Genomic DNA, 111,974 nt, shown 5'->3' with positions numbered 1-111,974 from the left:
ACTAAGTCTTTTAACCAAATCCTGTAACTCCACCTAAATGTAAAAACTAAATATAACCGAAAAAGAAAACCTTGTAACTCCGTATCAGCTTTTTTTGCGTCTCCTGAACAATTTGTCATTTTGGAGTTACGAGTTTTGCTAATTAGGGTGACGTATAGCAAGAATGATCGCCAATATTCGAAACGAATAGGCACCAAAAGAAGAGGCTAAAATATATTAACAGATTTTGGAATGCATATTTTTCATTCCCCCTAGTCTATTCATGTATCCTCCGTTTACCTTGTAAATTATGGAAGGCGCGGATTTAGGTTGTCACCGAAATTTTAGTTCCAATGGTTAGACTTCTCGTTGTAGAAAAAAAAACACAATAATTAAGTTAAGTTGCGTAGTTTTTTTAGGTTTAAAACCAAAGTTGACATCACAAAAACAATAACATTTTTAATTAATTGGTTTCAAATCGGCAACCTCCACTTCGTAAATGTAAAAGTCTCCACCTCTTAAGGTCAAGGTAAGTACATGAAGCAATCTGTTGAGGGTTGTCATTCTTAGAATATACGCAACACCAGTTCCTTGCAGAAACATAGGACTACCTCGACAGCTCGAATCAAACATGAAATATTCCGATTCTCTTAGTTTGCCAAAAGCCACTTGTCTTTTACTTTGTTGTCTGGTCACAAATATTATACCGCAACGGTTGGTGAAGTTATTGAAGAAGTACCTGAAACAATAAAGAACATTTTTTTAGTTTCAAATGTTTGCCCGTCTGCAAAACTAGCATAGGTGCCCTTCGGTTTTTTTAAATTAGTATTTTGTATAACACCAGCAGAAAAATGCTCATTTTGACGCCCCCAAACAGGGGTGCCTGCCTGCAATGCATCCCTTGCAGGTCCAAGCGAAAAGGTATGAAGAATACCTTCATTCTCACTATAATTATATTTGAACTTCAACAGTGTTCGATTTACACATAACAACGGTTTATATGTAAACAATAACAATATCACGACTAGCGTATTATTTCTTCATCGCGTGACTAACGATTGATCTCAATGAGTCGTCAAACAGTGTTCAAAATTGAAGGAAACGTGATCGAAACTCCAAAAAAAAATAAATCTGAGAATGCCGAAATTAAGGGGTTTGTTTGTACTCCTCATGATGCACCTTCTCAGCAAAAATTGATTTTTTAAGTTTGTTAGGGCCAGATATGTACCTATTAATGATCAAAAGTACAAAATTCAATATAATTTTATACATAAAATTTAAATCCTCAGAATATGCCTTTTAGTTTGATTATTACTTCATTTATGTGGATAGCTAATAAAAAAGTAATTATTTGAGTAAAAATACATACTTTAAAGATTAAAATGATATAATTAGCTTCACGGTGATTATAATTTTGATATATTCGGTTGTATAAAAACCTATACATTTTTTGATAAAATTAATGTTCGACAGCGTATTACGTTTATTGCGCCATCTTGCGCCACGTTAAATCCTTCACTAAATGAAAGATTACAATGTAAGGATTACTCCCCTGACTTAGTGATAAGTTATACAATTACGTGGCTAAAGGTTCTAGTTCTAAACCAAAGCCAGAATCAGAGAAAAAAAAACAATGTAAGGAATAAAAAATATATTAAACAAACTGCGCAACTGAGTACATGGCGCATTGCATCGAGCGCTGCGCGCGTTTAGTCTGAATTAATTGCACTTGTACGTATTGTTTACATGTATGTCAAACACATTAGTATAAGAGCTGTGAGACATTTTTAAGTAGGTATTTTAGGCCACCTGAAAATTTTTCAGGTGACTCTTCCGTGATAGCCTAATACAAAAATGCCGATCTGGCTGGAGGGTAGCGGTTATTTTCCCCAAAAATCCCCCCCAAAATTAAAAAAAGGGTAAATATTGTTATTACAAAAAATATCATTGATATGACTTGAAAGTAAATTTAAATATTCAAATATAAAGAAAATAAACAGGCCAGGTGATTTTAGGGCGATGTTAACTATGCAAGATACTTACATGGGCGCCCCAGGATTATTTTCAGGGGGTGCATCTGAACTTTAGAAGATTTCATCTGAATCTGTACATACTATTAACAAGTATAAAATATACAACTACAGGGTGGTGCAATTGTTATTATGACAGGGTATTTTTTAATATTAAAAATAATATTCTAAAACAGACAGGTTTTTTTTGCTGAAATTTTGCCAACTGATATTTGATCAAACAAATTACGCGTGAATATAAATGAAAACCGCTATAGGTAAGGAGCAGTGTGAGAAAGAGCGTATACCGATAGCTGTTTGCGTGCTCTGTTGTAGCTGAGCGAGTCCATTCGCTCGAGAAAATCACGTGACCTGGTGATATCCATGTTGTTGTTCCTCGAATCGTTAGAGTAATTATTACATATACTATAGTTTTTTAAGTAATTTTTTTTATTAAAGGAAAATAATATGTATTATACAAGAGATTTTGCAAATATGATAGAAAAAGACAAATTTATTATTATAAATATACATATAGGTAGAAAAGTATAAAACTATAAACTAAATTAATTTTGTGTCCGAATCTTGTACTTCTTCTTCAAACCCCTCATCTGAGCTTAAATGTTCATTCTCTTCTTCTTCGTCAGACTCCCCTCGAGACTCAGATTCTTTTTCTACATGATCTGTAAATAGTTGTAATATGTATTTAGAATTAATTAAAAATGAATTAGTGATTAATTAATTGAGTTGCTACGTATTCTCTGTCCTTTTATACGGAGTCGAAGCCTGGACAAGCACGAGCGCATCTGAAGAAAGACTTGCCATTGTTGAGATGTGGTGTTATCGAATAATGTAAAAAATATCATGGACACAACACTTAACAAACACGGAAACATTAAGAAAGATGAAAAAGGCAAAAGAAATACTCAACACTACGAAGGAAAGAAAAATGAGCTAAAATAAATATGCATTCTCTTCTTCTTCGTCAGACTCCCCTTGAGGCTCAGATTCTTCTACCTGATCTGTAAATAGTTGTAATATGTATTTAGAATTAATGAAAAATTAATTAGTGATTAATTAATTTGGTACGTATTCTTACTTATATAACCAATGCTTAATACTTTTCCTTATATAACCAATCACATCACGTTTTTTATTTCTTAGTATATGACCAAAGTAGCTCATGTTTCTTTTCTTCATAGTGTTGAGTATTTCTTTTGCCTTTTTTATCTTTCTTAATGTTTCCGTGTTTGTTACGTGTGTCCATGATATATTTAATATTATTCGATAACTCCACATCTCAACAACGGCAAGTCTTTCTTTAGATGCGCCCGTGATTGTCCAGGCTTTTACTCCGTATAAAAGGACGGAGAATACGTAGCAACTTAACTAATTCTAAATACATATTATAACTATTTACAGATCATATAGAAGAGGAATCTGAGTCTCGAGGGGAGTCTGACGAAGAAGAAGAGAATGAATATTTAAGCTCAGATGAAGAGTTTGAAGAAGAAGAAGTATAAGATTCGGACACAGAATTAATGTAGTTTATAGTTTAATACTTTTCTACCTATATATTTATAATAATAAATTTGTATTTTTCTATCATATTTGCAAAATCTATTCTATAGTACGTATTATGTTTCTTTAATTAAGAAAAAGTTACCTTAAAAACTATAATATATAATAATTACTCTAACGTTTCGAGGACAACAACATGGTTATCGCCAGGTCACGTGATTTTTCTCGAGCGAACCACCGAGCGAACGGACTCGCTCAGCTATCGGTATACGCTCTTTCTCACACTGCTAGTTACCTATAGCGCTTTTCGTTTATATTCACGCGTAATTTGTTCGATCACCTATCAGTTGGAAAATTTCATCAAAAAAAACCTCTCTTTTTTAGAATATTTATTTTTAATATTAAAAAATACCCTGTCAAAATAACAATTGCACCTCCCTGTCCGGAAGGAATGTACCTAGCTATGCATGTATAGTTGTATATTTTATACTCGTTAATAGTATATACAGATTCAGATGAAATATTCTGAAGTTCAGATGCATCCCCTGAAAATAATCCTGGGGCACCCATGCAAATATCTTGCAGTATTAAAATCGCCCTAAAATCGCCTGGCCTGTTTATTTTTTTATATTTGAATATTTAAATTTAGTTTAAAGTCGCGTCAATGATATTTTTTGTAATAACAATTTTTACCCTTTTTTTTTAATTTGGGGAGGATTTTTGGGGAAAATAACCGCTACCCTCCAGCCAGACCGGCATTTTTGTATTAGGCTATTATAGAAGAGTCACCTGAAAAATTTTCAGGTTGACTAAAATACCTACTCAAAAATGTCTCACAGCTCTTGGACCACATGATATTTGTTGGGGTTGCGAAAAGAGATTTTAGTTTTAATGAAGTAGTATTTTTTCTTAATAGATAATATTGTACATTCTTTTTCTAAATAGCTATATTAACAATTTATTGAACCTACACTTCTTTAGACGCGATTGGGAAAAAGGTTGGGATTTTAAGTAAATGTAAATGTGCGCGAATTCATCAAAAATTGTTAGCTCTACGCGCAGATACGTTATAGGGTTTTTCAACGCATTTGTTTCGAGCTTCCGTCATAATATGTCGCCTAATCCGTGTATATTAAGACCCTAAGCAGCAAAATTATATATACGGAATGTTTCATTAAGAATGTCCAATGTCTGAGTTGTAGATTCTACACCGCAAAATATTAAGAGTGTTTTATTTAACAATTTAAAAACTGTGCTCAGTATTTTAAAACTATTCTACGTATCCTTCTCATACTTGACAGAAAGTGTAGGTACTATACACCCTATGAAATTATGTTAAATAACCGTTTCTAGTTAGTACCAGAGGCGTACGAGGTAGGCGACAGTGAGTGATTGACCCTTTCCAAATCCTACTCCACTGACGGAATTTCTATTTTAGCGCAAAACCAGTCTGGCTGCATTTTTTATTTTTGGAAGATAACTAGAAACCAAAAAATTAGTCAAAATGTTTTATTTCGAAATACTGTTGTTAAGAAAAAATTACAAAAGTTAGAAAAACCACTGGGAACTGGAAAGCAATGTGTTAAGTAATAGATATAAATTTAAATATTTTTATTGGCATGAGCTATTTTACTTACCAAAGTGCTTTATAAAGATTATACTGCGTGGGCCTAACCAAAAACATTGTACCCTCCACAATTGGATTGAAGGTAACTTTAAATGAGAAGGGAAAGATGGAACAATCGGCATTTAAATCATCTATCGTCAACTCATAGTCTTCTTCAGATATATTCTCCATACATTCACGGAAATAGTTGTCACCATTGACTAATACTGAATCTACCACAGCAGCATTCCACTCCTCTAACTCGTAGATCTTGGTCATACCGATGGCTGTCACTAAATTTGCTAAAGTTTGCTTTGCTCGAGTTTTCGAAGAAAATCTAAACATAATATGCACAATCAAAATGGTTTAGGGAACAAGAAATGAAAGTCGTTTATTTCAAGAAGCAATATTTTTCTGTTAAAATAAAATTTGTTGGTTATTGGTTAGACATATATTATCATGATCTTCTCACAATTTACTATATCGGTTTGTTTTTTGTTAATCTTAAAAAAAGGTAAATTTTTTTTAACTTTAATCTAGGTGTTCAACTTAAAAGTATTACAGTATAATTTTTGCTTCAAGTGTAGTTAGAATTTGTTGTTAATGTGGTTAAATAAATCATATTGATCGTGAAACATAGCTACGAGCTATTGGTATAAATATCCGCGACGTGGCAGAAGCTGCACATGCCTCTACTCTCTTTGCGCTAGAGCAAGACAAGAGAGGTTGCTGGGGGCAGAACGTAGAATCTTGCGTAGATGCAACTATGAGCACTGGCGATACCCCTCAAACGAAATCCATAACATCTCAAACATAAACTCTCTGAACAGGAACTTCACAATCAAAGTAATCAACGCCCCCCCCTCCGACACACAAGAATCTCTCAAATGTTCATGTTCATCTTCCGGCCACGTACTCTGCCGAACGCCCAAACGCAAAAAGATTCATTTACCGTCTGCTCTAATGCAAACATGCATTGACGAACTCCCGGCAGAGTACGAAAACATCCTCGAGGCTACTCCGTTAGCCTTCCGTACCCACCTATAACATATCCTCTTCCCTACCCCGAACAGGGAGAAGTTGGTTTTTTGCGGTTTCCCAACTTCATTGCACAATTATACCTGTTCGTCCCAAGAAAATAGCCGCAACTATTTTCTCCACTCGAACGCTCACTGTCCACGCTTCGCTCAAAAGCCACCTCCTGACCGCCCACGAGGGACGCAGGTTCGCCTGTCGTTGTACAATGGTTTCTAGGGAGACTGGTCGAGAGCGAAGCACGGACAGTACACGTAAATGTCTATGGAACCAACAACAATCCATCAAAACTTTCTTCTCTGTTGACTTCTGGCCTTCTGGACACCACCGTCCGGCATAACCAAGGAAAAACACCAGGACACGACACTTGCCCCAGTGGTTTTTCGGACTGTTTGCTTTTACTGCCACACAATACATTCACTACAAACCCTGAAGAGGACAAAATCCTAAACGGGGACACACATTGAACGCATTTCTTCTTAGCAATTATCTAGACAAGCAAATCAAACAATGTGGCATGGCAGAAGCTGCGCATTCTACCGAAAGTAATGTAAGATGGTTATCGGCAGCGTTTTCAAGAAACTGGTAATGTAAGGTAAAGAGAACCTGGTCCAACAAGAGTAACACAACCGGTACATAACAGGTTTGTTCGCCTTCAGGAATTAAGGAACCCCAATGTTACTGCTAGCCAGCTAAGAAGTGAGCTTCAAAACATTCATGGCATTAATGGATCTGCTTAAACTGTCAGGAATAGGTTGCTTGAGACTAATATTTACTCTATACGTCACATTTAAGTTCTAGTATTATTACGTGGATATCGCACATCGAAATTGAAATGGGCCGAAGAACATCAAATTTGGCAAGAACGAGAATGGACAAACATCCTTTTCGCCGATGAATCCAGGTTTGTTTTACAACCCGATTTACGAAAATCGAGGATGTGGCGAACACCTGGCAGCACAGCTCGCTTGCAAACCGTTCAAGAAGGTGGCAGATGTCAAGGAAGAACTTTTATTGTTTGGGTTGGAGTTTCAATAGGTTTTCGAACTGATCTCGTTTATGTTGAAGGATTTTTAACAGCGAATGAATATAGAGGTCATATTCTTGAACCTATTGTTTTGTTCGTCCTTATGCTGCACAATTTGGGGAAAATTTTGTGCTGATGCACTACAATGCACGTCCGCATGTTACAAGAATCGTGAGAAGTTTTTTGGAGCAGAACAATAAACATTTATTGTGTTGAACAAAGTAGATTTAGTTCAATTTTGTGTAAACCTAATTTATGTGCATCAGTGCATCACTTAATATAATGGACAGCAAAGTTAGAATTTATAAAACTTGCATCAGACCTGTTATGACCTATGATATTGAATTAAGAGAAGACACCAATAAAACCAAAAGCATGCTACAAATATCCGAAATGAAGAGACTAAGAGCAATTGCAGGGAAGATAAGAAGGGATAAAAAACGAAACCATCATCAGGGAACAATGTGGCGTGCAAGATGTATTAAGATGGGGTAGCAAAGACGAAGAGAATGGTTTAGTCATGTAAAAAGAATGGAAGAGCACGGACTAACAAGAATTGCGCTAGAAGGAAAACCAGCTGGCAAGAGTCCACCGGGAAGACCACCAAAAAGATGGAAAGATAGCTGGCAGTCTACAGCCTACCTCTCAAGAAATACTTCAACGTCGGGAATAACAGATCGACATATCTACGAGTATAAGAAGAAGTTAATGTATTAAATCACAAAATCACTATCATATTGCTAATTGAGTTTTTTTTTGATAACTTTTAGAATAAACAAATACCTTGTAGATAATTCATTGACATTTCCCATTAAAGAATATAAATCCTTTGGATATTCCTCATCCCAATTATGCCAAAGGTTCTCAGGAGTTCCTCTGGTTTTACCATTAGGAGCTTGAACGTTCTTTCTGGACCACGCGATGGGATCCACTTTTAACCATTCAACATCCTCATAAAATGGTACATTTTGCTTTTCTTTCCTTGCCTCTGTTATCATGTCGTACGTTTGTAGTTCGTGGCTTATTACCAAGTCTTTGGGAGCTTTGGTGATAGATGTGACTTCAAATGTATAAAAGTTGTAGGATTTTGCATCTAAACAGATATAAAATGTACATATTTATAAGCAGAAAAAAAAATAATGTGAAAAAATTTAAACCTGATCTATAAGTTGCAACAGAAAAAATATATTATTAATGCCTTGTTGCACCAACAGATCTTAAGCTTAGGACGTGCTTTAAGCTCAGCTTACGAAACATACGCGTTACACCATTGAGTCTTCAATCAATTTTCAGCTTGTCCCACTGAATTGCCAACTGGAGTGGATCGATAAGAATAGAAAATTAAGGTGCAAAGGAAGTTAGATTTAAAGCAGCGCTATCTATAAACTGAGCTGGGCTAAGCTGGAGCTTAAGATTTGTTGGTGCAACCAGGCATTAGATCAATGTTCAGCTTGCCACAATGGATTGACACGTGGTAGTGGTGTTGATTACAGTTACTTTCGAGTACTCGTTACAAATCGTTACTTTTGTATAAAGTAATTAATTACATTTACAGTATTCGTTACTTTGATTACTTTGATTACTTTTGTTACTTTTGTATTTGAGTACCGGTAATCCTATAGAGAATCGCATTTCTCAGTACATATTTTGTATTAGTAGGATATTTTGATTACTTTTGTATTTGAGTACCGGTAATCATATCGAGAATCGCATTTCTCAGTATTTCGTATAAGATCCGATATAACAACGACCTTCACCGATCTATTTATTGGATAGAAATTAAATGATATGTAATCTATTATGTTAAAATTTTTTAAAAACAACATTTGTTCCAGACTCATTTGGTCCAGACTAATTAATAATTAAAAATGATTTTCTTTATAAATTCTACTAATTTTTTGGCCCGGGTAGATAGTATTTTAGATTTTTGGATCACAACAATAAAATACACATAGACCAAGGCATTTAGGAAAAAATAAATGATTTATAGGGAAATAGTCAAACAGGAAAAAGTTTTCAATAGAAAAATGAGTGGAAATGCATAATTGCAGTATAAAATGCATCCAAAAGTACATAAACATTCATCCATGATTAAATTGAAGAGCATAGGACTCAATGAGTCTCCCTGTCTTATGTCTTATTCCGCTACCTATATCTGTAGATTCTGTAAGTTGTACATCTATTCTGACTTATATTTTGTTGTTATGGTAGATTTTTTCAATAGTTTTTATGATATCTAATGGATTTTCTATTATACAGAAGATGGATTACATCTGTGAGTCTTAACTCTACTCTGTCAAATGCTTTCTTCAAGTCAATCAGACATAGAAATTCTGGTCTATTATACTCTAGTGACTTTAAGGCAAGCCGCACACCAAAGAAACATGAAACGAAAAACATGAAACATGAAACGAAAAACATGTTTCATGAAAAGAAAACACTGCTAAACAAATCTCAAAGTCCGCCTACCAATGAAACGAGTGTGATTCATGCTCATGACACATTTTTATTTTCGGAGAGTTTCATAAATGGCCGGACATATATTTGTTTAGCAGTGGTTTATTTCCATGAAACGTAATTTACGTTACATGTTTCTTTGATGTGCGGCCTGCCCTAGAAGTAATTTGCTTTATGACGAATATTGCCTCGTTACACGATCTTCCAGTACGAAAACCCTGTTGTTCATCTGCTAAACTTATCCTCTTATTCATTAGGTCTAGTAAAAATTTAGTTGTAAATTTTAGGGTAGTATTTAACAAGTTGATACCTCTGTAGTTTTCTGGCTGCGTTTATCTCCTTTTTCAATAGTAGAATTAGTTCGCTTGTTCTCCATTCTTCCGGTATTTTATTGTGTTTTATGATTTTGTTAATTAATGTTGTTAATTGTTTTGTCATTGCTGCTCCACAATATCAATAATCTCGAGTAAACTGTTTGCATCAATTAAGTGCCAAAAACAAACCCTCGAAACTCTAGATGACGTACTTTAGCCGGTGACGTACTTTAGACGGAACCCAGGTACTTCGGAGGTCGGTTCTGACTGCATATTTGTGTTCAGTGACCCAAATACCCCGAAATAACAAAATCTGGCCCTTAATATACTGATTTTAACATGTTTATGCATTTTTCGATACGTTTTATACACTTTATGTTAAAATGTAATAATGCATTTACACCCATTTTTCTATTGTAGAGTTTTTTCCAGACGTCATCCTAATCCTAAATACAATGCAAACAGTTGCAAGTCTCTAGATACCTAGTACTTATATTTAAAAATAGATTTATTCCTGTGTTTTTTAGTGTTAAATGCCCAAGTCTAATAAAAACAATGCCATTACTACATGTAAAATTAAAGTTGATGATCACAGTATAGAAATATTATCATTTCTACATGTTTTCCGATCAATCTAAGCTAGGTATTTTTTTAGGCCTGATAAGAATAGTGTGTATTTATTATTAAAATCTAATGTGTTGCATTTTTATTTTCAAAGGAACAAACATCTGTGAATTATCTACCTCGACAAATCGTATGTTATCGTATAGACATTTGTTTCTGGGTGCATGCTTTGTTAAATGATTTACCTCCCTCTGTTTCAGCTACTTCTCAGCGTCCTGTAATCCTGTAAAACTCTTCATAACCTTTGCATTTCATAGATAAAATTGTAGTTAACTGTACTGATACCGAACGCTCGTGGAATACCGGTCCGATTCCGATATCAACCGATTGTAGATACAATATTCAAAATCAAAATAGGTACTCGCTCTGATACGATTGGTACGAAGTAACGAAGTAATCAGAGTAATCAGAGTAATCAGAGTAATCAAAGTAATCAAAGTAACGATTTGCCTCTCTGTATAGTAATCGTTACTTTCGGTATTCGTAAGTAACGAGTACTTTGTAACGAATAGTTACTTTTTCAACATCACTACCACGTGGATTGCATCTTAACTTCGTCTCGGTTAAGGTGTTTGGATAAGAGTCCAAAATGATGGTGCAACGTAAGTGAGACTTAAAACTGCCCTATCTGCTGAACTGTTCTAAGCTGGAGCTTAAGATTTGTTGGTGCAACCAGGCGTAAAATATATTTGTTGAATGTTCAATATCATACTGTATAACATAAAAAGATTGATGCAATACCTCGTAATATCTTCTTTTTTAATTGCCACTTGAGCTCCCTTATATCTCGACATTTTAGCCAGCCTGCTGGTTGATTCTTTGGTTGACCATATGGATCAAAGATGTGAAATTTCTCATCCTGTGTTTTGTGAATTACATAGCTGGCATTGGCAAACTGTACCATGAAATAAGAAAGTTTTTTAGCTAGGAGGTAATCTATCCCTGAAATAAAATAAAACTTATTAGAAGAATGATGAAACCGATACTCAGAAAATCAGAGAATAAGTGAAAATAAATGAAAAAAGAACAGATATCTACATTTGAAATCAGTTGGGGATGCGGCAAGGAAATCCCACTGCCATCACTGTTGTTAAGTATCTTTTTTGAAATTGTCGTTAACCTTTAACTACACGCGGTGGCGTATTTTGTACGCCAGATATAAGAATTCTACTGCAAATATATTTTTCTACGAGCGTGCAAAAATGTCTACTTTCGCGCACGCATTTTAGTTTAGAAAGTTTCACTTTTCCGCACGCGTGTTACTTTTTCGCACGCGTGTTACTTTTCCGTACGCGGTTTTTACTTTTCCGCACGCGTGTTAATTTAGATATGTTAATGTGGCCTTAAAGTAATTATAATACATGCAATAAACTAATATTTAGATATTATTTACTATTGTATTTCAAATATATCTTATTGTGTTCCTGTTTTAATGAAATTAACGCGACAATTCGATGAAATAAAATTATTTTGACATAATATTCGAAAGTCAAATCGGTAGACATAAAATAACAGTCGTTTTGAATCATCGTCATGGAAACCAAGATCGTCGTCATACTAACTAATTATATTGAAAGTTTGGTTTTGACAACCTTGTCAAAGAATTAATTTGTGTACGTATTTTCATATAAATTAAATTAATTGATTAATATTTGGTAATTTTTTAAAGACTTAGAAAAAATATTGTTCCTAACTCTTGCAGAAAGTCTCTTTTCCGCACTCGACTGCTTGCCGAACTCCCGCTTCGCGTTGTTCGGCAAACTGCAGTCGCGTGCGGAAAAGAATGACTTTCTGCACGTGTTAGGAAAATAACTATTAAAAATTTAATTTTTAACCTTGCTTATCTCTCTAACCTATCACTGGAATGTGCTTTACAATTTGGTTTTAGTTTCGTTATAATCGACGTTCTGGAAATATCGTAATTTACAGTTTATTATGTGTTGCTTCCGGTGGTGGACAATATACTCCACGATTATATTAATATAAGTAGTAATATAAGTACATATTTCAATTGTTTTTATAGTCATTATGGCACAAAATATATTTTTCTTTATAAACAATACTTTTCTCCTGTAAAAAATCACATTTCGAAAAATTTTTTATTAGTAATTTTATTTATCATGGAATCCAGTTATTCCATGATTCTAGTTATAAATCCCAATTGGTTTACTGAGAAGAAACTCCAAGTGTTCACTGATGTCGAATAAGGTTTATAACAAACAACTAAGCGTATTTTTTCAAAAAATAATAAACAAATCCGCTGTTTTTAAGTGTATTTTATTGTGGCGTATAAAGTACGCCACGCGTGTAGTTATGTTATAAATTGATGCGCGGGTAGTTAAAGGTTAAAGAAGCCAAAACAGGGTAGGACTTGTATATCAACGAAAACACCAATGCCCAGCATTCTCTGATGGTATCGTATTGATATCATATCCAGAACTAAACAAGAATTATTAAAAGAAGGAAGGTATATATGTATACGGGTTCATAGATGAAGAAAACATCTATATGGAATAGACAGAACGAAAATACATACAGGGCCATACCTGACAATAACCAAAGAGGGAAAAATATAAAAAAAGAATGTGTGTGTACTTTGTACGCACGTAAGAAGTTATACTTCTATTATATGATTATATGATTATAAACGAAATTAATATACTTTTTATTTATATTTTGTTTAAATATTAAACTAATTTATACTTACTACTTCTCAAACATTTTTATTAGAACAGTGCCAAAAATTAAAATAATAAAAGAATAAAACACACACAAACACATTAAACAAGCCACAAATGATGTCTGAACATTAATTGTTGAATTTTTTTTTAGCTAAATACGTATTTTCTGAAAATACGTATTTTTCTAATACTAATTATATAATAAATATACTTACAATCATAAAATGTATTAAAAAAAAACAAAAAAGAAAGTTTCTATTGGGACTCGAACCAGCGCTGATAAGAGCGGTTGGTATTGGAATTCATTCGCCTTCTCCGCTTAGCCACGGACACTATTGCCCGATTTCACCAACGATACCTAAATATTTAAGAATTACCTAAGTGGGTTTAAGTACTTCCTAACTCTAAAACCGGTTTCACCATACGATAAGAATTGCCTAAACCGCTTAAGCATTACCTTACGTTAGGATACGGATTTCGATCTCCCTAAACTTTAGGTATTACTTATCGTTGACAGTCAGGTTATGTTTTTACAATTTTGACTAATGTACTTGTGACGTTTGTCAATAATTTGATTCCTACCTTAATTTTTCTGTTATTCTGTAATATTAGGTATATTAGTAGTTGTAATTTTGTATTATCTTTTATATTAATAATATATGTGTTGGAAAATATAAAAAATCATTTGGAGTTTTTTACAGGTCTATTGACAAAATTATGGATGATAGTCTACCTACTACCTAACAAACTAGTGTTGTGTTTCAAATCCCATTCATGATAATCACTAAAAGTGTGTCATTAAAAATTAATAATAAAAGAAGCAATTTTCAACATATTTATTTTAAAATTATATCATTAACGACAATTCAACTAACTTTAATTTTTCGTCATAATACTTATGTGGAATTGACAACTCTTTTATTTTCCTCCATTTCACTATATTATACAAATAACATACAAAACTTAAACAAACTTAATTCACAAATAACTAGCTGCTAAATAAAATAACTATAACAGTACAAAACTGAATAAAACCAACTTGGCAAACAAACAATAATGACAAATAATAGAAAAAGTAAGGTAATGTCATCTTATTCTTCTTTTTATTTATCAAAAATAGTTCAAACGTACCCAAGGTAATACCTAGATAAGCATTGCTTTTAGTTGTGAAACGCAATTGTTTCTAAGTATTGACTTAGGCAGTTCCTATCGATAAGAATTACTTAATAAAGCAACTATTTAGGTATCGTTGGTGAAATCGGGTATATGTGTCATTATTTACGAAGATCGACTAACTAAACGAATTAAACTTGTGATATTTTGATATTTTGAAAATTGATCAAATTATTTTAATTTTGAATTGAAATGATTTAGAATTGAAAAAATACAACAAAACATAGAGTAAAAAAACAATATATTAGGTGAATATTGATAGAAATTTTGATGGTAATCAAATTATATAAATAAAAGTATTACATACTATATATTTTGGCAGATCAAATAGGTAGGTTTATACCCATGATACATTAACAATTATTACGTACCTGTTGCTTTTAAAAACTATTTAAAAGTCACTACAATATTATAAACTTTTTGTTTCTGTCCTCACAACAATAAAACTAATATTATACATTTGTTTACCTTTACCTTTACCTCCAAACCACAGCTGCCATATCGGATAATTTTTGACATGTCATTTGAACATCCAATCAGAACAAAGGTATAATGCGCATGCGCCGGGCTGATAGGTTTTAACATATAAAAAAATCACCCTCTATCGCCGGTAAAGAAGTATAACTTCAAAAATCGAAGATATACAAAGATTCCAATATCTAGGAGCATCATTTACCAGGAGATCAAATAAGCGACCCCTATTTCTACGCTCTGCAACTTTATTCGCACTTTTAATTATATTGTCCAATTATATTAGTCCTGGTTACTGGATAATTGTCAAGGCCATAGCCCAAAAAAATAATAAGAAGAAAAAATAAGATTCAGGTTATGTTATCAAAACGTAAACAATTTTATGTAGTAAATAAAATTAGTTATTGAAATGCAGTACTGCAAGCAAAATACAATTAATTTAATTTACCTTTATATAATAATTGCATATCATATCAATATTGTGGAGCAATATATAATTTTTCTGCTTCAATGACAGAAGGTATGAAATATACGTCAATTTAATTTAAGATAGTTGCAATATTTCTCCGCGACTCGCGCACGGTCGTTTCTCGTTTCCTTTCTAAGTACTTGCACACCGCGAATACAACGTAATAAGGCCTATAGCATTATAATTCCAATAAAATATGAACGATGAACAAATCCGAACAAGTCATACTCCAAGTGTTTGAAAAAGTCCTCAGAAAAATATGTATTTGGAAGAAAACTATGGAATGCGGATATAAAGACCAAATACTTAGAATCAGAGAAAATGAATGGGGAACCGAATATTGTAGGGATCCTAAAATCACAAAGACAGACATCCAAAGGATGCCACACACGATACTAGCCAAAAGAATACTAATAAAGAAATTGGAGGAAGGAAAGAAGAAGAAATGTAGGCAGAAAACCAGATAAAAGGTAGATGTTGAAAAAGGCATAGAAGAACTCAAATTCCCAAGTTAATTGGCAAACATGAAAGAATTGAAAATAATAGTGAATCAAGCCCTGGGTCTTGTCGAATCTAAAAAATTTATAAAATTTTTATTTTTTATAAAAAAAACTAAATTTTCAATCTAATAGCACATAAAACAACATCCAAAAATGTTATTCTACATCCTACCAGACTCAAAACAACGGGAACCTTCTATGGTAACACCTCCGAGGCTTCTACAATTTGCAAGCCCTAACGGATGCTGAGACTAACGAAGATAAGGGAATTTTACAATTTATAATTCACGTCCCATCTGCTCAGCGCGGTAAAATTCCAACGAGAATGATTCCCTTCGTACTCCAATCAGAGTAAACATGTAAATCCAAAATGAATAACCATTTTCAATTTCGTTGCAACACGAAACTACAGCCGCATCATTATCCCAGTTCAATCAGAGAGTGCAGCAAGCATCTCTACCGGTTTCGAAATTTATTAGTCTCTCATCAGGAGGCACATATGCTGCTCTCTCTGACCCAAGTAGGACAAACCTCGGCGTGCCGTCACGAATTGCAACGAACGAAATGGCATAGATGCCCTAGCGGCAACTGCTAGCAAAAAGACTAAGTTTTCACTCTAATGGCATATAAAACAACATAATGCTATTCTACATCTCACCAGAATGAAAACAATGGGAACCTTCTCTGGTAATCGGTAGAGGTGCTTGCTGTACTCTCTGATTGCACTGGAATAATGATGCGGCTGTAGTTTCGTGTTGTAACGGAATTGAAAATGGTTATTCATTTTTGATTTACATGTTTACTCTGATTGGAGTACGAATGGAACCATTCTCGTTGGAGCATTACCGCGCTGACCAGATGGGACGTGAATTATAAATTGTAAAATTCCCTCATCTTCCTTAGTCTCAGCATCCGTTATGGCTTGCAAATTGTAGAAGCCTCGGAGGTGTTACCAGAGAAGGTTCCCATTATTTTCAGTCTGATAGGATGTAGAATAACATTTTTGGATGTTGTTTTATGTACTATTAGATTGAAAACTTAGTTTTTTGCTAGCAGTTGCCGCTAGGGCATCCCTACCATTTCGTTCGTTGCAATCCGTGACTGCACGCCGGGGTTTGTCCTGGTTGGGTCAGAGAGAGCAGCATATGTGCCTCCTAATGAGAGATCGATAAGTTTCGAAACCGGTAGAGGTGCTTGCTGCACTCTCTGATTGAACTGGAATAATGATGCGGCTGTAGTTTCGTGTTGTAACGAAATTGAAAATGGTTATTCATTTTTGATTTATTGTTAATATTTTTTATAAATTGAGCTTACCTTTGCTTAGATTGCGGTTCTGCCTCCAATCTTCAATTTTAATCAACTTGATAATTATGTCGAAAAAGTGTTTACCTACCAAAATGTTCTTTATCGTTCGCTTTTCAGAAATCAATAAATCGTCAGCATGAGAGTATACGTGAACTCCATAATCAATGGCCAAATCCACTTTTCTAGTGTCCCATCTAGTGACGGGAGTCGTCAGTAGTAGAAGACAGGCACAAACACAAATAAAATGGTCTTCCTTAAGATCAGCGCTCACGGCTTTTCGATTGGGAAGAGCTTTGGTACCGAGGATTGTGCAATGTCCCGCTTGATAGTGATATCTGCAAAAAAAGTGCCAATAACAATTAATACTGTCGTGTAAACCTTAGATTTAAATTTCCCACACAGAAAAAAATTTAATGGTGTGAGGTCCGGTGACCGAGCCGGCCATTCTATCGAAGAAACTCATCGTCCAATCCATCTACCACGTGATTTCTTTTCTAGGTAACATCTTACTGCACCTTAATAGTGTGCGGGTGCACCATCTTGTTGAAACGTTATTTCCAAGTTGCTGAATTCATCGGGATTATCTTCCAGAATATCAAGATTGCCTTTATAAGATGAAAATTTTTGTAATATTTTCTGAAATATTTGTTAGAATTTGTATATTATATTCAACACTCACTGTTAAAAAAGTATTAAAAATAAAAATTAAAACTCACCCTACTTTGTTTTCTGGAAATTCTTCCTTTTCTTCTTTCTCCATTTCTTCTTCAGCCTCCTCCACATAATATTCGCTGATTTGACCCTCTCCTTCTTCATCTGACGATACAGTTTTGTGTTTATCTTTCTTCTTTTTTGGTTTACCTCTTTCGGCAAAGTTTATAATTTCTTTTACTTTCACAGAACTTAAAACGAACCTACTATAGGCAACTTCTTCTGCGCTTTCTCGTTTTCTCTTGTTATATAGAATTCTCATTGTTAGGGAATGAAGGTCTTTGAATCTCGCACAGCAAGTGACACCTTTTTGGCTAGGACCTAAATTTAAAGAAAGGTTGTATTAAGCTAAATTAATAATAGGTTTGCAAAATAATATATTATGGTCATTGTTGATGGTCAATGATGATTTTTAAGTATTTTACAAATGGAAAATTGGGTAAATCCGAAAGCAGGAGGGCCTTACACGGTGTTATACAGTCGACCGTCCTCTACTCGGCACCAGCACTACCAGCAGTCTAGAGTGGAGTGTGGAGTGGTAGACATGCACTGTTATCACAGCATAATAAACGAAACGTTTGTAATGCAAATGTAATAATGTAATAATGTAATAATGTAATGCAAATTACAAAAAATAATCGCTAATGTAAGAAACAATTTATTGTCGATTATTTTTATAATTTGCATTATGTTATAGAATCTTGTTTTACTACAATAATTAGCAACAAAGCTTATTTGAACGTTTAAAATTCCCGCCATTGTCCATTTAGTTCATGACTAAACCGGACAGAGGGCGCTTTGCCTATCTATTCTACTTATATATAACTTATCTATACCTTATCTATGGTGGTAGAGATCATTATGGAGTCTTTTACTGCAATTATAAATATAGTTCATACAATAGGAAAGGTAGAAAAACAAAATTCAAAAATTAAAATATTTATTTAAAAAATTAACGGCACAATTTACAGGAAAGTACCAAAATTAAAGCTCATAATAAAATTAAAATATTTCCAGTATCTTTTTGTAACATTGCCGAGTTTATAAACACATCAATCCTGACATTAAGGCAGCGCCGAAATTAACACAAAATTTTTAAATTACATGGATGCAAAGTAACCCAAAAGAATATTCCTTACTTCTCAGTCCTCTTTGGTACACAGCATTTAAACACCATTGATTATATATATTTGAGAAGAAGCAAGTCAATTATTATTACTGAAGGTGTCACCTAACTTTATCTGTAAAAATCCGAATGCCACCTCTCACATCTACCTCAAAACAGATCCACCCTGGTCTATACAAATTAATAGTAAAAAGTAATGGCGTCTGCGATATAAATTATTTTAATTTATATCGACAATCTACGGTCGGAATGGTAAAAATCTGTCTTCCTTAGAGCCTCCTTGACAACAGGTAGACCTAGAAATAGTACTATCGGGGGATGGAGGAAGACAGATTTTAATCAAAACGAAACCGTAGATTTTCTTATTTTAGTAATGACGTCGTTATGGTGACAACTCTAACTGCCGCCTGCAGTTGCCGTCTGTGTTGTCGGAATCGTACCTTAAGGGATTGGCTGGACTGTGGTCACAGGTTGGACTAGTATACAGAGCTATATATCCGTGTAGTAATCAAGAAGAAAGAAAACGAAGAAAGACAGCTCTACCAACGACAAAAGTAAGAGGGAGAGATGTTTGAAGCAAGAGGGGCAAATAAGTGACTCAAATTATGTGAGTCTGACTGTAGATAAATGAAGGTAGTGCTTCGGCTAAGAAGAATGAATCCTGCACTAAGGTCATCAGACGGCGTCCTGGATTAAGATGTCTTTTGAAGATTCCAGATTCCCTTTATAAAGATGAAAAATGAAGTTAGCTGGTTACTATCTATTAAGTATGTTTCCCAATACCTTCACTTAATCCTACTTCGTTATTTCCGAAAGGATCAAATAAGTAGTACAAGTAGTTTTTATGCATTACAGCGCAGGCATAAGATGGTGTCACTAATACTCCAGTGTCGGATCTTACAAACAAAATCTTGTCCAAAGCAAGAGCCAAAATGTTTTGTCTAATATAGCTATCGAAAATATATTCGACCAGAACACTATAAGCGTTGTTTCCCAGAGTTATTCTTGGAATTTCTAGTTTTGATACCTAAAAGTAAAATATTTATATTTAGTGGACTCTCTCTATAACGAACACGGATATTACGAGGTTTCGCTTATAACGAGGTACATTAGGTGTCCCATGAAATTCCTATTGAACTACACTCGCGATCACAAAAATCGGGTCGCTCGAAGAATTACACGTTTGAGGTCTCGAATTTTCTAAACCTGTTGTCCGATTTGAGTGATTTTTTTAGTTTGTTATAGCCTTATTATTTAAGAATATCAACGTAACAATATTGTTGCTAGACAGGTAAATGTCATTTTATACCTGATGTAACAATCATACTGTGTTTTTTCCTTAAAGTTCGGAACACTCTGTGGGATATTATAGCATAGATAAAATATTGATATTAAAACTTAATTGTAGCCGTAGGCTTTTTTAATATTTTCTTTTTTGATTCATTTGCTTATGTTGTATAATAAAAAGTTAGGTACTTTAACAACTAGCCATGTTCTTCATCAATTAAGGGTGTTTCTAAATAAGTGCGACAAACTTTAAGGGGTAAGTCTGTTGTAAAACCGGTTGAGATATGCAAATTAAATTTGGTAGGTTTTAAGAGGTAGTTATTGCGCATTTTTTGACATACAAATAACAATTTTATATTCACCATTGGCGTGCATACGGGTACAAACATTTTAGATATATCCCGTATGCACGCCAATGGTGAATATAAAATTCTTATTTGTATGTCAAAAAATGAGCAATAACTACCTCTTAAAACCTACTAAATTTCATTTGCATATCTCAACCGGTTTTACAGCAACAAATAAATCGTCAGTTTGTAAGAAAAAATTCAACATCCCATATCTCGGAAACGGTCATTATTTTTTCATGCAGAATTAATCCTTAAAGTTTGTCGCACTTATTTAGAAACACCCTGTATTGATGAAGAACATGGCTAGTTGTTAAAGTACCTAACTTTCTTATTATCCAGCATAAGCAAATGAACCAAAAAAGAAAATGTTAAGAAAGCTTGAGGCTACAATTAAGTTTTAATTTCAATATACCTGTCTAGCAACAATATTTTTACGTTGATATTCTTATATAATAAAGCAATAACATACTAAAAAAATCACTCAAATCGGACAACAGGTCTAGGAAATTTGAGACCTCAAACGTGTATAATGAAAAATGAAATCGAAGGATATTTTTCTTTACTTGTTTTTAGCGCAGTAATGGCTATAAATAAATACCCCAACTGCCTGTATATAGAAAGTCCAAAATATGTGTTATTATCAAGGCCAGTGCTTTAAATATTGTAGAAAATTTACAATTTACGATGGCGAAGTCTTATTGTTCAGTTTGACTATCGACACCTAATAAACTACGCAAGAGGAATCAAAACCATTCAAAATTATTGTTGTCTGATATAACGAGATCCGCTTATAACAAGGTAATTAGTCCGCCATTTCAGTTCTCGTTATAGAGAGAGTTTACTGTATATCCAAAAGTTTCCATATTTCAGCAATTGCCAAATATATGGCATAGGAGCAGAATTCGTCAAACCTTCTTTGTTTTGAATCGGTACCAATAGAGTGTTCTAACGTTATTTTACCATCCCTGCTTCATCAGACACTCGGGCTGATACAAATTCACATACGAAATGGCCAATGAATGTCTCATCCTTATTTCTCACTTTAAGTGGTTACCTACAAAAGCGCCATCTACTTTTATGGTCATAAATGTGTATGATATAAAATGTTTTTACAAAGAATGACTATGGGGGCACCTTCATCTGGCGGCTCATCATCTCAAAAAACTAAAACACATATGACGGACACTGACAGTAAATATTTAGATATTAATAGTAGGTATGTTTCGTACTTTTTCGTTCTTTGGTTCTTCTTACGTACTTCGCTTCGGTTCAATTTTAAATGTATTTTCGTTGTTAGTTTGTGTAGTGAGATTGTTTATTTTGTTTGTTATATTTACTTAATGTATTACTTTTGACTAATTCTATACACACTCTGTCTGTCTAAAAGAAAATAAAGTATTTATTTATTTATTTATTTATGTTAACTGATTGTTGAGCTTTGAGATTTGTTTTACCAAAACTTTATCACTATGTATATAAAAATTTGAGAATGAACATGTCGTTAAACTTTTACTAAATTTCTAATCACTTACCTGATCGTATCTAAATTTGGATGCTGAATACAACTCATTACCACATCTTAATATATAATCTACGATTTCCCCAGTCCAAGAAATGATAGAATATTTTTTGGCAACGACGTTAGCCATGATACACACAAACGGAGCTATATATTCGACAGTTTTTCCCAAATGAGCTACATTCTTGCTACCAAGAATTATCTGAGTGTCATCTGGAAGATCTATAAAGTTGGTATCTTTTTTAAGTTCTTCTGATTGGGTTAGGTCTGGTGGAGAAGGAGGTAGATAATTTTCCCAATCTTCTTCGGTAAATTTATATTTTTGTAGACGATATTTCATTTGTTGTTTTCCTCTAATATAGGTCGGATAGAGAATTTCTTTCTTAATTGGAAAATAGGTAAGTTCTGTATTTATCTAAAAAATGCAAGGTTGTATTATTAAAGTTTATAAAGATATTTACATATTTAATCGAATAAGTAAATAAAAGTAAGTTTATTAATTGTAATTAGCGAAAATTTAGTAAGAATGATAAAAGCAATACTCAGAAAAATAGTTAATAAGAGTTAAAAAAATGGAAGAGAAACAGATAAGTTTGAATTCATCGAGGGGATGCGACGAGGGTATCCACTGTTGTCACTGTTGTTCATATACACTGTTACTCCGGTCAACTTACGCATCCGAGGCTACAAAAATTACCATCAAGCTGAAAATTAGCAGGATTGTTCAAAATACCATCATAAATGAAATCTAATAAGTCCTCATAAATCCGACCCGTGCTAAAAATTAAAATGTCTTATCACTTTTTTTTCTGAGAGCCACCGTTTTTGAGATATAACGATTCAAAAAGTGGTAATCGTCATAATATGCGCACACGTTTCCACACCACCTTTGAGGTAGTGTACTTAATGCGTTTTTTTTACGTGGTTTCCCCAGCAGGCCTATTACACGGATCTGTTATGATTATGTTTAATTTAAAGCTATTTAATAATTGATATTGGCAAGGGTTAAAAATGATAAAATTTATATCAAGCGGTATAAATTAAAAAAAAAGGGAAATTTATCAAACTGGTTCATAATTTTCTAATACTTCTGCTTCTCTTGTTCTTCTTCTCATTGTTCTTCTTCCTCTTCTTCATCTTCTAGTTCTTCTTCTTTTTCATCTTGTTCTTCTTCTTCTTCTTGTTCATCCTGGGTGCAAGTAAATTGTCCCAATAATGTCCCATCGCATGGCTCCTCGATAGAATCAAATGAATCCTTAATTGTTGGTGATTCAACATTGGAGCACGACCGGTTTTGACAATTAGTGCATGCTACCGAACAAAACAGTCCAACTTTTTTGCAACCACATTTAGCGCTACATCCCTTTTTACAGTTGCAAAAAATTGTGTTCAGGAGTTTTTCCGGCGCAGGGGGAGTAAAGTTTGAATTGGTTCTAATGAACTGTCGACTAATTTCCATCCCCAGTCTTTTGGATCTAGCTGATAACCAAGCCACACTTGAACTTGGTAATATACCCGACAAAGATGTTGATGAGCAGCCGCTGAGGTTGGAGGAAGACAAGATAACTGCACTTGTTTTTTGTTTCGAGTACTTTTAAAAAAACATGCATATCGAAACTTATCTAAGCACGTAGTTTTCTTAGGCGCTCCATACATAGAGAGAAGAAAGCTAATTCCGTTGGAAATAACTTCTTGTGGAGTTGAATTAGTTTTTTTTTTAAACTTCAGCACATTCAAGTAAATCTTGTTTTTCAAACATTTTAAAAACAGTTGTTTAACCCCTCCTGAAAAATGCAGATGTCGTATCACAGCCAGTTATTGCGTGTAAAAATAGTATATGATTTTGACATTTTGCAAAAGTAGATAAACTTTTCGATGAATATATTTCCGATTGGTTTTGAGCTTTTCCAGGTTTTAAAAAAAAAGATAGGTTTTTCGATTGGAGTTCTACCAGCGAGTAATACGAGCAAGTCTACATCTTCACCTACAACAATAGTTGTATTTGTTAAGTTGAATTGCTCTATGGCTGTTTCAATTATCATTACGTCAGCATCATTATTAGCTTGTTTTACCGATATATTTTCAGCAATAAACTTAGCTTTCAGCATTGAAATGAACCGAGATTTGTTGTGAGTATTTGCAAGAAATTTCTGTTGAGCGGTAGATACTGTCATAGATTGATCAAATAAAATATTAGAAGATGAAGATGTTGCTGAAGTTCTACGACGTTGTTCTGCAGTTCTAATATTTCTCGTTAAATCATTATAACCATCAAATAAAGTTGTCTTTCATTATTATGTTCAAACCCTTCTGAGAAAAGAATAGGTAGAGTGATTAGATTAGCCGACGAACGTGTTTATTCCGACAAAACCCATCTTTACAAATTGAACTAAGGCGCATAAATAAAAAGTATTATTGTATGGTAATACTTTGTCATATCAATTTACTATTTTTGTTGGGATTAAGCCGTAAAATTCAAATAATTCTTATTATTTTCGCGTTACATTCACTTTGTAAAGATTTTTTTGTTAGCACTGTAATATAATACAGCTTATATATTGCATCCCTCGGTAGACCGCAAGCTGTATAGTAGAAACATTATCATATTTATAATCTTATATTATTATGTGTAATATAAGTTAAGTTGACCGATAGAATATTATGTTTACTTGTATTACAGCTTCAGTGATGTATATACCTGGTGTACTAATACATATATTATGACGATTAGAAGTCTTTCAACTCTTTGAATCGTTGTATCTCAAAAACAGTGGCTCTTAGGAAAAAAACTATTAAGATATTTTTTATAGATAATTATCTAACCTACATTTTTTGTTAGAGCTAATTTTACGATAAAACTTGCTGTTTCGCTGAAAATCTCAAGAAACCATATTTGGTGATCTTTGACCCCGCGTAAAATTTTTAGCAGGGGTCGGATTTATGAGGACTTTTTAGATTTCATTTATGATGGTATTTGGAACAATCCTGGCAATTTTCAGCTTGATGGTAATTATTGTAGGCTCACTTCTATTTTTGAGTCTAACTAGACCGGTCTATGTATGGACATAATTCTATTCCATTAGTTCAAACTGGTTTCAGGATGGATTTGTAGATTATTATTACAAAAATAAAGAAATGTTATTTAAGTATATAAAATATCAATTTTTCATTATGAATTTAAGAATATTTTACAAAAAACGACGTATTTTACATACATAATATAATATTAACAGACAAAGGATATAAATAATTTTTAAAAATGAATTTACCTCCATAGATACTCTGCTAGGTTCCATCGTCATATCTTTCTGGAGGGACTTATCGGTTGCATAATACCATTCTTCTGGTTCTTCGAGGAGTTCTTTCTCCAATTGAGCTTTTTTCCTTTCCGATTCATCTTCTCCTTCGTGGGCAAACCTTTTTCCTGCCGAACCATCTTCTCCTTCAGCTGGTGGTTCTTCCATTTCTTTTTCTTCCATAGTCATTTCAAAGTCATCTAAATCCATAAACTCTATTTCCTCGCTTGTCTGTTGAGGCAGTGGAGGTTCAATCTGATACAGAAATAATAAAATGTATAAGAATAAATTAAAATAGAAGAGAACAAAAGCATCCGATCATAAGGGTTAAGAAAAATAGTGAAGGGAGCTCCCTGAATCATTTATTGCTCAACCTGATCATGGATGAAATAATAAAAAAAGTAAGAACTAAAAAAGTAGGTCAAATGGGAGAAAACAACTTAAAATAAGCAGACGATGCAATACTAATCTCTCAAAATAAAGAAGATTTACAACGTATGCTGCACCAATATCATCGCCAGAAAATTTAACATGTTGATTTTGTAAACATGTAAATTAGATCTGGAGGGTCACATAATAGAACAAATGACGGAGTTTAAATATCTAGACATCACACTATGTAGCTACGAAAAGCTCGAAACAGAAGTGGAAGATCAAGTGAATAGAGCCAACAGAGACGCAGGTTACCTAAATAACACAATATCATCATCATCATCATCGTCATCACGTAGCGCTACAACCCTGGGTGGGTCCTGGCTGACTGTACAACTATTTTCCAATTTGTTCGGTCTTCCATCAACCTAGGGTCAAATGGAATGTTCATTTTCAGGAGATCTGCTTGGATGTTATCTCTCCATCGCATTCTGGGACGTCCGAGTGGTCTTTTGCCTGTAGGAATCTCCTCCCATACCAGTCTTACAAGTCTCTCGTTATGAAGTCTGCGCACGTGGCCTGCCCACTTAGTCTCTGTAATTTAATTTCTTGGACAATATCGGCGCCATTGTGGCTTTTAATTCGATATTGGTTCTGATTCTATACTGGTTTGTGGTGATGCCATGGTGAGATCGGAAAATGTTTCAAGTATTTTTCGTTCAAAACGTCTGAGCTTTTCTTCGTTTGCTTTGATGATGGTCCACGTCTGACGATGGATCTATAAATTTTGACCTTGGAACTTCTTGTAAGATTTTTTGATTTTATAAGCAATATGCAACATTTAATAACACAATATTCAGAAATAAAAATATCAGAAAAGAAATGAAAGACAGAGTTTACAAAATAGTCATCAGACAGTACAATAATGACATACCCGGCAGAAACACAACTTTCGAAAAATAAATCTAATAGTGTCTTACTTTCGTTGATAAGAATATCACATATATAAGAAGCGAATATTTAACAAATATACCGCTTCACAAAGAACAATTTGCCTACCAATCAGGCAAATCCACCGTGGATGCCTTGCACTGTCTCGTAAAAGACATAGAAAAGGCAATAGGATCAAAGGAAGTGGCGCTATGTGCATTCATAGACATAGAGGGTGCGTTTGACAACACCTCATATGAATCAATCAGCGCCGCCGCAACAGCAAAAGGTATCCAACCTTCCATAACTAAATGGATTCAATCCATGCTAAACACTAAGAAAATTATTACCTACCTAGGAGGCTAATCAACTACTATAAAAGCAGTAAAAGGTTGTCCTCAAGGAGGAGTCTTATCACCTCTACTGTGGTCGCTAGTGGTTGACGACCTCCTAACAAAGCTCAAAAGAGCAGGATTTCGTGCTCTGGGCTATGCTGACGATCTAGTTATAGTGGTTAGAGGCAAACATGACGGTATTATTGCCGAACGCATGCAGAAGGCCTTAAACATTATAACCACTTGGTGTTCGAGGGAAGGGCTATCAGTCAATCCCAACAAAACGACACTTATTCCGTTCACTAACAGGAGGAAACTAACATTACAGCCTCCGATCATGAATGGAATAACCCTTTCTTTCTCAGAAGAGGTTAAGTACCTAGGAGTCATCCTTGATAGGAGACTTACGTGGAATGCACACCTCACTCATATTACCACAAAAGCAACAAGGGCTTTCTGGATGTGCCGTAGGCTTTTTGGGAAAACCTGGGGTCTGAAGCCAAAAATGATCTACTGGTCATATTTAACGGTTGTCAGACCCATTATCACTTATGCTGCGATGGTTTGGTGGACCAAAACAAAGCAGCAAAAGGCAATAAACGAGTTGCAAAAAGTGCAACGACTTGCCTGTATTGGGATCACGGGTGCAATGAGATCGTGTCCTACCGCAGCCTTAGAGGCAATGCTAGACCTTCCTCCACTACATTTACATGTACAGAGGATCGCTCTAGAAAATGCCTATAGGCTGACACAGAATAAATCTCTAAAACCCGGTGACTTAACGGGACATCCTGAGGTATTAAGGGCTGGAACAACACAAATCATGAAGATGCCTACAGACGTAATGCCTGCACAAGATTTCGAACTCGCGTTAGATGTTATTATTAACGACCGCGAGTTGACAGAAAACGAAATCGCTCAAATCACAAAAGGTGCCTTCACTTACTATACTGATGGGTCAAAACAAACGAAGGAGTAGGAATAGGGATCACAGGTCCTAATATTAGGATATCCGCAGCCCTTGGAAATGCTCCAACAATATTTCAAGTAGAACTATTAGCAATAGAGTTCTATGCTCAAGAGTGCCTAAGGAAAGGCCTCAACTCAGCAAGAATATTTATTGCATCTGATAGTCAGGCTGCTTTGAAGGCTCTGAAGTCCACAACTTACGAGTCAAAAATAGCCTGGAATTGCAAACAATCCCTTAGACAACTGGCAAGTCGCAACAAACTAACGTTGCTATGGGTGCCAGGGCATAAAGGAATTGTCGGAAATGAGATTGCCGATAGTCTCGCAAAGGAAGGAGCTTGTACTCCTTTCATCGGACCTGAACCATTTTGTGGCATACCAAAAAGCCGCATAATGGAAGAAGTTCGAAAATATGAAAAGGAACTCAGTGCAGCCTACTGGAAAAATGTTCCAGGCCAAAGACAGGCAAAAAGGTTATTACGACCCTCTGCCCGGTACGCGAAATTACTCTTAGAGCTTCAGAAATCTGATCTCAGAGTAATCACAGGAATTCTCACTGGACACTGCTCACTCAGATATCATCTCTGTAAAATGGGCATACTGGACAGTGGGACATGTAGATTCTGCGATGAGGCAGATGAGACGTCAGAACATATTATCTGCAATTGCAGAGTAATTGTTCAGCAACGCCATAAATATCTGGAACAGGTATTCCTTGATCCTGATCAGATTACAAACCTAGCTCCAAAACGGATAATGGACTTTCTTAGAAGCCTAGACCTTTTGGACTAAAATATAGATGTAGGGTATACACAAAAGATCTTATAGGTCGCAGTGTAGTAAGGTCAACTGGGCCAATCGACCCCTTTTGCAATCTACTTTCGTTGATGGTAAGACACTATGGGACAGAGCTAGAAGTGCAGATATACGACGGAGATGCAAGGTGTATAACATTAATAACTGGGTAAGAAACAGAGGAGTAGAATGGAATGATCACATAAGCCTTCTTCTTCGTCTTCTTATTCTTCTTCTTCTTCTTCTTCTTCTTCTTCTTCTTCTTCTTCTTCTTCTTCTTATTCTTCTTCTTCTTCTTCTTCTTCTTCTTCTTCTTCTTCTTCTTCTTCTTCTTCTTCTTCTTCTTCTTCTTCTTCTTCTTCTTCTTCTTCAGATGCAAATCCACTAATGGATGTTAGCGATCACATTTTCCATTAAAAAAAAATTTAATAAAAATTTATATATACCATTTACCTACAAGTGAAGTTTTACTTCCTTAGTAAGTTTTTTATTATGGTATACAGCCAATGAGAGGAATCTTTTCCTTTTTATATTAAATCTCTATTGCTTGCAATGTGTATCAGAGAGTTAATGTCGTTAATCCCTGTCCATTGCCTTATGTTTCGGAGCCAGGACATTTTCTTGCGTTCTATTCCTCGCTTACTTTCAATTTAGGAGTTTTACCCTCCTTGTTTTGAGAAGGAGAGTTTTTCAATTTTACCCTCGATTATGAGTTGAAGGAACTGGTATTTTTCGTTTCGCATGATATAACCCAGATACGCCGTCTACCTTTTCTTGATGGTTTAGAAAAGTTGGAGTTGTTCACATAAGTTAAATGACAACAAATAGAGTAGTAAGAACGCTGAGAGGCGGTTCCCCAATAGGAAGACGATCAGTGGAAAGACCACGAAAACGATGGAACGACTGGAGGCACATTGAAAAAACATACATGTATGTACAAAAAGAGTAAGAAGAAGAAAAATAGGGTAAAAGGTCAATGTTTTAATTAGAAAGTCTATAATAACAACCGGTAAGATAAATATAGGTTAGGTAAACTGTGAATGTCAGACAATGAGGGGAGAGCTCTCAAGAAAGGTCTGAATGGAAAGACATAGCCAGACAGGCAAAGATCCATCTAAGGTTATGACGCCAAAAAAGAACAAGAAGAAGGTAAATATAGGAACAACAAACAACACTCACAGATTTGGAATGAAATAATAGTCATAATTATTACCTGTGTATCTTCCAGGCTCGGGCTGTCCAAATCTGCTATCACTTCCTCCATTGCCTTTTTCTTAAAAGCGGGTTTTAATATCAAACTGGGAACACGTTTTTGATATGGTGGTAATCCTAATTGATCCATTGCAATGCTTCCAACTGTAGAGCCTATTTCTACTATAGAACCGCGTGGACTTTCCTCCATTAGAAGCCTTCTCATAGCTATAGCTGAATAATCGACAGTTATAGGCTTTTCCGTCGCGTTCTTTTTGGATTTTTTTATTTTATACTTTTTGAATGTATCAACAGGAAAATCGTCCATGGAAAGATGTCTTGGAAACCGACCTGTTTTAAATAATTATTTTTAAAATAATTTCGTAGTTAAAAAGCTTATTGCAATATAACTGTAAACCACAATTTTATATAATTCTATTTTATTGCATTGCGTATATAAAGAAACCTGTGAAGCTACAAAAAAATTATTGGGTGAATATTGCAGTAGATGAAAGAGTTATTGCTGTACCTATCGTGGTATTCGAATGACCCGTTTCTGTTTACTTTTTAAGTAAAATGTGGTAAGCCACAATACAATACATAATAGTATTTGTACTCTACGGATATTTTAATACTAACCAGCCTGACAAGGATCTCTATGTATTTTGCAAACTTTTAAAGCATGAATGTAAAACACAGCATCTTTGTCGTAATTAGTAGCTATCAGATCAATTAAGGAATCCAACGTTGAATGCATTGATACACAAGCCACACCACGGGCTTGAGCATAGCCTTCACTGTTTCTAGAATAAGGATCGAAGCAATATAACATGTTTCTCTGTTTCCAAATAGCCATGTGACATCTAAAAATGTATAAAAATAATTTATAAACATTTAGACATTATATAGCTAATGTACAATTGCACTAGAGAGATATAAAAAAGAGATAATGAGAGATAGAGAAATAGAGAGAGAGAGAGAGAGAGAGAGAGAGAGAGAGAGAGAGAGAGAGAGAGAGAAGAGAGAGAGAGAGAGAGAGAGAGAGAGAGAGAGAGAGAGAGAGAGAGAGAGAGAGAGAGAGAGAGAGAGAAGTAGTAGTAGTAGTAGTAGTAGAGAGCTATATTGATATCGAAACGACCAAAATATGTAGAATTAAGGTATGTACGTACATATGCGAAATGAAAGAGTTACGAAGACTATCTTATAGGTGTGTTTTAAACGATTTAGGAGAGATAATTAAATGTTATACAGACAATAGCTAAAGTTTATAAAAAGGGTTACCAATATCACTGTTATGCACCCGCGGTATTCAGATAAGTAGGTATGGGTTATCGCAAAGCAGGTTTATATTCGCGGTATTGGTATTCATACGCAATTGTTGCCCGTACGAGGTTTGTCTTTAGAGGATTAGCGGTTTTTGTCTATAACGCATTAGCAGTATTTTTTTCTTTACTGTTTCTTTTTGAACAATCATCCACTAAGAGAAACAGTATTAGAGATTGTCGGTACTTTTCACAAGGTGGTAACCAGTGATTAAAACTAACAGAGGAGAACACCACGTGGTTCTATTTTAGACTCAAAATCAGGGAGAGAGATTCGCGTCTATTCACTTTAAGAGGAGAAATTAGAGAGAGAGAGAGAGAGAGAGAGAGAAAGAGATGTATCATTTACAGTGTCTAAGAAATGCCTGTATTTCTAAAGAAGGAGTGGTGCAGGATGCGCAGAAAAACCCTATGCGGGGTTTTTCCTGTTCAACAATTGCATTTCATTCAACAACTATGCCACATAGTTTGAGATAAAAAAGTTAAATTGCGTCAAAAAAATTTATATTTTTAATTTATAGACTTACGTTCCAATTTGAAGTATGGCGTTCGTACATTTTCCAAAGAATTGCTCAAAACACTTTTTCAGTGGGCAAACACAGGATCTGTACATCAGGTCAGCAAAAACATTGCCAAAAATATAAATTTCGACGATATACGGCCCAATAGTAAATAAAGCTGGTAAATTTTCGAGTTTTAATTCTAAAACATTTTTGCACTCTACACATTCTTTGTAGAGAAGGTTTCCCAAAATTAGTATTTTATCCAAAGTTCTACGGTGCCAAACACTGGGATGAGTTATACGGGAATACACCTATAAAAAGTAACTTTTAATAATTAATATCAAAAAACTTAAAATCTGGGGTTCGACAGGGATGTATAATATCCCTCATCATCATCATCAACCCGTATGCGTCCACTGCTGGACATAGGTCTCCCTCAGCTCTTTCCATAATATCTCTATTCTATCAAATATAATATAGTGAATACACTTTGCGTCAAGTTTTTGAGAAATGGCAAGGTAGAGCAACTATAGGAGGAAGAAAATCAAAAACCTGCGTTATGCTGGTGTCACTGTTATATTGGCGTCTTCACCAGAAGAACTGGAACAAATTATGAATCTTAGGCTTGGCACGGTGTGTACGGAATATGGTTTGAAATTAAATATACACAAAACCAAAGTAATGATCATCGATAGAATGAGAAACAACCAAGCAGAGATCAGAAACATGTCAGGTTTCGAATTGGTCTGCCCTAGGTATGATATTGTGAATGATCTTTAGAAACCTGTTTTATGTATAGAACATCAGGCTAATGGTGCTCCAATCGCTGCATTCTCTAATACTTGTCTTTTAAAGAAAACAAAAAGTAGAAATCAACCACACCTTAAGTACATCATCCACATTGTTTTTTATTTATCCTATTTTATTTTTGAAATTATATTAGCAATAATATAGTAAAAATTATAGTAGATATATGTATAGATATAAAAACTTACCAAAGCTATTACTGACATTGGCAACGACTGCAAATTTCTGGAGAACTCGAAATATTTATCTGCCAAATCAAAAGAAGCTAGAACGACAGCTTTATTCTCGTTTAGAATATTATATTCACTTTTAACATCTAAGATTAGGGTTGATTCTTCTTCAAAGTCATCTATGTGCATTACTTTAAAAACCTTTAAGGGATAGATGGCGAAAGACCAATTAGCAAAATTAGATCTACCCAGCAAAACTGTTGCCAAGGATGTTACGTCATAGAAGTTAGCCATTATGGCAGTTCCGGCACAACTAAAACATATTGTAATATTTGTTTTAATATATTTATAGTCTTCTAACACTAATACTAAAATACGATGAAATTATAACGTTTATTGATTTAACAGTACAGTATATATTTATTAGACTGACTCCTTAAATTCTAATTGCCCTTATATATAGTTCTCCTCTTTGTCCAAAGTGTTTGTAAATCCAGTGGAACTCTCGCGACGTCGGAACAGCCGTAAATACTTTCTGCGAATCGCCTAGTAAATTCGATCAGGGGCTTGGCAAGGCTGGCATAACATTGTCCCCTCCTTACGCGGTGGTTCCTCCTGGAAACTTGTCCGGATTGAAACTGGATCCTAGTATTAGAGGCAGTTTTCTCTACTTACAGGTAACCATGCGGATTGCAGCAGACTAATACAACTCGACGCACACATAGAAATATGTATTTCAAAAATTCCTACTTACCAAACGTATAAATCTTTAGTTCTTGGTCTTGCATCAAACATATACAAATACTTATTTTTCCAAATCGCTATGCTTATGTCTTGAGTTTTAAAAATGCCTGCCGTTTGACGATAGAAGAATATTTTTAAAGCTTTTGTTAGATTATAAACTCGTTTGTCGTCAGATCTTATATAACCTGTTATATCTGGATCTTCGACAGAAAACCTCATCTTATTGCAGCCTAAAAGTTTCAATATAATTTAAACCTTTAAAATAAAGATCATTTATAGTTCATTTTTATAGTAGCTGTGATAGGATTAGATTAGAATTTTATATGTTCTTATGATATTCTGTAAAATATGGTTAGAAATCGTTAAGGATATCTACTAGACATTAAGGTATCTACATCAGAAGAATATATCTCTGTATTTCAGGAAGTCTTTGCAGATTTTTGCAATCTTGCGGTATACAAGAGAAATTAAGATGAGAGATTTCGAACTGAAACAGATCAATATATGTACAGATAGCCATGCAGCCATGGGGGCACTCATAAGTCTTAAGTTGGACTCTAGACTAGTGTGAAAATGCCGACACAAACTCGACAGACTGGCAGAACCTAACAGTGTTCCACTGGTATGGGTTTCAGGTGATCTAGGAATATATGGCAATTAAAGAACTGATGCACCTGCTGGAAGAGCATCAGCTACAAGGTACTTTGGTCCAGAGCCGGCCGTGGGAGTGTCAAAAAGCAAAAAAAGTGGAAGTCCGCGACAGGAAAAAGGCTGGATTCGAAGATAACACAACTCACACTAGAATACATACATTTAGGTCAAATACATGGCAAGATGTATATTGGACGGACATGTGCTCAATGTAGAAAACAAGCAGTAATTAGCTCAGAGTTATAAAAGACTATATTACTGGACATGCTCCAGTAATGAATCATAAAGGATCACCTGCATACAACGGGACTGTTTCATGGAGACCTGAGCTGCAGACTCTGTAGAAGAGAACCTGAAACAGTCAACCATATTTTGCATGACTGCGAAGCATTGGATCGTCTAAATTAAAGATCTAAAATAAGTGTTTGCAGTGAGTGTTCTTTCGTAAAGATGTCCGAATATAAATCAGGAGTTATCTGCCTGTTTTATTGATTTCAATAAGGCTTAATAGAGTGCATAATAGTCTCAATATCTTATTGTTCGTCCGCTATAACTTTTCCCATGCGTCACGATTCATTTTCAAACAAATTAAATTAAAACATAAAGTGAAACGTACGGCGATGTGTGTAGTATATATAGTATACAGTATACAAAATGTATATACACATCGACGCTCGTCTCACTTTATGTTTTGACTTAATTTGTTTGAAAATGACGCATGGGAAAAGTTATAGTGAATGAACATTATCTCGAATAAGATTAAAATATTTCTTACCAATAATACAATATTTAATTAGGTCCTCCCTTTTAAACTCTTTATCAGTGTTATAAAAATTGTTCTTCTCTATACTATCCATAAATAATTGGTTTCCGTAAGACAGAATTTTGTCAATTGTTTCAGTTGTCCATTTGTTTGGGTGAAGTATCATGGAGTAACAGTAAGCTGCAACTGGCATACACAACCCTTGTTTATTTCTAATGGATTCAGGAAAAGATAAATCACCTATAAACATTTGTTAGGTTAATTTAGTATTCAATATGTTAAACTTCATAGACCTGAGGTCAAAAACTTACATCAAATACCAAAAGATGTGTGGCATAATTCTATTATACATTAGATTATAAATTAGATATTTTAATGTCGATATAATTCTTGGTAAAATAATTATTAAGTAGGTACGTATTGTAAATATTACACACTGTTGTATGTACGTTGCCATAGTTTATAAACATAATCCAACCTTGTCCGATGGTAACCTTGTATTTACAGCAAATTACATAAAGTGTCACGACTCGACATTGAAATATAATTTAAAATAACTCGATGTAAAACGAAATCGAGAGACGTCTTATATTTCAGTTCGTTCAGAGAGCGTCATAAACGCCCTGACGTACGTTTCACTCTCATTAGAGATCCTCTGAGGATTAGAGATGTTGAAAAAGTATTTAATCGTTACAAAGTACTCGTTACTTACGAATACCGAAAGTAACGATTACTATACAGAGAGGCAAATCGTTACTTTGATTACTTTGATTACTTCGTTACTTCGTACCAATCGTATCAGAGCGAGTAACGACTATTTTATCTACAACCAGTACACTTGATTACTTTCTACCAATCGTATCCCAGCGAGTAACAGACGAGACCGGTATTTTACGAGTGTTATCGATTATCGTTATCTGTATGAAACGTTTTAAGGGTGTGAGCCTCAGAGCCTCACACTGTGAGGGTGAGGAGAAGATAGAAGATGAAACAAAGGGAGGTATAATGGAGGTAAAATATGTAATGTATGTCATTAACAAAGATCAAATGCGAGAACCCTATATTTTTATCTAGATCTATATCTTCTTCTTCCTTAAGTACCGTGTCCAAATTTTTAGGCGTGGGTAGCTTCCATAACAATTTGCCGATATCGTTCTCGATCTTGTGCGGCATGTAACAATTGATCTGCTGATAAGCCAATCCATTGACGAAGGTTTCGGAGCCATGAATATTTCTTTCGACCAATTCCTGTTTTTCCGTCGATCTTTCCATTGAGTATTAACTGCAACATCCTGTATCTGCTACCTCTCATTATATGCCCCAGATATTCAAGTTTTCTCTTTTTTATTATCTTCATTAAGTCACCTTCGCCTTGACCTACTCTGTTTAAGACTTCTCTGTTTGAAATGAGTTGAACCCAAGATATTCTGAGCATTCTACGATACGACCACATCTCAAAGGCTTCTAATTTGTTCATCATGTTAACTTTCGTGATCCAGGTTTCACATCCATATAGTAATACAGGATACACATAACATTTTAGGAAATTGATTCTTAGTTGTAAATTCAGCTGAGAGTTGCTCAGAATAGATCTAAGTTTCATAAATGCTCCTCTTGCAATTTCTATACGAGTTTTAATTTCTTCATCCGGATTTAGTGTCTCGTTTATCCAACATCCTAGGTATTTAAAATGGTTAACTTTTGTTATTGATTCATCACTGACAATTAGTTGCATAGGGCCGACGTCTTGTTTACTAACCACAAGTAACTTTGTCTTTGTTGCATTTATGTTAAGTCCGTTATTGGAGCACTCTCTAGTGACTCGATCAATAAGGAATTGAAGATCTTCGATATTTTCAGCCATGATCGCGGTGTCGTCTGCATATGTGATGTTGTTAATAGTTTCTCCCCCGATTCGAACTCCACATTGTCCTTCCAAGGATCTATATCTATACCTATACAAAATACAAAATACCTACCTACTGAGAAATACGATTCTCCATATGATTACCGGTACTCAAATACAAAAGTAACCAAAGTAATCATAGTAATCAAATCATTTTTATCCCTTAAACAGATCAGTGAAGGTCGTTGTTATATCGGAATACCTATAAAAAATACCTACCTACTGAGGAAATACGATTCTCGATATGATTACCGGTACTCAAATACAAAGGTAATACCGGTAATCATAGTAATCAAAGTAACGGATACTGTAAATGATTACTTTATACAAAAGTAACGATTTGTAACGAATACTCGAAAGTAACTATAATCAACATCACTACTGAGGATGTCCTAATCCTGGCAGTGATTATTCGCTCTGTATTATTATCCCTATTAAGGAAACACTAAAACACTGGAGTAATCTTCTTCAGGGATGGGAATTTAACTTGACGACGATATAACAATGTATACTCTACATTTCGCGGATGACCAACACGTAGTAGCAGCAGATAAGGAAGATTTATAATTCATGACGAGACGGTTACTTCAAACATATGAAGAGTGTGGCCTTTCTGTAAATAGAAACAAAACGCAATACTTATGCTTCGGGAATGAAGTAGAATATGTAATAGTTAACGACCATGAAACAATCAAGAACTGTAAGGAATATGTATATTTGGAACAATAATCAAGAGTGGGTGCACCGAAAAAGAGATAGAGCAAAGGATCGGAAAGGAAAAAGGGGGATTGGATAACTAAAATCGATGCTATGGTAAAAAGAACTATCTAATCAAAGAAAACATCTCATCCTTAACTCCATCTTTAAAAGTATAGTGCTCTATGGATGCGAAACATGACAACTCACTAAATCCCTGTAACGACGCCTACTTGCATTGGAAATGGACTTCTGGAGAAGATCGGCTAGAAAATAAAGGCTTAAAAGATTACAAAATGACAAAATCAGAAAAATGAGAATCAACTCAACCATCATAGATGAAATTCAAAGGAGACAACTGATCTGGTATGGTCATGTAAAAAGAATGGACGACGACAGGCTGCCAAAACAAATTCTAAAATGAACGCCAAGGGAAAGAGGGAAGGGTGGAAGGCCGACACAATCCTGACTAAGAGGCATTAAGAAGGCAATATCGGAAAGAAATCTTCACCCTGTCGAATGGAACGACAGACGAAGCTGGAAACTGGGAACCGGAAGGTGAAGAACGCTATTAATAACCGGGATAATAAATATCTGTAGATAATCTCCATTATCTTTAGATAATATAATCTTTATTTTTTATATTGTTATATAATTTTATGGGAAGAATTCAGAAAATTAATTTTATGTCCAAGACCACGAGATCGTAGAGTTTCATCGCCCTGTATATGACCAAAATTTGTAAATAATATATTATTAGTCGTAAGCAGTGGAAAGTGAAAAACATTAGTGGTTAAGATTCTACGAACGGACTTAACAATTTAAGAACAATAGAACTAAATTACGATCGGTTTTAAAAAGTGGATGTATTTGCGTTTGACGTGAACAGTAGAAAAATTTTAAATGCTTCCTAGAAAGAGGGTAATAAACAAAATTGTTTAGTTTTATTCTAGCTTGTAAGACAACAATTAATTTTGGTATCTCGTGGAATTTAACAAGACGGGAAATTTTGTATACAACTCTATTTGTTTTTAAGAAAGGAAAGTAGGGATGTAATGTGTAAAGAGAATGTTTGCGATTGGCGAGAAGATATGGATGGAGGGAGAACAGAGTGTTTGAGTCTCAGATTGATGAAGGAAGAAGATTTACTGTGTAATTAAGATCTGAAGAGAGCTAGCAGTCCAGTTCAGAAAGTAGTGATTTTGTGTGAAGTGGTTAAGTTGGTGGCCGTATAAGCAGATTTCTGTTGAGACGAAATCGTGATCGAGTCGAGAAGTAAAATCTCCTCGTGTCCGAATAGATTCCAGTTTCTGTCAGGAACGAGTAGCCGGTTTTTATCAATTTTGCACAAGATATCGAGATGAGAAAAAAATCTTGTAAGTCTAAAGATTGATATTGTTTGTATCGAGTCAGAGATTAAATTGAGGAGAGATTTCTAGCGAGTGCTGTTTGTTGGTCAAGCAGTTGTAAGAGAAGGAGCGTCGCAGCATTCGAAGGAGCACGTGTGGGGGAACCGAGGACAACACAATCCATGATAAGAGGTATAGAAGATAAAACAGGTTAGTTAGATTATTTTAAAAAAGGAGAGAGTTGGTTTGTATTACATACCATATTTGTTTTAATTTAACAATCTTACAGCATAATTCATTCATTCATAAATTCATAGAAGATATAAGTAATCTATTTAAAAAAGTGAAAATTAAAATTTGTTTTATTTTTATAATAATAAGAATAGTCTACCAAATCTTTTAAAGGAAAATTTGTTAAAAAATGAGATAGTAGAATTAAAGATCAATTTATTAGGTAAGAAATTTTTACAACAAAATTGAGTTATAAGCATACATTTGGAATCGTATATTTAGGGTATAGCGTATAAATAAAAAATATTTGTAGAATTTACATGATTTTGAGTACAATTATTTTCCTTGTTTTGTCCTGAATGAAGTGAGCAACGAGAAATACTAGAAACCACAAATGAAAGATAATATTTTAAAATCAATTAGCCCTGAGAATAAATGTTATTGGAAAGTTTTATTAAATTTTCGTTTTGTTTCCATGAGTAGTAATTAAAATAATTATTTAATTATTCGAATTAATAAGATGGTGATCAATCTCTTAACAGAGAGAAACTATAGAGTATAACAATATATAAACTAATTACCCTGGTGCATGGTGCCCTGCATGGATCCAAAAAAGAAGTCTTTTAAAATAGGCTGATACATATCTGTGAACGAGTGACTTTGTAGGGTTCCCCTTTTAATCTTCCTTTTCTTTGGTTGAAATTTCTTCATTTCTGAATCTCTTCTGAATTTTTGAATATATTTGTCAACACCAGCATCCGTAACAAGTGATATAGTGGAATGAGGAATATCTCTGCTCTGGTAAGAAGTTGCAGCAGACGTCTAAAAAGCAGTAGGTATATTGTTGATATGAAATTTTCCGTTACATTGTTGAATCTTTGTATTTTATGCCCCATTATGCCTTAATTAGCAATGCATCAGTTGCAAGACAAGCATTTATAAAAATTAGAAAATCTACGGTTTCGTTTTGATTTAAATCTGTCTCCTGCCATCCCCCGATAGTACTATTTCTAGGTCTACCTGTTGTCAAGGAGGCTCTGCAGAAGACAAATTTACACCAACACGTCCGTAGTTCTCGGTACAAAAATAAAACTATTTATACCGTAGTATGGTTAGAACGCCCTCTAACGGGAAATAAGTGAAATGAATTTCGACTCGATTCAAGTTCTCTGTTTAACCCAGATATGACAATATCAAAAGGCACCGCTATGAAAATATTCCAATATGCGGTTCAGAGAACCTTTATGAAACGAGTCTTTGTACTCTAATACGGAGTATGGCATTAGTAAAATTAGAAAATCTACGGTTTCGTTTTGATTTAAATCTGTCTCCTGCCATCCCCCGATAGTACTATTTCTAGGTCTATCTGTTGTCAAGGAGGCTCTAAGACAGCTCTAAGGAGAGGCTCTAAGAGCCTCCTTGACAACAGGTAGACCTAGAAATAGTACTATCGGGGGATGGCAGGAGACAGATTTAAATCAAAACGAAACCGTAGATTTTCTAATTTTACTAATGCCATACTCCGTATTAGAGTACAAAGACTCGTTTCATACAAGTTCTTTGAACCGCATATTGGAATATTTTCCTAGCGATTCCTTTTGATATTGTCATATCTGGGTTAAACAAAAAACTTATAACGAGTCGACATTCATTTCATTTATAAAAATGAAAAAAATGTTTGTTAACCGAGACCTTCTTCTGGAGCTGGGGATAAGAGCCTTAAAATGCTACGTGTCCTCGACGTTGTTGTATGAAACGGAAAGCTGGACACTAAAAGGAGATAATATAAAGAAGTTGGAAGCATTTGAAATGTGCAGCTATAGAAGAATTTTGAGAACACTATGGATCTAACGAGTTACAAATGCAGAAGTGCTACGAAGGCTACAAGAAGATTGCGAGGTCGTAAAGGACGTCAAAACAAGAAATCTGGAATATTTAAGAAAGAAAATAATCGTTTCGTTTTGATTCAATTCGAGTCTCTTGCCATCCTCTGACACCTGATATTTCGGAATCTATTCCTTGTCAAACAGGCTTTGCAAGAAGAATGAATTGGACCATAACGAAATGAAGAAGATGGTGCAAATATTAAAATATTTGCACCGATGTATGGTTAGACTATCCTCTAACGGGGAACGATGAAATGAGTGAAAAATAATTTCGACCACGAATCAAGTAATCTGTTAACCGAGGTACACGTTTAATGTACGAGGTTATTTTTCACTCATTTCATAGTTCCCCGTTAGAAGGCAGTCTAACCATACTCCGGTGCAAATATTTTAATATTTGCACCAACTTCTTCGTTTCGTTATGGTCCAATTCAGTCTTCTTGCAAAGCCTGTTTGACAAGGAATAGATTCCGAAACATCAGGTGTCAGATGATGGCAAGAGACTCGAATTGAATCAAAACGAAACGATTATTTTTTTTCTTGTCATACCATACTCTGTATTAGAGTACAAAATGACCACGTTTCATATAAGTAATCTGCGAGGCATTATTGGAGTGTTCTTCTAGCGGCGCCGCTTGATACTGTGTACCTCGGTTAACAGATTACTTGATTCGTGGTCGAAATTATTTTTCACTCACTTCATGGAATATTTAAGCCACATTACCAGAGGTGCGATATATGAGATATTAAGGCTCATGCAATTTAAATAAGGGCTAAAATATCTAGGAAGACGAAAACTTTCCTGGCTGAGAAACCTAAGAGAGTGATATGAGTTGCTAGGTATGGCGGTTTTTGACAAAACACCGGTTTTCGGTTATACCGTTTTTTTTTCTGCTTACGGTTTAACCTGGCGGTTATAACCGTCCAAAAAAACCGGTTTTTCCAAAAACCTGTTTTCGGTTTTTTAATCCAATAGGTTACAATGTTACATTTACAATGCACTTTAGTTTGCGATACTCCACTCGACTAGATACTCGATATCAATAACATGATCAAAATTAGTATGTACTGTCGAAAGAACATCAATATCAATATAAATAAAACACAATTTTTAATAAAACCATGTTAGTCTATTAATTATTATATTTATTTATTATTTTATTATTATTATATATTTATTGATTATTATTAAATATAATATAGTGTAAGATTAATATATACATATTGCAATAATATACAATTTAACCCATCCATTTCAACTTATTTATACAAAATTTCCCAGACTCTTTCAAATAGGATTTAAAAAAAAATAATGTCAACATAAATATTTTAAAACTAAGTTATCAATCGAAGCAGCGCAGAAAACGACAATAAATATCGCCTCCGTACCACCAGGTTGACAACAGGTGGAATACTTTCTTTGGTTACACCTCCTGAGACTTTTACAATTTATAAGTCATACAGGTGCCGAGAAAATTAAGATGAGAGAATTTTAAATAATTCACAACTCATCTACTCAGCATGGTAAAGCTCCAACAAGAAAGATTCCTTAATACTCAAAAGAGTAAATGAATTAAAAATGTATAAACATTCTCAATTTCTTTGCAAAACGAAAATGCAGCAGCTGCATAATACTCTGGTTAAAGCGGAGAGTGCAGGAAGAGTCTATACCGGTTTCGGAGATCTTTTTCCCCTCATCAGTAAACCCATATCCTCTTTAACAAGAGTATTATGCAGCTGCTGCATTTTCGTTTTGCAAAGAAATTGAGAATGTTTATACATTTTTAATTCATTTACTCTTTTGAGTATTAAGGAATCTTTCTTGTTGGAGCTTTACCATGCTGAGTAGATGAGTTGTGAATTATTTAAAATTCTCTCATCTTAATTTTCTCGGCACCTGTATGACTTATAAATTGTAAAAGTCTCAGGAGGTGTAACCAAAGAAAGTATTCCACCTGTTGTCAATCTGGTGGTACGGAGGCGATATTTATTGTCGTTTTCTGCGCTGCTTCGATTGATAACTTAGTTTGTTTTCCGGTAGATGGCCCTAGTTCATCCGTGACATTTCTTTCTTTGCAATTCGGGAAGGCCCTAAGCTGTGGTAAATGGTTAAAGCGGAGAGAAGAGGATATGGGTTTACTGATGAGGGGAAAAAGATCTCCGAAACCGGTATAGACTCTTCCTGCACTCTCCGCTTTAACCAGAGTATTATGCAGCTGCTGCATTTTCGTTTTGCAAAGAAATTGAGAATGTTTATACATTATAAATATTTTACTTAAAAATAAATTGGATAATGCAATTTATCTTTCATTTTTACTACCATCAAAAAAAATTTATCATGTATTTCTTTAACACGTTTTTATATTTTTGTATAATAGGTACATTTTAACTCATTTAATACTTCCCGTATGGGTGTATCATTTTGAAAACGTAGGGAAAGTCTTGGAGATTCGTATTCGTAATCGGTAATTCGATATCCATAGTCAGACATTATTTTTGGTAATCAGAAAAAGTCATTCACCCACTTTCAATGTCAAGAATCAAGTGTGAAAAATAGATGATGTTTGCGTCTACTTCACCAGATCACTTCTTATGTAAATATTATGATTACAAATACCTTTTCAACGAAATACTATAATAAAACTAAATTGTTCCTGGCTGATGTGACTTTGCACTTTCAGTTTGCTTCTGTATTTATAAAATAAAATTTGAATTATGGTTTTGTTTGGAATAATTACTTGAGAATAATAATTATGATTGGGATCCAAAATAATACCTAACCTAATCCTAATGACCGTAAAAACCTAATACATAACCGGTCTTTACTTTAAAAAGAAAAAACCGGTTATAACCGGGACAAAAAACAACCGGTAAAACCGGTTATTGCGAAGTAAAAAACCGATTTTCGGTTAAAACCGGTAGGTTTTTCCCATCCCTAAGTTGCAGCTCAGTAGATATTTTCAGAGCAACCACTATACGTACGGATAGCTGTGATGACAACCAACCTCCGATAGGAAAAGGAACTACAAAAAGAAGAAGATGGAACACGAAAAAGGGAATGCCCAGAACGGGATTTTTGGATAACGTGGAAGACGATCTGAAAACGATGAATGTAAGACAATGGAGAAGGGCACAAAGAGGTCTGAATGAAATGACATAGCCAGACAGGCAAAGATCCCTTAAGTGGTTATGATGCCAAAAGGGGAAGACATAATACGGCATAATAATAGGACATAATATTAAGGCTTTCTGTTTCCAGTGTGTTTGTCCTATCTTCCTAATATCATCTCCCCTTCTCATCTGGGGTCGTCCTCTTGCTCTCTTTCCTGTCTATGGTCTCCATTGTTGCATCGTGATATTCGCAGAGAAACAAAGGCACGTGCAGAGACATAATGATAGTATCATTTTTTTTGATACACTGCATTTTTACAATCTACTCTATATACAAAGTAATAAGTAAATGGTATGTAAGTCAATTAACATGAGTTAGGTACCGTCATATTCTCTTCAGTCTTCTTTCAAAAAGTGGTTGGGTGAATAAATTATTTATCAATTCGTTGGTGTGGTCAGTGGTGCGATTTTTATATATTATTGAATGATTCTTTATTAAGGCCTTGATTAGTGGGATGTCCAGATCATTGTGAAGTGTCTGGTTGGATACGTACCATGGAGCTTTACTTGTCAGTATTTTGGACTGGAATATTTGGAGTATCTTCATATTTGAAGGTTTACTGCAGCCCCATAGTTCTATTCCGTATGACCAAACTGGTATAAATATAGATTTGTACAGAAGCAGCTTATTTTCAAGAGATAACTGAGACCTCTTGTTAAATAGCCAGTTCATATTTTTTAATTTAAGATCTAATTGTTTACGTTTAGTTTTATTGTGCGTTTTCCATATTTTTCATAGTTTTTCATCCAGATGCAATCCCAAGTAGTTGACAACTGGTTTGATGGGAATCGGAGTATTATTTATAGAAACTTGAGGACATGCAGATTTTCTGGTTGTAAAAGTAATTTGTACTGATTTGCTGGCATTAACATTTATTTTCCATCTCTTGAGCAGCCAGTTTTGTAAATGGTCTAAATGATTTTGTACTTTTTGTGATGCTACATTAGGGTCGACATCCACTGTTAAGATTCCCGTATTATCGGCAAAAGAAGCTAAGAAGGTATCATTTCTGGTTGGAACGTCCTGTAAATGTCAAATACAGAAATGGGCCGAGAACGCCAGATTTGATGATGTGGTAATTTGAGAAGTTATCTTCAATTTTGACTTGGAAGTATCGGTCAGTAAGATACGATTTTAGAATAAAGTATAGTTGGTCTGTTAGGTGTAATTTTAGTTTATAGAGGAGACCTTGATGCCATACCCTATCAAATGCCTCTTGTATATAGAGAAACACTCCAGCGCAAAACTTTTTCTCTTCAAGAGTTGTTTTAATTAAATTTACTATTCTGTGGCATTGTTGGATGGTTGAGTGTTCACGTCTAAATCCGAATTGGTGTTGTGGTATAATTTCGTTTATGGGGACAACTTGCTCGATTTTATGTAATAGCAGCCGTTCTAATACTTTCGACATTATTGGGAGTAGGCTTATAGGGCGATATAAATTTGCTTGTGTTGTGAGTTTACCAGGTTTCGGAATCATAGTAACTTGAGTTAATTTCCATTGTATTGCAAAGTAGCGAAGACGTAGTATGCTGTTGTATATTACTGTTAATAACACCACTGCTTTTCTCGGTAGCTTCTGAAGTAATTCTCCTCTTATTAAATCATAGCCAGGGGCTTTCTGAGGATTTAGCATTTTTATTTGTTGTCGAACCTCTGTCGGAGTAAATGCTGTCAGAGGAAGAGATAGTTGACATGGAGTTTCGAGGTACCTTTTTATATCATCATCTTCATCGTCATTGTTTTCTGGTGCTGAGAATACAGTTGAAAGATGCTCTGCGAATACTGTGGTTTTTTCTTCATTTGTGCAGGCCCAAGTCATATCTGTTTTACTTAAAAGTGAATTTATTATTGTCGGTCGTTTAAATTTTTTTGTAGCTTTCCATATAGAGTGGTCTTCAGGTGAGATGTTCGAAACATAAAACTGGAAGGAGTCGTTTTTTTTTTCTCATGTAGTGCTCTATTTAGTCTATGACTTATCCTATTAAGATACATTTTATTTAATGGATTTCTCGTTTGTTTCCATATGCGTCGAGCTCTTCTTTTTTCTGCTACAAGTTCTCTTATATGGAGGGGAATATTATGGTTTTCTTGCCCATTTCTTTGACGCTGTAGTGTTGCTTCCCACCCTGCTGTTTGTAAAACTGCAATGTTAAATAGTCTACTACTTTCTCTACCTCTTGGTTTTCTTTTATTCTAATAGGTCTGGATCCCGCGTATGAAAAAAAGTTGATTAATAGCAAGCTGAAAATTTGTTAATAGCTTAAGGGTGTCTAGTCGGATAAACTTTGATAAATGGGAACACTGGCACAGGGGCAGTTTTAATTGTGGAACAGATTAAAAATTTGGAACGGTCAGACCACGAAAACGGCACATTTATTTTGTCCGACAGAATAGACCTAAACCCTCCGAACAGAGATTAAACTCTCATGCAAAAATCAGACTGCTATATATCACCTGTCATAATTCCTCTCATTTGACATATTCTACATGTTCCACTCATTAAAACGCCTATTTGGTGATAAATATCAGTCTGATTTTTGCATGAGAGTTTAATCTCTGTTCGGAGAGTTTAAGTCTGTTCTGTCGGACAAAATACATATGCCGTTTTCGTGGTCTGACCGTTCCAAATTTTTAACCTGTTCCATAATTAAAACTTCCCCTGTTCCAGTGTTCCCATATATCAAAGTTTGCCCGACTAGACACCCATAAGCTATTAACAAATTTTCAGCTTGCTATTAATCAACTTTTTTTTCATACGCGGGCTCCAGACCTATAATATTTAGTCTAATATTTGTATGTACAGAATTGTGGAAAATATCCCAGTTTGTTTCTTTAGTTGACAGTTTGGATGGTAATCTTCTCCATATTATGTGTGTGATCTGATGTATGATAGTATTGTGCTGTGATCTGATGTATGATAGTATTAATTGCAAATAAAAATGTAATTCCATAAAAATAATGAAATACCGACGTCGCTGGAATTGTGGAATTTCCCAACAGTTGGAAATTTTAAAATTAGTTCTTACTAATGAATCGCCCTCTCCAAATAGTGTCAGAATAGAGATAACTTACCAGTGAAACTTTTCTCCGAAACATTTTTGTTAAATACGCACCAGACTCTTCTCCTTCTCCATCATAATAATTATCTGATGCAAAACCATCCATGTCCAACTCGTCATCTGTTACTGACTTTTTACGTATACGTTTTGATCTTTTTTTTCTTTTCTTAGATACTGGCGTACGAGTTTCATCATCTTCCGTTATATCTGCGAGACCAGAGCGCTCTCTCATTTTTTGTTTTCTCTCTTTAACATAATCGGGACTACGGCTAGAATAGAGTTAATGATATTTAGAAAATCTACGGTTTCGTTTTGATTTAAATCTGTCTCATGTCATCCCCCGAAAGTACTATTTCTAGGTCTACCTGTTGTCAAGGAGGCTTTGCAGAAGACAAATTTACACCAACACGTCCGTAGTTTCTCGATATAAATTAAAACTTTTTATATCGCAGTATGGTTAGAACGCCCTCTAACGGGGAATAAGTGAAATGAATGTCGACTCTATTCAAGTTCTCTATTTTACCCAGATTTGACAATATCAAAAGGCACCGCTGGGAAAATATTCCAATATGCGCTTCAGAGAACCAGTATGAAACGAGTCTTTGTACCATAATACAGAGTATGGCATTAGTAAAATTAAAAAATCTACGGTTTCGTTTTGATTTAAATCTGTCTCCTGCCATCCCCCGATAGTACTATTTCTAGGTCTACTTGTTGTCAAGGAGGCTCTGCTGAAGACAAATTTACACCAACACGTCCGTAGTTCTCGGTACAAAAATACAACTGTGTATACCGTAGTATGGTTAGAACGCGATTCGACATTCATTTCACTTATTCTCCGTTAGAGGGCGTTCTAACCATACTATGGTATAAATAGTTTTATTTTTGTACCTAGAACTACAGACGTGTTGGTGTAAATCTGTCTTCTGCAGTGCAGAGCCTCCTTGACAACAGGTAGACCTACGTAGAAATAGTACTATCGGGGGATGGCAGGAGACAAATTTAAAACAAAACGAAACCGCAGATTTTCTAATTTTACTAATTAGTCGTGTAAATTAATAATACCCCTTATCCGTACTTAGTATGTGGTTAGTCACCCTGAACGATCTGGGTGCGAAAAGTTTTTTTCCCTTACCTACCCTAGATTGTTTTTGTAATGGAGTCGGAGATGGATTCGTAATGGTCTTGGTGTATGGTGAGGCGTCGATTTCAAGAAGTATTGCTGGCTAAATGGGCGCAGTTCCCAAAGGCCATAAAAGAAAAAAAATGCCATACTCTGTATTATGGTACAAAGACTCGTTTCATACAGGTTCTCTGAACCGCATATTGGAATATTTTCCTAGCGGTGCCTTTTGATATTGTCATATCTGGGTTAAACAGAGAACTTGAATCAAGTCGACATTCATAATGATATTTATTCTGGTCCAATACGTAAGATGATTTGTGGTCTATTAACAAGAATTAAATACAAAGGAGAGATTGTGTCACTGGACCAATTATATCCAACACCTATTTAATGATGAAAGAGAAGAACTGTCATTAGAAACCACAGGGAATACAGAACCACCAATATTACGAGAAGAAGTCGTCTATGTCTATACCATCCAAAATACAAAATAAGTCAAAGCTACTGGATCAAATGATGTGCTCATCGAATTATTAAAACTCATTAATGATGTTATTATTAAAGTAATGGTTAAACTCCTCGATTGCCCTATCTTCTGAACTGTTCTAAGCTGGAGCTTAAGATTTGTTGGTGCAACCAGGCATAAAATATATTTGTTAAATGTTCAATATCGTCTATTATTGATTATGTTATAGTAAACCAAGAAAGCTCTATAAAAATAAAGGACGTGAGAGTAAAACGAGGCGCAGAATGCGGCACAGATCACAAAATAGTAATCGCTCGGATGGAATTCCCCTTTATATGGACCCAACAGAAACCGACCTTGGGAGATACTTACGAATCTACGACTCCGGCAATACCTGTCAATGTGTGCTCAATAAAAGAAAAGAAATTCAACATAAACTTATTAGAAGAAGACTCCATAAAAGACATACAAACGAAGATTGGACCAAAAGCTAGAAGAGTTTAGGTATGAATCATTAGAACAGACTGATCAGACTGCCACAATCTCCAAACAATGGTTACGGTTACAATCGACTTTTGTAGCAATTCCCAAAAAGTTAAGTACAACAACCTGCTCATAGCACAGAACAATAACTATAATTAGTCAAACGTTTAAAAAAATTGAAAATAATACACAGCAGAATTGTTAAAACTCTTTAATGTGAAATTATTAACACAATTTGGCTTTAGAAATGGTAGGCACAATAGATACTTTATTCAACTTGAAAGTGCTGTCTCACACATGCATGTTCAATTGGACATGAATCAAGATATTTACTTATATTTTGTAGACTTTGAAAACGTATTTGATAGGCTTCCATATAGAAAGATGGTAGATATATTAAAGGCAAGGCAAAATTTGAGGAAAGCTAAATGTGAAAAGGACTTGAGGGAATGGTTTGAATGTAGTAGTGCAGAACTATTTAGAGTGGCAGTCAACAGGGTCTGCATTGCCATGATGATTTCCAACTTTAGATAAAAGATGGAAATAAAAATGTATAAACATTTTCAATTTCTTTGCAACACAAAAATGCAGCAGCTGCATAATACTCTTGTTAAATCGGAGAGTGCAGGAAGAGTCTATACCGGTTTCGGAGGTTTTTTCCTCCTCATCAGTAGCAGAGGTTTTTTACTCCTCCAAAAGATGGAACTTCAAGAAGAAGAGTGACAAAAACAAAAAAGGAAAGTTATAGGCTATCTTTGTAGTATTAAATGTTCAACAACTTTTTTATTATATCATCAATTTTTTATTTAGAACCAAATTAAGTTATCTAAACTTACGGTCTAGGTTGTCTTTGATATACTAAATCAAAACTATCATAGTCTTCAACTTTGCCTGGTTTTTGTTTATCAGATTCTTTGACGTTAATAAAAATTCCACTTTTAGGTTTTTTTATTTCTAGTCCCTCTTCATCAGGTCGTTCCGGAGAAAAAGGTTCTAGGCTCGGTGATGGAGTTGCTCGTCTAAGAGCCACTTTAGCTGAACTGGGTTCTGGAGAAGGAACGGCAAGCTAAAAAATTATAATATATTATTAGTAGTAGTGAGGTAGAATCTTAATAGTGATAATGATAAGGTTGGTAGAATGTAGTTCTTAAACTTTTTTTGAATTTAAATATTTAGGTTTACTAGAAACACACATTACTAAAATAATTGCACCCTTTTCAGATGACGTAGCTCTATTATCAACTAGTAGGCTATTGATTATATATTCAAAATAAGATAGCTAAAAGGAACTACAACGTTAACGGGGTTTTATTATTTGATATGGTCAGTGGACATCTATATATGAAAAAACCGCTGAGTGCTACCATTTAAAGGGGTGAGTTTTTGAGAAATGGGTGAATTAGTCCCTGGGCACAGGTTACATTAGGGTGAGTTCTATGCACTTTTGGTACAAATACGTCTACATAAAAATTGTTCCTGGTTAAATTTCCTATCTAAATATAACTTTTTAAAGTCAAAGATACTTTTTTTTACAAAAATATATTCAAAAGAAAAAGCACAAAGAAACCCAAAAGAAAGAAATTTTGTTTTTTGTCCCATAACTTTTGTCCACGGGGGTATAGGTATAGACATTGCTTCACAGAAAAAAACTTACACATTTATTTCTTTAAAATGATGTTTGGTAGAGGTTATTAGGATTTACAGTTTTCGAAATATGATTTTTCAAATTTCGCCACTCACAGCAATTTTAGGCAATTTTCCTTGTTATTTCGCCAATATTGTTCTGTAACTTTTTTCTACGTAACTTTAGGTATATGCAATTGTACACGTAATATGAATAGAAATCAATTACCTTTAAAATGGTCTACTGTATAACGTTGTACGACTTTTTTTAAAGAGATTATGGTTTTTCAAGGTTTTATACTTTTAACGATTTTTTTATAATATAATATAAAAATAAAATAAAATTATTATATAACATATTATATATTATTTTTATAATATAATATAAAAATAAAATAAAATTATTATATAACATATTATATATTATATAATACCTAATATAAAAAAATATTATTTTTTACATTTTTTATGATTATTTTTGAAATTTCTCATTATAACTTTTTTTTCTTGTACATGAATATACTATCTATATACATATTGCGCAACAAAGAGGGCTTACTTTCTGTTCTTTAAAATGGTGTATCATCTATATTTAAATACATAATGGAAACCGAGTGACTCTTTGATATTTTTTTTTACCTGTATTATTTAAAATTATTTCTTTTACAAAAATTACATAAAGATTAGTCTTAAAAAACATCACTTTAGTTAAAATTATTTAAACGTTGACATTTAAAAAATTTTCAAAATCAAAGTCCATCTCTTCGTTAGCATTAGATTCAATATCTTCCTCTGACACCTCTGTTATCTTAGAGTTCCCACAATTAGTACCCACGCACATGCACCCTTTGCAGAATATTGAACAACTAATTCCCATCTTCCTACAACCGCAGTCTTTTGTACATCCTTTGGTACATTTACATTTTACATGCTATTTTTTCAAGCAAAGTTTGTGGCGCAGGAGCTTTGACAGTAAATATTGGAATTAATCCATATTTTTAAGTTTGCCCGGCAGAGTCAAGTGGATCCAAAGTATTACCTATAAAAAATAAGATTCAGTCATAACACAGAATCACATAAAAAAGTTATAATGAGGAATTTAAAAAATAATCCTAAAATCAAAAATCGTTGCAAGTACTTATTACAATTTGAAAAAGCATATCTTATTCAAAAATAACCCTAGAATTTTTTATAATACACCATTTTAAAGTAAACAGAATAAGATTTCTTTTTATTATATAATATATACCATATAGAAAAAAAAGTTATAATGGGAAATTTAAAAAATAATCGTAAAAAATATAAAAACTCGTTAAAAGTATAAAGTCTTAAAAAAGATAACATATTTAAAAGAAGTCATACAACATTATACAGTAGACCATTTTAAAGGTAATTCATTTCTATTCCTCTTAAATGTACCATTGCATATACCTAAAGTTACGTAGAAAAAAGTTACAGAACAATATTTGCGAAATAACAAGGAAAATTGCCCAAAATTGCTGTGAGTGGCGAACTTTGAAAAATCATATTTCAAAAACTGTAAATCCTAATGACCTCTACCAACATCATTTTAAAGCGAAAATATGTAAATTTTTTTTCTGTGAAGCAATGTCTATACCTATATCCCCGTGGACAAAAGTTATGGGACAAGAAACAAAATTTCTTTCTTTTGGGTTTCTTTGTGCTTTTTCTTTTGAATATATTTTTGTAAAAAAAGTATCTCTGCAAAAAAGTGCATAGAACTCACCCTAATTTAATCTGTGCCCAGGGACTAATTCACCCATTTCTCAAAAACGTACCTCTTTAAATGGTAGCACTCCGCGGTTTTTTCATATATAGAGATTAATTGACCATATGAAATAATAAAACCCCGTTAACGTTGTAGTTCCTTTCTATAGTACATAATCAATAGCCTATAGTGAGAATCCAATATATGCCTCTTCTAATCCCCAAACCCAACTAAATATACTCGCAGGATGGTACATTCAATGGAGAATTAAAATCAATGAAAGAAAACCAGTACACGTAATATTTACCACCCGCCGGGAAATCTGTCCCGGGAAATCTGTCCTCCACTCACACTTAACAATAAACACATCCCCGTCCGCACAGAAGTGAAATACCTTGGATTGCAGATCGACCAAAGGCTAACATGAAATTAACACATTCAAATGAAATGCAGACAAATGAATTCAGACAAATGTAGTAGCTTCTTGGTAGGGCATCTAAATTGTCTTTAAATAACAAATTACTCCTATACAAAACCATATTGACACTAATTTGGATGTACGGTATCCATCTCTGGGGATGCGCTAAATTAGCGCACATCACAACCATACAGTGATTTCAATCGAAAGTTCTTAGATTAATGACTGACGCACCCTGGTATGTCAGTAATCTCACGATTCACAATGATCTGAATATGTATTCCCTTTGTAACAGACGAAATATAGCTGGCAGCGACCAACCACAAAAGTCGAACAAGAAACCACGACAACGAACTGATTGAACAACTCTACATGAATGGACCAACAATCAGAAGACTCCAGCGAACCTGGCCACTAGATTTATTCCAACAATGAAATCAACCTATAGGACGAATCATCATTGGATGCTCCTCCTTCCTTGCTTACAAACTCATTCAAATTTACTTAAAACTCTTATGTAAAAGTTGATTATAAATGAAAGTTCAAAAGGAAAAAAACCTTTTTGTTAATAGTCTAATAAATGTTCTATTTTTACAATCAATAAGCAGTCTCAATTTAGCCTACAGTTTGCAGATGACCAGTCAGTACTGGCAGGCAAAATGAAGGCGTGTAATTTATGGCACGGAAGATAAAAGAAACCTACGAAGATTGGGAACCAACTATAAATATTGAAAAGATCAAATAGCTATGTATCGAAAAAGAAACTTGTAACGTATATTTTGGAAATATGGATTTATCAAATTGAGTTACAATTAGGGATGACGGTTTTTGACAAAACACCGGTTTTCGGTTATACCGGTTTTTTTTGCTTACGGTTTAACCTGGCGGTTATAACCGGCAAAAAATACCGGTTTTTCCAACAACCGGTTTTCGGTTTTTTTGATCCAATAGGTTACAATGTTATATTTACAATGCACTTTAGTTTGCGATACTCCACTCGACTCGATACTCGATATCAATATGATCAAAATTAGTACTATCGAAAGAACATTAATATCAATATAAATAAAACACAATTTTTAGTAAAACCATTTTATTCTATTATTTATTATATTTATTTATTATTTTATTATTATTATATATTTATTAATTATTATTAAATATATTATAGCGTAAGATTAATATACAGCGTGTCTACTTAAATTGGAAACATATGGGAAACTTTTTTGTTATGCATTTTACGAAAAAAAGTTATTCTTTATAAAAAGTTCTGCATGCTCTAAAACCTAAGATTCAGTCATCAGATATCAAATTTTGTCAATATTATACGAGGTATGTCAAAATATATGAACTTCGTTCAAGAGTAAAGTACCTTTATTTCTCTCAATATCGAAAATTCTTATTATGAAAAGTTGTTTGGAAATATAAACTAAGATCAAATATGCAATTACATGCTTCTAATTGGAAAAAGATATTTTCCAAATTTTTCTCAAGTTTATTGATACTAACTTCGTTTTTATTTATTACACATACGATAACTCTTTTATTATTACTTTTACGAAAAAAAGGTATTCTTTATAAAAAGCTCTGTATGTCCTAAGGCCGAAGATGCAACCATCAGATATCACATTTTATTAATTTTATACGAGGTATGTCAAAAAATATGAATTTCACTCAAGAGTAAAGTACCTTTATTTTTCACAATATTGAAAACGGTTATTAAAAAAGTTGTTTAGAATTAAAAACTATGTTTCAGTATGAAATAACATCATTCTAATTGAAATATTGTGAGATATAAAGGTACTATAATCTTGAGCGAATTTCATATCTTTTGACACACCTCGTATAAAATTAATAAAAGCTGATATTTCATGGTTGTGTCTTAGATTTTAGACCATGCAAAGCTTTTTATGAAGAATAACTTTTTTTCATAAAATGAATAATAAACGAGTTATCATATTTGTAATAATTAAAAACGATGTTGGGTATCCCTAAATTTGAGAAATTTTTTTTTTCAATTAGAAGCATGTAATTGCATATATAATCTTAGTTTTTAATTCCAAACAACTTTTTATCATAAGACTTTTCGATATTGAGAGAAATAAAGGTACTTTATCCTTGACCGAAATTCATATTTTTTGACATACCTCGTATCATATTGAGAAAATTTCATATCTGATGACTGAATCTTAGGTTTTGGGGCATGCAGAACTTTTTATAAAGAATAACTTTTTTTCGTAAAATTAATAATAAAAAAGTTTCCCATATGTTTCCAACTTAAGTAGACACGCTGTATACATATTGCAATAATATACAATTTAACCCAACCATTTCAACTTATAAAAATTTTCTCAGACTTTTTCAAATGGGATTTAAAAAAAATAATATCAACATAAATATTTTACTTAAAAATAAATTGGATAATGGAATTTATCTTTTATTTTTACTACCATCAAAAAGAGTTATCATGTATTTCTTTTAACACGTTTGTATATTTTTGTATATACATTTTAACTCATTTAATACTTCCTGTATGGGTGTATCGTTTTGAAAACGTAGGAAAATACTTGGAGATTCGTATTCGTAATCGGTAATTCGATATTCATAGTCAGAACATTATTTTTGGTAATCAGAAAAAGTCATTCACCCACTTTCAATGTCAAGAGTCAAGCGTGAAAAATAGATGATGTTTGCGTCTACTTTAACCAGATCACTTCTTATGTAAATATTATGATTACAAATACCTTTTCAAGGAAATATTATAATAAAACTTAATTGTTTCTGGCTGATGTGAGTTTGCACTTTCAGTTTGCTTCTGTATTTATAAAATAAAATTTGAATTATGGTTTTGTTTGGAATAATTACTTGAGAATAATAATTATAATTGGGATCCAAAATAATACCTAACCTAATCCTAATCACCGTAAAAACCTAATAACCGGTTTTTACTTTAAAAAGAAAAAACCGGTTATAACCGGGACAAAAAACAACCGGTAAAACCGGTTATTGCGAAGTAAAAAAACCGGTTTTCGGTTTATCCGGTAGGTTTTTCCCATCCCTAGTTACAATGGACCAAACAGGTTGAGATTGTAGAGAAATAAGGAGAGTATTATAGCTATGGTGTTGCACTCTTGCTATATTAGATTAACTGACTTCTCATTTTCAGTTTTCCTAAAAGAAAGACAGATAGTACTTTTAATTTATTATATTTATCACAGGTACAAGTGACCGTAAGTCGGGTCATCTGCTACATTACAAAACGATATCAACAATACTACTCATACTAATTTACCTACTCATTGAATTGAACTGAGCTGAACTATATCTATCTACTTTTTTTTCTTTAAATATGCGACTTATATTCTTTACACAAGGTCAGAAACCAGTAAATATCCTATTGTATGACGAAAACATTTTTATACTCTGTTGTTTACTAATTGTATGTCTAATGTCACGTTTGGCATTGAACTAAATTCAAATGGAGCACTTATAACATAAATTTAATTTATTTTATATATTTAACTTTTTTCAATAATTTAAATTTCAAAAATCTCTAGTTGTCGAAAAGAGATAACTTATCTGGTACGGACACGTATAGAGAATGAACGAAAACAGATTAAGCAAGCACTCAGTTGAATCACATATCATCAATAAAAAAGTAAGGCTCAAAAGAACTTAAAACGAGGGAATTTGTAAAGCCATGAGTTCAGTTTTGAAATAATACAGTAAGTAAGAATTTGATAATATATTTATACACAATATAGACTTACGTTAATCTCGAGTTTCCTTTTTGATATGGGTCTGGGCATTAAGGCACTTGCATATTTACAATGATATCGATTTGTTAATGGTTTATTAAAGTATTCTTCTTTACGTTTAAGAGGAGAAACGTATACACGTCTAGCTGTACCTGTCGGTGCCTCATAAACATATTTAAATCCTAGTCTGTGACTAAAAAAATTGAAAATTAGATATAGTTAAGTTAGTTCGAGAACTGGAGCAGGAAAAAAGACATTAGAATGCGTATAAAGAAGGTCCGAGCTTCATTATTTAAGATAAAGAAACTCTTATGTGGAAACAATATTACTTTGAATCTGAAAATTAGATTACTGAGATGTTATGTGTTCTCTACCCTTTTGAACGGTGTCGAAGGTTGAACATTAACGAACACACTTGTTGAGAAACTGGAAGCCTTTAAAATCTGGGTGCCTCGGAGAATCCTACGAATAAGTTGGGTGGATAGAGTTCGTAACGAAGTTGTTTTGCATCGGATAGGAAAAGTTAACTCGTCTATGGTGATGAAAGATCTGTATCCTGCAGTAGACTTTAAATAAGCTGATAATGATGATAAGACTACTGAGCAACTGCTAACAACTAAAGAATATAATGGGTGGCAAGAACATATTTGAAAACGCCTTTTTTTCCATCAAATAAAATTACGTCACTTAAAAGTCCATCACATTAAATTTTAAGAATAGTGGCTGATGTATCGTGTGACCATTTATATCAATTTACCTGATAGTGGGCTCAATTTTAGTACTAACTACACTTTCCTTGTTACACACACAAGGAGGAGTACAAGGCTTCGTTTTAATTTCCTTTTCTTTTTCTTTCTTCTTTGCTGTTTGAACCGGATCACCTGTATCGGGAGTCTTAGGACGTCTAATTATAGTAGGTCTAGGTAAACTAAAAAAAAAGCTTTATTGTAAAAGTTTTAGAGATATGAAATATCAGAGCAACAGTAACTTAACCCCAAAAACGAAGTATTGAGATAAATGCAATCTTTGCATTGGTATTTCCATTATGTTTATGGGATGCCGCTACAAATTATGTATCGCCATTTAGCCAAATATAGAGGTAAGTTGTGTAGACCCCTGTTAATCCGAAGATTTAATGTTGCTGCATTTAATAATATATTAATCTAAAATTGGTCAATTTGTGGCTTAGGCTACTGTTGCTCTGAGGGCCTCATATGAGATATTAAATTTGTGGAAATTAATTACTCGCTTATGTCTTCATCATATCTATCGTCATCACTGTGCTTTTCTTCCAAAACCGGTTTTTTCGCCTGTTTGTCAACCATAATCAACAGATAATTTGGTCATATAAAATTAAAAAATCTTTTCTAGCTCAAAATATAAAATAAATTTTGATTAACGAAATTTATAATGTCACTGTCATTTACAATTAATTGTACATGTCAAATAGTTTGTGCATGTTTTAAAATTTAAGTGAACCTTTTATCAGAATTATGAGGTATGTATGCATTTATCAAACCTAATATTATTGTTATACAAGCATATATTTTTTCTTTTTGTTATCAGTTTTAATTTTTCATCCCATGATTATTTCCATTTGGTTCTGTTTGAAAATATTATATTTGAGCGTCTGACCCAATCACAGTATTTCAGGGGGGCGCGCCTCACAGGTTGAGGTTGTTTTAGCTTATTTCCTGTTTTACCTATTCTTTAGATACTAAATTCCTTATTTTTGTATTTTATATTACTTAGGACGAAAAAAAGGAGAGTAGTAAAAATTGATTACCCTCCCTTAACAACTAGAAAGTGGATTCCTCCAGAAGAAAGACCAAAAAGACGTAAAAAGCCTCCTGCGTATATCAAACCCGAAGGTATTGATCAAAAATTACAGGTCTCCAGTCTTAGAAAGATATGGCATCAGTTTGTGTACTATGACAAAACCGGTATTTTATTGGGACACTACGGTCAGACAGGAAAGAAATATCTTGATAAAACTAGAGGGTTACAAGGTAAGAATAAAATAGTTTCTCTTCTTCTTCTTCTTCTTTATATTTATAAGCCATGCTGCTTTGCTTGTTCGTTGGCGGATTGATGCCTATATAGAAGGTTGTCACTTCAATTTTTGCGCGGTCGGCCGACACTTTTGCAAAATCTTTGCAAACTATCTTCATTTTGGGCTATCAATATTGCGTTGTCTACGTAACAGAGTATTTTTACTTCTTTGTTTGCTATTCTGTATTCTCTTTCTTTGTTGACGCTTTTGATGATTTTATCCATGATTACATTGAAAATCATATGGCTCAATGAGTCTCCCCTGTCTTAATCCGCTGCCTTTCCATTTTGTTGTTTTGGTAGATGTTTTCAATTGTTTATATGATATCTAGGAGAACTTTTCTACTAGTTAGACCTATTGCTGTGGCTGGTTTCAACTGCCTATACATTAGACGTTTGGACTGAGGATTGTCTGATACGACCGAAAACATTCTTTCCATATTTTTATCTGTAGAGGTAGAGGGTTGCCTGGTAGAGGTAGCTACCAAGAACGTTAAAAATATAATACCTACGTTTAAAGATTACTGCCTTGATAGCATAACTTTTCTTTCAGGTTCCTGCAATTGTGCCGTAGCTTGTGTTTTTGCCTATTTGTTTCCAATGGACACCTGGAATTCGTCTACAATCGACAGAATGTTAGATATAGGCGACAATTTGTACACTAAAAGCGTTCAACAGGACCCAGACCGATGTCTAATCTACGTAACAACAAATAAAATTCTTCCTTCGATTTTTTTGGATCATGACAAAATAACATTCGATATAGATTGCAAGAACCGTATAGAGGAAAAGTTAGTATTACGAGTTAAACTATGATTTTATTATATATACTCTTTTTTTTTTCTACAACACAACGTCATCATGGCATCTACACTCCTAACGGAGTCATTGCCGCCCTCTTTGGTGGTGTGACTTGGCATCTTCTACAATTTTTCTCCATTCGTTCTTGTTTTTGCTTATGGTTACATATTCTCTAACTCCCATCTTCTTAAGGTCCTCGACTATCTGGTTCTCCCATCTGGTTTTGGGCCTTCCTCGTGGTCTGCCTGATACAGGTCTCCATTTGGTGATTTTCTGGATAACGGCTTCTGGATTTCTCATTTCTATATGTCCCATTAATCTGAGTCTCTGTGCCTTGATAAATCTGACGATGTATTCTCCTTTCAAAAGTTCTCTTACTTCGTGGTTATCTAAGTTTAGTTAAGCTACTCTTCGAATGTTTTCTATCTCTAGGATCTTCAATCTTTCTTTATCTTTCTGTGTCAAGCACATTATTTCAGCACCATATGTGATTACTGGTCTAATTGCTGCTCTGTCAATATTCAGTTTAGTATTCTGAGTAAGCTTCATAAATCTTTGAGGAAGTTGTTGTATTTCCAGTAGGTTCCACATACCACAATTTTATTATTTATCTTGTGTCGAGTACTCTGCCGGTATCCGCTTAGCAGACATAGTTATCCTATCGGTGATCATCATTTTCAACTGCTGCTTTTCAAAACTATTAAGTTTTAATGTTCTTTTTGTGTATATATTTTCCTTGCTGGTTTAAAATACATTAATTTACTGGTTTTAATGGTTTTTACTACTTATTTATTTATCTTTGCCATAACATGGCACCATGACCTGGAAGTGTATGCCTTGGATTCACTTGTTTCTTCTTCGTGATGTGCCCAACCATTTAGAATGTTGGCGATCCTCATGGCAATCTTTTTCTTATGTTGAATGCTGAACCAAGAATATTGAACCAGTTTCTGAGGTTCTTTAACCAGGATGATCTTGTTCTTCCTGGACCTCGCTTTACAAATATTTTTCCTTGCAAGATAGCTTGTAGAAGGGCATATCTGGATTCAATTCACATAATGTATCCGAAGTATTTTAACTTTCGAGAATTGATGATAGTCAGTATAGTCACTTAAAATCACTTAATAGTCTTCAAGAAATGTTTACCACCTGTGATCAAGTACCCATATAAAATAATATTTTATTACCATATTATGACTAACTGTTTCAGTTTTTCTGTAACATATTCTGCAGCATCTTTCTTATAAACTAAATCAAAGCTTTGTTTCACAGATATAAATCTTCTATATTATTTAGATTTCATTCGGCTGTCGACGATAAAATTAAGGAAACATTTAATGAAGCTGTCCAAAAATTTTTTAAACAATACCCGTCAGGTATTATTACAATGCTCGGCAAATATTTGGCTATATGGATCCAAGACAATGCATATTATTTATATGATCCCACGGAACATACTGAAGATGGATATCCAGCTTATGGACTGCAGTGTCATGTTGCTTCACTAGCACAAAATTATCCACGATATCCGTTAAAAGGTAACGAATTTTTTCATCTGTATTTACTTGTATTTCTGCAAATAATCAAACTTGATTTAAATTATTTTACTTAAACTCATTTCGTTTTTTGAGAAGTGAAAAAACTCCCGATCTGTGGTAAGTTATAAGTTGATACTTAACATAAATGACTTGGTCAATGGTACACTATTTTATTAAAACTGTTTGTTAATGTTGTAGGTGAAGGTTTTGCTGTAGTATATCGGTGTTTAACATTGGATGATTTGATTTCTAAAATATATCTGAATTTAAATGTTACTATCCCTTGCGCTACATTCACCATAGAGGGATGCACTGTTCAAAGGTTCATTCATCTCGATCTATGTCCACCAGAACGACTAGAGGAGGTTGAATTACTTAAAACTGAAATGGAGGGTCTACCAGAAGGGCAGTTGCAGGAAAAGAAAAAAGGTAAGTGGCTACAAAATACACGTTTGTATAAAATTTTATTGAATTGAATTTTCAGTAGAACTTGGTCGTGATGTCACCACAGAAAATCTTAGAAAATATTTTGATGAATTGGGAGACCAATGTTGGGGTGATAGGCTGCAAATTGTGGAGTTAGCGCCAGATGCAGGGGATACATTATCACTCGACAAACGTCCATCATGGTTACAAGAACCTTATTTAAAAGCCGATGTTTGTAAATTTCCTATTCCCTTTAAAGCCAGAACTGATGTGGTTAGTTTTTATGTGGGTACGTATTTAATCCATGGGGTATATAAAAAGTTGTATTTACTATTCATTATACAGTGAGCACGTAAAGTTTGGAATAAATTCATTCTTTCGTAAATAGACAATTTCGATTTTCGATTCGAAACAGGTCGATTTTTAATTATAAATTGTGATTTTTTGGCATATATATCATACTAACGACGTCATCCACCCGGACGTGATGATGTCATCGATGATTTTTTAAATAAGAATAGGGGCCGTGTGCTAGCTCATTTGAAAGGTTATTTTCAATACCTAAACAAATATTATCTGAGAAAGTAATCAAACTAAATTTATTTTTTTATAGTTTTGTGATATAGCAAAAACCCTTTAAGATAATTTATATAAATTTGTTGTAGATGTCGAACCAGATGGTTCTAAAAGCATCATAAGAGCCGGTACCCATCATGCAGATCCAAGTTTCTCAAAATACAAAGGTCGCCAAAGTATGGGCAATGCTATTTCGGCATTAACAATGCTTAAATTTCATAAATCAAAGCATTGGGTACCTTCTTTATTAAATAAAATACTTAAACATGGAGATCTGCTATATAGGGATGCAATGATAACTATACTTAGAAGTCAAGAACTAAAACTGTCGAACTTCCAAAAGAAGACAGAATATTTGGAGAAAGTGTTTATGCCAAAGGTAACAATAATCTAATAATTACTTGCTTTACGTGTCTTCTAGATTTGTTTCCTTACATTTATTCTCCTGCTTGTCGTGATGTCTTCTTTAGTGGTGGTTAGCGACTACATTGGCAAAACTGTCTTTGTCCAATGCGGCTCTAAACAAAGATGTTGTATCAAGGCCGGTCCAGTCTCTGATATTTTTAAACCATGAAATCTGGCGCCTACCGGTACTCCGTTTTTCTTCAATCTTCCCCTGGATGATAAGTTGCGCGAGGCGGTACTTCTCGCTTTACCTCGTGTCCTAGGTAGCTAACTTTTCTAACTTTTATGATCTTTAGCAGTTCCCTATCTATACCCATTCTCCTCAAAACATTTTTGTTGGTGGTGTGAGTTGTCCAAGGTATTTTTAAGATTCTTCCATTAAGCCAAAATTCAAAGGCTTCTAACTTATTCATTAGCGTTATTTTCAGTGTCCAGGCCTCCATTCAAGCGCGGATCCAAGGGGGGTCAATAAAGTCAATTTCCCCCTCCTTAAGATCTCGGCTGGTGTCTACTGACACCTTTTTTATGAAAGAGATTACGGTTGAAAAAAAATAGTGAGTTTTGTGTCCTGTTGATAACTGAATAACTGAATCATACTTAAATATGGCAGAATTCCTTGGATTTGAAAATTATTAAATGTCTTTGGAACATAACCAATGAAAAATTTCCGCAATATATCTGTTTATTAGCATCTATTCAATTCAATGCCAGAGACCAGATAAAAATAGTAATTGCCGCTGCTATGTTATGGTAATTTTTTTCTAGAAAGGTTTGTATTGTTGATTGCAATAAAGTAAGCCGGTGGTCTCCAATAGACGCTGTAGGCTGCGTAAAGCATCACGCTGTAGGAAAATTATTCATTTTCATTACTTTTAATAAACTTTGAAGGACAAAAACTATCTTATTTTCTAAAATTGTAATTCTAAAATAAAGAGCTCTAATAAGAGCAACTTTTAGAAGGATGTCCAAAGTATCATGTAGCAGAGACTTAAAATTGGCATTAAGGATCCACCTAACTTTCTCGGGCTTACTGTGTGGTATCGAGTCTTGAACTGTGAATAAAATAGATCTAAATCGCTTTGAGGCTCGTGAGATATGGTGCTATAGAAGAATTTTAAGAGTTTCTTGGTAGGAGAAGAACAGAATGGCGTAGAAAGCTTGAGAAGGTCGAGGTCCTCTAAGGGCTGTAGCACCAATATGATGATGATGATGATGATGATGATGATGATGATAATGGGAGGAGAAGATTCAAAACTCCACGATACTAGAACCTCTCAGCAAGACCACTGCGATTATAAAAATCATCAAGAAGAGAAAGCTGGAGTGTTTCGGACATGTAATGAGAGGACCCAAATATAGGTTGTTACAAAATATTATGCAAGTGAGAATAGCAGGCAAACTCAGTCCAGCACGAAGAAGAACTTCATGGTTGGTTAGGGTGGCAGTGAATAAAATTAAGATAGCTATGACGGTAACCACCTCCCTGAAAGGATATGGTACAGGAAGAAAAAAATAGCAGCCCACCCCGAAAAAGAATTCTGCGTACGCCAGTGACGAGAAATTTTTTATTTCATTGTCCCCACCTTGCAAGGTTGCTAGATCCGCCGTTGCCTCCACAAGTCTGATATTCATGCTACTGTTACAAAATAAGCTTTTCATTTCAATAAAGCCTTGCCGGGCTACCTTTATTCTCGCTCTTACTTCTTGTTTATAATCAAGTTGATTGTTGAACCAGCAGCCATTTTTATTAAAACGTAATATAATAATTTTGTTTATTTTGTTTTACCTAAAAGATTATTTTTTGATCTGGTTTAATATAATGTAGTTTGGTAACTTACAATCCTCGGGACTATTTGAACTTTAATTCTGTGTATACGTTTCTTTATCTCTTTTCAATATGATAGAGACCTACGTTTCTTAGAAAACTTGTATGTATTGGAAGCAGAAAGCAGTCGTATGAGTCAATGGGAGATTAATCGACGAATGTTACATTCACAGAGGCATCAGACAGGGATGCATTCTATCCCCGCTGTCATTTAATATCTATATATATATATACAGTCGAACCCGCTTATTAGAATAGCCTTCGTGCCAAGCAAAAATATTCCTATAACCGGGATATTCTAATAACCGATCAGTGGTGGCTAGCAGAAATATATGTACCGAATATATGTCGTAATAGTACAACACACTTTGTAGAGGTACATACTGTATGTACATGTACATAGTATGTATTTACATGTACATACATACGTTATGTACATATATTATGTATATGTTTCTATTTCTTTTTATGTCAATAATACAGTACCTAATAGTGTAACTATTACTTATTTTATTAAAACACCAAACTACATTATCTGTGCATGCATACCTACACAAATAAATATGAAATGTATGCAATATGTAGATATACGTATACATATATATTTTCTTATTAACATATATCCAACAGACTTACTTTTTTTCTGGAAAAATAATCGGTAATCTGAGACTATTTGTTTTGTTACATAAGATATTAGCGTTGATTGAAATATTAATATGGGTCCAATACCTCAATCAACGATATTAGTCACTTGTTGCTCTAAAATTATAATAAATAAAAAATTGACATTGGTTTTACCCTCCAGAAAATTTCAGCGGTTATTATATTACAAGGGGTTATTTATGACTTCCAACTGTTAAAAATCTAGACAGACAACGACGTGGCGGTGAGTGAGCAATAAGAATGTTTACAGAATTGAAAAATTAGGTACCTACTTTACGATGGGTAAATGTTTGGCGGAAGGTAGAATTGGTACCCATAATAAAGTAAGTAATAAAATATTATCGACAGGTCCTATAAAACCAGAAAACATAAAAATTCGTGGGAAATTGTACCTAAAAAGTTGTTGGTAACTTAGGATTATTAGATAAAGCGGGATTCTTTTACTAAAACGTATCACTATAAACGGTTAAATTTATTAAGGAGTAAATGGAAATGTTCCGGGATCTCAAAATTCTATTCCTTAAACCGGGATATTCCTATAAGCGGTACTCTAATAAGCGGGTTCGACTGTATATATATATATATATATATATATATATATATATATATAAATGTCTGATTTTTTGTTGATGCAATTATCACATTAAAAGATCGAATTACTTCCCACAAAAGTGACAGTAGACTATATCCAGAAAGATGCACTCTTGCTACACATGTAAATGACAATAACCATACCATGGACTATAATTCATTTAAAATTTTAGATATAGAAAAAAATTATACTAAAAAAATCTTTTTGGAGATGGCTTTTATAGCACAATGTGATATATATATATATATATATATATATATATACATAAACATGAGATGTAGATCCTTGAAACACACTCAGTGATCAAAGGATCCAAGGTTAATGGTTGTTGTGGATGTTTGAATTGTTCGTAAGGGGATTTTTCCACATTCTCTATTTCATCTGTTTTATATATATATATATATATATATATATATATATATATATATATATATATATATATATATATATATATATATATATATATATATATATATATATATATATATATATATATATATCATGTTTTTCAAGATACAGACTTTGTCCTGTTACTACCAAAATAATAAATAATAACAATAGAATAAAAGTCAAATAAAATATTTTTTAATGTTGTTGAATATTATCTTATAGATCGAAGATTTTGTTGTTATTGGAAGATTAACGTCCAACGATTTTGAAGTTTTAGATCTCTTGACAGCTTTAGAGAGTTTTCTAATAGATCACATTTGCTGTGTAATTATTGGTCCAATAACTTTAGCAGTGTGGGTGGAAGATGGAAAGTTTTATTCCTTTGATCCAAATGGAAGGTATGTTCAAAAAATATGGCTTTCTAGCTTGTAAATTTGAAAACACAATAAACTGTTTTTATTATTGACTATTAAAAAACCCTTTTAGTGAGAGTGCGTAGAATAGAACAAGAAAAAATGCAGGTGTGCGTTTCAAATTGTTTGTAATACCGATAAAGTAAATTTGACCTGTTTTAGTATACACTTTCAGCATTTTACCTATCAGTAAATTACATTTATCTTTTTAGAGATTCTGAAGGACGAGCAATTTCTCAACAAAATCTCGAACTCTTTCCCAGTCAAGGCAAGGCTTGTGTGATGCGATTTAATAAACTTAGAGATTTTGTAGATCTCTATATGAACAACGTCCCCAAACCTATGAAGGCAGATCCATTTTATCTTAGCAAAGTTGTTATTGATGAACACATAGAAGTTGCTGAACCATGGTACAATTTTAAAGGCAAGTTTATGTAATTTTCAATTTGATGAAAAAAAAAATGAATAAACTAAAAATATACAAGCTGTTATTTTGGCCTAGATATTTCTGATATTTTTATATCTTTAAAGAGAAGAAGGAAAATCTTTATAAGGTAAAGATTTCTAATCAGGTAGTGTTAGGTTTCCAATACACTAACGAAGTGGAACCAGGATGAGATGCCCGAAGGGCTTACCTTTGACATTAACCACCACAAACCACCAAAGACTTTCAATCCCCTGTCGTACTGAGGCTACCGTCTCTTTCCCATCGTCTCTTTTTTACCCTGCTATTTTGGCTTGCGACAGTCTTTACCCACTTAGTGCTAGTCGCTCTTTTAGAATTCAGTTGCGAGTTCCCTCTCCTCTAGTTCTTTTGAGGAGAGCAGCTCCCTGATAAATTTTTGGATCCGTCTCCACCACCACTCATCTCTCATCATTTTCTCTAACATTTCTCCTACGGAATCAGACCTTCTACAGTTACTCTTTCATCCGCCCAACGCTTGCACACCATCATCGTGTATGTCATAATATCCGAACGAAAGACCAGAGTAAAGGCATTGATCGGACTGTGCCCTTCTAAAGCTGAAAAGGTAGCTACGGAATCACCCACGGTGTGTAAGCATTTGCGCCACGCCAGGTTAAAGAAAATCCTGCTCATCTAAATCTGAACGTTTCAACGAAAGGTCGGCACCTCCTCTTCATTAAAAAATAACAAATATCGTCAAAAACCCTAGAAATAATCATTGGATGATAAATTAAATTGTGACCTATTAGCAACAATTGATTACACTATTTTTATTATTTAAAATTAATGTGCTAGGCTACTAAGGCCACTTGCACAAGAACGGTTACAAATGAAAAAGTATTACAATAAAAAATATGTTACACAATACAAAAAAGTTATGATACAATGAAATTATTATATTTTATAATACAACTGAATGTCTTTAAAAAACTTTATGGCGCAGTTTGTTTGTTCCGCATTACTAAGTATGTCTCTTATTGTGTTTGAGGTGATAAAATAGTCTTCTGGCAGAATATTGGAGACATTCGGTGAGATTATGATTCACTGCCAGTTGTAATTGACAGCTTTCACAATTAGTCGGTTGCTGGATGACATCAGGTAACCCATGTGTTAATTTTAGGTTTGTTCCAACACAACGAGAATCCGTTCATGTAGCAATCACCGTCCTGCACAGTAAACAAAATAACCCATGGAACTCACGACATACAGATACAGAACGCATGGAACGTATTATTTTATAGTAACGTGATCGTTACATTACGGTTCTCGTGTTGGAACAAACCATAACCCGATACGAAGTCGTCTTGTCACGATAAGAGATCTCCTCTAGACAAACTTGTAGGGCCAAAAATAGGAGGACTGTCGATTAACGGTTGAATTTGATATTTGATTGTAAAGCTGAACAGTTGATGTCCCATTTTTGTTGCCATCGAGTTCTTGTTCTTCTTTTAATGCGAGCTTTTATATGATTGCTAATTTGGTTGTTATCGGCGGGAACAGATGATTTTGAGGCAATCTTGACATGATGGTCTGCAAGCTCATTGCCTGTTATTCCAATATGAGATGGTAACCAGATCAGAGTAACTGTTATATTTTGGGAAAAGATAAGTTGGTAATGGTCATGGATCTTTTGGACGATAGGATTATCACTGAATATATTTTGGATAGACTGGATTGAGGCTAGAGAGTCTGTGCATATAGCAACTTGCTTATTTGATGGTGAAATGTATTTGATAGCTTGAAGTATGTTAAATAATTCGCCAGTGTGAATGCTACAAAAGGAGGAGATAAGAAAGCCGTGATATAAGGCTACACTATTTGAATTGAATTCGATTGATGCTTATCGTGATTAAAAATTTTTTCATCATCATCACTGGCTCGACAACCCTTTCTGGGTCTTGGCCGGGATTCTTCTCCATTCTGATCTGCTTCGTGCTTTTTTTCTCCAGTTTTTTATTTTTAAGGTTATTATATCATTTTCTATTTGTTCTAAATATCTCTAAATATGTTCTAAGTATTTTTTAATGTTCATTAATTTTAGGTATACTACAGGATATGTGGATTTTAAGAGGCAATTTTAGTCAAAGCGATAGAAAGTTTGATCTAATATCGAGAAATTTCCAAAGCCCCGCTATTTGCTTTGCATTATTAATGACAATAAAATCAATAGCCCTTAAAGACTTTCTTAAAGAAACAATCGACGAGGTAACAAATTATAAAACTGTATTTAATCTAATATACTTTTTTTAATACGTTTGCATTGAAATCCTGAGAAGAACAATAAAATCTTTCTTTGTATTATGTTTTAACGTTAGTGACAAAAGAATTAAACTGGCCACAAAAATACAGCTTTTTTCATATATGTCATCATCATCAATGGTGCTACAGCCCTATGAAAGAGCCTCGACCTTCCCAAGTCTATTACGCCAGTCAGTCCTATCCATTGCCAACCGTTGCCAGTTTGCTGCTCCTATTTTTCTCCCATCCTCATCTACACCATCTTTCCATCTAAGTTTTGGCCTACCCCTATTTCTACTTCCCACAGGTTGTGACATAAGGATTCTTCTAAGAGGGTTGTTATGCTGTGATCTTGCTAGATGTCCTGCATATCTTAGTCTTCCTATTCTTATAAGAGATACTACGTCTTTACCACCAAATATATGTTTATATCTGTGGTATACCTCGTAGTTGTACGTCCTCCTCCAAATACCATTTTCACAGATGCCACCGAATATGCCTCTCAGGAACCTTCGTTCAAATATAAGCAGAAGGTTTTCATCTGCCTTGAAGATGGTCCATGTATCCGATCCATATGTCAACACTGGTTGTATAAGGGTTTTGTATATGGTTATTTTTGTTTTTTGGCTTAAGTTTCTTCTTCTCATATGTCTACTCAGTCCAGAATAGCGTTTTTTTTTTTCGCTAGGATTATCCTTCGCTTGATTTCTTCCGTCATGACGTTCTCCTTGGTGATCAGGGAGCCTAAGTATGTGAATTTGTCCACCACTTCAAAGGTAGAGTTATCAACAGAGAATTGGTGACCGATGTTTCTGGCTCTATTGTTGGGTGTTGATGCCATCATCTTAGTTTTCTCCTCGTTTACTGTCAGGCCCATATTTTTTGAGGCATTTGAGAAGGTGGTATACATTTCTTCTAGTTTGCGTGTTGTGCGGGCAACTAGGTCCACGTCATCGGCATATGCCAAAATTTGGGATGATTTATTAAAAATATTTCCTCTGTTGTCTATTCGGGCATCTCTGACCGCCTTTTCCAGAGCTATGTTGAAGAGGAGACACGCCAGCGCATCTCCCTGTCGCAGCCCAACATTCGTTTCAAACGCCTGTGACTGTTCGCCCTGTATTTCGACTTTGCAAACGACTTTACGCATTGTAGCCTTAACCAATCTTATCAGTTTGTCAGGGATGTGGAATTCATCCACGGCTTCATACAATTTATTTCTTAGGACACTATCATAGGCCGATTTAAAATCTACGAAAAGATGGTATGTGTCGATATTGAATTCATTAGTTTTTTCCAGTATTTGTCTTAGCACAAAGATCTGGTCTGTTGTTGATCGACCAGGCCTAAAACCACTTTGATATTCTCCAAGAAGCTCCTCTTTTTCATATATGTAGGTACTCAAAAAACTTATAATTTGACGTCGGCTGCCATTATGATGACGAACTAAGAGTGAATGAAATCGATGCGTTCGGTTATGTTATAACCTATCGCCAGACTAATTAAGAATTGAATGGCAGCATAGACATTCTTTATGGGTGCTTATAAAAGGTAATGCAGCCGCATTTATATTTTACGCGGTTGATTTCACCCACTTTTAAAATAATTACACCCAGACAAAATGAAGGATAGAGAGAAACTTGATAATAAGGCGTAGTCATAGTCTACGAAATATTCACAGTCTAGAAAAATGGAATTCCGGTTTTTTGCAAAATTTGTTTGGATTTGTTTTATTTAAAACACAATTGAAAGTCATTTCTTGAATAAATCCCTAAATGAAATATATTTTTAGATTTTAGATACTGGAGACAGCTTTTATAAACAATCAGTGCAGACATTGTCGGAAAAAGAACAATTTATCAATAGGATGTTGATGCTAACTGAAATAAACAAGAATTTTAAATGGAAAGATAAAATGGTAGATTTTGACGTTGAAGAATGCCTTTCTAATGGCTTGTTTGACTGCAAAGACACAAACTTTAATAAGGTAAAAAATTGTTTATTTTTATTCTTAGCTATGTACTTAACATTAATTAATTAAAAAAATTGAAATCTGAAAATAATGATAAGATTGAGATACTTGAAACTTAAGCTTAATCATATACTTGTCAAACTTCTTATGTAGTTTTTGGTTTAAAGATTTATTTATTATTTGTTCATTGTACTTTGTATTAGTAGTAACATTGTTTGTGTAATAGCAGTAAATCATGGGTACAACAAACAAATAATAATCAAAATTGCATAATAAAAACTTCATAATAGAGCCCCAAAATTAGTCTTTTCATCACCAAAAAAAAACAGTCCCTTCTAATCGATAACATAAAAAGGCAAAAAAAGAAAAGAATAACACCAGCTTTCAAACCAAACAACAATTTAAGCAGGAATCTTCTTCTTTACGTGCCATCTCCGCGACGAAGGTTGGCAATCATCATTGCTATTTTCACTTTTGACACTACAGCCCGAAAGAGTTCAGTTGAGCTGCATCTTTCTGCAGGACATTTTCTCCTACCTATGCTGCGCCTTCCTTGAATCTTTCCCTGTATAATTAATTTTAGGAGTTCATATCTGTCACCACGTGTTATATGACCCAAATATTGAAGTTTTCTTATTTTGATGGAATTCAGTATCTCCCTGCTGTTCTGTATTCTCCTTAGTACTTCCTCATTGGTTATTCTGTCTGTCCAAGAGATTCTCAGCATTATTCGATACGTCCACATCTCAAATGCTTCCAATCTATTGAGGCATTGTTTATTGAGAGTCCATGTCTCCACACCATACAAAAGAACAGAAAATACATAACATTTTAGCACTCGCTTTCTAAGATTTAGGCTGAGGTCTCTACTACATAATATTTGTTTCATATTAGTGAATGCACTTCTACTGGCCTTTTCTATTCTAATTCGGATTTCTTTGGTATAATCGTTTGTTTCACTAATGTTTGTCCCTAAATAGTTATAATTCTGAACTCGTTCTATCGTCTTATTATTTACGTGTAGATTGATGTTTCTAATATTTTTCTTTGATATAACCATAAATTTCGTTTTCTTTATGTTTAGTGACAGACCAAATTCTTCACTCGTTGCAACAACCTTATCTAAAATTATTTGTAGATCTGTAATAGTTTCTGCTATTAGTATTGTGTCATCGGCGTATCTAATATCACATATCGGTAGGCCATTTATTTTTATGCCTGCTACTTCATCTTCTAATGCTTTTTTTGGATATTTCTTCTGAGTATGCATTAAACAGTGATGGCGACAAGACACAGCCCTGTCTAACGCCTCTTTTGATTTTTATTTTATTGGTGTTTAAGTTATTTATTCTTATGACAGCTTCTTGTTCATAATACAGATTATTTATTATTCTTATATTCCGTGTGTCGATGTTCTTTGTTCTCAGTAGTTTTATTAACGGATTATGTTTCACCGTACCGAATGCCTTGTTATAATCTAGGAAGCAGACATAGATGTCCTGGTTTACATCTAAACATCTCTGTATTAGCACATTTACTGCAAATAATGCTTCTCTGGTTCCTTGAGCATTTCTAAATCCGAACTGAGTTTGTCCAATGTCTTGTTCTAACTTTTTGTATATTCTACGATGAATAATCTTTAGAAACACTTTAGAAACACTTAAGCAGGAATAACAAGAGCCAAAAGAATAAGCACTCAAACACATGCTGTGTATACAAGCTACTTGTGGTGTCTGACCAAAAACTGACATCGGTCAAACTGTCAGAACCTTTAACAAACATATAGCAGACCACAAAAGGGCTTTTAATAATTGAAAAACATATTCTACGTACGTACTTCACCTAATCAGATGTTCAATGACCAATTTTAAATTCTCTATTTTTCTTATAATCTATGGAAATTAATAAATTAAAAAACACAGATATAATTCTGAATAATCAACTTGAGCCAAAGAACTCTCCCCTCCTCTCAATTAAAGACAATAAAGTGTAGACGCCTAGTAAATAAAATAAATAAATAAATAAAAACTTGAGAAAGGTACACTGCCGAAACAGCTGTAGTGAAATTAATTTGTAATAAATTTTGTGGAAGCATTGAAAACAAAATATTCCAATACAACAATTTTAACTATTTTAAATATTTTAGACAATTCACAACTATTTCAACACTTTTGATTCTGGAATAATAACTTGTCGTTCTATGTCCATTGTTCTTTGGAAATCAGAAGACAAATTTTATTATTTTGACAGTCATAATAGAAACGAAAAAGGATTCGCAACACGTAAGTAAAAGTATTTCATCGCAAAAGCCTCAAACTCATCCAACTTGCCTCTTCTCTTTCTTTTCTACTAGATGTTTTTCTCTTGTTATGACCTTGTTTCACATAATATTCTAGAGTATTTCTTCTATATTATATGTTTGCTCATATAATATGAGATTCTCATATGCTTCTCATAATAGCCTTCTATGAATCCTCAAATCTAAAACGCCGTCTACACCAGGGGTTGGTAAAGTGCATGCGGCCCTTTATACATTTTTTGCGGCCCGCGAAAAAAAGTGAATTAATTTCATTTAAAGATTTTTTTTTAATTATTGCTAATATTAATAAATAAATATAGATAATGCAGCTATTAATTGACACTTTCGCAACGGGTGATTTTTCCGCGAATTTTCAACATAACACGGGCAATTATTTGGGTTTCCGGCAGAGTTTTGTCGGCTCCCTGAATGAAATCCACGAAATTTCAACAAATGGAGACGATATTTTTGAAGTAGTTTGGAACTATTTGGAAAATTTTAAATTAACGCTGTAACCACGTAGTAAGTGTAACAACTGACAGAGCACCAAATTTAAGAGGAGCAAATATTGTAATGTTAAGAAAACTTAAAGATTGCGTCCATGAACAATTTTCAGAACATAAGTTATTATTTTTTACTGCTTAATCCATGAGCAGGTACTGTGCAAAAATGTTTTGCAAGTAGTCAACTCCAACGTCATTTCAATTATAACTAATATTGTTAATTATTATTCGTTCAATAGGATTAAATCATCGTGCATATTTTTATATTATTTAATTCTTTCAAAGAAAACAAAAACAATGAAGGGAATCTAAGATTTTTCAAATTTATATCTTTGTTTATTTTGATTTAAATGACGCGTGTTGCATATTACGTATGATGCGTGTTTGCATTTATTTAAACACGGAATTTCCATTCAAATATTTAAGTGACTAATAGCAATGTGAAAATAGAATTTACTATTTGGGAATAAGCCACAATTTAAGTTTGAAATTAAATTTATTTGACGTTTCGCTTTCCACTTCGGAAATCGTTATCAAAATACAAAACATTAATAAATTAAACTAATTAAATAAATGTTTAATTTATTAATGTTTTGTATTTTGATTTATAACGATTTGCGAAGTGGAAATCGAAACGTCAAATAAATTTAATTTCAAACTTAAATTGTTGCTTATTCTCAAATAAAATAGTAAATTGAATAATATGTCACAAGGAAATAGCTTCAGAACAATATTAGGGAAAAAACAAATAGGTTCATAGTGGTAGGGGAGCCCAAGCGGGGATTTTTGCAGTTACTCGAGCGCGTCAGATTATCATATGGAGAGAAACCTGGTACCCTGCAGATGTACCTCTACTATATATTGGCTCTTAACACAGGGGAGTTCGTTAAGGGGGGCCCGAAAAATAAAATCTATCCTCAAAAAAACTCGAAATTGTCAGATTAAGATAAGGTAAGTTAAGTACATGCAAAAGATTGTATATTTCAAAAATCTGACGATTTGAGCCGGGCGTAAGGAAATGGGTGAGTCCCAAAGTTTCACAAGAAAAAAGCGAATATTTCGCGAAATGAATGACAGATCGAAAAACTAAAAAATATGTGCTCAATATTTTTTTAAACTCTATCGAATGATACAAAACACGACTTCCCAACGGAGAGGGGTGGGGGGTAAATTTAATACTTTAAATACGAATCCTGCTATATTTCGCGAAATGAACATCAGATCGAAAAACTGTAAAATACACTTATTTAATATTTTTAAAAAATCTATCGAATGGCACCAAACACGACCCCCCACGAAGGTGGGGTGGGGGTTACTTTAAAATCTTAAATAGAAGCCCTCATTTTTTATTGCACATTTGGATTCCTTACGAAAAAATAAGTAACTTTTATTCCAAACATTTTTTTATATTATGCATAGATGGCGTTATAATCGGAAAAAACGATTGTTGGAAATGGAAAATTAAATTAAAAAATGGCAAGCGCCCACTAAAATGGAAAATGTTACTTAACTTTTTTTGGTTTTAGGACCTACTCTTCACAACCCAATAGGTCTCCAAAGCGCTCGAGTGACTGCACATTTAGCATACTTTGCTCCCCTACCATAGATAAAATATAGATACACATATATTTAAGGGGAAATACCATGTTTAATTAAGTGCGAATGCTGTTTAGGGGGGGGGTACGGTTTGAAAAATTGGAAGTTTTTGATTTTTTTATTATTTTAAATGAAAGTACATAAATAAATAAATAAAAAAACTTCAAGAATACTCTCTAAAATTTTTAGATTTGACCGAAGTAAAATTACCGAAAGTAAAGCATATTTAATATCTCTACCTTCGACTCGCTTTGCAGTAGCTTGAGCGTAGTGAGAAACGTTCAACAGCTGTTCCCGTCTATTTTGTAAATTACTCTGCGATTCAAAAACATATTCCGGCGTGCATCACTTTACGATTTGACAGACAAAAAACAAATTGAAATAAAAGTTCTCAAACCAAACGCGTTTTTCTCAAAACTGCTCTTTTCAAAGGCGGTGGACATTGTAACTCAAAAACTACCTACTTGACAGATCCACCTGAAATTTTTCATAGCTTTTCTTTAGACATTTCGTGAGGTAACTCTGTCGAGATATGTTTTGGGTAACAATAATGAATATGTTGATTTTCATCCCTTTTTATAAAAATTTCATTATTTTGACTTGTATTTTGAGTAATATCAAAAACTCAAAAATCATTCAAACTAAAAAACTCAACAGCGTTACCTCGAAAAACTCATAAGCTAATAAAATATTTTCGAATTTTTTGTTTCATATGATGCATTGACGAGTTCTACTGCAAAATCCATTTTTTTGGAGCTGCCTGTAAAAGTTTGCCACCGTTGGCTTATTTTTCAATATTTGGTCTGGAATATTTTTTGAATAATCCTTGGATTGTACTGAATATATGTTTATTTAATTTAAAAATAAAATAATTCTACCATAATTTCAAACAAAATTCAAGAAAAGGTGCTTGAAATGTTGATTTCCAACCATGCCCCCCACCCTTAAACACAATTAGTAAAAAGTTAAAAATTCGAACATGTTAAGGTAACAAATATTGCTGCCCTCGGTAATAGACAAAAATATTTTGTGGCCCTTACTAAAAAAAGTTTGCCCACCCCTGGTCTACAATCTCGCCGAAGTCGATCGAAGTTCAACAAGTACGAGAGTGTAGAATGCAACCTTGTGTAGCTTTGCCTAACTTCGTTCTACTTCCGAAATCTGTCGGTCTGGTCAAAGGGATCTTTGTCGGTATCGCACTTCGAACGAGTGTGTAGAGAGGGTACTTCGGACTTCGGTCAACTTTGGCGAAGTAACTTCGCCGAGAATGTAGAGCCTGTTTAAGCCTCAAACCAAAAACAGGAACATGATCTGACGTTATGTCAGCACTTATGTAACTTTTAACTGATAGATATCCATTACGGAATCTCTTGTTCATCTTTATGTAACCAATTTGATTCCGTATTATGTTTCCTGGTTGATTTTGCGGAAAGACCCAGGTATATAAGTTTCCTATTAGTAGTTTGAATTTAGTATTGCAAATTCTTCTGCCTCTACCAACAGTTTTAATCTTTCTCCCCTTTCATTTCCCTTCACTAGACTAAAATCCCCAATGAAGTCCTTTTTAAGTTATTTAAGATGGCTCTAGCGAGTAGGGATGGCGGTTTTTCACAAAACACCGGTTTTCGGTTATACCGGTTTTTTTTGCTTACGGTTTAACCTGGCGGTTATAACCGGCCAAAAAAAATCGGTTTTTCCAAAAACTGGTTTTCGGTTTTTTTAATCCAATAGATTACAATGTTACATTTACAATGCACTTTAGTTTGCGATACTCCACTCGACTCGATACTCGATATCAATATGATCAAAATTAGTACTATCGAAAAAACATCAATATCAATATAAATAAAACACAATTTTTAATAAAACCATTTTATTCTATTAATTATTATATTTATTTATTATTTTATTAATATTATATATTTATTGATTATTATTAAAAATAATATACCGTACGATTAATATATACATATTGCAATAATATACAATTTAACCCAACCATTTTAACTTATAAAAAATTTCCCAGACTCTTTCAAATGGGAATTAGAAAAAACAATATCAACATAAATATTTTACTTAAAAATAAATTGGATAATGCAATTTATCTTTTATTTTTACTACCATCAAAAAAATGTATCATCTATTTCTTTTAACACGTTTATATATTTGTATAATAGGTACATTTTAACTCATTTAATACTTCCTGTATGGGTGTATCGTTTTGAAAACGTAGGGAAATCCTTGGAGATTCGTATTCGTAATCGGTAATTCGATATTCATAGTCAGAACATTATTTTTGGTAATCAGAAAAAGTCATTCACCCACTTTCAATGTTAAGAGTCAAGTGTGAAAAATAGATGATGTTTGCGTCTACTTCAACCAGATCACTTCTATGTAAATATTATGATTACAAATACCTTTTCAACGAAATATTATAATAAATCTTAATTGTTTCTGGCTGATGTGAGTTTGCACTTTCAGTTTGCTTCTGTATTTATAAAATAAAATTTGAATATTGGTTTTGTTTGGAATAATTACTTGAGAATAATAATTATGATTGGGATCCAAAATAACACCTAACCTAATCCTAACCACCGTAAAAACCTAATAACCGGTTTTTACTTTAAAAAGAAAAAACCGGTTATAACCGGGACAAAAAAAACAACCGGTAAAACCGGTTATTGTGAAGTAAAAAAACCGGTTTTACGTTAAAACGGGTAGGTTTTTCCCATCCAGCGAGCCTCTAGCCTCTGACAAAGATTTTCATATAATTTCCCGGTATTCATCTGCTACTTTCTAATCAAATAGTTGAACCCGCTTATTGGAATAGCCTTCGTGCCACGCAAAAATATTCCTATAACCGGAATATTATAATAACCAATCATTGGTAGCTAGTAGAAACGTTTTGGGACCTCAAATTTTATTCCTTAAACCGAGATATTCCTTTAACAGGTATTCCAATAATCGGGTTCGACTGTACCTGAATATGGGAAAACGATTTTAACAGTTTAAGTTCATTGTAGCTTATGGTACTGCCTGCATTTTAAGATCATCCCAATTAAACAGTTTAATTGACGTTTTACTAGCAAATTTTGCACCTACTCCAGAAAACTTCTACAATGTACATAATGTCAAGGTGACTTTCTCTGAAATGGATGACGATGACCTGATCCGTCCCGTTATGGAGTTCTATAAGAGACTTGGAGAAAATAAATTAATACTGAGATCGCTTTATAGTGAAATTTCTAATAAATACGATTTAAATGTTCGCAAACAGACTGTACCCATGTGCGTAATGGCGATAGGTTTCAACAGGCTGAAACCCTCCATAGAATGGAACCAACAGGTAAATATTGTATGCTAGCTGCATGTAAGCATTATGTAAAAGTTGTATTACCTATAACTGACATATTTTTAATATGATGTATTTTTCAGTAATCAATATTCCTGGTGTCTAATCACCAATTTGTTTTCTTCTTCATCTTTTTTAAAAGCAATTCTGCTTTATCATTCCTTTTTCTATTTAGCCGTACGTTAGATTTCTTCTAATGTATTTACTCTTCTTTCGATCTTTTCCTGTAATTCTTCTCAATACTCTCATCTCCGCCGTTTTCAGTATTCTTTACGTTATTATTCTTATTATTTCTAATAATTTTATTTCTGCATATATGTTATTATTGGTCTTACACTGCATTTATACAGGGTGTTTGTAAATAAGCATGAACATCCTTAAGGGTTAATTCTACATGAAAAAATAATGGCAGTTTGCTCTATAAACGTATGTCCGCAAATGCTTCGTTTCCGAGATACAAGGTGTTGAAATTTTTATTTCAAACTGCCAATTGTTTTATTGCTCTACGACCGTTTGACCTATGGAAATTAAATTTGGTGGGTTTTAAGAGGTAGCTATTGCGCATTTTTTGATGTACAAATAACAGTTTTGTATTCATCATTGGCGCGACTACGGGTAATGCTCTGAATTTTTTTAAAGAAAAAAATAGTACGCTACTAAAATATTTCAAATTAAAAATTATTTTTGTGTTCCATGTTTAATTTATGATAAAGAACCTTTCTTGTCTTTTTTCATATGGTGCACCGTTTTTATGCAAAAAAATAAAACATCTTCGCGCGTATTTTTCATGTCGTAATACATTATCAAGAACTCTCCAATATAATAATACCAAACTTAGAACAATAACAGAAAACATTTCTAAAAAGATTTTAACTATGTGCAAGGCTACAACAAATGTTCAAAATTACCTCCTTTAAAGGTGACAGAGTAATTTTATATTCACCATTGTCGCGCGTACGGGTAATGACCTGAATTTTTTAAAGATAAAAATAGTACGCCACTGAGATATGTCAAATTAAAAATCATTTTTGAATTGCTCGTTCAATTTGCGACAAAAAATCGTTCCTGTCTTTTTTTCATATGAGGCGCTGTTTTTATGCAAAAAATAAAACATCTTAACGTTTACAAAGTATTTGAAATCTATGCCTATGAAATCTACCTCGAATAATTTGTAAGCGTTAAGATGTTTTATTTTTTTTGTATAAAAACGGCGCCGCATATGAAAAAAGAAAAGAATGATTTTTTGTTGTAAATTGAACGAGGACTTCAAAAATGATTTTGTGTTTGACGTATCTCAGTGGCGTACTATTATTTTCTTTAAAAATTCAGACCATTTCCTGTACGGGCGCCAATGGTGTATATAAAATTATTCTGTCACCTTTAAACGAGGTAATTTTGAACAGTTGTTGTAGCTTTGTACTTAGTTAAAATATTTTTAGTAATATTTTCTGTTATTGATCTACTTTGGTATTATCATATTGGAGAGTTCTTGATAATGTATTAAGAAATGAAAAATACGCGCGAAAATGTTTTATTTTTTCGCATAAAAACGGTGCACCATATGAAAAAAATACAAGAAAAGTTTTTTTTCATAAATCAAACGTGGAATATAAAAATAATTTTTAATTTGAAATATCTCAGTGGCGTACCATTTTTTCTTTAAAAAAATTCAGACCATTACCCATAGGCGCGCCAATGATGAATACAAAATTGTTATTTGTTTGTCAAAAAATGCGCAATAACTACCTACTAAAACCCACCAAATGTAATTTTCATATCTCAACCGATCTTAGAGCAAAAAAAAATTGGCAGTTTGAAACAAAAATTTCAACTCCCTGTATCTCGGAAACCAAACATTTGCAGACTAACGTTTATGGAGCAAACTGCCATTATTTTTTCATGTAGAATTACCCCTTAAAGTTTTTTATACTTATTTACTAACACCCTGTATATTCTTGACTTCTTCTTAGTGATATGTCATTTTCGCCATATTAAAGTGTTAATAAGGCATCCTGCTAGTATACCTGGTTTTTATACTTGATCTCTCACTTATCTCACCAGGTCTCTCTATCCAAACAGTGTCATTTCAAGGTATGTTATTTCTATTACTTGTTCAATATGAAATCAATATAAACGTAAAAAAGATAAAGCTAAAAATAAGTTACTGATTTTCAGGATATCGATGAAATCCTCAACAAAGGAGATGCATTGTACACCGATTGTATATCAGAAATACTTAAAGAGGAAGAAACATTGCATTTGACACAGGTAATTAAATTTGCACATAGCAACATAGTGCTTACTCTATTCTGTCCGAAATTTAAAAGAAAAACGGTTAATTAAATTTATTTTAATGAATCTAAAAAACTTAATTACTAAAAACTTACCAAAAAGCTGACCGACCCAGTTGGCTGGTATCTTTCGTAGGACTCTAGTGTTCATTTTTCAAGCAGGCATCAGTACTTCTTCTTCTTCTTCGTTTTTTTGGCTTGCATACAAGTGCATCTGCCAGCACATTTTATGTAGGTTATGTGAGTCTTGCTCGAAGCAATGCACAACCTACGTTTTTATCCTTACAAATAATAATATATATAAATTTTCTTCAAATATCCATTATTCCATTTAACTAAGAACAAACACATTAGCAACCATGCTCGAAAATAATTCTTCCTTAATAAAGACAAATTGCCATAATTTTACTACAATAACTATAACAGACAACACTAAACTACTTCACTTTCACGAATTATAACTAAAAATTAACTTTTCTTTGGGGATTATTTAGATAACTTCAAATAAATTTTTCATTCTACATAAAACATCCTTCGTTCGGTGGCCATTGCCGCCAAAGATCCCCCCAGGCATTAGTACGTTCCCTTAAAGTGAATTTGTCTAACATCGACCTTGTGTCACACGTTTTTTTAATATGTAAGATTTTCAATATGTGCCTAATATAAGGATTATTAGGTATTGCTATGTAGCTAGTTTTAATTACCGTTAAGATATTTTCACTGATGATGGTCTGATAAGGCCGAAAACGTTATGCACTTTTGAAACCTTTTAAATAATTTAAATTTTATAATAAAGGTATAGGCTTATGCTTCATCAGTTTTTACTTCATCGTTAATTTTTTAAACTATTCTGTATAGCCAATCACTGGCAGTTTTTCTTTTATTAAATGATAAAAGCGTATCGGTTTTAAGCTTACAAGAAAGCTTAAAATTCAGGAAAATATAGTAAACAAACAACGCGAATAGAGTAGATATACCAAAATATCCTGGAGCTAGATGTTTATAAGGTCCTCCACGAATAACGTAAATAAAATTTTAATAATCAAAAGGTTAAAAATTAAAAAAAAATTGTATTTTGTTGAAGATACGAACCGGAAACGTAGCTCCATTGGATCAGACAACTGCAAATGAAGAAGCAGAAAATGGCGAGAAAGAGGCTGTAACACCAGAAGAGGGTACCAAAACAGGTAACGATGTGACGAAATCCAATGAAGAAACCAAGCCAGAGACCACAGAATTAGAAGGCTCAGTCAAAGAAGAGGAAGAAGTAGAAGAAGAGGAAGATGAACACGCTCCAATTCAGATTACTTTGGATAACATGAAAAAGGAATTTAATATTGGACTTAATAAATTTGATGTAGAAGTTGAAACTGAAGCAGAAGGTAATGTATATGTTTAAATATTTACGTATGAAAGGAGTTAAAAAATATCGTACCTAAGTAGGATTCTATATTTAGTTTTTGGTAATATTATTGTAGCATTCTTTTTGCATGCTGTATAAGGTTTAATTCGCATCCTACAAATATTTGAAAGAGTTTTTTAATTTCGAATTGTGTCTCAAAAATTGTCTAACTAGAAAGCATACTCTAAATATTTATTTGCCAAATTACCTTGGATAAGTCGCGTTCTTCTTTAAATTGTTTCTACAAATCTCATAAGTTTCTATTGAACACTTTAGGAATTACCGAGTGGGATAAACAAAATCCAATTACTTATTTACATTGTAAAATGCTGTTATCAGAATGATAAGTATTTGTTTGTACAGCTAGATGTCTCTACGTGCCTCTACCGAGATGGCTACGTCTTTCGCTATAGTTACGAAATTCTTTAAGATCATGAGGGAGTAGTTTCGAAGTCAAAAATAATGAGGCTGTACAAGCTGTATTTGTTTTCTTGAATAGGCCTTTACCGATAAAGTGTAGCTTTGGCAGTTATTGTTTGTATTTTAATACTTATATGGAAATCTGTTATGGTGTCCATCCTGTTTTTTGTCATGGTATCTATTATTCCCATGGATTATACTTAGATCCAAAACCAGTCCTGTGACGCAGCTCATCCAGTTATTACTGATTAGAAACATACATTAATTTTAAAAGTTTTTAGACAAGGGCGGATCTGTAAAAATATTAGTACATTTGGACGTTGAGAGGTGACTCCAATTTTTTTGCAGAAATTGCTTGAAAATAACTCAAATAATAATATTTGAGTTATCCTCCCTCTCAAAAAGGTCCGGAACATTGTTTAAATAATCAAAATGTCAAAAAATGAAGGAAAAATTCGATTTCTTTCTTGGTTTTTGATTATAACTTGTGTTTACTTTGAAAAGTAAAATAATGGTCATCGGCGAAAAGGAAGAAAATGAAGTAATTATAAAATGCAAAAATACTCAACTGGAAATAGTTACAGCATATGATTATCTTGGAAGTATTATTACCAATGATGGGAAAATAGACCTCGAAATAACAAACAGAACTAAAAAATCAAATAAACTGTACTACGCACTAGCGCCAATTCTGAGGAAAAAAGAATTGCCCCACGAAACAAAAATTAAAATATATAATACGATTGTGATACCGACGATACTGTATACAAGCGACAATTGGACTTTACAGAAAAAGCATAATAGTAGGATAAATGCAATTGAGATGAGACATTTACGTGCTATAGCCGGAAAGACCAAATGGGATAGAATAAGAAATGAGACAATAAGAGGGATAACTAAACAGGAACCAATAATGAATAAAATAATAAAGAGGCAATTAAACTGGTATGGACATCTGATGAGAATGAAACCTAGTAGACTAGCAAGGAAAATTCACGAAACAAGGAATATTACAAAAAAGAAAAAAGGCAGGCCGAAGAAAAAATGGATACAGCAAATAGTAGAAGCAGGAAAAATCAAACAGAAAACGCTAGAAGAAATGAAACTAATAGCACAGGACCGAAAAGAATGGAAGAGATGGGTGAATATGTAGCTAAATTAAACCCAAATCCGACACCTGAAAGGGTATAAGGAAGGGGAGAAAGAAAGAAAGAAGATTATAACTTTAAAAATATTCATTTCCGAGAAAAGTTGTCGTGCCATAAAAGTTGAGTAATTAAATTTACTACAATATAGAATTGGTTAATAATTTAAAAAATAGTCACCCTTGCTGCAAGATAGCAATTATTGCGAAAAAACCATACAAAAACCAGTATTCGCATTTTACGTTTTTCAACCATTTATGCTACACTTAGGACCTTCATATTTTACCCATAAAAACTTTATGATACATTAAAACAGTACTATAAATTTCATTAAGATCAGTTAGATAGATTTTGCAAAATAAATTTTGCAATCCAGCTTTCGCAAAAAAAAATCATTTTTCAAAATGTTACAGGACTGAAAATAAAGCAGATAGCAAGTTGAATTTTTTTTTGCTTATAGAAGTTTACTGTACCTTTTATTTGCAATTTGCAAAATTAAAATTGATTAACTACCACGGCGTCAGAATTTTTTTTAAATAAACATTAATTATTGGTGCTACGCGCAGGACAGCGGATAGTTTGCTCTGATTGGGCATTCCAACGACCTTAGATAATGATTGATACATTTTAATTTTTATTACATTTCGATATATATAAATAAATTTGTTTATTGCAAAATAAAAACACATACTCTATCTTTTGAAATAACACTTTTTATAGCAAAAACTTTCTTTGTTCATATATTTTAACTTAGAGAATAAAAGTTTATTATTTTTAAACATGTGCAATTGTTTAAACAATATTTCACAAACAATAATAAAATTAGCTTAATTTTTTTGGAATTAAAATATTAAAATACAACAAAATATAGAGTAAGAAAATAATATATTAGATAAAGATTGGAAGACATTTTGGTGGAAATCAACCTGTGTGAATCGAACAACGCTGTCCTGCGCGTAGCACTAAAAATTAATGTTTATTTAAAAAATTTCCTGACGCCGTGGTAATTAATCGATTTTAATTTTGCAAATTGCAAATGAAAGGTACAGTACACTTCTATAAGAAAAAAAAATTCAACTTGCTATCTGTTTTATTTTCAGTCCTGCAACATTTAAAAAAAATGAATTTTTTTTGCGAAAGCTGGATAGCAAAATTTATTTTGCAAAATCTATTAAACCGATCTTAATAAAATTTACAGTGTTATTTTACTATATCATAAAGTTTTTCCGGGTAAAATATGAAGGTCCTAAGTGTAGCGTAAATGATTTAAAAACGTAAAATGCGAATACTTGTTTTTGTGTGTTTTTTTCGCAATTATTGCTATTTTGCAACAAGGGTGACTATTTTTTAAATTTTTAACTAGTTCTTTATTGTAGGAAATTTAATTACGCAACTTTTATGTCAGTACAACTTTTCTCAGAAATGAATAGTTTTAAAGTTATAATCAAAAAACCAATAAAAAAATCGAATTTTTCCTTCATATTTTGACATTTTGATTATTTAAACAATGTTCCGGACCATTTTGAGTGGGAGGATAACTCAAATATTATTATTTGAGTTATTTTCAAGCAATTTCTGCAAAAAAATTTGAGTCACCTCTCAACGTCCATCTCAAAACAGATGCGCCCTGGACTATATATAATGTTCCATATTTTAGGTATCGTCCGACCAGATTTAAGAGAAGCTTTAAAATCGTACTTTGATACGCCTCAAATCAACGAAAATTTCCACTGGGAACTTATGTTAATTACTAAAAATTATTCCGTAATTATTTGGCGAGATGAACATATTTACTACTTATTTGATCCTAAACCAAGAGATAAAGAAGGTAGGCAGGTTTTTTATTACTTTACCTTACTTTAAAATATTACCTCATTTTGGCAAAAGCATCTCATGTTTTTAAGTAGTGCTAGGGTGGTGTTAGCCTCCTTAATAGAAGGTCGCATAATTCCATAATTTCTCAATATTGCCGTTATATTTTTTGTGAAACGTTCTAAGTAATCAGATTGGTGTAGCAAGGACTAGCGAGCGTGTTAAAGTGTGTGGTGTGAAAATCAAGGACAAGGGCTACAGGCTCAAGTTAACTCAGTCTGAATAAAATGACTGACCCTTAAATAAAACCAGAGGTGATAATAGGCGGTTGGAGCATATATCAGTGGTCTCGTTACCTTCTTTTATGTCGTAGGCTCAAAGTAGTACACTATTCTACTCCCAAGATTATTATGTTAAGTTATTATCCTTACAGTTTATACCAGTATTTTTTTGTTTTTCCATTCAACTCCTTGGCCACCAAAGAAGTGCCTATAGAAGAATAGCTTATCATTTAAATTTCCTACAGACTTGTCCACTAGGGTGGTGCGAAAAAAGTCAAGTTGATAATCCAGTATCGCTATAGTGCGGAAAAGTTGCCATTGGTAATTACAAGAAAAACAAAACAAAAATTGTTAAAATCGGACTTTATCTTCCGATCCCGCAACGGGCCTAAAGATTATGAAAAAAATGAAATTTTACCTTTTTTTCGGAAATTTTTATTGATCCTCCATGTACTTTTTATTTATCGCTATAGTAAAATTTATTTACAGTTTTCATGGTTGAGTAATAAAAACAATAGTTTTACGCACTTAACGAATATCTTCCGATCCCGCAAGGTCAATCAAAATCTATAAAAATTTGAAATTGTTGATGATTTTGATAAATTAAAAAACATTTAGTTATCTCATTTTTCTGTTATATTTTGAAGCTATTCGCTTGTTTATATATTGTATAATAATATTTAAACGACCCAGAACTCAGAACAAGAAGGTGGTTGCACTTTTTACTCCACCCACACTCTTCTCTCCATACAACCAATGAGTGTGTGGTTTTTACATTATTTACATAGTACATTTCTTTTTCATTTGTTTGTATCCAGCTTTTAAACGTCAACTTTGAATTTTGATTTGGTGGTAAAATCTGGCAGCATGGACCTTGATTTAAGTGTTGCCTTGATGAATCCATCTCTTGATTGGGTCCCACATACATTAGACGATACTTCCATGACCAACTCTACGTACCGCTAGACAGTTTGCGTATAACAGTGATGGTTTTGTACATTCCAGTCTGGCGTGTTGCCTGATATAATGTATGAACTTATATCTTCATTTGAAACGTTTTGAAGAACTGGTGGAGAAGATAGTTTTGCAACATTCCAATCTAATATTTCAGTGTAGTCATGTGCTTCAAAATTTAAAGTAGGAGGGATGAAATTTCTAATACGTTTGCCCTTGGCTTTAGTCTATCCGGCTTTTAACACTCTCCTTAGCCCTAGCTCTCTAATGTGTTTCCTTTCTCCCTACTACTTGAAATTTTGAAGCACGGGACTAAACTGAAATAATAGACTGGAATATAATGTAAAACTATTGCAGACTGTTGCAAAACTATCTTCTCCACCACTTCTTGGAAGTGTCAAATGAAGATATAAGTTCTTGCATTACATCGGGCGACATACCAGACTAGAATGTACAAAACTATCTCTGACATACGCAAGCTGATGAGAGGTGCCTAAAGTTGGTCACGGAAGCATCGTCTAATGCAGGGGAGGCCAACCCGTCGATCGCGACCCCTAGGTCAGTCGATCGATGGCAAGAAAAAAATTATTTACCTACCTATCTACATATTCCCGTCCTAAATATTACAAAAATTCCTAGTAGTAGATCCCAGAGAATTAGAAAGGCAGACAGTAGATCTCGAGTCCGATTAAGTTGGTCACCCCTGGTCTAATGTATGTGGACCCCAATCAAGAGATGGATTCATATGGGCAACACTTAAATCAAGGTCCATGCTGCCAGATTCTACCACCAAATCACAATACAAAGTTGACGTTTAAAAGCTGGATACAAGCATGAAAAAGAAATTTACTATGTAAATAATGTAAAAACACACTCACTGGTTGGTTGGAGACAAGGGTGTGTGTGGAGCTAGAAGTGCAACCACCTCCTCGTTGTGAGTTCTGGGTTGTTTAAGTATTGTCATACAATATATAAACAAGCGAAAAACTTCACAATGTAGGAGAAAAATGAGATAACTAAATGTTTTTTAATCTATCAAAATCATCGAAAATTTGAAATATTTATAGATTTTGATTGACCTTGCGGGATCGGAAGATATTCGTTAGATGCGTAAAACTGTTGTTTTTATTACATTGACCATGCAAACTGTAAATAAATTTTACTATAGCGATAAATAAAAAGTACATGGAGGATCAATAAAAATTTCCGAAAAAAAGGTAAAATTTCATTTTTTTCATAATCTTTAGGCCCGTTGCGGGATCGGAAGATAAAGTCCGATTTTAACAATTTTTGTTTTGTTTTTCTTGTAATTACCAATCGCAACTTTTCCGCATTATAGCGATACGGGATTATCAACTTGACTTTTTTCGCACCACCCTATTGTCCACTGCTCACGCCTTGTTTATTCTTTTACAGCATATTTGGTTCAATAACCATATGTTGGTCTAAATAATGGAGAACTAGTCCATGATTACTACCATGATCATACACTAATATATATGTATGATACTACTAATATATGTACATTTTTAACGACAATCAGTAAATACTGATTTCAGTTAGGTAGTATCAAAGTTATATTATTATTTGTATTATTTTTAGGATATGTTATTGGTTATGAAGACTGGAGTGAGCTACGTCTCCCCAAACCAAAAAAACCAAAGAGGCATAGAAGAATGAGACCTAGACGTCTACAAAAGTTAAAGGAAGTAGAAGGAGACGAGGTTGTCCAGACAACAACCAATTATGAAACACTAGCCGAGAAAGGCGAAGAAGGCTACACTATGTTGGATTATTTGTAAGCATCTTTTACATCTTTCTATCCTTATAACTAGAAACATAAAGGGTTAAAATAGTGAAAAATGCCTCCAGCGATATTCCAAAAATAAAAATACCATGTTGTTGTACAGCTGGTTCCTAAAAAAACTGATACGACTCTTAGTAAGATTTTGATCATTTTGAGCAGTGTATGATTGGTCTGACATTATATTATATTTATTATGACAGACAAATAATAAAATAAACAAACAAACAGCCATTTTTTGAGGTTGAAGTTATCTGACCAATTTTAAGATTTTGCAGTAACAGTGACAGTATGTAAATAATAAGTATTTATTCTTCAAAATATAATAAATTAAATATAATTAAACTCATATTCATTATATCACACCTCATCAAAAGCTTTTTACAAGAACATAGTCAGCGATTTTGATATGGCTTAGAGACAGACTACATCAAGATCGCCTATAAATCGTGCCGGTAATTGCCTTGCAGCGAGACCAAAAAGAAAAAGAAGAGGAAGAAGAAAGTACACTGCTCAATTTTCTACAAAATACGCTTTAAGAGTCGTATCAGTTTTTTTTTGGAACCAGCTGTACATCAAAGAGTATTCAACTAAAAAAATTTTTAGACCTCTAGCCCCACCCATAACACCCCAAAAAAATAAAACGTGTTTTTTCGTTTTTGAGTTTATTTTCTATCGTTTTGTACGGTTTTTAAATCCCTGCAACATGGTATTTTTTTCAATATTTTTGGCGCAAAATTCAAATTTTTTAACAATTTTGAAATTTTTTAAATTCATTTAAAAAATGGGCCGAACTTAACGCTGAAAAATTATAATTATATTATTTTTTGGTTTTCAAATTATCTCTATGATTTTTTTCAAAATTTTTTTAAGAGAGGGATTTTTTGTCATCATCGTCAAAATAACGAAAAATAATTTTTTTATATATATTTTTCGGTATTTTCTCTAGCCGTTATGACTTGGATTCAATTTTAAAATCATTATCTGCCTTGATTTCCTTCAAGAACATCCCAAAAAAAGAGAGAAAAAAAATTTAAACGTACAATTCTATTAATAACTATTTTTTCTATTTTATTTGTAGGGGGGAAGGCGTTGAAGAAGAAGAATATCTATCAGAAGAAGAATCCGAAATTCAGTATCCTCCGATGATCCACAGGGGTTCAGATTTTTGGAGGGAAAAAGAAAAGTCGGGAAGGGGATGTGTTTTGGCATTCAACAAATTTGATGATCTGGTTAACCATATTTTCATCAATATTCCTCCAAAACTTATACCAGAAACCAAATTTGAACTTAAATCGGTAAAACTTACAAACAATAATGATGTGAGGCAAAGATTTAATACAGAATGTGAAAGGACTGATGTCTATTCAGGAAACTGGTACTTCTTTGAGGAAATTGACAAAGGAATGTGGATATTAAGAGGTAATTACGAACTTCTTGCAATATAAATATATTGTTGAATTCAGGTTTTAATAAATGTAATTATTAGATTTATGATTTGGCAATATTTATTTTTCATTCTTTTATCGTAGCAGTCACTGTCGCTTGTGGTTTTTCCTTTTCTCTGCCAATATCGGTCTTTCTATTTATTTAATTTTATCTGCGTCCCTTTTATCGTGCTGGTACCACTATTCTGTTAGTAACTTTTTCTTTCCAATCTGGGTTTTCTACATATCTGGATTTTGCATGATTGTGTCCCCTTGGTTTTCGGGGATTTCTGCTTGTGTATTCTCTAATTTTTATTTATTTGTATTGTCGATTTCGTAGATTGGCTGTTTCTGTCTTTCTGAATTTTTGTTGTTCTGCCTCTTTTTCTGGCTCTATTATTTTCCCTTGACTCGTTTCTATTAGTTTAGAGTTCAAAATCTACTTCTCAAAATCTACTTATATGGATCTTATGTTCTTCTTCTCTGGTGCTCTCTCTTTTCTAGAGCTTTTTTTTATAATATTTTTAAACTTTTAAGACTTCTCCTTCTACTTCTTTTTTTTCAAATTCCTTAACTCACTAGTATCACCAATTTATTTTCTTCTTTTTCCTATTTGTTGGATTTTCTACTTCCCAGGTTCCTATGGAATTGTAGGTTCCTATGGGATTGTAGGTTCCTTTTTATTCGACTAACGATTGTTTTTCTGTTTTTAGAGCTACTTTTTTGGCTGGGTAGCATATTTAATACAAATAGCTGGGTAGGGTATTTCTGCCTTGGTAGTGTGTTGGTTCATTCATAGTGGTCTCTTCACCATTTTAAATATAATTGGTTAGTATTTTTATGATTATAATAGGTTTGTTCTAGCAAACAGTCAAACTAGTCAGAAACCGTCAGCAAACAGTTGGTTAGTGAGAGAACATAATACAGTCACCAGTGCTATCCCCTCTACTCGCGCTGGTCGACTATTCGCTGATGGTTTCAAACCGTTTGAAACTGATGCTAGAACAAACCTATTATGTACTTAGCTCTATCATTTCAATTTGGAGATCTGGCGTTTAGACCTCTTATGATTATGAATATGAATTGTTTGTGTTAAGAAACGCATCCAGGTCGTCGTCATTTAGATGTCTGTTGGCATCACATAGCTGCACTGAGGTGATCCTTATCTCTCCTTGACTCATCTGGACTTTTATTTTAGTTGCTTCTATAGTATTCAGTGCTGATATTTGTTGTATACTATGGTTTATTCCTCTTTTAATTAAAATAGTTGTTTTTGTGAGTTTTCTCTTGGCTTTTTTATTGTCGTTCCTGTAGAAATATGGTATCCGGGAAATTTCCTATTCGTTTTTTTCTGTTAATTTTGTTTTTTGGACCGCTACGATCGAGTGTTGCCTGTGCATTTCACGTTATGTTTTCTCGTATGTTGAATTTTTTGATGTTTGGGGAGTTGTTGAAACCTCTAGTTTACTACATTGTGACATTCTTGGGCATCCTCAGTAGCTTGCTGGGTACTATACCACTTATCCACTACCTACCACTTCCTCTATGACCACTTTCATGTATCTGGTATTTGTGATATCTTTAGGTTTATCTAGGTCTTCTTTTTCCACTTCTATTTTGTGCATTTGAAGAGGTTTTTTCCTTCTTTTGTTGACTTTAAGTTGGTAATGCTTATTGGATCTACGTTATATCTTCTAACCATTAATTCCTCGGCAACTTGTTTTAGAGTTTTTTCTGTGGTAGTAACATAATATTATATTTCTTAGGTATTTTAAATATTTGTTGATCTTTTTTAGGGACAATGACTATAAATAACGAAATGTTTCCACAACAGAACCGAGGAAAGCAGCAACTTACTACAACAATCGCAGCTCTAGCTGTAGCTTTTATTTTTTGCGTCGTATGCTATAACGATTACAGCGTTGATTCTATTTTAAAATATGGTAAGTAAACAAATATATTCTTCTTCCTTAAGTGCCGTATCCCCATCGGAAGTTGGATATCATCATCACTATCTTTACTCTATTTACTGCTGCTCTGAATAATTCTATGGAACTGCATTTAAACCAGTCCCTTAAATTTTTCAACCACGACATTCTCCTTCTTGCTATACTCCTTTCTCCCCTTATCTTTCCCTGCATTATCAATCTTAGCATTCCATTTTGCTGTCCCCTCATTACGTGTCCTAGATATTTTAACTTTCTTATTTTATTACGTTTATTATTTCGTATTTTTTGCCTATTTGTCGTAATATTTCCGTGTTCATTATAACACAATTGTTCCGGATTAACAAAAAAGTATAAAGTAATTGCGACCTTAAAACAACACCCTGTATATTGAAATTCTGAAAATCTGTTTGCATATTTTAAAAAAGCAAAAAAAACTAAGTCTAATCATTCGCTTTAATTTTTCGGCCAGACAATTTTATGACACTAATTTTGAAATTATATTGAATTTTTTAAGAACTCTGTCATTAAAAAGCTGGTATTATTAACTTTTAATTATAAATTATTAAAGCTATTGAATAAATACTCATTTTAAAATTAATTAATACTTTTTAACCAGATTGGAACGACCCAATTATTAATCACAAGAAAAATCCAGGTCTGGATTAACAAAAAACATAAAGTAATTTTGATCTTGAAACAACACCCTGTATATGGAAATTTTCAAAATTTGTTTGCACATTTGTAAAGACCACAAAAATCTGAGTTTATCAGTTTGCTTTAATTTTTTGTGAAAGAAATTTAATGACATTAATTTTGAAATTAAATATATTAATAATTTTAAGAACACTGAAATTAAAAAACAGATCCTTAAAGTACTTTAAACAATAAATTATTAAAGTTATTAAAAAAATACCCGTTTTAAAAATAATTAATGCTTATTTACGACATTCTAACGACCCACTTACAAATCACAACAAAAATCCAGGTCCGAATTAACAAAACAATATAAAGTAATTGTAACCTTGAAACAACACCTTGTATATTGAAATTTTCAAAATCGGTTTGCACATAGGTATGAAAAAAGCACAAAAAAACTAAGTTTAATCGTTCGCTTCAATTTTTTGGTCACACAATTTAATGAATTTAATTTTGAAATTATGTCGAAATTTTTAAGAACTCTGGGAACTCATAATAAAAATTTCGATATAATTTTAAAAGTAATGTCATTGTCATTAAATTGTCTGCACAAAAAATTAAAGCGGGACATTAAACTTAGTTTTTCGTGCTTTCTTCAGGTGTGCAAACGTATTTTAAAAATTTCAATATACAGGGTGTTTTTTCAAGGTCACAATTACTTTGTATTTTGTTGTTAACGGACCTGGATTTTTCTTGTGATTAGCAAGTGACTCCTTCTAACGCAGTAAATAATAACTGATATTTTTTAAAATTAGTATTTCGTCGTCGTCACGGCAAAACTCACTAAGTCCACTTTTGTCAAAATTGAGTTGTCGAGCTGATCGATTCACAATATCAATAATTTTCATAGTCTGGCAAAAACAACGAAGTCCTAGAAAATACCTAGAGATGGTTGCATAAGTCATTGAATATGCATAAGTCCAAAATTACCGTTTTGTTGTCAGACAGAAGTCACTAAATGTTCGTTTTCTCAGATGTGTTATTTTGGACTTAGTTAGGTACTTTTGGCGCGACGACGACGATTTATTCATTAACTTGAATGATTTACTATTATTAAAACTGCTTTAAAAGCTTGCTGATTAATTTCAGGGTTCTTAAAAATTTCAATATTATATTTAATTTCAAAATTAACTTTAACAAATTTTGCACAACAAATCAAAGTGAACCGATAAACTCGGATTTTTGTGGTCTTTTCAAATGTGCAAACAAATTTTGAAAATGTCAATAGACAGGGTGTTGTTTCAAGGTCACAATTACTTTATGTTTTTTTGTTAATCCGGACCTGGATTTTTGTTGTGATTGACAATTGGGTATTTCCAATGTGGTAAATAAATATTGATTCATTTTAAAATAAGTATTTATTCAATAACTTTAATCATTTATGATTATAAGTTAATAATACCTGCTTTTTAATGTTGAGTTCTTAAAAAATTCAATATAATTTCAAAATTAAAGTCAAAAAATTGTCTGGCCGAAAAATCAAAGCGAACCATTAGACTTAGTTTTTTGGGTTATTTTCAACTATGCAAACAGATTTTCAAAATTTCAATATACAGGGTGTTGTTTTAAGGTTACAATTACTTTATAATTTTTTGTTAATCCGGACCTGGATTTTTCTTGTGATTAGTATGTCGGTCGTTTGAGTTTTGAATGAGACATATGTGTACCGAATATTAAAAAAATATACAGGGTGGTTCTAAACTTATGGCTTTGGAAAGAAATGAGCAAAATCGATAAAACACCCTACCCTGTAAGTCGGATATAAAAGTCGTTAGGGCAAAAAAATTAGTATATCTAGAACGGCCTCGGTGACCTCTATTTACCATTAAAGTATTTCCGTTTCCCAATGAAACACCCTGTATATTTGTTTTCTTAATTATAATAAATAATCATGTATTTGGTCTTCTTATATTCATTTTTAGTCCATATTTGTCACAGAAACTGTTTTGTTTTGTTTGGAGTTGTTTGGCAGAGCTTGCCATAATCACGGTGTCATTTGCATACCTTATGTTGTTAATAGGTAAAGATCTAAGAAGTAAATAGCTAGTAGCAAGATCTTAGATACAGAATACATTAATACAAATAATATACACTAATTTAAATCTAGAAACCTTCCTTATTAGAACCATTCTCTGTTAGTAACCTGAATCTCTGCCTTCTACCATTTATAAGGCATAAAGACGACGAAAATAGAAAACGGAAAGGACTCTACAATATGCAATCACATTCCGTTTTTCTTCATCTAGGAAAAGGTACAAGAAATGGTTCTTAGTATTGTTCTGAAGCTATTTTCTGGTGGCATTTTTGTAAATAACTATTTGTAATGGGAAATAAGCCACAATTTTACTAAAAAAATGATTTCATTATTGTTTCGACGTCCAAATCGGATGCCGTTGTAAAAATACAAAAAAAATTAATGAATTTAACAAAAATGTTGTTGCTTAGTAAAATATTCTTCAAACTACTTCGTCTATTCTTCTAACAATTTATTTAATCTGACTCAATACATTTTAAAGTAGAAGACTTTAAAATGATATTGCCAATATTTATGAGTTGCGTTCCTGGGACGACTTTAATGAAAGATAGTTCATTCGATTACATGAAATTAACCCCAACTCAAGAATATCCGTCACAAAAAAAATCATAGCATGTGATCTGTCTTTAAAAAGACAACCACATGCAACGGTGACAGTAAAATTCTCTATGGAATTATGGAATCTCTAACGCGAGAATTTTACTGTTACCGTTGCATGTGGTTGTCTTTTTAAAGACAGATCACATGCTATGATTTTTTTTGTGACGGATATTCTTGAGTTGGGGTTGATTTCATGTAATCGAATGAACTATCTTTCAGTAAAGTCGTCCCAGGAACGTAACTCATAAATATTGGCATTATATCATTTGAAAGTCTTCTACTTTAAAATGTATAATATATGTCTGAATTGCCGATATAAATGAGTCAGATAGATAAATTATTAGAAGAATTTTTTACTAAGCAACAACATTTTTGTTTAATTCATTAATATTTTTTGTATTTTGACAACGGTATCCGATTTGGACGTCGAAACGTTAATAAAATAATTTTTTAGTAAAATTGTGGCTTATTTCCCATTAAAAATATGTAGTTCTTTATGGTTCTTAGTACTCACACTCTGAGTAAAGATAGAAGTGAACTAAAGGCAATTTTTGTTTTATTTCGATTCAAAGGCAAGGCATAATCTGCGGACTGTTTCTGGTATAACTTTCGTCAGTACAGATGCTTGCCCTCAAAGGGGATTTCAATTTATCTTTGAAATTTCCCTTAAATAGATTTTGTGATAATGCCTTTAATTCATTAGATACAGATCTATTTTTAATAAATGTGTATATGTACTCTAAAGTAAGCCAATTTCAAATTAATTTTGAATTAATAAACCTTTTTAGGCGACAAATTGTATACATTTATCAAAAACCATCGAAAAAAACAATTGAAACAATGGGGCTGCGAATGCGAAAATATCCAGAACAAAATTTGTGATGAAGATATAAAGTGGTTGATTCAAAATGAGGAGGTAACTCTTAACGACATACCCAAGAAATTTTGTATCTCCAGGTTTATGGTAACCATCGATATTGAACCTGATGTAATAGTGGGGGATGTAAATGCTCAAGATTTTGAAGATATTAATGATGTTAAAAGAGGTTTAAGAAATTTTTTTGAAAATAATCATTTTGGTGTACTTCAAGCAAAAGGTAATAATATTTACTTATATTGGACAACTATTACACTGTAATAGTGTTTCTTTGTCTCTTGAAGTGAACAGATATCAGTAGTCTTCTCTTTTTTAAGTTATTTGGTTATTTTTTGTTCTCTTGTAGGTAAGTAGTGATTTTACGTTCCACGTACCTATTCAAAGAATATTTTTCGTTTATCTCGCATTATCTCTACGAGTAAAGTATTTATAGTCCATCCTTAGGATGCTAACCTTGCTTATCACTTCTTCTTCCTTTATCCTGGCTTGGTAGCAGTGATCTCAATGCAGCCTTCTGAGCTACTCAATCAAATCAGTCAACTAAATGACTACCTCAGGCGGACCATGGCTGATATATTTGTTTTGTTTTAATATTTATATCTTCTAGGTCTGACAGTAGCAATTTGGCGAGGAGCTAGAATGTATTATATGTTTGATGGACTGAATAGAGGCAGAAACGGAATAGTAGCTCCATATGGAACAGCATGCGTCACCAGGTATTTGGATATCGACAAACTTGCCGAGGTATTTTTAGCAAATTTGCCAAAATATGGAAACAACTGCTTTTTTATACACGATGTAACCATGCAAAAAGATATTTGTCCTAGAGCAAGAGAGCCGAAAATTGTAATACCGCCACAAAATGTTGTGCCTTTGGGAGGGTTCCAAGAAGTTGCAGCAGGTAAAAAAATTGAAAGATTGCGTAATTTTTTTAGTTCTATTAAAGATTTAAAGATCCAATAAAGATTATTGTTGCAGGTAAATCTGTTGTTAGAGGAAGTCTAACTCAAAACGATCAAAAGTTTGAAAAAATTCAAAATGCAATGAGTGCACCTGTAGCAATTATAGCATTAGCAATGACTCTATTACATAAAACAAATACCTGGTCTAAACCCATTCTTGACGAGGTACAGTAATATAAAGAAATACTAACATATTTTTAGTGGCATTTCATTTTTAAACCGATTTGTTCCGATTCTTGTTTAAACTCCTCTGTATTGTTGCTAGTAAGTACTATGGCATACTATGCTATACTATGCTATACTATGCTATAATGTGCTATACTATGCTATAATATGCTATACTATGTTATAATATGCTATACTGTACTATGCTATACTATGCCATATTATGCTATAAAATCTGCTATTGATTTTAATTCCGCGTTGATCCCAAGTTAATTTCTTAAACACATATTTTAATGCAAAAGTAAATAATTTTCGAGACACAGTGTCTCCCTGTTTAACTCCTCTTTCTGTTCTTATTTTACTTGTTATATTTTGTGCTGTATTTTATTCCAGGACTCCTCTATTTCCGTTTGAACATTAGATATAATATTCTATAAATTCTTCATAGATTCTTTGGCGTGTTTAAGATGTTCTTTAATGTACTAAATATTTCAGATTATTGAGCTTGGTTCAGAACTTTACGACGAAACTATGGAATTTTTGGGATTAGATTTTAATCCATGGGAAGAGAAACTAGATGTAGCTCGAGTAAACACTCACTTTAATATTGGAGTTATTAAAGCTAGTTGTGTGGTTAGATTAACTGAGATAAGAGGGATTTTTGATATAATTGATCCTTGTACGCTTAACTTACGAAAGGGTAAGTTTGTTAATGTACTAATATTTTAAGAAAACAATACAATTTAAAAAAGGTTTACTTCTTTTATTGATTTCAATTAATCGAATGAACTATCTTTCAATAAAGCCGTCCCAGGAAAGCAACTCAAAAATATTGACAAAATCATTTTATAGTCATCTATTTTAAAATGTATAATATAGTGTCTGAATGGTCAATATGAATGACTCAGATAAAATTAAATTATTAGAAGAATTTTTTTACCAAGCAACAAAAAATTTGTTTAATTTGTATTTTGACGTTTCGATTTCCAAAGTGGGAAATCGAAACGTCAAAATAACCTTATTTTAAAGTAACATTGTGGCTTGTTCTCAGTAAAAATAGACAATTATTTTTGCATATTTACATAAAATATCAAATTGCCAAAAAACCAGAGCTTTCAAAAAAAAATTGCCAAAAAAAATTTATTTCAAATTGGAATCAGTGACAGAACAAGGTTTAGTTTTATTTCTCAGTGTAGTAATTCAAGAGAACGATTCTCCTCTTGTTTGGTATTATATTTTTGAGTGCTCACAAATAAAAATCTTGTTTTTAAAATAATAGTTAAGGTATTTCTTATATAAATTTTCGATAAATTAATTCTAGGCTTAGAAAAATTCTTTAAAAAAAATTCTCATGGAATATTGGTTTCGGAGCCATATACAGTAGCCATATGGGAAGAATATAATGAGGAAAATCGACAAATCATTTACATGTTTGATCCAAACGCCAGAGATGCTGCAGGAAAGCCGTATGTAGGAGGAACTGCATGTCTGGTAGGTCTTTGATAATATAATTTTATACAAAACCTGTTAGCAAAAAAAGTAATGAACAAATATGTGTTCTTCAACTATTTCTCTATCTATCTCTATCTCGAAACTACTACTCAAGAATCGAAGAACCGACTACAGTATTTCATCGATAAGGACCAAAGTTACATACATAATCGAAAACCTCTTATACACGTAGGTGTCGAGGTGTACAGGCTTTCTTAAATTTTGTCTACAAATTTACGCCACTTTTATCTGTCTCTAGCTAGTTCCTTCGCCTCACCCCATGTCTTCCCTCTTTCTTCGAGAATCTCATTTATGCCTTTGGTTCCATGTTTTTCTTGGTCGTCCTCTACGATTTTTCTTATTCTTCTCACCTCCCATATCTTCTTCACCTGTCTAGTTTCGTTCATTCTGATCATGTGTCCCCACAATTTCAGTTTCTTTTCTTCTGCTTTTACCTTTAGTGATTTCGTTCCTAGTTTTTGTCTAATGTCTTCGTTTCTTCTTCTGTCTGTTCTTCTAACACCCAGCACTTTCCTCAAGTATTTCATTTCACTTGTTTGCAGTCGCTTTGTTTGTCTTTCGTCAAGTACCCAGTTTTCTGCCCCGTAGGTTAATACAGGTTGGTACACTGTTTGGTATACGATCATTTTAGTTTTTGTAGTTATTTCTTTTCTGTTCAAGAAGTTTTTGTATAATGCATGCATGATATAATCTAGTTGCTGAGTTTATTCTGGCACCAATCTCGTCTTCTTGTGTCCCTTTGTTATTCAAATTTATCCCTAAGTACTTGAATACTTCTATCTGTTATATTATATTTCCTTCAATGTTTATGTTTATTTTTGTGTTGTTTTTTGTTACTACCATCACTTTAGTTTTCTCGGTGTTTACTCTTAAGTTGTATGGTTTTAATTCTTCTGTCAAGGACCAAACTTACTGTTGGCAAATTCGAGAAAGATGCAGAGAAGAAGGGGGTTCCTAATCAATGAAAGTAAAACTAAATATATGTATATGAGCCGCAATAACCAAAACAGACAGTCACCATCGATGACTTTAACTTTGAACGCGTTGGAGAATTGAAGTATCTTGGAACAACGATAACTGAAGGCAATAACGGATCACAAAAAGTTAACAATAGGATACAAGCCATCAACAGATATAGGTCTGGATCCCGCGTATGAAAAAAAAGTTGATTAATAGCAAGCTGAAAATTTGTTAATAGCTTAAGGGTGTCTAGTCGGATAAACTTTGATATAGGGGAACACTAAAACAGGGGCAGTTTTAATTGTGGAACAGGTTAAAAACTTGGAACGGTCACACCACGAAAACAGCAAATTTATTTTGTCCGACAGAATAGACTTAAACTCTCCGAAGAGAGTTTAAACTCTCATGCAAAAATTAGTCTACTATTTATCACCTGTCATAATTCCTGTCATTTGACGTATTCTACATGTTCCACTCATTAAAACGCCCATTTGGTGATAAATAGCAGTCTGATTTTTGCATGAGAGTTTAATCTCTGTTCGGAGAGTTTAAGTCTGTTCTGTCGTACAAAATAAATGTGCCGTTTTCGTGGTGTGACCGTTCCAAATTTTTAACCTGTTCCACAATTAAAACTGCCCCTGTTCCAGTGTTCCCATATATCAAAGTTTATCCGACTAGACACCCTTAAACTATTAACAAATTTTCAGCTTGCTATTAATCAACTTTTTTTTCATACGCGGGATTCAGACCTAATATCTTTATACTCTTCAAACCCTTATAAAATCGGAATGCTATAATCGGAACTATAACAAAGGTAAACGAAGAAAGACTACGTGTTCGGAAAAGAAAAATCCTAAGGAAGATCGTTGGGTCTATGCTTAATGAAGCAGCAGCATATAGGATAAGAACTAACAAATTGCTCGAAGAACTACACCCAGACGCCAACACATAAAGTTCAGAACAATGGCGTACTGAGCATGGTTCCGCGGTTGCCGCGGAACCAGGGCCCGGGCCACGCAGGGGCCCGCTCTAACGCGCTGTTTGCTTCTTTTGTTTCTAATTTGATGATATTTAATTTTAAATCTCGTCGTTTGATAAAAGATATCAACCCCACCGTTATCCAAGGTTTTTTAAAAAAGTTTCTAACATCAAAAGTAAGTAAGATCCCGTTTAAACGCGCGTTAGCATGTGAACAGTCTCAAGTAAAATGTATGTATTTGTAATCGCGCGTTATTAAAACAAGCGTTAAGCGCCTGTCATGTGAACGGACTCTTAGTTACGATCAAAATAATGTTGGTATTTTTTTTTGGTTGGTAAAAAAAAATCGTGAAAATCATCCCCTAATCATCCCCATCATCATTTTAGATCAAAGTAATCGTTACCGCTTCACAAATTACTTTACTTATGTATTGTTTTAAGATATATGTAAGATTCGTTGGTTCAAAGTGCTTATTTTTGAAAAGGCTTTAGTTAAATGGGCTTAAACGAGTCACTAATCACGAGTGTATGCAAATTTTTAACAGTCATATCTTATATAACCAATTTTTGTCTTCAGGAAAACCAAAAGTCCTAAATATTCACAATAGTAAAACTTATATTTTTTTACTAGTTGAGATTTTTGGTATCACCAATGATTTTTTATCACCAAAAGTTATTTAAAAAAAAATTCGAAATTAAAAAAATTAATTTAAAACCAATTTTTTTTCAAAAATGAGCACTTTGAACCGATAAAACTTACAGATCATATAAACAATATCTACATAAGTCAAGTAATTTGTGAAGCGGTAACGATTAATGTTATTTGAGATGCTAATTAGGAGGTGATTTTTACGATTTTTTTACCAACAAAAAAGGGAACAACTTTATTTTGAGCGTTACATACTTTTAACCTTTAAAAAAGCTGTGATGAGTTTTTCACGAAAAGTGCTTCATTTTTTGGTTATTTTACGTTGAAATATTCAAACTGGATAATTGGAATTTGACGAAAAAGAATTGATTTTTACGATTTTTTTACCAAAAAAAAAAGGAACAACTTTATTTTGAGCGTTACATACTAATATTGGTGCTCGAAACTAAAAAAAAAATACAAAAATAAAGCTATTTTAAACTTTAAAAAAGCTTTGATGAATTTTTCACGAGAAGTGCTTAATTTTTTGGTTATTTTACGTTGAAATATTCGAATTGGATAATTGGAATTTGACGAATAAGAACCTACTTTTCATTACCTACCACTCTGCTTCTTCTGGGTCTACAGAATTCGTATAATTTTTTTCACTTTTTTATAGGCTATATTTTTACTAAGATTTTTTTTTTGCAAAATACTTATACTTACTTTTTGAGTTATTTGCGAAAAACCGTCTCAAAATGTGTTTTTTTTTTTGTTGAAAATGAACATATTCACTCACAACTAACTCGAAAAGTATTGACTTGGTGAAAAAACTCTAGAACTAAAGTTGCTTAGAATTAGTCAGTTTAAACAATTCCGGACTTATCTTGAACGTACGTTTTCACCCCCGAGAAGGGGTGAAACTCACCCCCAGGGCAAAAGCACACATCGGCACAATAGGTATCACTTGATATGATATATTTTATGATATACGATGATTTATATTTAATGTTTTTTAAAAACTTTTAATATACAATGTGTGTTTTTATTGTGCGAGAGGGCCCGCATCCCAACTGAAACCAGGGCCCGCTGATCTATCAGTACGCCACTGGTTCAGAAGACTCCAATTGGCAGGACTCCTCAGGAGACATTCTAACGAAAGATAAGTAAGGCTGGTATGCGAAGAAGTCCCAACTGGAATAAGGCCACGGACGCCATCGACTCCGTTGGCAAGATAAGATAGCAGGAGAGCTAAAAGCTATGGAGGTGAAGAACTGGATGGAGATTTCTGAATACTGATGACAGAGAAGAATGTTCTTCAACAAAACTTTGCTTTCTCAATATGTCGAATAATCACTGTCAAGTTTTTGTTTCTTATTTATTTGTAACTTTTATTTCTATAATTTTAGATCAGCTTCTACAATTCTAGTATGGTAAATGACCATATACTGAAGCACATTATTGCACCTGAACAAAAAACGTGTACTTTCGAAATTATACCAGTAGAGATAATTGTCGGAACAATGAGACTTCCGCGTAAAACGGAACAAATAAGAAGTGAATTTTTGCCAATTACCTCCACGAGATGTGCTGACGTGGCAGAAGATAAGAAGCTTCTACGAAAATATGTAAGTTTTTATTATTTACTTGTTAAATTATCTACCATAATAATTAGGGTAGTAGCAAGGGACATCCATCCATTTTACGGCTCTACAGACAATTTCGACCTAGGCCTTCCTCTGTAGCTATTTTCCTCAACCATCAACTGCAAAGGAGATCTCTTGCCAGTCTATTCCAATCCACATCATCCATCTAGGCCTTTCTCGGTAGCCATTTTCCTAAACCATCAACTGCCAAGGAGATTTCTTGGTAGTCGACTCCAATCCACATCATCCTCCCATCGCTTTTTCGGTCTTCCAATGTGCATTCTTGCATTCAACAGTTTTTTAAGCTTGTTTTCTTCCATCCTAATTATATGACCTGCCCATTGAAGACACTGTAGGGTGTCGTACTCAGGTAAAGGTAGAGATTTAAAATTTCCGGAAAAATTGGTTGCAGGAAAAACAAAAAACAGGAAAAAAAGGAAAAATACGGAAAATTGAAATTTGTTACAATATACATACCTAGATACTAAACAAATTCTGCATAACGTATCAACATCGATAAATTTAGTAGAATCGGATATATTTATATTATCAGAAGTGCCTTTTGTCTCTAAGTATATAAAAGACACAATATTAAATATTCCCCAACAAGTTGACCAGACTAGTTCTCTTATCGAAAGCTTGCTAAAATATGTTGTAAAACACTACGAATTTTGTTCTAAGCCGATTCACTTTGCAGCCAATCTTCTTGGTGCTCGCTTTAAGGAAGAACAATTGAATGAAGACAAACTAATGAAAGCTATAGGCTTATATTTCTGAAATGGTTCATTCACTAAACCCAATGTAGGGAAGGTGGTGGCAAATCTGGCCCAATTTAGAACAAAAACTGGATTCTTTTGATCGAAATTCTTTATTGGACAGTGCGAATAGTACTCATCCTTATATGGTGGCAAGGTTTGTGTACATCGCAGCCACTTATGCCAATTGCCTCCCAAATTTTAAGTGGATCTCCATCTGCCGCCTCTTCAGAAAGAAACTGGTCTTTACACTGTCTCATACATACAAGCAAAATAAATATAATTATCACAGAATAAAATTCAGAAGTTGTTTCCATTCAATTAAATTTGGTTATAAACGAAAAACAGATATTAATTTATGATGCGAGACCAGATCCTTTTTTAGAAGAGACTGACAAAAATATACCACTGAGCGCTTTGCTTAAATAATGTGCTTTCTACGTTCGAAGTTTCGGTTTTCATACTTTGAATTATTAGATAATAATTATAATTTTCGACCCTATATACATGTTTGTACTTATGAAAATATTTAAATTTTCCCGTTGAAAAAACCTGTTTTTTTCCCAATTTTTCCCGTTTTTTTTTTCGATTTGTTAAATCTCTAGGTAAAGGTGATTCTTTTCATATTACAGTGGAGCCTCGATAAGTCGGATTAATCGGGACCGCGGCCGATCAGGGTTATCGAAAATCCGGGTTAGCCGGATAATATGGTAAAAATTAATAAAACACACATAAATAATAAACAAATACAGATTATAATTGCAAAAACATGAAATACATATACACGGTACATCTAAATTATGTACAGTTGTATACATGTATTGTTTATTTTTTGGTAAAAAACTCAATCAAAATGAAAAAATGTTTGTTTTGTCTGATGAAAATTGGTCCGGGTTAGCCGAACTTCCGGGTTATCGGAGGCCGACTTAGGTCGATGCCACATTATGCGTTTTGACCGGATGCGGTGAAAACGCATCCGTTTCCAACGCAACCGGACCGACCTGTCACACTATGCGTTTAGTCTGGTGCAGTTTGTAAGCGCGTACCGATGACTCAAAACGCATCCGTTTCCAAAGCAACCGGACCGATCTGTCACACTATGCGTTTGCACCGAATGCGGCAGAAACGCATCCGGTCAAAACGCATAAGGTCGATGCCACATTATGCGTTTTGACCGGATCCGGTGAAAACGCATCCGTTTCCAACGCAACCGGACTGACCTGTCACACTATGCGTTTAGTCTGGTGCAGTTTGTAAGCGCGTACCGATGATTCAAAACCCATCCGTTTCCAACGCAACCGGACCGATCTGTCACACTATGCGTTTTCACCGGATGCGGCGGAAACGCATCCGGTCAAAACGCATAATGTGGTATCGGCCTAATGTGGCATCGGCCTTATCGGGGTTCCACTATATATCATTCAAAAGTATTATATCTGATTCGACACCTATATTGTTCTCATTTATAGAGCCTATACTAAATTTACAATCAAGATGCAGTAGAAATAAACAAACCAAGACACGTTAAATGCTACCAGGAGCACTCCCGAATCATAATTTACAATGTATAAACTTTAGAAATTATAATTAGGGATTTACAATGAATATACATTGTAAATTATGATTCGGAAGTGCTCCTAGTAGCATTTAACGTGTCTTGGTTTGTTTTTTCTACTGCATCTTGATTGTAAATTTAGTATAGCATTTATAGCAGTACCTTTTCTCAATGATGTCCATGCGGTTTACAGATTTTTAAATCAATATTTAAGTTTCATATCCATAGCTTCCTATCGGTCGGTTGATGGTCTGGTAGATTCATATATTAGTTCTTTGATGTATAATAGAGGATGATTCTTCTGTTAATAAGTTCTCCATCGTCAATGTGGTATTTTTGATGCTGACTTCTAAGTAGATAAGACTATCTGCTTTTTCTATGTTGTCAATTATTGTCAGAGATGGTACCAATGCACCAACGCGTCCTTTTAACTTCTATATGGTTTAGTTTTTGTTGTGCAAGAGTTTAAAGATTTCTTAATAAAATAAAGATGCGATTTTTATAATTTTAAGGCTGAGCATGAGAGACGCAAAAGAGAATTAAGATGCCGTCAGCAACTTGGACGTAGAGGCTACTACATAACGAAAACTGGAGATGCACTTCTTAGAGGATACAGAAGCCAAAACTCTCCATGCTTCAACGACGCCTGCAGAAATAACCAAGACATACCCAACTGCATAGTAGCTCTAGTTATGAACCATCTGGTATCCTTAGAACGTTGGACCTTCAAGAATATTGACCTTATTTTAGTAACAGGCAATCAGTTATATGTTGACTCGTATATAGCGTACGGACCAAAAGATCTTAAACTTGGAATGGAAAACATAGTGAGGAAGTTTTTCTTGCAACATTTGACAATACATGTTACCATTTATAAACCGATTTTAAGCAATGTTTTTACAGAAGATTGTCTAAGTAGAACACTTTCAGTATTTTTTACTCAAGAACAGCATTGCATATTAAACCATCAGAATCAATGGGTTGCTCTGTTCTTTAAATCAGGTAAATATATTTTATAGCAATACCTAATTACAAAAACTTATTTCATCGTCCCTATTCATATTACCAAAGTTTAATTTAATATAGATTTAAGTTAAAATAAGAAACTTATCGTCAATATCGTAACTTTTTCATTTTTAGGTCAGTTCTACATGTTTGATCCCCATGAGCGCGACCTAGAAGGATTTTCCATAGGCCAGGAATGCTGCGGATGCGGTGCAGCAATTCTAATGAGATTTGATGACGTTGACAGGTTGGTGTATCGGCTAATATCAAATTTGACCCCCAAGCATGTAGAGATACGGGAAGTAAATCACGAAGCTGAGGATACAGAAGATGAGGATGAAAGCTTATTTACATTGTGGCTTGCCTCTATTGAAATCAAATAATTTTGTTTTCATTGTCCTGTGGAATCAAGCTTTGGCATGGCAGTCAAAACTATCAGCGGTATCTACGTTTTAAAATATATTGTTGGTTGGTTTTAAAATATTGAGTAATATCCTTTGTTTTTTTTTATTCGAATTAAATTAAATTAAATTTGTTTTTGTTACTTATTTTTTCCCTATCCTACATTTGATTTCTAGGAAATGGTCCCAAGTTTCATTAACGTTCGTACTAAGGTAGGTGTATGTTTTTACTCTTTCTATTTGTTGCCAGTTCACACTGATCCGTCCAAATTACTAGCCTTCTTAAAGATTATCATACACTCTTTTTTGCAATGTTTAGTGAAAGTCCATATCTCCGACTTAATTCTGTGATTCCATTTATTAACTCCTGAAGGGCTTCAGAACTGTCAGCGATACCACAGTGTTGTTTGCGTATCTTACGTTATTGATAATTCTTCTTCTTAAAGTGTCATCTCCTCTAAGAAGGTTGGCAACCATCATGGCAATTCGCACTTTCGATACCGCTGCTCTAAAGAGATCAGCGGAAGCGCAGTTAAACCAAGCTCTCAAATTGTTTAAGCAGGAGATGCATCTTCTTTCACGACTACTTCTACCCTGTAATCTTCCTTTTATTGTTAACTGAAACAAGTTATATCGCTCGCCCCTCATGACTTGTCCCAGATATTGCAGTTTTCTAACTTTAAGTCTATTTAAAAACCTCTCTTTCTTTTCCCATTGTTCTTGTGTGTCAACACCTTGACATTCGTGACTATCCACCCAACTTATTCTTAATATCCCTCTGAAGGCTCTTAACTCAAAGGCGTCTAATCTGTCCGAAACATTTTTCTTTAATGTCCAAGCCTCCAACACATAAAATAATAAGGAGAATACATTTCAGAAGTCTTATCTTTAAAGAAATTGTAAAATTCGTGCTACATAATACTTTTTTTGTTTGTTGAAAGCACTTCTTACCTGTCCTACTCTTGCATTAATCTCTTCTGTGTACTCATTCCAGAACGCATAGAACTAAAAGGAGGAACCCGCCAAGGAGACTCGCTCAGTCCATTGTTATTCTATATGGTGATGAATCGAATAATTCACGAAGTAAGAAAACTACATGAATACGAGGGAGCGCATAAAATCACGATATGCTATGCTATGCCGATAATGCAGAACTAATTGCTGATACCTAGGATGGCCTACAAAGGCAGCTCCATACTTTCAATATCACAGCAAACAAACTAAATATGAGAATATTAGTAGAAAAAACTAAATGTAAAGAGCCGCGTAGATGCAAGTTAGAAATAGACGGCAAAATTGTAGAACAAGTAATTATTGAATTCAATAACCTAGGACACCCTAGGAGTAGAGATCACTAGTGACAGGAATATAAAGAATAGAGACCACAACACAAGCAACGAAAGCAGCAAGAGTAAGTGGTTGCCTCCGAGAAACTATATCTTCTTTTTCTTCAGATACAAATCCACTAATGGATGTTAGCGATCACATTTTCCATTAACTCTCTATTTCTTGCAATGTGTATCAGAGATTGAATGTCGTTAATCCCTGTCCATTGCCTTATGTTTCGGGGCCAGGACATTTTCTTGCGTCCTATTCCTCTCTTGACTTCAATTTACCCTCGATTATAAGTTGAAGGAACTGATATTCGAGAAACCATATGGAGAAACAAATATCTGACCACGGAAACCAAAATAAAAGTATACAAGACAACAGTAAGACCTATCCTAACATATGCAGCGGAGACAAGGACCGATACAAGAAAGACGAAACAACAAATAATCAACAATATCGAAATTAAAGTATTAAGATCAATAGCGGCCATATCAGTAAAGCGCTGGTTTCCTCGAAAGCAGCACCGACAAACTGCGACCGTAGCACTGCGATGAATTATGTCAGATTACGGTGAAAAATTCAAGGTTCTTCACTGCGGCAATGGAATGTGCAAACTCAGCAAGCGGTGGCTTCCAACGCATTCTTGGAAAACACCGCTATTATTTTGCATGGTACAGTTTTTTATGACGTCATTCATCGCAGTGTTACGGTCGCAGTTTGTCGGCACCGCTTTTGAGGAAACCAGCGCTTTAGAGACAGACAAAGCAACAGAAGTATACGAGAAAGATGCAAAATTCAAAATATTAACAGTTGGATAAAAACACGAAAGAAAAACTGGAACGAACATGTAAACCGAATGGAATCAGATAGATTTGCGAACATCTGTAAAAACAACAAGCCGTATAGCAACCCAGCTATACTAGTAAACAACAATATCTAGTAAACAACAAGAAGTCCCGTTGGAAGGCCGCCGAAAAGGTGGAAAGTGGAAAGACAATGTACAATCAACAACAAATTGTAACGTTTCAATCAGCCGATTGAACGCTACACCAAGCTCCGCTTGGTATTTGTCCCTCGGACTATATATTTTTAGAAGCGACCCTACTATCCTCAAGTCAATTAGCACATCTCTTCGAAGGTATTTAATCCGATACAAATTTGTACTTGCTTCATTCTCGTCCCGGACGTCGAAGAGTAAGGTCACTGCTAGCACACCCCACTCTTACCGACGAACAGCGAGAAGCCTGAGAGCACCAAGTGCTGAAGAAGCGGCGCACGGTTAGCCCTAAGCTATTAGTTTGGAACCAGAGTGAAAAACCAACGACGCTTGGCCGTGTAAACCAAAAAGGTAGACGGATTGCGGGGTTTCAGAGGAATACTCTGGCCCTGGGCTCGAGCGAGATCGCTCGCCCCGAACTCTACCTAGTGTTCACACACGGTTACAAGAACAAGTGCGAGTAAGGGGGCCAAACTAACTGCGAAAAAGGCTTTCAACGAGGGACCCACCAGCAGCAGGGTAAACTGCACCCATCAGGTAGTATAGTCACTGTCTAACGCCGGAAAAGCACGGAGGGGTGGACAAGCCACCTTTATCCCTGGGGTTTACCCCCCAGAACACCTTGAGGCTGAGGTGCCCTCCGATCGCTAGACTTGCATCCTCCCCCATTTGTCATGCCTTCATCTGTAAGGTCAGTCAGCTCCACCCGGTCGCTTCGTCCTCGGACGACGACCTCGACAAGCGTTGCCACCACCACCACCACCACTACAGCCACCACTACTGCCAACCAGTTCTCTTCCTTGCAACAGGAAGGCACTGTACCCCCATCCAGAGGTTACAACCGGCTCACGGCGGAGCTAGACCTCGAGACGCTTAGCGCGGAGATGCAAATCGTCCGCAACAAGTATCGCGAGGCCTACCTTCGCATCGAGCAGGACGACGCCTCCAACCCCCTTCTGCAGCGATATGCTAACGATTTTCCGCCTCTAAGAACACCAGCACAGGCTGGTCCTCAGCGTCAGAGCGCTCGGAATATACATGGTGCCATACCAAAAGTCCCAACCCAACCGTCAAAACAAGCATCCAAACACTCGCAACAACAACCATCTCAACAGCAACCCTCTTCTCAACAACAAGCAACCATCAGCACTGCAAACAATCCTGAACCCAACGATTTCGTCTTCCAAAGAAGACAAATAAGACAAATGTCTTACGCCAATGCCGCAGCCAATCCACGCCCCAAAACCCAAGCCAGAAACCAAAACGTCATTAACGCCATAAACGATCCCACACTGTCCGAGTATCTCATCAAAGATCTCCCAAAAGATCTTTGTAACAAACGTACCTTCTTTCGGCAAATAAATGCCACCACTCTTTTGTCCAACAAAATTCATTCTTGCAAAGTTCTCTCACACGGAATCGCACATCTTCGACTTTTCAATCCTATAAATGCAGGGGATATCGAGAAAGCTATCCACTCAGCAACTGGCCAAACCATGGTTACGGTCCATAGCCGTAGCAGAAATGCTAACACTTCCGCTAAAGAGCCCACCTACCTCCTCTGCATTACTGGAATCGACGTAGATTACTCCGAGCAGGAGGTCACCGACTTGCTCACAGAACAGCAATTCCCGGTCGAAAGACTGTGGAGAGTCAAAGCTTATAAAACAGGCAAGGACTCTAAAGTGATCAAGGTGGTGACCAAATCCTTGGAGAGATTCACGTCAGCACTGAGCCGAGGCATAACTCTAGATGGCGAAATCTACAATGCCGAACTTCCTCATGGCTCCGACCCTACAATCCCCACTCCAAAATATTGCAGCAAATGCTGCATAAACGGACACTCCATCGACGAATGCCCTCAAAAAACATTCGTCTGCCCCCACTGCGGCGGCAACCACAAGTCCAGCGCCTGCACCAAACAGCAGGAACCCAAATGCCCGAATTGCGGCGGTGACCACCCCGCATACTCAAACAAGTGTCCACAAAGACACACTATCCCCTCCGCCCAACACGAAATACAGCCACTTACGATCGAAAGATCATTCCCCCCTTTCGAACTCCCTACAGAAACAAAGAACATCTTGTCTATTCAGACTGCTCTGTTGCTCAACTTGTTGCCCGAACTTCGCGAGCATATCGCTGCAATCACGGCTAATTTGATTAGTCAAGTCTAGGACCACTCGACAGTGGTCCACGGGTACGGGAGCAATGTCACGGTGACATTCCGCCCCAACCACTAAACACCCTCCCTTTATGGATTTCACCCTAGGCACAGTCAACTGTCAGGGTCTCTCCAAAAAGAGACCCCTCATCAAGAATATCCTGTCGAAGCATAACATCCAGATCCTCGCACTCACA

At 33.9% G+C, this 111,974-nt stretch overlaps 2 protein-coding genes across 3 annotated transcripts; one reads left to right on the top strand and one right to left on the bottom strand.

The window, feature by feature from the left end:
* Positions 1–371: 371 nt before the first annotated feature.
* On the bottom strand, positions 372–58,317 carry LOC114333566 (uncharacterized). The gene is made up of 21 exons (XM_028283457.2): positions 58,163–58,317; positions 57,675–57,845; positions 56,930–57,110; positions 50,226–50,455; positions 47,328–47,583; positions 39,776–40,016; positions 35,025–35,252; positions 33,609–33,828; positions 32,873–33,167; positions 31,902–32,188; positions 30,692–30,915; positions 30,075–30,403; positions 25,434–25,715; positions 22,178–22,579; positions 19,792–20,035; positions 17,888–18,203; positions 17,181–17,506; positions 11,314–11,514; positions 7,961–8,270; positions 5,147–5,452; positions 372–718 (listed from the first exon to the last, which is right to left on the bottom strand). Exons 1-21 carry the CDS (start codon positions 58,240–58,242, stop codon positions 439–441), a joined length of 5,409 nt encoding a protein of 1,802 aa, XP_028139258.2. The 5' UTR covers positions 58,243–58,317; the 3' UTR covers positions 372–438.
* Positions 58,318–58,340: 23 nt separating this feature from the next.
* Positions 58,341–107,417, top strand: LOC114333567 (uncharacterized). 2 transcript variants are annotated; one of them, XM_028283460.2, is made up of 27 exons: positions 58,341–58,415; positions 58,670–58,926; positions 59,523–59,760; positions 61,067–61,308; positions 61,507–61,737; positions 61,796–62,023; positions 62,400–62,689; positions 66,408–66,583; positions 66,811–67,022; positions 69,106–69,269; positions 71,095–71,289; positions 73,421–73,556; positions 78,696–79,018; positions 81,200–81,292; positions 82,400–82,697; positions 85,940–86,110; positions 88,932–89,127; positions 90,215–90,555; positions 92,357–92,503; positions 96,629–96,937; positions 97,325–97,618; positions 97,696–97,844; positions 98,340–98,544; positions 99,166–99,335; positions 103,332–103,550; positions 106,391–106,880; positions 107,019–107,417. In XM_028283460.2, the coding sequence occupies exons 1-27, from the start codon at positions 58,411–58,413 to the stop codon at positions 107,264–107,266; spliced, it is 6,027 nt and encodes a 2,008-aa protein (XP_028139261.2). In that variant the 5' UTR covers positions 58,341–58,410; the 3' UTR covers positions 107,267–107,417. The 2 variants fall into 2 exon arrangements, with proteins under 2 accessions (XP_028139261.2, XP_028139260.2); XM_028283459.2 differs by having other exon boundaries at positions 61,793–62,023.
* Positions 107,418–111,974: the final 4,557 nt, after the last annotated feature.

This window comes from Diabrotica virgifera, chromosome 2, assembly GCF_917563875.1.
Source record: "Diabrotica virgifera virgifera chromosome 2, PGI_DIABVI_V3a".
Lineage (NCBI taxonomy): Eukaryota > Metazoa > Arthropoda > Insecta > Coleoptera > Chrysomelidae > Diabrotica > Diabrotica virgifera.
The sequence above is the reverse complement of the archived record's forward strand: the minus strand, read 5'-3'. Positions and strand labels throughout refer to the sequence as shown.

Excerpts from the sequence above, each read along its gene's own strand:
- LOC114333566 (XM_028283457.2), bottom strand. The coding sequence starts at position 58,242 with ATGGTTGACAAACAGGCGAAAAAACCGGTTTTGGAAGAAAAGCACAGT. Across the intron at positions 33,168-33,608 it reads ACTAAAGATTTATACGTTTG|TTGTGCCGGAACTGCCATAA; the intron begins GTAAGTAGGAAT and ends AATATGTTTTAG. Across the intron at positions 25,716-30,074 it reads CGAGCCTGGAAGATACACAG|ATTGAACCTCCACTGCCTCA; the intron begins GTAATAATTATG and ends TTTCTGTATCAG.
- LOC114333567 (XM_028283459.2), top strand. Across the intron at positions 86,111-88,931 it reads TAAACCAAGAGATAAAGAAG|GATATGTTATTGGTTATGAA; the intron begins GTAGGCAGGTTT and ends TATTATTTTTAG. Across the intron at positions 97,845-98,339 it reads CTAAACCCATTCTTGACGAG|ATTATTGAGCTTGGTTCAGA; the intron begins GTACAGTAATAT and ends TAAATATTTCAG.